This window comes from Aotus nancymaae, unplaced genomic scaffold (assembly GCF_030222135.1).
Source record: "Aotus nancymaae isolate 86718 unplaced genomic scaffold, 86718_ANA_hifiasm-v0.15.2.pri h1tg000095l, whole genome shotgun sequence".
Classification (NCBI taxonomy): Eukaryota; Metazoa; Chordata; class Mammalia; order Primates; family Aotidae; genus Aotus; species Aotus nancymaae.
In genome coordinates, this window is record NW_026988510.1 from 1,561,317 (window position 1) to 1,700,300 (window position 138,984).

General features: G+C 63.1%; 2 protein-coding genes across 3 annotated transcripts; both read right to left on the reverse strand.

Annotated features, from left to right (window-relative positions):
• Window positions 1-16,370: 16,370 nt before the first annotated feature.
• On the reverse strand, window positions 16,371-101,474 carry ZFPM1 (zinc finger protein, FOG family member 1). 2 transcript variants are annotated; one of them, XM_064369932.1, is made up of 10 exons: window positions 101,408-101,474; window positions 66,099-66,203; window positions 62,874-62,996; window positions 40,473-40,606; window positions 24,902-25,004; window positions 22,902-23,108; window positions 19,179-19,412; window positions 18,712-18,807; window positions 18,477-18,623; window positions 16,371-18,279 (listed from the first exon to the last, which is right to left on the reverse strand). In XM_064369932.1, the coding sequence occupies exons 1-10, from the start codon at window positions 101,445-101,447 to the stop codon at window positions 16,457-16,459; spliced, it is 3,012 nt and encodes a 1,003-aa protein (XP_064226002.1). In that variant the 5' UTR covers window positions 101,448-101,474; the 3' UTR covers window positions 16,371-16,456. The 2 variants fall into 2 exon arrangements, with proteins under 2 accessions (XP_064226002.1, XP_064226001.1); XM_064369931.1 differs by lacking the exon at window positions 101,408-101,474 and adding an exon at window positions 66,422-66,503.
• Window positions 101,475-113,643: 12,169 nt separating this feature from the next.
• ZNF469 (zinc finger protein 469) lies at window positions 113,644-126,778 on the reverse strand. Its single transcript, XM_064369939.1, is given in 3 exon segments — window positions 113,644-121,127; window positions 121,674-124,320; window positions 124,322-126,778. Coding segments are annotated over 3 exon segments (11,844 nt in total). The 3' UTR covers window positions 113,644-114,387.
• Between the last annotated feature and the right edge of the window lie 12,206 nt (window positions 126,779-138,984).

A 138,984-nucleotide genomic window follows, 5' to 3' on the forward strand; every position in this document is an offset into this window, starting at 1 on the left:
GGAGTTCACTGTGGAGAAGTGGGTGCTCCCTCCCGGAGTTCACTGTGGAGAAGTGGGTGCTCCCTCCTGGCGTTCACCGTGGAGGGGTGGGTGCTCCCTCCTGGTGTTCAACGTGGAGGGGTGGGTGTTCCTGGCAGGGGGATCCTGTTTCCTCCTGCACATTGTCTCCCTCGCTGCAAAGCAATGGAGCCAGGACTTCTGGACAGGAATCCCTCGTAAACTGAGGCTTGGTTGGGCAGGAAGTTTTTATCCCCAGTTACTGAGAGTGGAGCTGACTTGGCCCTGGGAGGACTTGGCATAGGGTGTGGTTGGGAAGGGGGCGCCCATCTGAACTCTGCTTCTAACTTGCTTGGGAAGGTCAAGAAAAATCCCCTTGTTTCCCTGGGCCTTTGTTTCCCCACTTGGAAAGCGAGTGTTTGGATTTGATTCACTCGATCTCTGCCCACTGATGATACCTGAGAGTCATGGAGCCCTGCGGTCAAGCGTGTGGTCTCCAAAGCCTATGGGATTCAAACCCACTGCACCACTTGGTCCAGGCTGTGTGGCCTCGGGCAGGCTGGCCCCAGGCAGTCAGCTTGTCCAGGGCTGCAGAACAGGGCCGGAACCCAGGCTTTGAATGTCCCACACACCCTGTCAGCGCGGAGAGTCGATCAGGGGCTGGCGGCAATGCCGTCTCCCTCACCAGCTCGGCCGGGTCTTGTCTGCACCATGCACTGTACCCAGGAGCAAGAGAGCAGGGATGGGGACAGAGACAGAGAGTGAGACAGGGGAGACAGAGATAGAGAGGGACAGAGACAGAGTGAGATGGGGGAGACAGAGATAGAGAGGGACAGAGACAGAGAGAGAGACGGGGGAGACAGAGATAGAGAGGGACAGAGACAGAGAGTGAGACAGGGGAGACAGAGATAGAGAGGGACAGAGACAGAGAGTGAGACAGGGGAGACAGAGATAGAGAGGGACAGAGACAGAGTAAGACGGGGGAGACAGAGATAGAGAGGGACAGAGACAGAGAGAGAGATGGGGGAGACAGAGATAGAGAGGGACAGAGACAGAGAGAGAGACGGGGGAGACAGAGATAGAGAGGGACAGAAACAGAGATAGGGACAGAGACAGAGAGAGACGGGGAGACAGAGATAGAAAGGGACAGAGACAGAGAGAGAGACGGGGAGACAGAGATAGAGAGGGACAGAGACAGAGAGAGAGACGGGGGAGACAGAGAGGGACAGAGACAGAGAGTGAGACGGGGGAGACAGAGACAGAGAGGGACAGAGACAGAGAGAGATGGGGGAGACAGAGACAGAGAGGGACAGAGACAGATAGACAGGGGAGACAGAGACAGAGAGGGACAGAGACAGAGAGAGAGACGGGGAGACAGAGACAGAGAGGGACAGAGACAGAGAGAGAGATGGGGGAGACAGAGACAGGGACAGAGACAGAGAGAGACATGGAGGAGACAGAGACAGAGAGGGACAGAGAGAGAGAGAGATGGGGGAGACAGACAGGGACAGAGACAGAGAGAGACATGGGGGAGACAGAGACAGAGAGGGACAGAGACAGAGAGAGAGATGGGGAGACAGAGACAGAGAGAGATGGGGGAGACAGAGAGAGAGACGAGGGAGACAGAGACAGAGAGGGACAGAGACAGAGAGATGGGGAGACAGAGACAGAGAGGGACAGAGACAGTGAGACGGGGGAGACAGAGACAGAGAGGGACAGAGACAGAGAGTGAGACGGGGAGACAGAGACAGAGAGGGACAGAGACAGAGAGACGGGGAGACAGAGACAGAGAGGGACAGAGACAGAGAGAGAGACGGGGGAGACAGAGATAGAGAGGGACAGAGACAGAGAGTGAGACGGGGAGACAGAGACAGAGAGGGACAGAGACAGAGAGACGGGGAGACAGAGACAGAGAGGGACAGAGACAGAGAGAGAGACGGGGGAGACAGAGACAGAGACGGGGGAGACAGAGACAGGGACAGAGACAGAGAGAGACGGGGGAGACAGAGACAGAGAGGGACAGAGACAGAGAGAGACGGGGGAGACAGAGACAGAGAGAGACAGAGACAGAGAGTGAGATGGGGAGACAGAGACAGAGAGGGACAGAGACAGAGAGACAGGGGAGACAGAGACAGAGAGAGAGACGTGGGGGACGCGGGACTCACAGGTCGGGAGCGCGGGGAGGGGGACGCGGGACTCACAGCACCGGAGTGCGGGGGGACGCGGGACTCACAGCACGGGAGCGCGGGGGGGGGGGACGCGGGACTCACAGCACGGGAGCGCGGGGGGGACGCGGGACTCACAGCACCGGAGCGGAGCGAGGGGGACGCGGGACTCACAGCACCGGAGCGCGGGGGGGGGGGGGGGGGGACGCGGGGACTCACAGCACCGGAGCGAGGGGGACCCGGGACTCACAGGACGGGAGCGCGGGGGGGGGGGGGGACGCGGGACTCACAGCACGGGAGCGCGGGGGGGGGGACGCGGGACTCACAGCACCGGAGCGCGGGGGGGGGGGGGGACGCGGGACTCACAGCACCGGAGCGCGGGGGGGGGGGGACGCGGGACTCACAGCACGGGAGCGCGGGGGGGGGACGCGGGACTCACAGCACGGGAGCGCGGGGGGGACGCGGGACTCACAGCACCGGAGCGAGGGGGACGCGGGACTCACAGGACGGGAGCGCGGGGAGGGGGGACGCGGGACTCACAGCACGGGAGCGAGGGGGGGACGCGGGACTCACAGCACCGGAGCGAGGGGGACGCGGGACTCACAGGACGGGAGCGCGGGGGGGGGGACGCGGGACTCACAGCACGGGAGCGAGGGGGACGCGGGACTCACAGCACCGGAGCGAGGGGGACGCGGGACTCACAGCACCGGAGCGCGGGGGGCGGGGGGGACTCACAGCACCGGAGCGCGGGGCGGGGGGACGCGGGACTCACAGCACCGGAGCGAGGGGGACGCGGGACTCACAGCACCGGAGCGAGGGGGACGCGGGACTCACAGCACCGGAGCGAGGGGGACGCGGGACTCACAGCACCGGAGCGAGGGGGACGCGGGACTCACAGCACCGGAGCGCGGGGGGGGGGGGGACGCGGGACTCACAGCACCGGAGCGCGGGGGGGGGGGGGACGCGGGACTCACAGCACGGGAGCGCGAGGGGACGCGGGACTCACAGGACGGGAGCGCGGGGGGGTCGGGGACGCGGGACTCACAGCACGGGAGCGCGGCGGGGGGGGGACGCGGGACTCACAGCACCGGAGCGCGGGGGGACGCGGGACTCACAGCACGTCTTTAACTCCTGATGTTTTATCATTTCCGTTTACTCCATGGCTACTTTGGTGTTTCTTTCTCTTCTTTTGAGACGGAGGGCTGGAGTGCAGTGGTGTGATCTCTGCTCACTTCAACCTTCGCCTCCCAGGTTCAAGCAATTCTCCTGCCTCAGCCTCCGGAGTAGCTGAGATTACAGGCGCCCACCACCACGCCCAGCTAATTTTTTTGTATTTTTAGAAGAGACGGGGTTTCGCTATGTTGGCCAGGCTGGTCTCAAACTTCTGACCTCTGGTGATCCACCCACCTCGGATTCCCAAAGTTCTGGGATTACAGGTGTGAGCCACTGTGCCCGGCCTGGTTTTTCTCGACTTCCCCAACTTTCCTAAGATTTGAATTGTTTAAAAATTACAGTGAGGGCCTCCCCATACAGCTGCTGGCCTGGAGTGTCCGCTGAATGAGACCCTGTGTAATGACAAAGCTGCTGTGTGTCTGGGACGGTTAGTGTGTGCCTGCCGTGTGCGGCTCACCTGCCTGTGTGTCTGGGACGGTTAGTGCGTGCCTGCCGTGTGCGGCTCGCCTGCCTGCGTGTCTGGGACGGTTAGTGCGTGCCTGCTGTGTGCGGCTCACCTGCCTGTGTGTCTGGGACGGTTAGTGCGTGCCTGCCGTGTGCGGCTCGCCTGCCTGCGTGTCTGGGACGGTTAGTGCGTGCCTGCCGTGTGCGGCTCGCCTGCCTGCGTGTCTGGGACGGTTAGTGCGTGCCTGCCGTGTGCGGCTCACCTGCCTGCGTGTCTGGGACGGTTAGTGCGTGCCTGCCGTGTGCGGCTCACCTGCCTGCGTGTCTGGGACGGTTAGTGCGTGCCTGCCGTGTGCGGCTCACCTGCCTGCGTGTCTGGGACGGTTAGTGTGTGCCTGCCGTGTGCGGCTCACCTGCCTGCGTGTCTGGGACGGTTAGTGCGTGCCTGCTGTGTGCGGCTCACCTGCCTGTGTGTCTGGGACGGTTAGTGCGTGCCTGCTGTGTGCAGCTCGCCTGCCTGTGTCTGGGACAGTTAGTGCGTGCCTGCCGTGTGCGGCTCGCCTGCCTGCGTGTCTGGGACGGTTAGTGCGTGCCTGCTGTGTGCGGCTCACCTGCCTGTGTGTCTGGGACGGTTAGTGCGTGCCTGCCGTGTGCGGCTCGCCTGCCTGCGTGTCTGGGACGGTTAGTGCGTGCCTGCCGTGTGCGGCTCGCCTGCCTGCGTGTCTGGGACGGTTAGTGCGTGCCTGCCGTGTGCGGCTCACCTGCCTGCGTGTCTGGGACGGTTAGTGCGTGCCTGCCGTGTGCGGCTCACCTGCCTGCGTGTCTGGGACGGTTAGTGCGTGCCTGCCGTGTGCGGCTCACCTGCCTGCGTGTCTGGGACGGTTAGTGCGTGCCTGCCGTGTGCGGCTCACCTGCCTGCGTGTCTGGGACGGTTAGTGTGTGCCTGCTGTGTGCAGCTCGCCTGCCTGTGTCTGGGACAGTTAGTGCGTGCCTGCCGTGTGCGGCTCGCCTGCCTGCGTGTCTGGGACGGTTAGTGCGTGCCTGCCGTGTGCGGCTCGCCTGCCTGCGTGTCTGGGACGGTTAGTGCGTGCCTGCTGTGTGCGGCTCACCTGCCTGCGTGTCTGGGACAGTTAGTGCGTGCCTGCTGTGTGCGGCTCACCTGCCTGTGTGTCTGGGACGGTTAGTGTGTGCCTGCTGTGTGCGGCTCACCTGCCTGTACGGACGGGTGAAGAACAGAGGCACAGAAGCAGGCAGCTCACGGCAGCCATGCAGGTTACAGATCAATCTGAATCCGGGCCCCCAAGGGTCCCTGCCCCCAGGCTGATGACCACTGAGCAAGACCAAAGCCCTCATTGCACAGCCAGGAAAACCGAGGCTCTAAGAGTTAAGGGCACTTGCCCAAGATCACTTAGTGACTGCTGCCCTGGGCCCCCCTTATCCTGATGCTCTCGGAGTGTGGGCGTCCCTCACCGCAAGCTCTCCCAGATTCCAGCATGTTCTGGAAGCTTCTCCTGTCTGCAAGCTTGCAGCACTGTCTCCATGGCAATCAAGAGCCCCCGGAATGTAGTCAATCAAGGTGCCTTGTCTTCCCAAAGCAGTTGAAGAGAAGGTCCTACTGCCTCCCCTCACCCTGGCTTGGTCTTGAAGCTGTTCCTGGAGCCGGACCCCGAGGCCTGGGCAGGGCGGGGCCCAGAAGGCTCAGCTAGGGCCGCCTGCTGCCGCAGGGCATTTCTGGCCCAGAGAGTGAAATCAGACTAAACTCATTCAGCTGAGTGGCTTCTCCTGGGTCTGCTGTAACGTGACCACCAATGAGTGCCTCAGAGCAGCAGAAGATGGCCGGGCGCAGTGGCTGCGCCTGCAATCCCAGCACTTGAGAGGCCAAAGTGGGACGACTGCGTGAAGCCAGGAGTTCAAGTCCTGGCTGGGCAGCATAACGAGATCCCATCTCTTTTTTTTTTTAAATAAAAAATTTCAACTTTATCCCAAAAGTGAGACCCCCATCTCAAAAAAAAAAAAAAAAAAAAAAAAAATTCAGCCAGGTGTGGTGGTGCACTCCTGTAGTCCCAGCTACTCTAGAGGCTGAGGCAGGAGGCTTGTTTCACCCCAGGAGGTGGAGGCTGCAGTGAGCTGCGGCTGTGCATTGCACTCCAACCTGGGCAAGAGATTGGGAGCCTACCTTACCAACAATAAGTACCCCCTCACACTTCTGTAGGCCAGGTGTCTGACAGCAGAGTCACAAGGCGGAAGTCGAGGCGTGGGCAGGGCCACAGGCCGCAGGGGACGCTCCAGCTGCCTCCTCCCACTTCCGGGCCCCCAGCCATGTGAGCCTTGAGGCCGCGTTGCTCCTGCTCTACCTCTGTGGTCCCATGGCTTCTCCTCTCCCATCTGGGTCAAATCTCCCTCTGCCTCCCTTTTAGCAGAACTCATGATCACGTGGGGTCTGTCCCGATGCTCCCTTCTCTCAATCTTTTTTCTTTTTTTTGAGATGGAGTTTTGCTCTTGTTACCCAGGCTGCAGTGCAGTGGTGAAGTCTCGGCTCACTGCAACCTCTGCTTCCGGGGTTCAAGTGATTCTCCTGCCTCAGCCTTCAAGTAGCTGGGATTACAGGTGCACGCCACCACGCCTGGCTAATTTTTGTATTTTTAGTAGAGCCGGGGTTTCACCATGTTGGCCAGGCTGGTCTTGAACTCCTGACCTCAGGTGATCCACCCGCCTCGGCCTCCCACAGTGCTGGGATTACAGGCATGAGCCACTGTGCCTGGCCCACCCTGTCTCTCATTAATAAAATTTTTATGACAGAAAAATTGCCTTGGTGTGTTTCGTGGTGCAGTGTCTGTGACTGTGGGAACCAGTTTCCTTTTGTGTGGCCATTTTCACATTTCACTGATTCTTTAAAAATGCACACAGTAGAACTTTAAAAAACAACTGAAGTCTTACATGGACGCCAACATAAACACCACCGCTCTTTGTGATGTGAAAGGTGGCTTTCGACTCACAGGGACTCAGCGCTGTGCTGAGCAGTTTGGAAATCTCAGCTCCCGTGAGCATGGGGCATGAACAGACTTGTCAAGGCCACTTGGATGAAACCACAGGCGCAGCCCACAACGATCAATCTCTGGCCGTTTTAATGATTATTTTCATCTTTTCATCATCGCCTTCATCATTACCATCATCACACACTGTCATCGCCAGAATGTGCCTTTTTAACTTTAGAAATGAAAAATCCGCCGGGCGTGGTGGCTCACGCCTGTAATCCCAGCACTCTGGGAGGCTGAGGCGGGTGGATCACAAGGTCAAGAGATTGAGACCATCCTGGTCAACATGGTGGTGAAACCCCGTCTCTACTAATAGAAAAAATTAGCTGGGCATGGTGGCGTGTGCCTGTAACCCCAGCTACTCAGGAGGCTGAGGCAGGAGAATTGCTTCAACCCAGGAGGCGGAGGTTGCGGTGAGCCGAGATCGTGCCATTGCACTCCAGCCTGGGTAACGAGCGAAACTCTGTCTCAAAAAAAAAAAAAAAAAAAAGAAATGAAAAATCCCATCAAAAATATTCACTGACAGATGAAACCACAGATAACACGCGAGTGAAGAGGCAATTTGCTGACTAGAAAGCAGATCAGAAGAATGACCCGTCAGGAGTGCAGAGATAAGGCGACAAAATACCAAAGAGACGCTGAGAGGCACGGAGTGGAGAGATTCTAGCGTAAACCCAATCAGAGTTCCAGAGGGGGGCGCAGAGGCAACATTCAAACACGAAATGGCTGGGGGCTTTTCAAAACTGTCGAAAGGAAAGAATTCTCAGAGGCAGGAAGGCCGAGGACACACTCAGTCGATTGTACTAAGATTGCCGGCTGTTAACGATGAAGAGGTCCTGAAAGAGGCGACAGTAGAGAAGTACAGCTGACTACTCTGCATCAACAAGGAGCGTCAGGGCAAGTGGAAGCACGTCTTTAAAGAGCGAGTGAAGTGAGCCGTCAGTCTGGATGGCACGCCCGGCAAGCTTCTCATTCAAGGACGACGGCACAACAAGGGCTTTTCAGATAAACAGGAGTACAGTCGTGCAGGGGCAGACCCGCATTCACGGGACAGCTGCGGGGTGCTGTAAGGAAGGAAGATGCAGTCGTGCAGGGGCAGACCCGCATTCACGGGACAGCTGCGGGGTGCTATAAGGAAGGAAGGCGGAGATACCAGGAAGAAGTGCTGGGATGGCGTGTGACCCAGCCGTCGCCACCCTCCACGGCCAGGCGGCATTTGAGGGGGCTGCACCTGCCTGCCAGGTGCACTGGAGCTGCCTGTCCGCCTGCTGCTGGCACCTGGTGCCTCCCGTTTCTGCTCTGCCAATCTACTGGGCACAAGCAGTATCTCTTCATTTATGTCGCCCACCCTGACGACGCCTTCCCCCCGAGCTCCTCCCCATCTCCGGCCTTCCCGTGGGGTGTGCAGACACTGGTCCCATGCCCAGGCTCTGCAGACTTCTTTGCCGCCTCCACATTTGCTTCTGGAAGGAGGGAGGGGCCAGCTCCCTGGCCTTTCCCACTAGATGGCAGGAGGGACACGCTTGCTGGCTCCGTGCCCCTTCAGCGCTCCCTGTCAGCAGGGTCTAACGAGGAGTGCAGCCAGCTGGTTGATGGGGAGAACCTGGGGGGAGGTGACAGCTGCCCAACAACCGATGTGCCCACGCCAGGCAGGCTGGAGGGGGGCCTCCTGAGAGGCCCGTGCCTGCTCTCCATGGCTAAGACCCTGTCAGGGCCAAGGGTGGGCCACCTGCGTGCAGCCCTGGAGCTGCTGTTCTGAGGTAGGGGGCCAGCAGGAGGCAGAGGTGGAGGAAGGCGCCCCCTAGCTGCCGCGATGTTCCCTGGCATAACGCAGTCCCACCGGCGCCATGACAGTTTACAAATACCATGGCGACGGCCTGGCGGTTACCACTGCTTTACACGGGGATGACAGGGAAGCTGCCTCCTTCCTAGAAAGTCCTAAGTAAAGGCCGGGCGGGGTGGCTCACACCTGTAATCCCAGCACTTTGGGAGGCCAAGGAGGGCAGATCACCTGAGGTCAGCAGTTCCAGACCAGCCTGGCCGACATGGTGAAACCTCATCTCTACTTAAACATAAAAATTGGCCGAGCGTGGTGGCAGGCACCTGTAATCCCAGCTACTTGGGAGGCCGAGGCAAGAGAATCACTTGAACCTGGGAGGTGGAGGTAGCAGTGAGCCTCCAGCCTGGGTGACAAAGTGAGGCTCTGTCTCAAAAAAAAAAAAAGGGCTCGGTGCAGTGGCTCACGCCTGTAATCCCAGCACTTTGGGAGGCTGAGGCGGGTGAATCACCTGTGGTCAGGAGTTCCAGAACAGCCTGGCCAACATGGTGAAACCCCTTCTCTACTAAAAATACAAAAATTAGCTGGGTATGGTGGCAGGTGCCTGTAATCCCAGCTACTTAGGAGGCTGAGGCAGGAGAATTGCTTGAACCTGGGAGGCGGAGGTTGAAGTGAGCTGAGATTATGCCATTGCACTCCAGCGTGGGGGACAGGAGCACAAGACTTCGTCTCAAAAAAAAAAAAAAAAGAGTCCTAAGTAAACTGCTCGTCACTTTGGGTTCACCCACCGTTTGATTTGCGTGTGACTGGAAGTGGGTTGAAGCGCTGTGGACTCCGGGTGCACTGCCAGGGTTAGCCTTGCTCTGCAGGAGTAAAACTGTGCTGTAAAAGATTGCCATCCGACACCCCCAGACCGCCCTCAAGTCCTTTCCTGGGCTAAGCTTCACTTTTGTGGCTCACCTGTCCTGCATCAGGAAGAGAATCAAGGCCACGTGCTGCCAGCTGTCGGCAATAACCGGGCGTGTGGTACGCCGGTCTCTGGCTCAGGCTGGTGGCATGTGCCGGGGAGAGCATATGAGACCTCCTTTGAGTCATCAGTGGCCTCCTGGGGGATCTGGGCTGTGCAGGAGGGGCCCAGAATTTCAGACTGGAGTTAGGGTGTGTGCCAGGCCTGCCCCAGTTTCTCCTGGCTGCTTGGGGCTTGGGTTCAACATGGAGGACTAGGGTTGGCCAGGCCCTCTTCACCCTTCCCTGCCTCTTGCCACCCCCTACCTGCACATGCCACATCCTAGGCATTCTTTCTGCCTCAGTCTGAGCCCTGTGTTCGAGGGTGGGGCCCCTGCCCTTGCCACCCTGTTCACCAGGTGCGTCAGAAAAGGAGGAGGGCAAGCATGTATTCCACACAGGGCAGCACACAGCCCCTGGGCAGAGATCTGGGCCCGGCTCTCTCCCCACCCTGCCCCTGCTCCAGCTGACAAAGGCCCGGTGAGCAGGGCTGTGTCTGCTCTGGAGCTAGTGAGGATGGCACCCACCATCTGGACACCTGCCGTGTGTGCAGTTCTCACACTTGCCAGAGCGTAATCTGCTTGGAGCTGGTTATATGCAGATTCCCAGGCCCTGGCACGAAGCGGGGTCCTGGTTTTGCCTGGGCAGGGAGGGAAGTGGCCAGACGGAAGCGGCTTCAGGTCTTTGGGCAGCGCCGGGGAGGCTGGGGGCTCTAAGGGTACCCTGGTGCCAGATGGGGCGGCCGTGAGGGCTGCCATGTACAAGGCAGGGTTTGGGCTGTGTGTTTCCCCTTGAACGTGGGTGGTCACTCCCGTGACCCTGGGCAAGGCACTGTGCCTGTGAGTCCCCTGCTCCCTGCACAAGGACAGCATCAGAGGAGGTGCCTCCAGGCTCGTGCTGGCAGCAGCCGGGGACGGCCCCGTATGGTTGGGATTCCGCCTGGGTTCGCCCCTCTGCCCAGGTCCTGGCCACCTGGCCGGCTGGTGGCTGAGCTCCTCCCGGGTGGCTGGTCACCTCCCCTGCTCCTTCCCCTGTTGTGGAAATGATGCGTTTCCCCCGTTTGTGGAAATGTGAGACCTCCTGCTCTGGGCCGCCCTCCTCCACCCATCCCACCCTCACCCTAACCGCGGCCCTGCCTGCCTCACCTCGGAGACTCTCTTGAGTTCCGGAGGCTTCTGTCCACGGCCACAGGGCTTGCTCTTCTCTCCACCTCTCCCAGGTGCCTCCAAGGAGGAGGGTGTTGGGTGTTGAGGGGGTGGGGGTGCTTCCTCCTGCCCTTCCTCCCTCCCCCTCCGCAAGGCCCCTGCAGGCAGGCTGGAGCGTGGTGGCGCTGCTGCCTCCTGGCGTCCTGAGTCTCTGCCTGAGACTCCCAAAGCCGGGCTCTCCGGAAGGCTGGGCCGGGGAGAAGCAGATGGCGGTGGGTTTTCAGAGCAGACCCATCCCATGGTTGCCAGCTCACGCAGCACCCCCCAGCCACAGACAATGTCCTGCTCTGCATGTTGAGGTCCTGGTGTGGGAGACGCAGCCCGCCGTTGGGCCCTGTCCACTCCCGCCCTTCCTCAGGCAGGCTGGGGTGGGCTTCTGCTGGGCCTGAACTTTCTATAAGCCAGGGCCTGGCTGGGAACTGGAGCCCACCAGTGTGGCTGGTGGTCAAGAACCCTGTGCTGGAATCTGGCAGAGGGATGTGCCCCTGCCCAGCTGTGCCTGCCAGGTGCCCAGGCAGGAGGCGCGTCCCGACGGAACCTTGGTGGCCTCGTGCACAGTCAGGGCACCCAGCCCATGGTGTGGCTGAGAGGCCAGACCCTGTGCCTGGCAGAGGGAGGGGCCTCAGGAGGGCGAGGCTGCCCTGCATTTATCTCATGGACTCTGTGTCCCCAGTGGCGTGAGGCACTCCAGGCAGGCTGGGCTGATCCTGCAGAGGGGTTGCCAGCCTGCATGCGGCTTTCAGCCGTACATAGCTTAGGCAAAAGGGAGCAGGTGCCCTTCTGGAAGGAGGAGGGTGGAGGCGGGAGGCCGATCCTGTGCAGGGCTCGGGGAGGGGTGCAGCCCGGCTGGGTGGCCCTGAGGGGGACCTTTTAGGCCAGTCTTGAAGGGAGATGGGGTTTCACAGGCAAAGCTGGGGGGAGTGGGGAGAGAGAAGCTTGGAATGCAGGGGTCTGAGAATCTCAGGTCACACACGGGACTCAGTGGACAGCGTGGCTGGAGAGTGGGCTGTGACGATGGCCGTGCGCATGTACTGTGGACAGCGTGGCTAGAGGTGTGGGCCATGACAGTGGCCAAGTGTCAGGTAGCATGAGTGGACAGCGTGGCTGGAGACTGGGCTGTGATGGTGGCTGCGTGCATGCATCATGAGTGGACAGCGTGGCTGGAGAGTGGGCTGTGACGGTGGCCATGCACCAGGTGCCACGATGCCATCACCTGTCAGCGCTGACTCAGGGAGACAGAGCTGGCTGTATGGTGTGGGGCGAGAGCACAGCGGGAAACCAGGTGGGAGATGGGGGTGGTGAGGAGGGAAGCGCGGGGGGCGGCCAGATCAGGGCTGGCCTTGGAGCCTGTGATTTGGGGACTGACTGCTGGGTGTGGCGAGGGGCTGGCTGCTTTGTCTGTGGTCCACAGACGCCCTTGTGACTTCGATGGATGCAGGCCCCTCCTCTGTGCCAGACATCTGCAGGTGCCCGGGAGGCAGAGGTCCAGCAGGCGCGCCCCAGCGTTCATGGGAGGCAGGCCAGTAGGTGATGGGCAAGAGGACAGAGGTGCAGAGTGACCGTTCCTATGAGGGACGTGAGCTGGGGACAGATGCAGAGAGTGACTGTCCCTATGCGAGAGTGAGCCGAGGTCGGGTCTGAGGGGCACCTAAGCTGAGAGCCGGATAAGCTCGGAGGAGGAGAGGACGTCAGGAGGCAGTGCCTGGAGTGGCCAGCTGGAGCTCGGGGTGGAGGGGTAGGTGGGCTGAGCAGGGCTGGGGGAAGCTGTTGGGAGGGGCCCCTCTCTGTGCTGAGACAGGGGAGGGTGCCTTCTGACCTCTGAAGGATGGGGCCAGTAACAGAAGCGGTTTCAGAAGCCAAGCACAGGCAGCTGGGGTGGGGCTGGGGCTTGGAGCAGCGTTCGCCGGGTAGACGGAAGCAGTGGCAGCTTTGTGAGGAGCGGGACCCTTGAGATTTGGAAGCGGCTAAAGAGACCCAAGGGTGAAGCCCTAGCCCTGGGAGTCCGCGATGGTGGATGGGTTTGGGAAGCTGCGGGTTTTGGCTAAATCAAGCATTGCTTTGAGAGTGAAGGGTGAGTAGGCAAGGCTGGTGCTCTCATCACCAGCTTGAGGGGCAGAGGGCGAGAGGACACCTGCACAGGTGAGGGGAGACAGGTGGGCTGGGGGACGCCCGCGCAGGTGAGGGGAGACAGGTGGGCTGGGGGGACGCCCGCGCAGGTGAGGGGAGACAGGTGGGCTGGGGGATGCCTGCGCAGGTGAGGGGAGACAGGTGGGCTGGGGGATGCCCGCGCAGGTGAGGGGAGACAGGTGGGCTGGGGGACGCCCGCGCAGGTGAGGGGAGACAGGTGGGCTGGGGGGACGCCCGCGCAGGTGAGGGGAGACAGGTGGGCTGGGGGACGCCTGCGCAGGTGAGGGGAGACAGGTGGGCTGGGGGACGCCCGCGCAGGTGAGGGGAGACAGGTGGGCTGGGGGGACGCCCGCGCAGGTGAGGGGAGACAGGTGGGCTGGGGGATGCCCGCGCAGGTGAGGGGAGACAGGTGGGCTGGGGGACGCCCGCGCAGGTGAGGGGAGACAGGTGGGCTGGGGGATGCCTGCGCAGGTGAGGGGAGACAGGTGGGCTGGGGGACGCCTGTGCAGGTGTGGGAAGAAGTCACAGATGTGTTTGTGAGGTGTGGTCAGTCATGGTACATCAGGGCCCCGGAGGGACACCGGGGCTGTAGGTCTGCAGGCCTGGGGCTCAGAAGAGGTGTGGCAGAACTAGAGATTGAGCAAACAGAAGACCACGAGCCCAGCCCGGAGTGTGGAGGGAGAACTTCAATGGGAGATGGGTACACTCAGAGCCTTGAACATGGCTCAGCAGAGAACCAGCTGCGGGGAAGAGGGGGTGTCTGCGGCCAGGGCCGGCAGCTTCCAGTGGGGAGGTGGGAGAGCGCCTAGGCCACGCCCAGCGAGTGGCTGCAAGGTGGAGGTGGAGGCCCAGGCAGGAGTCTGGCAGGGTGAGACTGGGGTGATGATTTGGGGGAGTGGGGGTGACTGATGGCGTCTGCCAGGCGTGGGAGGCCCAGGGTCCGCACAGAAGATGCATGCCAGAGGTGAGTCCTGGGTGCAGTGGGCACAGGCTCTGGCTGCACACACATGACCCAGGACAGGTGAGGGCAGTGGTGCCCAGCCCTGCAGGGTGGGGCAGTGGGGCGTTATGAAAGCCAGGACACCGAGGTGCAGGGCCCTCCATGAGGCTCATAGTGCTGTCCTAAAGCTTCCAGTGCATGGCGGGCCCTCTGGGGTGACTTCAGGTCTGGGTCCTGGTCACAGGATCCTTGCTGCCTCTGAGTGAACGCTAAGAAGGGGCTGCAGGGCCCAGGACCTCCCATTGCTGTGGCACAGTCATGGGCACTAAGGCATGTGTGGGCACATGGTGGGTGTGTGGGTGCAGGGTGTGTGGGCACACGGTGGGTGTGTGGGTGCAGGGTGTGTGGGCGCACGGTGGGTGTGTGGGTGCAGGGTGTGTGGGCGCACGGTGGGTGTGTGGGTGCAGGGTGTGTGGGTGCACGGTGGGTGTGTGGGTGCAGGGTGTGTGGGCGCACGGTGGGTGTGTGGGGCGCTGCTGGTCCCTTCCAGCCTCTCCTCTGCAGCTTCCATTCCTGGGCCTGGGGTGGGGCTGGGTGGGTGAAGACATGGGAGCTGTTTTTCTCCTTTGAGCCCCTGTTGCCCACCAGAGACGGTATCCTCAATGTTTCTAGGCGCCTTAAAACATTTACTTTTAAATGTCCACCCAGGGACAGCCCCCACCCAGATTTGTTTCTTAGAACATCTCATTTGCTCTGCCTGCATTGGGGGGCAGAGCCTCCGGAACCCTTCAGGTAGATTCCTGCAGAGCAGTGCAAATGCCAAGCAGGCTGAGATCTGGCCTCCCGTCCCCACTGTCGCCTGGCCTTCAACAAAAGGGGCGTCTGTGAGGAAGAGGCTGCTGGCATTCCCTGGAGGGGCCCTGGAAGGGGGTGGGAGCCCTGTCTGTTCAGTGGCCTTGGCCGCAGGCCCCATGTGGCCAGACCCTAGTGGGCAGATGGACATATCAGATGGGCAGGGCGAGTGGACAAAGACATCAGAGATGGAAGCGTTTGCAGACCCAGGCCCACGAAACTCAGGCAGGAGACTGAGCCCTGCAGCAGCTGGGAAGCGCCCCAGGCTTTTCAGGCGAGAGGCCGCTGCCACTTTGACCTGCACTCACCGGGACTGTTGGGCAAAGCTGGAATTCAAGTAGAGTTGGAAAGGGGCTGGGAACAGTGGTGTGGACCCATGATCCTCACGCTTTGAGAGGCTGAGGCTGGAGGAGCACTGGAGGTCAGGCATTTGAGACCATCTTGGACAATACAGCAAGACCCTATCTCTACATAAAAAATTAAAAAAATTGGCCAGGTGTGGCGGCTCAAGCCTGTGGTCCCAGCTCCTCGGGAGGCGGAGGCAGGAAGATGGTTTCAGCCTAGGAGTTTGAGGCTTCAGTGACTTATGATCGTGCCACTGTACTCCAGCCAGGGGAACAGAAAAAGATCTTACCTCTAAAAAAAAATAGGATTGCCCAGCGTGGGCAACATACGGAGACCCCATTTCTACAAAAAAATACAAAAATTAGCTGGGCATGGTGGCGTACACCTGTAGTCCCAGCTGCTCAGGAGGCTGAGGTGGGAGGATCACTTGAACCCACGAGGTCGAGGCTGCAGTGAACCATGACTGCACCATCGCACTCCAGCCCGGGTCACAGAGTGAGCTCATCTCCAAAAATAAAGTGCCGTTGGGAATGGAGGGATGTCTTTGTTCTCCAGTGAGAGAGCAGGCTGGAGGGCGCCCAGAGCCGCCCAGCTGCAAACCGCAAGGTGGCCGACCTTGTTCAGCCAAGCTGGGCCAAGCAATCCCCCGAATCCGGCGGGGCCTACAGCCCAGCAGCGCAGGGAAGCCAGGGTGGGGAGCCCTGGCCCTTGCACTGGCTCAGCCACCACGTGCCCAGCCCCGGCTCTGAGGGGAGGGCACCCCCCAGCGAGCATCAGGACCCCCTCGTGCGCAGGGAACGTTCTCCCCACAGCCTTGGCGACTACAGGGCTTCCTCCTTCCCAGGGCACTCCCACTCCGGCCAACCCAGGTGGTCTGACTGGATGGGGAACACTGGACCCCCCAGGGCCATGCAGAGTTGCGGGGACGGCCACCAGGACACTGCCTTTCCCTTCGGTGTCTGGTGGCCAAGTATGCAGCGGAAAGGGTCAGCAGTGTGGAGCCTGTTCTCCCTAGGGGGGCAGGGACAGGGGTGGGGTGGGCTCAGAGCGGCTGGGCCTGCAGTGTCTCCGTGTGTGATGTGGCCTCCGACCTGAGGCTGGGTCTAGCTCCTTTCACCACCAGCGGTGTGACTCCGGCAGGGGCCAGCCACTCCGGGCGGCAGTGGCCTGTGTGCACCCCAGCGGTGGCGTGTGCCCGCCGGCTCAGAGAACTAGGCTGGCCTACCACCGTGCTCATCAAACTCAACTTGTTTATTAAGTGCCAAGGGTCCAGGCGGGCGCTGCCCCCTGCGGCCCCCTCCGCCGAGGCCAGTGCTTGGTGGGGTTCCCAGGAGCGAGAGTCCCCTGCGGCCTGGGGGCGTGCAAAGCGTCTGCGGCTGTAGTGTGGGCGCTCACTTCACGTGCTCGGCAGCGTGCGAGGAGCAGTAATACTTCTTATGGGCGATGAAGGTGGACAGGCTGCTGAACTTGATGTTGCAGAGGCGGCAGTACCGGTGGTTGCCGTTGGGCAGGGGCGCCGGCGTGCCCTTGCTGGGAGTCTGCACGCCCTTGTCCGAGTAGGAGGGGGGCGCCGGCGGGGGCGGCACGGCCTCGGGCGCGGCGGCCGGGGACGGGGGCGGGCCGGGCGGCGGCTCCTGGGGCTCCGGGCCGAGGCCGTCCCGGGGGCCGCGGGGCCCGGGCTGCGGGGAGGCGGCGGGAACGGGCGCGGGAGAGGGGCCGCGGTCGGCCGGCGTCCGGGCCTCGACCCCCGGGCCGGCCAGGGGCGCGCCGAGCAGCAGGCCGTGCGCCAGGCGGAAATGCTCCAGCAGGTCCCCGCGCACCGGGCCGTTCGGGGGGCAGTAGGGGCAGGCGGCGGCGGGCAGTCCGAGCGCGCCGGGCGGCGGCGCGGCGGGGCACGAGTACTTCTTGTGTGCCAGGTAGGCCTCGAGGCTGTGGAAGCTCACGCGGCAGGCCGTGCACTCGTGGTAGTCGGCCAGCGCGGGCGCCGGGGCTCCGGGGGGCTGACGCCGCGGCTTCTTGCTCAGGTCGATGGGGCCGTCGGCCGCGGGGCCAGGCGAACGCGTGGGGGCGGGGCCGGAGCCACTTCCGCTTCCGGGGCGCGGCGACTCGGGCGCGGGGGCGGGGCCGGGCGGCGGGCGGGGCGGGGCGCCGGCCGCCGCGTGCAGCTCGTAGAGTTTGCGACGCCTGCGCGTGCGCGCGTGTGCGGCGGGCGCGGGAGGAGGGGGCGCGGCGGGCCCCGGGGGCGCGGCGGGGCGGCGCGGCGGCGGGTCGTGGCGCGAAGCGCAGTAGTAGCGCTTGTGCACGGTGTAGGTCTCGTGGCGGCTGAAGCGGATGTTGCAGGCCTCGCACAGCGTGCGGCTGGGGTCGTCCTCCGCGTCGTCCACGGAGCTGCCCGGGCTCTGGCTGCCCTCGCTGCCCCGGCCGCCAGCGCCGTCCTCGGGCGTGGCCGCGCCCCCGGCTCCGTCTTCGCGCGCTCCGGGGCCCGGCGACGAGCGCGGCGCGTCAGGCTCGGCGGGCGGGCCGGGGGGCGCGCGGGCCGGGACTGGGGGCGCCTTGGGCCTGCGCGCAGCGGGCGCGTCCTCGGGCGCGCGGCGGCCCGAGCAGTAGAGGCGCTTGTGCACGTAGTAGTTGTTGACGTTGCTGAAGGTGATCTCGCACTCGAAGCACGTGGCGCCCTTGGGGGCCCCCGCAAAGAGCCCGGCCTGCGCGCCGCCCGCGCCCGCGCCCTGCTGCAGCCGGCTGTGCACCAGCTCGGACATCTTGGCCAGGATCTCCGAGGCTGGGGGCGCCGCGGGGGCCGGGGGTGCCGAGTCAGACCCGAACACGTACGGCGGCAGGAACAGGGCCCCCGCCAGGCCCAGCTCGCCGGGCACCGGACTGGAGCCCGGCGTGGGGCTGGACAGCTCAGCCTTCGCCCTGGCCGGGGCGGGGCTGCGCGGTGATGGCGTCCGCGACGGCGTGTGGGGCCCAGACTCTCCGGGGCCCGGGGCGCGGGCCGCCTCCGGCTCCTCCGCCGCCTCCTCCTTGATGCTCCTGGGGGCCGCCGGGGGCTCGCTGCTGCCTCCATTATGGGGGGCCGCCCTGGCCTCTCCGTTGGTGGCCTCGGCCAGGGCCTTCCTGTCCAGTCCTGGTGATGGGGTGGGCGCCAGGCCCAGGTCCGTGGAGGCCAGTGGGCCGTGCGGGGCCGGGTGCTGTTGGAGGCTGCCCAGACTGTCTGTAGAGAGACCGCAGAGGGGCACCTCAGGCCTGGGGCAGGACCTGGCGGGTCAGAGCTGGAGGGCGAGCTCCGGGATGGGAGGAGTGGGCGGAAGTCGTTTAGAGCCAAGGCCGAAAGGGACCCCCGACCTGGCTTGGTCGACAGGCCTGCTCCCTTTCCACACCTCAGGGGGCCCAAGGGACAGGGCTGCTCACCTGGGGGCAGCTTGGTTGCTGCCTGTCCGGCCCCTGGAGAGTAGATCTCACCTTTGGAGCCCGGCTGACAGACCATGTGGTTAGTGACCAGGTGGCTGTAGAGGATGTCCCTCGTGGTGGAGATGAAGCCACAGCTGTGGCAGACACCTGTGGGCCATGGCAAGGTAGTCAGGGCCCAGGGCGGAGGGTGGGCCCCACACCCCCTTTCCCGCGCACCCCACGCTGCCATGCCTACCACTCAGCGTGTCCGTGTGCACCTTGAGGTGGCGCTCACAGTTGGCCTTGGTGGTGAAGGCCGACAGGCAGATCAGGCACACGAACGGCCGCTCTCCTGGAACACGGGGCGTGTAAGGGTGGTGCCCGTGCCAGCTTGGCCTCGGAGTCCAGGGATGGGGAAGGTGGCTCTGCCCAGGGCCATGATCTGTGCCAGGACCCTGTGCTGAGGGCCCTTTAAACCCCTCAGCCTCAACCCTTTTTCTCTCAGGACTGCAGTGGGCCAGGCCCTCCGCTGACTACCCAGATAGCCACATGCAGGCCGCCTGCTCTGGGTGCCTGCGGGGGTCTGGGCGTGCGGAGACCGCACAGGCCTATCATGACACCACGTGTGCCACGTGCGCCTGCCTGTGGGTGTCCCGTCGCCTGTGGGGCTGGGCGGGGAGGCAGCTGGCATCCCGAGGACCCGCGTTTGGGGTGGGGGCTCACCGCTGTGGCTGCGCATGTGGATCTCCAGGGAGCTGGCGCTGGGGCAGCTCTTGTGGCACTGGGGAAAGGGGCAGATGCGCTCGTTGGGGTAGGCGTCCTTGGGCTTCTCCTCTGCGGCGGCCGTGGCCAGGGAGCTGGCGCCCTGGCGGCTGGCGCAGTAGTAGAGCAAGTGTGCCTGGAGGTTGCGCTCGCTGCGGTACCAGATGCCACAGTCCTTGCAGGGGAAGACGTCCTCTATGGGGCGGGAGGCAGGCGGGCATGGGCTGAGGGCCAGCCCGCCAGCCGGGGCAAGGGCCTGGCCCTGACAGACCCCACCGTCCTCCCCACCCCAGGAACTGAGGCTTTGACCCCTCCCTGTAACTGTAAGCCTCCTGGGTTGTCCTGTGACAGCCCCATTCTGGGACCTGTGGGAATTTGTGTCTGAGTGGACCTCTGAGGGTCCCCTTCCAGTGGTGAGCCCCATAAGGAGACGATTTGGCCTCGTGGGTGCAGAAGGAAGGAGTGTGGACATCACCGGGCGAGGCTAGCATCCATAACATACTGGGATGACCGTGTGGACCTGGGGGGCCATGGAAGAGAAGATGTGTGTGTACAGGTGTGCGTGCCGGGGCGTGGGAGTGCCGGGCTGCAGAGGAAACCCAAACGCACAGTCCCCGAGCACTCAGGTACACGATGGCTGCTCACTAGTTCTGGGGATGTGGGGCATGAGACTAGGACCGCAGAGGTCAGGAAGCCCCATGCGCCCCCACGCCTGGGTGGCTCCATGTCAGTTACGGCCTGGCTGGTCAGATTTGCTGAATCCACCGCACTGACCCCGAGTGGGCTGCTGGGAGCTGGTCAGAGTTCTGGGGGCTGGGACTGCTCAGGGCGGTTCTGCCAGCTGGGGAGGATTTCTCTTAGCATGTTCTCAGTTTGTCTTTAGAGCAGTTTAAGGAACGTTCTCTGCCCCAGAGCCCTGCCCTGTCTGCGCGCAGCCCCTTGGCTGAAGACAGGGAAGGGAGGGCCTGTTCAGCTTGGCCTTGGCCTCTGTGTGGAACCCGGGGGCCCTGGGATTCCTTATCTGGCTTATAAGCCCGTTCCATTTGGAGACCGATGTGATACCGGGTTTCTGCCTCTGCAGGCTCGTGCTCATTTCTCTCCGGCTTCTCCGATGTTTATCCCAAGGCCGCAGTTATCACTCCGGGCGGCCCCCGCCCCTCCCCTCTGCGGCCTGCCTGCCACCTCTCGCCTCTTGGGAGGAATTTCAGTGCCTGTCTGGGAGGTGGCTCTTTCTCTGGCACCTAGCGTTTTGGGACTTTCCTGGCCCTCCTGTGCTGCTGATTTCCTTCCCTTTTCCTTGGAGGCTGCAGGCAGCTCTGTCCTCTCTCAGCTGGGTCTGTTTCTGTGTCTCCAAGGTGATTGTGGGGGACTGTGCTGCTGGCAGAGATGTGGGGACAGGGGCCATGGCTGTGCAGCTGTGAGGAAGGCTGCCTGCCTGCGGCCGACCCCAGGCTGAGTCCGGTGGCCTGCAATGGGGCCTCCAGGCAGGTGTGCCGCCTCCTGCTTAACACGTGAGACAGGTCCAGAGTGCTGTCCCCGGGATGAGGCATTGATACGGAAACCTCAGACCTGAGAGGGGGAAACCGAGGCAGTGGTGCTGAGCCTGGCGCACCCACAGCTGCCCGTCGGAGATGGGGAGGTGGTCTCTGCAGGCTGTGTGGGCAAGGACCCTGCTGGAGGATGGGACCCTCGCCAGCTGACTGTCCCCACCGTCTCACTGTTGTTCAGGCACCCGGAGACACCATGGGGCACCCCCTTCCCATCCTGGCAGAGTGGCCGCTCTGGCCTCCCATCCCCTCTGCGCCCTCTCCTTCCAGGGAAGAGACGAAGGCAGATGGGGACCCTCATCTCCCCTCCTGGCTCCCCGTGGCCCGTGTTCTCATCTCCCCTCCTGGCTCCCCGTGGCCCGTGTTCTCATCTCCCCTCCTGGCTCCCCGTGGCCCGTGTTCTCATCTCCCCTCCTGGCTCCCTGGGGCAGTGGCTTGCCCTGCCTTGCCTATCCCTGAATCTGGGCTTGGGTATGGACCTGGCTGTCGGGCCCCTTCTCTCCAGTGTCACCGGCCATTCCCACCAGCACATAACATGGGCCATCACGTCCTGGGTACCAGGCACACAAGCCCGGCCCCCTCTGGCCAGCTGGCCCCTGCGCAGACCTCCTCTGACCCTCACTGGAGCAGCCTTGGTCAGGGCCACAGCGAGCTCTGCACTGTCAGGACCAGCAGTCGCTTCTCTGTCGTTGGTCTTGCCACAGCCTGGATGTGACAGACCACCTGCCACCCTCCATGGCCCATCTAACCTGTCTCAGCTCACTTGCTATCCCGTGGGAGATGTCCCCTCTCCCGACTCAGGTCTATAGGCCCCATGGTTCCCTGAGCCCTGTCCCGTGTCTCTTGACAGACTCTGGCTTCTCTTTTGCATCTAGTAGGTGTCTCAAGGTTAGGATACTCCAAGAGTTGGAGGTCTGCTCCCCAGACTCCCTTACAGACCGACGACCCCCAGTGGCCACACCAAAGCCCCTGGCTGCACACATGGCCCTGCCTGGCAGGCACCTTTGGTTCTAACGACTGGTGCCTCCACCTCCTTCAAGCCATCTTCACATTTGACTTGCTCACAAAGGTCGCTTTTCTTCCAGTTACGTGACTCTGTGGTCACCAAAGCTAAACTTGGGTCTCACCCTCCCCATCCAGCACCCTCAGGCACAGTCCCTGTTCCCCTGAGAAGCCCCAGCCACTCGCCTGAGGCCGCACTTGCCGTGAGTCCCCTGTGTGCCTTGTGGCTGTCCACGGTGGCCATGTGCTGGCCTTGGCCACACAGGTGCACGGGGTGCCCGATCACTCTTGGCAAATTTTTAAAATTTTAGCAGAGATGGGGATCTTGCTGTGTTGCCCAGTTTGGTCTTGAACTCCCAGGCTCCAGCGATCCTGTCTCGGCCTCATACAGTGCTGCGGTCACAGGTGCGGCCCCTGCACCCAGTCCGGGATGAGTGACTCCTGATTCCCACAGCCATCCTCAGAGGTTCCAGGAGAGCCACTGCAGGAACAACGTCTGTCCACTTCAGGTGTGCCCAGCGGGGTGGCTCTGTCCCCAGGGACATGTGGCCATGTGTAGAGAGATTCTGGTGGCGTGTGCCTGAAATCGCAGCTACTCGGGAGGCTGAGGCAGGAGGATCGCTTGAGACTAGAACTTCATGACCATCTGGGTAACACTCCCAGAACCAAAAAAACCCAACCAACAATGTCTTGGTTGTCAGAAGTGGGAGGTGGAGGTGGTGGCGCCATCTAGCGGGCCGGGGTGAGGGCTGCTGCTCACTGCCTGTGGTGCCCAGGGAAGCCTCCACCGTGCAGTGACCCAGCCCCAAACGCCAGGAGGGCTGAGGGGAGGGTCCTGCTCTGCCCCACAGGGCTGCCCCCAGGGAAAGAGCAGGCTTCTGGTGTGTTGTGCGAGGCAGTCGGGTCTATGCCTAAGCCTGCTTGCCTGCTGGCAGGGCCTTTCCCTGTCATGGCCCTGGGGGCCTGGGGACCCTTCTGTCCTTGTGTGGTCCGCATTTGGGACCGCCCATATCACCTCCTTCCCTGCCTTCCCTCTTCCTCTGTCGCCCCTGGGCTTCCCACCCTCAGCTCCCATCTGCCCTGCCTGCCCCCCTCGGTACAGCAGCCGCGCAGGCCTGGGGAGCCCAGTACTCACTGTTGATCACTGCGGTAGCAAGGATGGAGGCCATCCCGGCCTGCTGCGGCAGGAGCTGGAGGTCGTGAGCGGGGACCGGGCATGTGGGCTCTGCCGACTCCTTCTTCACGGGGTGGCCGGGGGTGCTGCGGGGCTCGGCTGTGAGGAGCACGCTCAGGAGTCCCCCGGCGGGCACCGGCTTGGTGACCCTGCACCAGAGCGCGTCATCTGGAGGGAGATGAGTGTCCATGACCTAGGACCTTGTGTGCCCCGCTGCCCTGTCCTGTCTTAAGCGAGGGGTGGAGGATGGGGTCAGGAGAGCTGCCACCCCAGGTTCACAGCTATGGCTGGCTGGCTGCATTCTGCCTTGGGGGTGAGGCGGGTGGTCCGCTACGGATGCTCAGCCTCCTGGCCTCCCTGGCCTACACCCATCCTAGTGGGAGGGCTCTGGGGACGTCTCCCAGGAAAGGGATGACATGGAGGGCGGGTGGTAGAGCAACTATGGAAGACCCTGGGCAGCCACTCAGGAAAGGTGGCCAAAGGTTGGGGCCTTAGAGGGGCCCCAGAATGGACACTGCTCTTTGGGAAATCGTCCAAGGGTGGCTGTTCCTGCATCCGCCTGCAGGGGGCAGCCTCGGCCCACAATGCCCAGGCTGCACTGGCCGGCTTGTCCATCTTGGGCTCCTAGGCTGTGTGTCCCCTGTGGTGCTGGCTTCAGTCCCGAGCCAGCCCTGCCCACACGCGCCACAGCCTGTCCCCACCCTGCGCCAACACCGGGCCCCCATGTTTTGGGAGTGCAGCTCTTGCTGGGTCCTCAGGGACCCCTTCGGTGGGGAGGAGGCGCTGGGGTCCCCTCTGCCTTACAGATGGGGCAATGGGGGCACGTCGGGGAGGCACCGGCTCAGGTCCCAGGAGCAGGTGGCAGGGCACGGAGGAGGCCACCCTGCACCTATCACTCCCTGGAGGCCCCGTAGGGAGGGGGCTGCAGTGTGGCCGTTTACAGGGATGTCCCTGAGACAGCTCTGCCTCCACCGGGATTGCCATTGCTTGGTAGGTGCAGTGGCAGGAGACACGTAAAGAGGCACGAGACCGGCGCCCGGCGCCGAGCGCACAGCTGTCCTGGTGACCCCGCTGCGGCGGACGGCCTGCCTGGCTGCGGAGATCACGGTGTGTGCCCCGTCCTCCCCTAGGACCTGAGCCGCCATGTCTGTAAGGAGGGGGTCCCCACGGCCCTGATGCTGTGGCACCTCCATCCCCTCAGGGGTGACCTTCCCAGGGGGACGGGGGTGCCGATACAGAAGAGCAAGGAGTGGGCGGGGTCTCCCGAGAGCCAGGAAGTGCCGCCTGCCCTGGCTGTACAGCTGTGCTGTAGGAGGCCCATTTCCTGCCCCTGTTCCTCCCGGGCTGCTGCCACCTTCCAGCAGGTCCAGGAGGCTCCAGGGAGGCAGCTCTCAGGCCTCCAGCCCCGGGTGCCCCACCAGGCTCTTTCCTCAGGCTCATGCCCATCTTCCAGATAGAGAAACAGAGGTCCCAGAAGGCAGGGCCTTGCCCCGGGTCCCGCAGCCAGTAAAGGAGGCAGCTGGGTTTGAACACCTTTCTGACTGTTCCTGGAGCCACAGCGATGGCGTGGGGCCCAGGTCCAGTGGTACCTGCCAGCCAGCCCGGCCTTGGGGTCCCTGCTGCTGCCCTTGCTGGGCTCCCAGAGGTACAGCCAAGCCAGGGAAGAGATAGGGGGATCAGGGTATCCCCCAGAGGGGCAGAAGCTCCCACCCCCGCTGCAGTGGACACCTGTGCTGGCTTAGCCTGCCAGGCAGGACCCTCATACAGGGACTCATTGGCTGGACTAACTGGTCCCAGTAGAGTGTCTGCCTCACACTGCAGTGCCCGGGGCAGTGGCTCCTTGTCCCTCACCCCGCCCCTGCTCTAGCAGGCTGCTTTCCCTTCCAGGGCTCAGCCCTGGGAGAGCCAAGTGACCCCCACCTTCCGGAAGGCTCGGGACAGGGGCGCCGCGTCATACTGACCCTTCCTGTGGATCTCTGCGTTGGCCTCGGCCTCGGTCAGGGCCTGGGGCAGCGTCCTCAGCCAGCAAGACTCATCCACCAGCAGCAGGGTCAGGGCTGGGCTCTGAGGGGGCAGGAACACACGGGGGGAGGGGTCAGTCCGCAGCCTGCCTGGGGTTTCCTGTGAGTACGTGACACGGATTCTGCCTCCTGGCTTGGCTGCTTGGCCAGGCTGTGGACGGTCACAGGCCCTACAGCTGGCAGAGCCGTGGCATGGGCCGTCTATGCCATTGCTGGCTGGCAGGGCTAACACCATGCTGGGGCGGGGAGGTACCTTCCAGGGCTGGGCGCAGAGTTCTCACGGAGACTGAGGCCCAGAGAGATGGAGCAGCATGCCCCGGGCCACACAGCCGGGGAGCCGCAGCGCCTGAATGCACACCCGTTATCTATCTGCGTGTCTGTGTTCCCCCCACGGCCCGCCCACCCTGGCCTGGGGCGTGCTGGGTGTGAAACACTGGCCCCACATGGCTGGACCTGGCACAGGCTCCTCCCACACAGGCCGTGGACGCCTCCAGAATGACCTCTGTGGGCGGGGCCGAGATTAGCCCAGGCGAGACGGCACCTCCCTAGCAACCCCCGGGCCTCAGTGTCCCCCAAACAGCATGGCTCCCCTCCCTGCCACAGGGCGCAGCGGGGCCCACCTGTGTTCCCGCCAGCTCCCAGGGCCAGCGCTCGGTGGGTGTGGGGGAGCACCTCTGTCCCTACCCTGAGGCTGGTTGGCCCCTGCCTGGGGGGCCTGAGATGCCCACACTGGGTAGGGTCAGCCCTGGCCCACTCGGCCTCACCATCACCCTGGAAAGCAGGCAGTGTCCTCCTCTCATCTCATGGGTGAGGAAACTGAGGCCCGGTTGGGGAGGGACAGAACTCATGCCCGTGCCTCGGGCAATGCTGTCAGCGGTGGCTCGGGCTAAGTCTGGAAGGAACACGCTCTGGGCTTGGCCCTCCAGACGGCTGCCTCATTTCCTGTGTGCCTTGCACGCTGGCCGAATGGTGGAGGAAATGCGAGGGACCCCATCAGTGCAGAGTCTGGGCCTGGGACAGGGCGGGGGTGGGGGGGGCAGTTGGCGGCCTTGCTCTCTGCTACCCAGTGCTGGTCACAATCAAGGGTAGAAGGCAGTGGTGGAGGAACGGGTGACCGCCGCTGCCCCTCAGGCCTCGGCCCCTCCTGCAAGGCTGACTCAGCCTCAGCGCCCTGGCCCTCAGCCCCGTGCTGCTCACTGCGCCGGTGTGTCCCCAAGCTCAGCCACCTGGGTGCCCGTTCAGAATTGCCGCACACACGCGTCCAGCGCTTCCTGTAAACATGCTCACTTTTTGTTCTGTACAAATAAATGCCTTTTAATCAGAAACTTCCGGCATCATGACCTTTGACGGAAAAGCCAGTGTCACCCACGAGTGCTGCCGCTGCCACGGGACGGGTTTGTGCTGCTTTGTGGTGAGGATGGCCGTCGGCCCAACTCCGCATGGTCGAAGGGGCCAGGCTGGCGACGGTGCCGGGTGTTCCCCTCGGGTCTGGGGGCCTCTCCACCAGATGTCATCCCATGAGCTGGCTGGCTGCGCATGGGACCCTGTGTGCCACAGAGGTGGGCAGCGGGGTTCCAGCCAAGCTCGGCCTCCCTGCTGCGACCTTGGGCAGGGCATGGCCAGACCTGTATGCAGGGACCCGTCTGAGCCACACTTGCCCCTCAGTCCATCCACAGGCATGCAGGAATCTAGCAAGATACGGCCTTTGGGCTGGGGACGCTGAGTGACCACTCGAGCAAGGTTAGGGCAGGCTGGCCAGCAGAGCGGGTGGCTTGCACACCACCTGCCTGCTGCCACACGGCTCGGCCACAGAGCGGGTGAGCAGACATAAGCTGGCCACTGGGCTGGCCCTGGCCCGGGGTAGGCGCAACCCTCCAGTCCCAGTGTGAAGCCGTCCCCAGCAGGCGCCCCAAACCCTGGGTCCACTTCTCATCTGCAGATGGGGCTCTGCCCTCTCCACACTTGGCTGTTGGGAGGACGGAGGGGAGGCCGTGCCCCTGCTCACTCTGGACCCACCCCCAGCTTTTGGGGCAGCCTCAAGGGGTCACTCCCATCTCCCTTGACTCAGTTTCTTCCCAGGACGTTGGGGGGCCGCGATCTGTGTGAAGCCTTTGGGCATTGCCTGCCTGGCGCGTCCTCAGCTCAGGATGCGTGTTAGCTCTTGCCCTGGCTGCTGCTTTTGGGTTGGCCTGGCAGGACAAGGTGGGCAGGGGGTGCCGTCCATGGGGTACCTCTGGGGCAGCACATGCTGAGTGTCCACTGGGAGTAAGCGGCTTCCCTGAAGAAGCTGCTTTGTGCAGGCTGGCATCGGGTGGGTGCCCCCCTTTTAAAGGACACCCCAGTGATTTCCAGTGCCATAGGGCAGGGCTGAGGAGCCACATGACAGCTGTGGGTCCCTGCCGGCTTGGACAGGGGCTTCTGCTGGGGCAGGTTGGGGGGACAAACCCCAGGGGCAATGGGCAGGCATGTTCCTGGCACAAAGGTGGGTGACCAGAGGCTACTGTGTCCCGGCTGTGCCCGAGCTGGATGGGCAGCGCTCGGCGAGGCTTCTGGGGCCTGGCCCTCCCCACTCTGGCCTTTCTGAGCCTCTAATGAATATTAATGAGCAGAGGAGGGTGAAAAAAATTAATCTGCTTGATCCTCCGATGGGTGCTGCAGTAACGATATGAAATCTAATTATTCGTCCCAATATTTCTAAACCCTCAAACTGAGACTGACAGCCTCCCGGTCGGTTTAATGCTTATCACTCCCAGGAGCAGCGTGTTCGCAGCATGATAAAAACACACGCGCCACAACTTTGCTGACGCTGCACAGCCCCCGGATTTTTCTGTGGCAGTCCTGAGTGGAGGGATGGCACCACGTTCCCACCCAGCCCCACTGAGTGCACCCCGAGTCTGTGGGGCATGACGGGGTGCCTGCCTGGGTGTGCAGGTGCGGAGGGGCATGGGGAAAGAGGCCGAGGCTCCCATCTGGGAGGGAACAGGTGGGAGACCTTGGGGTGCAAGACCAGCCAGCTCGGGCCGCCCTGCCACAGCCCCTGCCCCCAGACACTCTCAGAGGGGCCTGCCACTCCCTCCCACTTCTGTGACCCAGGCTGGGAAGGGGTGAGGGCCTCCCTGCCAGTGTGCCCTGGTTCCTGGGGATGCGGCAGCTACCCCCAACATCCCCCAGGGGAATGGGGGCGCAGCCTCGCCAGGGTCCCCAGCCTGGAGGTCGTGTGGGCACAACCAGCCCTGAGCCAGCATCTTGCCTGGTGCCAGGTGGCTGGACCCCTGAGGTCACCTGGGCCACCAGCCCACCCTGGGGAGCCACTGCTGGTGCCAGGGCCAGAAGATGCTGGGGCGGGAAGCCAGGTTCCGCTTTGGCTTCCCTGGTGGAGGTCTGGCTGGGCACGGGTTTGCCCGTTAAGTGTTTTCTCTGTCTCTTTTTTCCCCACCTCTGACCAGGCCTGAACAGTAGCTCTTTCTCTGGTTCTGCAGGTCCTTCCTGACCCTGCTCTGCCTGTGGGCGGCGGGGGGGCAAGCGGGGAGGGGCCTATTTTTAACTTCCCAGCCTGGCCCTTCTGCCAAGACTCTCAGAGATGTGGGCGCTGTGGCTGTCTGCCTTCCTACGGTGCCCCAGGCTCAGTGCCCAGCCTCGTCGGGTGTGTCCAAGGTCCGCAGAGGGCCCTAGAGCCCGCTCTGCTTGCCACCCCTCGGGGTCACCCTGTCCCTCCTCCAGACCCTGGCCGGCCCCACCTGACCCAGGACAACGGCGGCCACTTTAAATTCCCTGGACGGCCCTGAGAATGCTCCTTGTCTCCCCCAACAAAGAGGTCAGTGTCTTGATGCTGTGATGGCACCGACAGCCATGGGAAACCCTATCTGCGCTGCATCCGCCGTGACAACCTCATGTGAGGCTGTTCCCAAACCTCGCTGGGCAGCTCTGAAGCAGCTCTCAGGGGGCGTTCTAAGATGGGGTGGCCTAGCCCAGGGCCGGCCCTGCAGAAGCCCCTCGGGGCAGCCTGGCCGCCCCCAGGCCACTGCAGGCCAGCAGCAGATTCGGGGGAGGGCAGGAGCCGAGGCTGAGGCTGCTGAGGTCCCGCCCGTGTGTCCTCCAGCCCATCCCGACAAGTCCCCTCATCTCCCTCACCTCACCAGAGGCAATGGCTGGTCCTCAGAACCTTTGTCTCCCCCTACCATGAAAGGCGCACATTTCCCTGGTGAGGGGCCTGAGACCCGCAGGATGACAAGCCCGGTCTGTGAGACCCCCCCTGCCGGTTGCATCGCTGCTGTCATGTCATCCACTCGTGCATTCATTGATTCACTCACTCCCTTATCCACCAGGTGGCCGTGAGACCCCTGCGGCATTGCTGCTGTCACTTCATCTATTCACTCATTCATTCATTCACTCACTCCCTTATCCACCAGGCAGGCTGTGAGACCCCTGCGGCATTGCTGCTGTCACTTCATCTATTCACTCATTCATTCATTCACTCACTCCCTTATCCACCAGGTGGCCGTGAGACCCCTGCGGCATCGCTGCTGTCACTTCATCTATTCACTCATTCATTCATTCACTCACTCCCTTATCCACCAGGCAGGCTGTGAGACCCCTGCGGCATCGCTGCTGTCACTTCATCTATTCACTCATTCATTCATTCACTCACTCCCTTATCCACCAGGCAGGCTGTGAGACCCCTGCAGCATTGCTGCTGTCACTTCATCTATTCACTCATTCATTCATTCACTCACTCCCTTATCCACCAGGTGGCCGTGAGACCCCTGCGGCATCGCTGCTGTCACTTCATCTATTCACTCATTCATTCATTCACTCACTCCCTTATCCACCAGGTGGCCGTGAGACCCCTGCGGCATCGCTGCTGTCACTTCATCTATTCACTCATTCATTCATTCACTCACTCCCTTATCCACCAGGTGGCCGTGAGACCCCTGCGGCATCGCTGCTGTCACTTCATCTATTCACTCATTCATTCATTCACTCACTCCCTTATCCACCAGGTGGCCGTGAGACCCCTGCGGCATCGCTGCTGTCACTTCATCTATTCACTAATTCATTCATTCACTCACTCCCTTATCCACCAGGTGGCCGTGAGACCCCTGCGGCATTGCTGCCGTCACTTCATCTATTCACTCATTCATTCATTCACTCACTCCCTTATCCACCAGGTGGCCGTGAGACCCCTGCGGCATCGCTGCTGTCACTTCATCTATTCACTCATTCATTCATTCACTCACTCCCTTATCCACCAGGTGGCCGTGAGACCCCTGCGGCATCGCTGCTGTCACTTCATCTATTCACTCATTCATTCATTCACTCACTCCCTTATCCACCAGGTGGCCGTGAGACCCCTGCGGCATCGCTGCTGTCACTTCATCTATTCACTCATTCATTCATTCACTCACTCCCTTATCCACAAGGTGGCCGTGAGACCCCTGCGGCATCGCTGCTGTCACTTCATCTATTCACTCATTCATTGATTCACTCACTCCCTTATCCACAAGGTGGCCGTGAGACCCCTGCGGCATCGCTGCTGTCACTTCATCTATTCACTCATTCATTCATTCACTCACTCCCTTATCCACCAGGCAGGCTGTGAGACCCCTGCGGCATCGCTGCTGTCACTTCATCTATTCACTCATTCATTCATTCACTCACTCCCTTATCCACAAGGTGGCCGTGAGACCCCTGCGGCATCGCTGCTGTCACTTCATCTATTCACTCATTCATTGATTCACTCACTCCCTTATCCACAAGGTGGCCGTGAGACCCCTGCGGCATCGCTGCTGTCACTTCATCTATTCACTCATTCATTGATTCACTCACTCCCTTATCCACCAGGCAGGCTGTGAGACCCCTGCGGCATTGCTGCTGTCACTTCATCTATTCACTCATTCATTCATTCACTCACTCCCTTATCCACCAGGTGGCCGTGAGACCCCTGCGGCATCGCTGCTGTCACTTCATCTATTCACTCATTCATTCATTCACTCACTCCCTTATCCACCAGGTGGCCGTGAGACCCCTGCGGCATCGCTGCTGTCACTTCATCTATTCACTCATTCATTCATTCACTCACTCCCTTATCCACAAGGTGGCCGTGAGACCCCTGCGGCATCGCTGCTGTCACTTCATCTATTCACTCATTCATTGATTCACTCACTCCCTTATCCACAAGGTGGCCGTGAGACCCCTGCGGCATCGCTGCTGTCACTTCATCTATTCACTCATTCATTCATTCACTCACTCCCTTATCCACCAGGTGGCTGTGAGATCCCTGCGGCATTGCTGCTGTCACTTCATCTATTCACTCATTCATTCATTCACTCACTCCCTTATCCACCAGGTGGCCGTGAGACCCCTGCGGCATCGCTGCTGTCACTTCATCTATTCACTCATTCATTCATTCACTCACTCCCTTATCCACCAGGTGGCCGTGAGACCCCTGCGGCATCGCTGCTGTCACTTCATCTATTCACTCATTCATTCATTCACTCACTCCCTTATCCACCAGGCAGGCTGTGAGACCCCTGCGGCATTGCAGCTGTCACTTCATCTATTCACTCATTCATTCATTCACTCACTCCCTTATCCACCAGGTGGCCGTGAGACCCCTGCGGCATCGCTGCTGTCACTTCATCTATTCACTCATTCATTCATTCACTCACTCCCTTATCCACCAGGCAGGCTGTGAGACCCCTGCGGCATTGCTGCTGTCACTTCATCTATTCACTCATTCATTCATTCACTCACTCCCTTATCCACCAGGTGGCCGTGAGACCCCTGCGGCATCGCTGATGTCACTTCATCTATTCACTCATTCATTCATTCACTCACTCCCTTATCCACAAGGTGGCCGTGAGACCCCTGCGGCATCGCTGCTGTCACTTCATCTATTCACTCATTCATTGATTCACTCACTCCCTTATCCACAAGGTGGCCGTGAGACCCCTGCGGCATCGCTGCTGTCACTTCATCTATTCACTCATTCATTCATTCACTCACTCCCTTATCCACCAGGTGGCCGTGAGACCCCTGCGGCATCGCTGCTGTCACTTCATCTATTCACTCATTCATTCATTCACTCACTCCCTTATCCACCAGGTGGCCGTGAGACCCCTGCGGCATCGCTGATGTCACTTCATCTATTCACTCATTCATTCATTCACTCACTCCCTTATCCACCAGGCAGGCTGTGAGACCCCTGCGGCATCGCTGCTGTCACTTCATCTATTCACTCATTCATTCATTCACTCACTCCCTTATCCACCAGGTGGCCGTGAGACCCCTGCGGCATCGCTGCTGTCACTTCATCTATTCACTCATTCATTCATTCACTCACTCCCTTATCCACCAGGTGGCCGTGAGACCCCTGCGGCATCGCTGCTGTCACTTCATCTATTCACTCATTCATTCATTCACTCACTCCCTTATCCACCAGGTGGCCGTGAGACCCCTGCGGCATCGCTGCCGTCACTTCATCTATTCACTCATTCATTCATTCACTCACTCCCTTATCCACCAGGTGGCCGTGAGACCCCTGCGGCATCGCTGCTGTCACTTCATCTATTCACTCATTCATTCATTCACTCACTCCCTTATCCACCAGGTGGCCGTGAGACCCCTGCGGCATCGCTGCTGTCACTTCATCTATTCACTCATTCATTCATTCACTCACTCCCTTATCCACCAGGTGGCCGTGAGACCCCTGCGGCATCGCTGCTGTCACTTCATCTATTCACTCATTCATTCATTCACTCACTCCCTTATCCACCAGGTGGCCGTGAGACCCCTGCGGCATCGCTGCTGTCACTTCATCTATTCACTCATTCATTCATTCACTCACTCCCTTATCCACCAGGTGGCCGTGAGACCCCTGCGGCATCGCTGCTGTCACTTCATCTATTCACTCATTCATTCATTCACTCACTCCCTTATCCACCAGGTGGCCGTGAGACCCCTGCGGCATCGCTGCTGTCACTTCATCTATTCACTCATTCATTCATTCACTCACTCCCTTATCCACCAGGTGGCCGTGAGACCCCTGCGGCATCGCTGCTGTCACTTCATCTATTCACTCATTCATTCATTCACTCACTCCCTTATCCACAAGGTGGCCGTGAGACCCCTGCGGCATCGCTGCTGTCACTTCATCTATTCACTCATTCATTCATTCACTCACTCCCTTATCCACCAGGCAGGCTGTGAGACCCCTGCGGCATTGCAGCTGTCACTTCATCTATTCACTCATTCATTCATTCACTCACTCCCTTATCCACCAGGCAGGCTGTGAGACCCCTGCGGCATTGCTGCTGTCACTTCATCTATTCACTCATTCATTCATTCACTGACTCCCTTATCCACCAGGTGGCCGTGAGACCCCTGCGGCATCGCTGATGTCACTTCATCTATTCACTCATTCATTCATTCACTCACTCCCTTATCCACCAGGTGGCCGTGAGACCCCTGCGGCATCGCTGCTGTCACTTCATCTATTCACTCATTCATTCATTCACTCACTCCCTTATCCACCAGGTGGCCGTGAGACCCCTGCGGCATCGCTGCTGTCACTTCATCTATTCACTCATTCATTCATTCACTCACTCCCTTATCCACCAGGCAGGCTGTGAGACCCCTGCGGCATCGCTGCTGTCACTTCATCTATTCACTCATTCATTCATTCACTCACTCCCTTATCCACCAGGTGGCCGTGAGACCCCTGCGGCATCGCTGCTGTCACTTCATCTATTCACTCATTCATTCATTCACTCACTCCCTTATCCACCAGGTGGCCGTGAGACCCCTGCGGCATCGCTGCCGTCACTTCATCTATTCACTCATTCATTCATTCACTCACTCCCTTATCCACCAGGCAGGCTGTGAGACCCCTGCGGCATCGCTGCTGTCACTTCATCTATTCACTCATTCATTCATTCACTCACTCCCTTATCCACCAGGTGGCTGTGAGACCCCTGCGGCATCGCTGCTGTCACTTCATCTATTCACTCATTCATTCATTCACTCACTCCCTTATCCACCAGGTGGCCGTGAGACCCCTGCGGCATCGCTGCTGTCACTTCATCTATTCACTCATTCATTCATTCACTCACTCCCTTATCCACCAGGTGGCCGTGAGACCCCTGCGGCATCGCTGCTGTCACTTCATCTATTCACTCATTCATTCATTCACTCACTCCCTTATCCACCAGGTGGCCGTGAGACCCCTGCGGCATCGCTGCTGTCACTTCATCTATTCACTCATTCATTCATTCACTCACTCCCTTATCCACCAGGTGGCCGTGAGACCCCTGCGGCATCGCTGCTGTCACTTCATCTATTCACTCATTCATTCATTCACTCACTCCCTTATCCACCAGGCAGGCTGTGAGACCCCTGCGGCATCGCTGCTGTCACTTCATCTATTCACTCATTCATTCATTCACTCACTCCCTTATCCACCAGGTGGCCGTGAGACCCCTGCGGCATCGCTGCTGTCACTTCATCTATTCACTCATTCATTCATTCACTCACTCCCTTATCCACCAGGTGGCCGTGAGACCCCTGCGGCATCGCTGCTGTCACTTCATCTATTCACTCATTCATTCATTCACTCACTCCCTTATCCACCTGGTGGCCGTGAGACCCCTGCTGCATCGCTGATGTCACTTCAACCACCCAGTCATTCACTCATTCATTCAGTCACTCACTCACTCCCCCCTCCCTCCCTCCCTCCCTCCCTCATATGGCAGGCAGGCCATGAGATTCCCACTGCCTCACTGCGGTCACTTCCTCCACTCACTCACTCAGTCCCTCCCTCCCTCCCTTCCTTATCCCCGCCCACCGCACTGCTGCTGTCACTTCATTCACTCAGTCACTCGGTCACTCGGTCACTCCCTCCCTCCCTCCGTCCCTCATCCAGCAGGCAGGCCCTGCGCACCAGCTGTTACCAGGTGTGGGAAACACAGTGACCAGAACTGCATCTCGCGTGGATGCTGCCATGCGGAACCAGCCCCAAACAGGAGGCAAACACCTGGAGGGGGCAGTGACAGAGACACAGGGACAGGCTGAGAAGGGGAGTGGGGCCGGATGTCAGCTGAGGCCTGGAGGGTGAGGAAGAGAGGGTGTGGAGGTGAGGGGGACCAAGGAACAGCACTGGGAGGGAACAGAGAGGAGGAGGGAACGGAGAGGAGGAGGGAACTGCAGTGCCAGGCCAGGGCAATGTGCCTGGGTTCTGGATGTTGGGAAGCTGCCAGGTGCTGTGCTGGCCCCCAGAAGGTGTTAGATGCAGGGACCCCGGCAAGTTCCATTCCTTGCTCCAGGGGTGGTGTAGTCGGGGCCGGGGAAGGACAGGGTGCTCCCAGCCCATAGCTCACTCTTTCTAAGGCATTGGAAGGGGTTCCAGAGCCTCTTCACATTTTTCGTGCCTCCCAGACCCTGAGACACTTGCCCAGCTTCTACCACTGCTGGCAGGGAAACTGAGGCATGGACACCGACCAGCAAAGAACCTGGAGAGGAAGGGTGCACAGAGACCCAGCGAAGGCAGTGGCAGGCCTGGCCCAGAGTGCCCACAGGCTGCAGGGCACCTCGTCCGCTTCCTCCGTGGCCTTCTGTAGCCAGGGCTGTGCCTTCCTGGCCCCTCAGGGGCTGCTGACGGGCGCAGGAGCTGTCTGGCTGAGCCCCAGCTCTGCCCCTTGCTAGCCCACCTGTGGGCTGAACGTTGGTCCCCAAAGATGTCCTCCTAGAGCCTGTGAACATGACCTTATTTGGAAGAAGAGTCCTTGCAGGTGGGATAAGTTATAAATTCCAAGAGGCCATCCTGGATTAGGGTGGGCCCTAAGTGCAGTGGCTCATGTCCAAAAGAGAGGAGAAGGCAGAGAAAGCCCTGTGAAGACAGGCAGAATGCGGTGAGGCGTCCCAAGCCAAGGGTCACTGGGGGCCGCAGATTCTGCCTCAGAGGCCCCCAGCCTTTCCCACGCCTTCGTTTCTGACTTCTTGTCTCCGGAATAAAATATAACTCAGAGAGAACACAATTCCATGTAAGAAACGGATTGTGCTCAGGAGACCTTAGCAGGGGGTCCCTGACCCATGATGGCCTGAGGCTCTCTTATCTGGGGATGGGACTGGGACCTCTGGAGACACCAGAGGGTCTGGGCAGTCCTCTCAAACCATGCAGGGAGTTCCAGAGCCTGGCATTGGGGTCATTGCCATGGCAGAACCTGTCCTCATAGCAGGGGAAAGCCAGGCTTGGGGAGCTGAGTCAGGCACTCTCCCTTCAGTTTTCACTGAGGTTGGCCTCAGGCCATATGCCCATCCACCCATCCATCCACCATCCATCCACCCACCCACCCATCCATCCATCTATCATCCATCCATCCACCCACCCACCCATCCATCCATCATCCATCCATCCACCCACTCACCCATCCATCCACCCATCCATCCATCCATCCATCCACCCACTCATCCATCCATCCACTCATCCATCCACCCATCCATCCATCCACCATCCATCCACCCACCCATCCAACCATCCATCCATCCATCCACCCATCCATCCATCCATCCACCCACCCACCCATCCATCCATCATCCATCCATCCATCATCCACCCATCCATCCACCCACCCATCCATCCATCATCCATCCACCATCCATCCACCCACTCATCCATCCACCCATCCATCCATCCACCATCCATCCACCCACTCATGCATCCATCCACCCATCCATCCATCCACCCACTCACCCATCCATCCATCCACCATCCATCCACCATCCATCCACCCACTCATCCATCCATCCACTCATCTATCCACCCATCCATCCACCCACTCATCCATCCATCCACCCATCCATCCATCCATCCATCCACCCATCCATCCACCATCCACCCACCCACTCATCCATCCATCATCCACCCATCCACCATCCATCCACCCACTCATCCATCCATCCACTCATCCATCCACCCACTCATCCATACATCCACTCATCCATCCACCCATCCATCTATCCACCATCCATCCACCCACCCATCCATCCATCATCCACCCATCCACCATCCATCCACCCACTCATCCATCCATCCACTCATCCATCCACCCATCCATCCATCCAGCATCCATCCACCCACCCAACCATCCATCCATCCATCCACCCACCCACCCATCCATCCATCATCCACCCATCCATCCACCCACCCACCCATCCATCCATCATCCATCCACCATCCATCCACCCACTCATCCATCCATCCACTCATCCATCCACCCATCCATCCACCATCCATCCACCCACTCATCCATCCATCCATCCACCCACCCACCCATCCATCCATCCACTATCCATCCACCCACTCATCCATCCATCCACTCATCCATTCACCCATCCATCCACCCACTCATCCATCCATCCACCCACCCATCCATCCATCCACCATCCATCCACCCACTCATCCATCCACCCATCCATGCATCCACCATCCATCCACCCACCCATCCAACCATCCATCCATCCATCATCCACCCATCCATCCATCCATCCACCCACCCACTCATCCATCCATCCATTTACCCACCCATCCATCCATCCATCATCCATCCATCTGTTCATCCATCCATCCACCTATCCATCATCCATCCGTCCACCCACCCACCCACCTGTCCGTCCGTCCGTCCATCAGTCTGTCCATCCACCTACCCGTTCATCCATCCATCCATCCATCCTCCCACCCACCCACCCTCTCAGCCACCCACCCATTCATTCATCCATCTATCCACCCACCTGCTCATCCATCCACTCATATCATACATCTATCCATCCGTTATCCACCCATCCATCCACTTATCCACCCATCCATCTACCTGTCCATCCATCCACCCATCTATTCATCTATTCATCCATCTATCTACTCCTTTTACCCAATCGCCCACTCACCCCTCTACCATGAGTGTCTCTTCTGCACTGACTATAATTTCTGAAGCTGGCAGGGCCCCTCAGGCCCCTTTCCTCCAGCCCCTGGCATGCTGCATCAGGGAAGTGACCTGCCCCAGGTCACACAGCAGGTAGGTGCCAGAGTCCACACTCCTGACTCGGCGGGGGACCTGTGCACTCAGTTTCCTCCTTGGGTGCCCGCCTCCCATGTCCAGAGGTGGGGGACTGAGGGGGAAGCCATCTGTCCCCATACACTCCCGTTTGTGAGCAAGCCCCAGGCCTGTGGGGGCCAGCGGGGAGGGTCACAGAATCTCATCTGTGCCCCTTCCCCTTCTCCTTCGACAAAGAGAAGAGAAAAAACTGGCAGCTGGGACACTCGGGCAGGAGGTGAGGGGTGGGGGAGAGGACTGGGACCTCTCAGCCAAGAGCAACAGGGGCCTGCTAAAATGCAAAAATATTTAGACAATAAATGAAGTATCGGAAAGGCGTGCACATCTTGAAGAAATCAATCATCTTAGACACTGTGTCTGGACGCTGGGCGCCAAGGCGGAGATAGCGCCTTGCCGGGGAGATAAGGGTTAATCAAGGATTTAATTCTGCAGGAGATAAAGCAGAGGAGGGAAGAGCTAGGGGGGGCTCCTTCCTCCCCAGGGAGGCGGGGCTCCCCACAGAGCCTCAGAGGCTCCTCCTGCCCCGCACGTTATCTCCCCACTTGGGAGGGTTTCTAACCTTGTGCCCATAACCCCAGGATGGCCTGAGCCCCAGGCCGGAGCAGGACAAAATGTGGAGGCAGGTGGACTGGAGTGGGGGGTGGTGACTGCAGCCAGGGTGAAGGGCAGCCCGTGGGGATGACTCCCGGGCCTGTACGAGCCCCACAGCTCTGTCGTTAGGGAGCCTTCGAGGGTCTCTGGGGATAGGCAGCTGTGGGTTCCAATTCTCCCTCTGCTGTTTGGTCCTGGGTACTTGGGGAATTAATTGACTTAGCCTCTTGGAGCCTCAGTTTTCTCATCTGTAAAATGGAATGGCAGTATCCACGTCATAGAGTGGGGGAGAAGGAAGTGAGGATGGGCGTGTGGTGTGTCTGGAACTCACAGAGCCTGCAGTCTTAGCCCCTACGGCCTTTGCTCCTGGTCACTACCTGTGGGTTTTCATGACACTTTGAGAGTTCAGGGATGGGAGCCATGGAGCTCCCATTCTATCCACTCAATCCTCCTGGCAACCATTAAATGCGCCTGCCAACGTCCTCACATCCCAGCATCCCAGCAGGGTCAGCTGCTGCTCGCGTGCGCACAGTGATGGGGCTCGTGCCCACAAAGCCAGCCCTCCACACCATAGCTTCCTTCCTGCGGGGCAGCTGAAGTGTGGCTCCTTCCATGGAGCCCAAGTCCACAGCTCTTCTTCCACCCCTGCTCCAGGCCATGGGGCCAGGCAGGCACCCCTCCTGCAGGGCTGCTGGCTGCAGTGCCCACTGAGCCATGCCCTGTGGCAAGCACCACCCTGACCACCTCATGTGACCTCGCAGCTGCCCTGGCAGGCAGTGGTGCCATGGGCTTCCCTCCTTCACAGACAAGCCCGTCGCCCTGCCCACGCTCCCCGCTCAGGGCCTGCAGGCTCAGACACAGAACCCTCAGGCGCCCCTGAGGGTCCCAAAGGCTGAGGAGGTGGAGGCTCAGAGTGGGCAGGGGCCTGCCTGGGGACACACAGCAGGGCAACAGCATCGCGGTGGGAGACTCGGGGCCTGGTGGAGGCGGACACCCTCTGTCCTGGGCCAGCTTCCCGACGACTCCCTGAGCGGCCTGGGACAAGCGTCGGCCTGCTCAGCTGCAAAAGGCTGTGTGGACGGCCCAGAAGGCCTCTGCTGGGTGCAGACGGGAACCCTGGCAGGCCTTTACGAGGCCCGGAGGCCCGGCCCCAGACCCTACGCCGCCCACGACGCGGCCCCATGCAGACCTACAGGCTTCTCTACACCAGCGCCCCTTCTTAGCTGAGACGTATTTTAAAAGAAACCGTGACACCCTCTCAGGAGGAGACCGTACTGACTCGTCAGGTAGGAGGTGGCCTCAGAAGCAAGTGCTCGGGTCTAGCAGCTACCTTGGAAGCCTGTGCTAGGCGGGGGCCGTCACCAAGGAGATGACACACGTATCGAGGCCACGGACACCATGGCTCGAGGCTGCGCCCGAGTCAGAAGCATCCCACCTTCTTGCCCTCTGCTGCAGCGGGGAGTCGCTGCCGTCCCGGCACCCCAAGGTCTGGCCATTGCTTTGTTCCTCCCTCCCCCGAACGCCTTTCTCCTCTGCCCCAATGCTCACTCATCCGTCAAGGTCCTGCTTAAAGAACCCCTCCTCCAGGAAGTCCTCCTGGAGGTACCAAAACCCCCATATCACCTCCCACAGGAAGGCCTCCCTGGGCCCCCAGGCAGTGGATCCCTCCCTGCCCTTCAGGTCCCAATGTCTCAGGCCCACATCTCCCCACAGGCTCCACACCAACTGGCCACAGCTCCTGGGCTGGCGTCTAAGCTGGGCCTGGCTGGGGGTGCGAATGAGGCGGGTGGGCAGGGGTGGGGGTGGAGGTTCCTTACCGGCTCTGCCTGCCCAGGGGACGAGGCTCTGGTCTGGACGCTCCCGTGGAATGGGCCCCAGGACAGGCCCGTGGCGAGGCTGAGTCGGGCCCGCACACGCCTCTGCCCATGCTGCACCACCGGTTCCAGCTCGTCTGCAGAGAGACATGGCAGGCATGAGGCATGCCCGGTCTGGGGCCTGTTCAGTCCGCCTCCTGCCAGGGTCGGCCCAAGGGGCAGTGGAGGGTGGCAGTCCTCGGGGCCTGGGGCTGAGTGGCAGGGGCCGGGCAGGTGCTGGGTCCCGGGGTCCTGTGCAGCCCTGCAGCAAGGTCTCTGGGGCACTGTGGGGTGCAGGCATGCAGCATAAGGATGCCCGCGGCTGGGTGTCAGCGATGTGAGCCCCGCGATGGTCGTTCTCCCGGGGAAGGGGCTGCAGGTGGACAGGCCCACAGAGCCCGGCCGCCCGATGCAAGGTTGGCATGAGTTTGTGTCGCGGCAGACTGGTGGCCCCTGACAGGTACATCGGCCTGCAATCTATGAACGCGCCTTTATTCGGTAAAAGGGTCTTTGCAAATGTAATTAGATTAAGGCTCTTGAGATCAGTGGGATTATCAGGTGGGCCCTAAATCCAACGACAAGTATCTTCTAAGAGATACAGAAAAGCAGAGACAGAGAAGGCCGTGAGGAGATGGAGGTGGGGACAGGAGGCAGCACGAGGGTCGCCTGGAGCCCCCAGAGGCCGACAGCGGCAGGAGGGAACCTCTGGAAGGCTCCTGGCGCTGCCGACCTGGAGCCCCGAGGCTGGTGGAGCGGTCACACTAGCTGAGCACGGCTGCTGAGGACACGCACACGCCTGGCCCCCGCCCACCTCCTGGAGCCTAAGCCTGCTCAGCGGGCAACAGGGAGTGGCTCCTCCAAGGCTACCCACCCTCCGCCCGGGAAGGCCGGGCCACCTCTACTCTGCTGTGGCCAGGGCTGCCGGGACCCACGGAGGCCTCACATGGCCTGGCCTGGTCCCCTGGCCGCAGTGCTGTGGCGGCCCCACTTCCTGGAGCCCCGATTGGGCAGGCTGTGGCCTTAATGGGCCTGATGATCAGATAGCCGCTTGCCTAATGGCAGAGATAACATGTAAATACGCCGGGAGGCCCTGCTAAAACGTTTTAACTGGGTCTTTGTCTTCCCCAGGGCAGATAAGATGGCAGCGAACCAGGACTGAGAGGCTGAGGAGGCCTGAGCCCCGTTATCAGCCCCCAGGAGGGGAAGAGCGGGCTGGGGGTGGCAGGAGCAGCTCTGCCGTCACAGCCTCATAACTGCCAGCCCACCCAGAATGCCCGGGTCCAGGCTCAGGGCTCTGACCACTGGGCGGCCCTCCTGCCCTGCCGCTGCAGGCTTGGCACCGTAGGGTGACCGCTGTGAGCCGTGCCAGCATCACACAGGCCAGCCAGCGCCTCACCGCCCTACGGGGGACTGGGAACAGTCATCCCCCTGCACAGATCAGGACATCGAGGCTCCTGGACGTGACGTGGCTAGCAGTGGGGCAGGTGGGGTCCAAACCCGGAGGCCTGGCTCCAAAGGCACCCCCCGCATGTGATGGTGGTAGGGACCCAGCCCCTCCTGTCCTGGCTGCCCCTGCGTCTCTGACCCCCACCTGGCTGGCCCCTGGGGGTGTGCATGGGAGAGAAGAGACTCCCTGAAGGGGAGCTCCCATGTGTACACATCTGTCGCTGTCTCTGTCCGGCCTCTGGCGGGTCCTGAGTGCCACCATTAAGTGAGCCTGTGCGTCACCCCACAGTCAGACCTGGCTCACAGGGAAGTGTGTGGAATCCCATCTGGACCGCCAGAAACTCTGGGAGCTGCATGGGGTAGGCTCTGCATGGGAACCTCTGTTCTGCTGGGGCCTGGAGGGCAGGGAGGCTGGGGGGCGAAGGGACCTGAGAGGCCCCGAGGACACATCTAGACCCACGAGTGGCTGTGACTTCCTTTCAGAGAGGGAAGGGGGTCACATGCCTTCCCCTCAGGGTCCAGAACATTTGTGAGCAGAGCCCCTAGGCCTGCTGGGCATGGAGCCCCTGCTGTGCACCCAGGGCTGGTGCTACCTTTGGAGGGGTAGGAGGAGCGTGGCCTACAGCGTCCACACCTGCCCCGTGACATACCTCGGGGGTGCTGAGGTCCCTGTCCTGGCGACTCTGGGCTCTCGCTTGCCTCCTGCCCTCATGGGGAATGGGGAGGGCAGAGCTGGTACCCACCCTACCCGGCCCATGCTGTACCCACAGGCAAACGGTCCTGCTCCCTAATCGGAGCTCCAGGGCCAGCTGGCCCAGTCTCCCAGATAAGAGCGTGGCTGGCATTTCCCGTGGCGGCTGCCCCTTCTGGGTATCACGCACCGCCAGAGAGGGCTGGCTCTGATAAAGGTGGCCATTCCCCTCGCCTAGGGGCAGAACCCACCACTCGGATGGCCAAGGGCTGGGCGAGGGGCCTCCAGGGAGTCCAGGGATCGGAGGGGTGTGGGGCTGGGGACCAGGGCGGTGGTCACCATGACAACCCATCTCCCTGGACCAGGGTTCAGGCTGCTGTCTGGCCTCTTGGGGGTGGAAGCAGGGCCAAGAAGGTGCTTGGATAGGTGAGGGGAGCACGGCTGACGTCAGCCCCAGCTCGCCCCCATGCCCTTGTGCAGCACACGACCTGTGCAAGTGAACACAGAGGCCGTGGTGGTCTCAACACCCCCTGGCTCACCTGTTTCTAGCCCCCTGTTCCTGCAGACGCCCTCTCCCAGCCAGAAGTATAACTGCATTGGAAAGTGGGGCGGGTGAGGCCTCCTACTCCCGGCAGATGGGGTGCCTCCTGAGGACTTGACTCGAGCCTGGGAATGGGTGAAGGTGTCCGTGAGTGAGGGTGAGAGGGTGAGGGGCCGAGGGGCCTGTGCCCGGGGGATGCTGAGGTGGGAGGGAGTGGCTGGTGGCCCCATGGCTGACTCTTCCCGCTCTGGCCTCAGTTTCCCCATCTCTAGACGGGTCTCCTGAGGAGGGGGTGGACCCCAGGCCGCATGCGTAAGCCCAGCCAGGGGTACAGGGCCGCCACTACAGGCACAGCACTGGGACAAGGACTAATTTATTCAGGCAAACAAGGCTGCACATGCCATTTCTAGAACAAACACGCCGTGCTGGGATTCAATTTCACCCCCAAGCCCCTGCAAGGAACCAAATGAGGCGTTCCAGCCTTTGCCTGTTTATATGATTGAAACGTCCACACGGGTCTTAAAACCCTCTGACGGCACCCCGTGGGGAGGGAAGCAGTGGGGGCCGAGGGCCAAGCAGAGCTCAGCGCTGCGCGCTGGGGCCAGGCTCAGGGCCCACTCCACAGAGTGGTGAGCCTGGCTGAGGGGAGCCCAGGTGGGTCTGGCCAGAGTTCAGGGTCTTTTGGGGGTGCCCGGAGAGGGAGAGCTGGGGTCTGCAATCCACAGGTCTGGCGCCAAGTCCTGCCTCTGCCCAGCTCGCCAGCAGTTGTGTGTGCTCTGAGCCTCTACCCCTATGGAGAAGGGGGTGCCAGCATTACGCGCCCTTGATGGGCTCATGCCGTGAGGTTAGGGGGTGTGTCTGCCGGTGTGGCAAGCGCTGCTCTCTCTCCTAGCTACCCAGATGGGCTGAGAAGCTGCACCAGGTGGGCAGCCCAGGGCTGCCCCTGGACTTGGCCCCCACCCCTGGGCTCTGGCTCTGCCCCTGAGGCCCTACAGGCCCCTGTGGTCTCCCTCAGCAACTCGGGTGACAGTGCCCAGCACAGGCGCTGTGGCCCACTCCTGACGTGCATGTGGATGCCAGCCTGTGGGGAGCATCTGCTCCCATCCCGCAGGCCCAGAGACTCCAGCAACCAGCTCTGGGTCACACAGCAGGGAGGGCAGTTGCTCCTGAAGACCCCGAAGCTGCTCTCTGATAGAGATGCCAGGGCTCCACCCGGGTCATCTGCTTTCTGAAGCTACTCTGCTCAGCTGCCCTGGCCTCCCCAGGCCTCAGTCTCCCCACCTAACCCATGGCCCCAGCAGTCTGGCTCGCAGGTGTGACTTGATGAGGCAGGTGAAGGCGTCACCCGGTGGGTGTGCGGGTGACCGGGAACCTGGCCCCTCCTGCACACAGCTGGGCTTCTGGCCTGCCAGGGCCAGCCTCTGTTTGTGCCATCAGCCTCTGCAGCGCCAAGTCCAGCCACCCCAGATGGTGGGCTCTGCAGTCAGTGTCCACCGTGGGGTCACCCCAGAACCGACTTATCTAATCGGTGCCATCACTCCGCCCGGCCCCACCCTGTGACTCCCACAGGCCAGCTAGGCTAGGCTTTGTTGGGAGCGGCCCTGTCTCAGGGATCATGCTGTTTGCCTTTGATAAAAGTCACAAAAAAGGAAAGAAAAAGGAGTGAGGGGGAGGGAAGGAAAAGGCCAGACTGGTGGGGTTCTGGAAGTCTCTGTGGGTCAGCAGGCTGGCGGTGAGGCTGGCGCACAACCGTGCAGGCCCTGAGCACAGCGGCTTTCAACAGTCCTACGCAGACACAACGCCGAGGCCAGAGGGGCGAGTGAATCTCCAGGGTCACATGGCAGGCAGACCAGGGTGGCCGGGGGTCAGCTGCATGGGCTGGGCGGGGCAAGCCGGGCCCTCTGTCCTGAGCACAGTGTGGGCCTGGCGCTCACGCTCCACCATGACGCCGCGTGCAGTTTCCCTGGCTGATCACACGAGTTTGGTTCCCACAAAGCCCTCGGGGGCCCCCCAGGGCCTGGAGCCATTTCACAGGGCATAAGGTCACCTGCCCAAGGTCACCAGCTCCAAAGTCAGACCCTCCTGGCTGGAAAAATCTGTGATCTGGGTGGCAGCTGAGGCCCCACGACAGAGAGAGGTGACAGAAGTTGGGGGGCTATGTCCAAGGTTCCACATCCAGCAAGTGGCATGGGAGAGCCACGCCCAGGTCCTTCTGATCGAAAACCCAGGACTGTAGCCCAGGCCAGACCCCCCACTTGCAGTGAATGCCACCCATAAGGCAGTAGGCCCTCCATGAAGCCCCTCCCCAGTCACAGATGGGAGCTGCCGGGCAGAAGGCCGCACGGAAAGGCCAGCAGGACCCCAGCCCTCACTTGCAGTGGTGGCCCCGGCCGTGGCACTCCGGACAGCCAAGACGGAAGGAAAAGTCTCACGCCCGCTAGGGAGAAGGGAGACAGAGCTGCCGGCAGGTGAGATGCCGGCCATGGGAGCCACAGACGCACCAGAGCTCGGCGGCAAAGCTACTCGAGGGCTCTGCAGAGGAGCCCGCCTCTTGGAGGCCTGGTGAGGGTTCTCACCCTGACTCCCCCTGGGTCCCCCCGGCGGGTCCTTGCAGGAGGGCTGGGTCTGGGAGAGGCGGCGGAGGAGCCTGCAAGCTGCATGCTCGGGATGGGGAGAAAAATGGACCAGCTTTGCTGCTGAAGAAACAGATGTCACATCCGTCTGGGCCCTCCAGCCACGCTGGGGAAGTGGCTCTGCTCCTCAGAGCTGTGCCCCGCACACACCTGGTGATGGCCGCTGCCCTGCGGACACGCACTCAGGGCACAGCTCGCCCTGCCCACCCACTCTGGGGCAGCCTCTTGCCAAGCCCCCTTTCAGTTGTTTCTGGATTCTTCTGTGTTACTGTGAGCCCAGCATTGGAGCCAAGTCCATTTCACTGAGGGAAAACAGGAGGGGCCTGCCCAAGGCCCCCAGCATCCCGCCCCAGAAGACCCAGGCCCACCGCCTCCTGGGAGGCTTCCAGCTCCTCCACTCTGGTCCCCCTGCCTTGGTGCCCCCTGCCCCCTGCCCTGGTCTTCCCGCCCCTTGCCTCGGTCTCCCCCAACCCCGTTCCCTGGTGTCTCCCACTCCCTGCTCTGGCCTTCCTGCCCTCTGCCCTGGTCTCCCCTCACCCCACTGCCCTGGTCTCCTCTGCCTTCTGCCTGGCTCGGCTCCCTCTGGCCTCCTGGCCATGGTGCCTGGCCTCTGCTGGCCTGAAGCCCTCAGAGCACCCTGGAGGCCAGTGGAGAGCCCAGGGGTGGTCCAGAGCCCCAGGCCTTCTGGACAACGGTTTTCTTCTCACCCCAGGCCAGAGGTTAGGGAAGGGCTTTGAACCCCAGAAGCTGCCTTCCTGAGATGTTTCCCGGACCCCAAACTAACAGTGGATGGCTGCGGGGGGCTGGGCCTGCGGGGCTGCCGTCCCTCAGGGTGGGGCGATGCTGGAAGCTCCATGGGGGTCCTGCCAGCGGCTGCACCTGTCCAGCTCTCTCTCTGTCAGAGGTGGGGCTGGTGCCCTGTGAGCCCACCCTCTGAGCACCCACACACCCAGTCCAGTGTTCTTGCCAAGCTGTGCTCAGAGCTCATGTCGAAGGGGGCCCGGGCGGGGTCAGCAGGCAGCGGGAGCTGACGGCAGGGGGCGCTGGTTCCAGTGAAAGGCAGGTGCCAGGCACAGCGTTGCCTCAGGGCCAGTCCACATGGCAATGTGCCAGGACCCGTCAGTGTGGAGGACGAGGCCAGGTCCTCCCACTCCTCTGTGCCTCTGAGGTCCCCAGAGTGCTCACCACCTCCTGGGGGCACCAAGGGGCAGAGGTCTTGATTTCATGAACTCTGTCTTCCCAACAGACTGCCAGGCCCTCAGGGCTGGGCTGTTGACAGCTGTGTCCCCCAGGCACTGGGACACCGTGGATCTGAGTGCCTGTGTATGGAGGAGGACGGCAGCAAGGCCTGGGAGGTGGCCCAGCCAGAGGACCCCGGGGAGGCCCCGCCGGCCCGGCTGCCCATCTACAGACGGGCAGGAAGGAGCAGCAGGTGGAGGGGCCTGGACTGGGCTTGGCCAAGGCTGGGCCTGGTGTCCACTGTGGAGCAGCTGCGTCAGCCGCTGGGCAAGGGAGCAGCGGAAGGGCTGGCCCAGGTGCCGCAGCCCCGGCCGCCCCGCCCACCCGCCAGCTGGTGCCTGTGAACTCCTCTTGCTATCGCCGGGAACATCGCTGGGATTATTGATTTTTTGACACAGAACAACAGCCCATCTTTATCGGGCTGAACCCTGGCCCCAGCTAATGGCAGAGCTGGGACCGCCTGGTAATAGTGAGGAAGGCAGGGTGGGGCCCAGCTCCCCTGCAGAGACCAGGGGGCCCCTTGCACCTTCGGGCCCAGCGGCCCATCCTGGAGAGGGGGTGTCTCTAAGGGAAGGGGCAAGGCCCTGGTCCCACGGGGCAGCCGGGCAGTGCTCAGGCCCAGAACTGCCCTTTCAGAGGCGTCGAGGGCAGCTCAGAGCCAGGTCTCACCTGTCCGAACCCCTTCCATGGGGTTCTCGGGGTAAGGGGGCTGTGGTCTCAGACATCACCACCCAGAGGGCAGCTGGACCAGCAGGCAGAGCCTCACGGTGCACGGGGGGCCCATGTCCCTCCATTCGCCCCAAGGGGTCTGTGGGCAGGGCCCGGCAAGGGGCTCTTTCCTCCCCCGACCCTGGGTGGCATCTCTGCCCCTCTGCGGCGCCTCCCCAGGGCTGAGCCTGAGAACGACAGCCTCACGTGGGCTCAAAGCTCGGAGACTCCAGGGCTCTTGGGGCTCTGGAAGGCTGAATGCCCTGGGTCCCAGGCCTTGGTCTTTCCGCCTGTGAAGTGGGGAGAGGGAGCCAATTTGCCCCCAGGCCCTAGCAGTCTGGTCTTTGGGGACCCTGAGGCCCAAGAACTGGGGTGGAGGTCCCTGGCTCTCCCTAGCCCTGCCTCGTCCTATCGGTGACTGGAAGCAGGATGTCAGATAAAGCTGTTGGCACAGGATGTATTTTCTTTACCTTATCTGTGTCCTATCGGCCTGGGCGCCCCAGCCTCAGCCCTGTTTTTCCAGGGTCTGGATGCCCTGGAGGGCCCTTCCTTCCCACTGTTCATTTGCCCTCTGGGGGCTCCATCTATGCTCCATAAACAGGAGAAGGCCAGTGAGGGCGCGGGTACTGTCTCAGCCTTGGGTGAGACCATCCTACCCAGGCTGGCAGCACCCACCCCACTGGGGGCAGCTGTAGACACCCAGGCAGGTACTGGTGAGAATGTTGGCGCCCACTGAGTGTCAGGACACTGCCACCCCCTAAGGATGGAAAAGTCCCTTCCAGTAAAGGCTGCCGTCCCCGAGCCTCACTGACCCTTCAGACTCGTCACCTCCACAGGAGGAGGGCTAGCCAGGGGGAGACTGAGGCCTCGGGAGCCTGAGGTCTGCCTGGCACCCGGGGCTCTACCTGGGGTATGGGGCCTGTGCCGGGTGAGCCCAGCCCCACGTGAGCCCCGGAGGCGGGAGGTGCTTCCGTGAACTGTGATCGTGTCCCCTCTTCTAAGAGCCGCGTGTGGTTTTATGGGAAGCCACAGAGTGCTGTCATGGCGCCGATCTCCCCAGCGCAGACGAGAAGACCGGGGTCAGAGAGGACCTGGCCCCACAGAGAGGCAGGTGGCTGTGAGTCAGACGCAGGCCAGGCAGGGGCTCAGGAGGGTGGGGAAGACCAGAAGCAGCAGGGGCCCTGCAGGGAGCACAGGCCGGCGTCCCCCGGACACAGCACCCTCCCCGGCATCTCCACTCAGGATCCCCACTGGCCCCTGAATCAAACACTGTGCGACACCGGCCCCTCTAAACAGCCCCCGCCTCCCACCTGCCGAAGAGATGAAGAGACGGCACTTAGCCTCCCATTTTCGGGGCCCTGGGCCTTCAGGCTGCTGGGGTTGGCGGAACGACAGCTGAAGGCGGTGGGGCGGGGCGGGGCATCCCTGAGGGCTGCGGTCCAGCCACCGTGTGTGCCAGGGCGACCCACAAATGGGCACCCCCACGTGGCCTCCGCTGCCCTTAGAACTATCTTCCTTCTCTGGAAGAAACGTGGCAGGACAGCGAAAAGAAAAACAAATGGCTTGCCATCTTCAACATGCTGTCCTGAGTGCCTGCACGCCGGGACGATTCTTCTGGGATAAATTCCCAGGAGTCAACTGCTGAGTCAAGGGAGGCAGCAGCTGGTGGCACTGGGGCAGCCAGGACCAGGGGCTCCGACCCTCGGCAGGGATGGGGTCACCAAGGCCACTGTCTCCAGTAGCACTGGGGGGAGCAGGGAGGGACAGTGAGGCTCTGGGAGCCTAGGGACAAGCTCAAGACCCACAGCAGCTCCCGCGTGGATCCAGACGGGAACCCGGGGCCGAAGCCCATGCCCACGGCCCAACCGCCCACAGGGCACAGGGACAGGGTTGGGGGACCCGGAGGGACACTCGCGGAGGTGTCAGGCCTATGGGGCAGAGGCGGGTCCTGAGTGCCCGGCGCCTGGGCCCCTGGGCTGGGAGGGAGAGGGCGGGGGGCCGAAGTGGGAGGTGCCCTCACGAGACACAATAAACGCCAAGATAGCATCTCGCCGCATCTCAGGCCCTGCTCGGCCCTTTCGGGCAGGATATGACCAGCCCTCCAGCCGATGGCGGCCCCTTTGTCCCATCTCCGGGGACTGATCTTATCGGCTGCGTACACTGCTGCTGTAATGGAAAAGCGCAGTGAGGAAATAAAAAGTTATGTGCAGGGACGGAGAACAGAGAGAGAAAGAAATAAATAAATAAACAAGGGGCCGGTGCTGTTAGGAGGGTCAAACCACTGGTGGGGGGCGCTGCCACGCTGGGTCAGGACGGCAGGGCTCGCTGGCCTGGTCCCCACCTCAGGTGAGCTCTGAACTGACCGAGCCTCGGTTTGCTCATCCACCCAGGATCCCACTCCTGGGCTGGGGGTGACTCCATGACAAACAGCAAAGGCAGGAGGACCCAGCGCCCACGACGCTGTCTCCATCACCCCCAGCACTGGGGGAGGACCCAGCACCCAGGACCGCTGTCTCCATCACCATCAGCACTGAGGGAGGACCCAGCACCCAGGACCGCTGTCTCCATCACCACCAGCACTGGGGGAGGACCCAGCACCCAGGACCGCTATCTCCATCACCCCCAGCGCTGGGTCCACCAGCACCCAGGACCGCTGTCTCCATCACCCCTAGCACTGGGGGAGGACCCAGCACCCAGGACCGCTGTCTCCATCACCCCTAGCACTGGGGGAGGACCCAGTACCCAGGACCGCTGTCTCCATCACCACCAGCACTGGGGGAGGACCCAGCACCCAGGACCCCTGTCTCCATCACCACCAGCACTGGGGGAGGACCCAGCACCCAGGACCGCTGTCTCCATCACCACCAGCACTGGGGGAGGACCCAGCACCCAGGACCCCTGTCTTCATCACCACCAGCACTGGGGGAGGACCCAGCACCCAGGACCCCTGTCTCCATCACCACCAGCACTGGGGGAGGACCCAGCACCCAGGACCGCTGTCTCCATCACCACCAGCACTGGGGGAGGACCCAGCACCCAGGACCGCTGTCTCCATCACCACCAGCACTGGGGGAGGACCCAGCACCCAGGACCCCTGTCTCCATCACCACCAGCACTGGGGGAGGACCCAGCACCCAGGACCGCTGTCTCCATCACCCCTAGCACTGGGGGAGGACCCAGTACCCAGGACCGCTGTCTCCATCACCACCAGCACTGGGGGAGGACCCAGCACCCAGGACCCCTGTCTCCATCACCACCAGCACTGGGGGAGGACCCAGCACCCAGGACCGCTGTCTCCATCACCACCAGCACTGGGGGAGGACCCAGCACCCAGGACCCCTGTCTTCATCACCACCAGCACTGGGGGAGGACCCAGCACCCAGGACCGCTGTCTCCATCACCACCAGCACTGGGGGAGGACCCAGCACCCAGGACCCCTGTCTCCATCACCACCAGCACTGGGGGAGGACCCAGCACCCAGGACCGCTGTCTCCATCACCACCAGCACTGGGGGAGGACCCAGCACCCAGGACCCCTGTCTCCATCACCACCAGCACTGGGGGAGGACCCAGCACCCAGGACCGCTGTCTCCATCACCACCAGCACTGGGGGAGGACCCAGCACCCAGGACCCCTGTCTTCATCACCACCAGCACTGGGGGAGGACCCAGCACCCAGGACCGCTGTCTCCATCACCACCAGCACTGGGGGAGGACCCAGCACCCAGGACCGCTGTCTCCATCACCACCAGCACTGGGGGAGGACCCAGCACCCAGGACCGCTGTCTCCATCACCACCAGCACTGGGGGAGGACCCAGCACCCAGGACCCCTGTCTCCATCACCACCAGCACTGGGGGAGGACCCAGCACCCAGGACCGCTGTCTCCATCACCACCAGCACTGGGGGAGGACCCAGCACCCAGGACCCCTGTCTCCATCACCACCAGCACTGGGGGAGGACCCAGCACCCAGGACCCCTGTCTTCATCACCACCAGCACTGGGGGAGGACCCAGCACCCAGGACCGCTGTCTCCATCACCACCAGCACTGGGGGAGGACCCAGCACCCAGGACCGCTGTCTCCATCACCACCAGCACTGGGGGAGGACCCAGCACCCAGGACCCCTGTCTCCATCACCACCAGCACTGGGGGAGGACCCAGCACCCAGGACCCCTGTCTCCATCACCACCAGCACTGGGGGAGGACCCAGCACCCAGGACCGCTGTCTCCATCACCACCAGCACTGGGGGAGGACCCAGCACCCAGGACCGCTGTCTCCATCACCACCAGCACTGAGGAGAGGACCCAGCACCCAGGACCGCTATCTCCATCACCACCAGCAACGCGGGGAGGACCCAGCACCCAGGACCACTATCTCCATCACCAGCAGTAGTGCCTCAGTTTCCCTCCTGGGGCAGGTGGAGGTGGAGAAGCCAGGCCAGTGTGGGGAAGGGCCGGCCTTAGAGACCCTTTCACATCCCCAGCCAAGGCTGCACCCCCACAGGGAGGGCTGTTGTGCCTGTTGGTTACATGAGGACACCGCCTTCTGGCCCAGCACTGTGCCAGGACCCAGCTTAGCCCAGGGCAGACAGGATCTCAGTTGACCATGAAGATGAATTGGGAAAAAAAGCCCCGGGCAGCCTGACCTGTCCCGTCCCCATCGCACAGACGAGGACCCTGAGCCCACAAGAGGGCACGACGGGTCCCAGGTCTGCGGTGAGAGGTGGCACCTGGAGGCTGGGTCTGCCATTGTGCCAGCGGGAGAGCCAGTGCCAGTAACAATGACAGTCCCAGCAAGACGACAGCATGACCCAGAGGTGCCAGGGACAGTACCAGCGAGGCAGCTGTGGCCAGACCAGCAGCACCGTGTAACAGTGCTGTTCCTGTGCTGGTGACAGTCATGGTGCCCACGCTGGTGGTGACATGGGCTGTGGTGGTGGGAACGAGGGCAGCCGGGCAGCAGCTGCCGGCGACATGCTTGTGGCCTGCCCAGCGCCTGCCCACCATCCTCAGGGTCCTTGTGGCCTTCCTGAGAGGCCATAGCCCAGAGGGGAGCTGGCTGTGCTCCAACCATGCGTCAGGCCCAGGAGGGAAGCCTCTGGGCAGCAGCCGGAGCTCCAGGGGCTCGCCCAGTGACGCGGGTGGGCTTGCCCTCGAGATGTGTCTGGGAGGGGCCGGGAGGGCAACGGCGGGGCCTGGGTGGGGGCCGGTGGTGGGGGATGGCGGGGGCAGGAAGCCGGGTGGGAGGGCGGAGGAGGAAGCCAGCTTGATTAGCGCCTGCGGCCAAGATAGGCTGCCCTGGCCACAGATAGCTGCTCCCGGAAGGTGAGTGAGGCCAGCGGGCAGCACGGCAGGCAGCCAGGCTCCCCCTGACTGCTGGGACGGCTGGACAGCCAGGACCCCAGCTGTGCCTCTCATGGGGCGTCCACTGTCCGCTCACCCTCTGCTGGCACGGGGCCATGGAGGGGTCCGGGAGCCCATGGGACCCTGGGGGCTGGGCCCGGAGAGGCTGGTTGGGTGGGCGTGGGCCCTCCCCTAGGGGGCAGGCAGGCTTGTGGGCTCTGTGCCTGCTCAGCCTCTCCCCAGCATGGGGGTGGGGAGGCTACATGAAGTCTCCTGGACTCAGTTTCCCATCTGTGAACAGGGACACAGTGCCTGCTGCCAGGCTGCCAGACAGCGCCCACTTCAGCCAAGCCCTTTCCCAGATCTCCCTACGTCTGCCCCCAAGCTGCCCTCTACCCAGCCAGTGGGGTCCAGGTGCCACCCAGGCGGGACCCCCCACACTGTGCATAGACCTGCCCTGTGCCCAGCCTGCCTGGCACCAGGCTCCACCCCATCCACGTGCCATGCCTGGTCCTGCCTGCCCGCCCCTCGGCCCCTTTGCTGCTCCCCAAGTCAGCTGGGTTGACCCCGCCCCGGGCCTCTGCACCGGCCTGCGTCCCGGCCTGCAACTCGGCCTGCGTCCCAGCCTGCAACTCGGCCTGCGCCCTGGCCTGCATCCTGGCCTGCAACTCGACCTGTGCCCCGGCCTGCACCTCGGCCTGCATCCTGGCCTGCATCTCGGCCTGCATCCTGGCCTGCAACTCGGCCTGTGCCTCGGCCTGCACCTCGGCCTGCATCCCAGCCTGCGCCCCTGCCTGCACCTCGGCCTGCATCCTGGCCTGCGTCCCGGCCTGCACCTCGGCCTGCATCCTGGCCTGCGTCCCGGCCTGCACCTCGGCCTGCACCTCGGCCTGCACCTCGCCTGCGTCCCTGCCTGCACCTCGGCCTGCGTCCCTGCCTGCACCTCGGCCTGCACCCTGGCCTGTGCCCCGGCCTGCACCTTGGCCTGCATCCTGGCCTGTGCCCCGGCCTGAACCTCAGCCTGCACCTCGGCCTGCATCCTGGCCTGTGCCCCGGCCTGCACCCCTGCCTGTACCCCTGCCTGCGCCCCGGCCTGCACCTCGCCTGCGCCCCTGCCTGCTGTGTGGCCCCGGAGGCTGCTCTCTCCTCCATGGCGGCTTCTCTGGAGGCCGCACTGGGGTCTGTTTTGCTCACCATGCACCCACAGTCTATCACGGGGCTGGCACACAGCTGGCACTCAACAGATGGAAGTGTGAGGGAGTGACGGAGCGCGGTGAGCTCCATGGGGGGAAGGTTTGATGGGATGGCCGTCTGACTCGAGAGCCGCCCTCTGACTGCCTGCTCTGCCTGCGGCTGCAGGACCTGAGGCCCAGGCGACTTTCCAGGTGTGGAGGCTGAAGTCAGCCAGGCCCAGGAGCCGTTTTCCGTGTGGCCAGGGCCAGGGTGGGTGCGGGAGGTCAGCTAGGTCCCAGGGTGCTGGCGGCCTGGCCACGGGGGTACTATGGGGGCCGTGGGGGAGGCAGGGACAAAGCGGAGCCGGCCTCGGGGACTGTGGATGGCTTTGGCCCCAACCTCAACCCTGTCCAGGGGCTCTACCCACAGGGCCTTGCTTGGAGGAGAGGATTTGGAGTCCTGGGGTCCGGAGGTGCAGCCAGGCCCAGGGCCAGTGCTTGGGAGAGGGGAGGGAAGGGTATCATGGGAACGCTCAGGGCTGGGGGCAGCCAGTGTCCGCACCAACCACCCAGGGCCACGCCGGCCAGAGCCTGCACCCTCTGGACTCAGTCTCTAAGACAACTGTTCTCTGCGGCCGCAGGCCCGACGTGATGGGGCCTTGGGCTCTGAGCTCGCTGCTCCCTCGCCCCTGCGCTCCCCCAGATCAGCCGGGCGCCCCCTCTCAGGGACTTCTCTGTGCTGCAGCCTCAGCCTGGGACAGTGCTTCCAGACGCCCCTCACTCATTCGGAACTCAAGCGTCGGCTCAGTGAGGCTGGCTCTGCCTGGCCCTCGGACACGTGGTGCTCCTGCCTCGCCACGATTTGGGGTGCTCCGGCTCCCGGAGGGCCTGGACTGTGCTGGCCTGAGCGCGTGCCTCACACTGAACACGCCGCCCCCTTCCCTTGACCACTCCCTGGTGGGACACCCATGTCCCTTCTGCTTCCAGGACACGTGTCCCTCCACTGCATGCGTCCCGGGCAGAACCATCCCTGTCTTCACCCAGCACCTGACAGGAGCCTGGCCCCACAGTGCTCAGCACGCATCAGGGGGAGCGGCACGGCCGCGAGACACACGTTCCCTCCTCGGCGTCTGGCTCCAGCTCCGAAAGGCCCCATCTGCCCAGCTGTGAAGTGGGCGGTCCGGCCAGGCGTGGGGCCCCCAGGGATCTCAGAGGCATGTGGCCCTCCAGGAGGGGTCTGAGGCTCCCAATGGGGACACTCCGGGTGGACCCTTCGTCCCTGGGACGGCCAGAGGAGGTGGCTCCTGGGCCAGCACAGGGCCTGGTCTCTGGAGCTGACCCTGGGCTGACCCCTGCCATCCACCAGGGCCCCCTCCCCCGCCATTAATCTAAGACTAATAGTGCTATCGGGGCCAGCGCCGGCGGCTGATAAGGCGGATGGCTGGAATGGTTTCCCACCCACGCATGCCGGGGAGGCGGGGAGGGAGCGGCGCCTATCGGCCCATCTTCCCGCTGTCCATCAGGCCGTCCCTGCCTCGGCCTCCGCCCGATAACAGGCCTTGAGGTCTGCATAGACGCTAGGCCAGGGAGATTAGTCAGAGGGAGCTCGGCCCAGATAACCAGCCGGACGCCCTCACACACTCGGATGAGGAGTCCCAGCCTCAGGCCGGCCCCACGGGGACCCTGGGGCGGGGGATGCTGCGTGGGCCCCAGGCAGGAAGCTGCACACAGAGCGTGCCCGCCTCTCAGCAGCCGCCTGCACCCAGCGCCAGGCGCCGGCCCAGACCACTCACAGCACTGCGTCCGGACGAACGCCCCCAAAAACGCTCCAGGATACCCATTTTACAGCCAAGAAAACCGCGGCGGCTCCTCGCGGTCCCCGGCACTGAGCCCCTGCCCTGACCCCTCTGAACCCCATCCCTGCCCGGGCCCTGAAGTTCCAGCCAAGACTGACCACTGGGACCTCCGGCCCTGAGCCAGCCCCGTGTGCACACCCGACCCCGCTCTCCTGTGTCCCTCTCGCCTTGGTGTGAGGCCGGGGCTGCCAACCTGCCGCCCCCCCCCTCACCTCTCACACCCAGCCTGACACTTGGGAGTCCCCTCCACTTGCTGGCAGTGCCTTGGGGACGTGGTCAGCCTTCCCGTGTCTGCCTCCAGGGCCTGAGATGGAGTGGGGAAAGGCATGGCTTGCCGTGTGGCCAGCTGGCATTCGCTTTGTCCGTAGTGGTCCTGGGAAAGAGCTCCAGGCCCTGGGGCGGAGCGAGCCCGGAGCAGGCCCGACCGCCCCGACCCACAGCGCTGCTGCTCAGTCCCAGCCACACGTCCACCCAGGGCTGGGCCACCGTGGCCAGGCCGCCTCACCTCGCCGAGCCTCCGTTTCCCTAACTGGCGAGTGAGCCCCAGCTCGGCCCTCCCCTGCAGGACTGGCTGCTGGACGTGAGAGTCCGTGTATGCCAGGAGTCGAGAACACCTCCACACAGGAAATGCCCAGCGAGGGGCCATCTCCTCTAGCCCCGTGTACTTGACCAGGGGCTTCAGGGGTCAGGGGAGCCCCCTGCTCGGTCTTAGGCCCAGCGAACCCCAGGCTCCTCTCCCAGCAAATGTCCAGCTTCTCCTGGAGTCAGTGGGGTGGGTTGGGGTCTGAGCTTCATGGGGATTGCTGGCCCAGGAACTCCACAGGCCAGGACTGAGCCTGGGTGATGTGCCTGGGTTGGGTCCCCAAGTGCCAAGCCAGCCCCACTCCGCCCTCCTCTCCAATCCAGCCTGTCCCCCAGCCCGGGCTCCCGCCTGGGACCCCCAGCCCTGTGCCCTCAGGATAAAGCCAGCCCACCACTGTCACATCCTGGGCCTGTCACCTCTGCCAAGGCTGGTCCCTCCTCATGGAAGACCCTTCCAGAAGGCCAGGGAGGGGACATGGGCTGAGCCCGCCTGTTCTCGCTGACCCCCAAGGGCGGTGGACGCCACCGCCGGCTGCCCTGCAGAAGCTTCCTCCCTCAGCTCCAGAGGACTTTGGGATGGAGCGTCCTGCCCTGCCCGGGATGGCTGAGGGGCCGCAGGGAGCCCAGGCTCAGCCGGGAGCCTCGGGTGTCACTGCTAAGAGCCTGCCCCGGAGCCCGTGTGCGGTGCAGCCACACTCTGCCCCAGACCACTGCAGCTCCCACGTCACGGGCTCTTCTTGCCTTAGCACGCCCCCTTCCCATGGCCCAGTGGTGTTTTGTTTTACACATTTGGTTACCAGGAAAGAGCTCCAGGCCCCGAGATGCTTCCTGGTGAAGGGGACCCCATGCCTGAGGACCCCACCACCCTGGCTGCCAAGTAGGCTCCTGCTGCCCACCTTCCGTCCTGGGCCCACAGAGGCAGCTGCCCTCCTGTCACCTCACACACACAGAGTTCTGGGAGAGCTCTGTGGGCCCTCCCCAGCCAGCATGGTGCCCTCGGCACAGGCCTGCCCTTACTGCCGGGTCTCAGGCCATCCTTCCCACCCGGGGTTCCTGCACCGCACTGCCTCCCAGACAGACACACACAGAGCCGGGGGGAGACTCACTCTGCCCACCCAGCAGACCAGGTGCCTCCTCTGCACTGGCACAGATGGGCAGGTTCGGGGCCAGAGGAAGGACAGACAAGTGAGGCTTCCTTGGTGCCCCAGGTGGCCCAGGGAGAGGAGCTGTCCTCTGAGCTAGTTCCCCTGAGTTCTGCCCAACCTCATGGGGGGATGTGGGGGAGGCCTGTGGCCCTCCCGCCTCCAGGCTGGCCTGGAGGGCTGCTGAGGGAGGGGACTCCACACACCAGGGTCCAGCCCCCAAGCTCTTCAGCCTCTTCCTGCACTGCATCCTTGTGGCCTGGCCTGCACCATTACTCTCCTGGCGGATGACCACACAGGGGCCATGGACTGGGCCGGCCCAGCACCCCAGGGAGTCGAATGGGACCCCAGCCCCACCCCTCCAAGTCCCAGTGGGCTGGCACGTCTGGGCGCCTCCATTTTCTGAGGCAAGAGTGGGATGCCCAGGAGGACCAGGACTCGGCCCCACTTCCCACGACAGGACGGGCGGCAGAAAGTGCCAAGGCCGAGCGGCTCCCGGGCACGCGCAGGGATCACAGGCTGTGGCTGAGCCATTTGCATAGCAGAATCTCAAGCAGCGCCCCTCCAGCACACAAGGACATTTCACAGATAAAACAGGAGCTCTCCGCTGCCACTGCCGCGTCCCTCCCTTTGCATCCGGGCTGGAGGCTCCAGGGAGGAAGAGGGCGTCCAGGCACAGGTGACCGGCTCTGCCCCCACCCGAGGTCCCTTCTCCGAGGCCCCCGTTGGGGTCGGCCCCTCCTGCCGCCCCACGGACCAGGCCACACTCCCGCCCACCCCGCCCGCCTCAGCCCCCACTCAGGCCCTGTGTCCTCCCGCCCGTTCAGGGCTGCGTCCTCCGATGCACCCTCTGCTGTCTACCGTAGGGCCCCGCTCACCCTGGAGGCTCCTGGACACTCCCTGCTGGAATCAGCCCCTCTCCCTGCTTCTCCCTTGCTTGCTGGGTTTGGTTTGGAATGTTGTGACCGGTCCCTGTGACGGGAGGTTCTGCCCGGGGCTCTCACCTCGGCGGGGCGTCCTGCCTCAGACAGCGAGGCTGCACTGCAGTGACCTCACTCATGGGTCCCCGGCTCCCACCTGGACGCCTCCCTGGTGCCAGGCAGGTAACAGTGTCTGAGGGTGAGTGTGTCCTGCCATGAGGCCACGGTGCCACGGGGGGCGCAAGATGGCTGCTCCCTGCCCCTGCTCGGCTGCCTCTCTCAGCCCTGGAAAGGGGAGTTCCGCATTGCAGATGGCGGCTTCTCCCCGCAGAACCTGCCTGCACCCCCTGCAGTCTGCATAACCCAGGCTGCCCAGGGCGGATGACAAGCCCAAGGCCCGCAGCCAAGGTCTGGGAAGCCAGTCCCAGCCACACTCTGTGCCACATACCACGCCGTCTCTCACGGAGGCTTCCTGCAGCCGTGGCTCTCCTTCCATCCATCTTACAGAGGAGGAAACTGAGTCCTGGAGAAGCCAGGGGGCCTGCCTGTGGTCACTCCGAGGGGCCGGGGCTGCGGGCCTGCGCTCCCGCTCAGAGCAGCTCAAGGCGCCCCGTTTGCAGCTGTGGCGCTCAAGAGCAAAGGCACTCGAAGCTCAGAGCTCAGAACTTCTGAAAACAAAACCCAGCACCCACTGAATGACTCCCTGGCCTCCTTTTAGGGCTCTGGGACCACCAGGTATCAAGGAGGGCCAGGAGGGGGCCAGGCAGGGGCAGTCACAGGCCCGGGGACCAGGGGAAGTCAAGACAACGGCCGCTTTCACACCCGGCACAGCTCTCTGCTGCTCACAAAGTCTTCGTGCGTTCAGGACCTCACTTATGTTTGCAGTGGGTGTTGGGGGCCTCTTGGGTGTCCCCAGGGAGGAAGAGAGGGGCTGTGAGGCCCCCCTTGCTTGGTGTCACATGGGTGCTTCCAGGGAGTCTTTATGCCCACCTGCCTGGGGCTTTGACCGCCAGGGACAGGGCAGCCTGGCTGCATACATCGCAGAGCTGTTGGGGAGGTGCCAAGGCTGGGCCTCTCTGCTGGGCTCACCCTGTCTGCCTCCTGGGCGCCCACAAGTCCCAGCCACTTTCCGTGGGAAATGGGTCGAACCGGGGTTGGGGTTGGAGGGGTTCCCAGGACACTTATGAGCCTGGGTCCCATCCACAGGCAGGACAGATGGGAAGCAGGCTCAGGGCCCAGTTACCTCCCCAAAGCCACAGGGTGCAGAGTGCCCCTCGGTCCAAGCTGGCGCTCCTTCCACCCCATATAGGAAAGGTGGACGGTGCCTCCCAGGCTGCCTCGAGAACAGGGTCCCGGGTCAGGTTCAGAGGGGCTGGGGCCTGCACTGTTTCCCACACTTGGGGATGGGTGGGGTGGGGAGCAGCTGTGGGCCGGAGACCACGAAACAGACCTGGAGAAACTGGGAGAGACGGGGCAGAGACTGACAGGGGCAGAGACAGAGGCGAGGGAGAGAGGCAGAGAGAGAGACAGAGAAAGAGAGCCAGTGAGGGAGGGAGACAGAAGGAGAACGAGAAAGAGAGAGGGAGGGAGGAGGAGAGAGAGGGAGAAGGCGGGGAGGGAGGGTGGAGGGAGCGGCGCTCACACAACACAGAGCATCAGAGACAGAGTCTGGAGACAGGAAGGAGGGACGCCAGGACGAGCAGGGCAAAGCTGGCCGGTTCCCCACGGCACCTGGCCACTGGACCCGCCACCGGGCCGGGCACTGCCTTCGGGGCCACTGCCCCGCAAGGCCCTGCGAAGCCCTGCTGGCCGTCGACACACAGGCGGCCCCGAGAGATAAGAGCCCACAGAGGCTCCCCGGCTTCTCTGTGGGTGACAGTCGGCCTGTGTGGGCCTGATAGGCCGTGGCCACTGCAGCGGTTGGCTGGTGGCCGCGTATCAGCCCATCGCGGCCCACTGCATAGAAATTCGTATCTGCGGGAACCGATAGGGTGCCGCCCGGTCCCGGGGATGCAGCACAGGAAGCTGGGGGGTGCACCCCAGCCCCAAACCACGGCCGCAGCCTCAGGGCCCCAGCCCTTCCTGGTGCCAGGCTCCGGCCCCCAGGGCTTCCTCCATCTGCAGAGCGAGAGGCTGATCTAACACCTCTCAACACCGTAGGGACCCGTGAAGTGATGAGCAACCCAGTGTCTGTGAACTCCAGGCCCAAAGTCAGCTCCACCGCCTCCCAGCCACGTGACCTCGGACGGGCTGGGTTCCCTCCTCCAGGGACTGGGGTCACCATCTCAACCCCTCTTGGGACTGGTGTGAGGACCGCACAGCACCCTGTATACCCAGTGGCCAGCTGGGTCCCACAGGTACACGACGGTCCCTGCCACTGTGGGGGTCGTCTCCACCGACACAGTGCGGGGTGTGGGAGCTCTGCAGGCCCGAGGGGGCCTGTGGGCATCCTCCGTGCTCCCCTATTCTACAGCTGGGGACACTGAGGCCATCAGGGCAGCCCTTCCTGACCCCACAGCGCTGCCCTGTGTCTGTCTCCCTGTCAGACTGACTCAGCAGCAAGGGCCAGAGGCGCCAGCACCCGACAGAGACCCCCGACAGGTGTGTCCTGGGCCTGCCCCCAACCTGGTATCACTAAGGAGAAGGCACACAGATGGCAAATTTCTGCCATCTCTGGGTCCCAGGTAGGTAGGCCACATTGCCTGCTGTGCTGGACGCCCAGTCCCCCTCCTGGGGACAGCAGAGGGGGCCCGTGAGGACCTGTGGCCATGAGGCCCCAGAGAGCCCTGGGCAGCCCCACAGCCCACGCAGGTGTGACTCAGCTTCCCCGTGGGGCCGGGTCATCCTCTTGGCCGTGGCTGCCAGGCCCGCCCCTCCCTCTCTGGCCCCGGCTGCCCTGTGTGGAAAGAGGCTGTGTTAAAGGAGCAGGCCTCACCCTGAACGTGCCGCTGCCTGCTTGCCCTGCGGCGGGCACGCAGGCCCATCACGCACTCTCCCCTCGCTGCCTGGACCTCGCTGGCCCCTCTCCATCTTGGCCCCCAGGAAGGAATAGTGTCCCTCAGCCTCAGCAAAGCCTTCCCCGCTCCCCAGCACTGCGAGCCCTCACCACACGCCTTCTCTCCACAGATGGGGCCCTGCTGGTGTCACTGAGACCTCTCGAGCGCTCTCCGACGACCTGCTCCCGGCTGTGTGTCTGGCACGCAGCGGGCACTCAATAAATGCCGGCTGCATCTGCACGTGTGTCTGGCTCGAGCGCCTGCCCCTCCCCACGCTGCCCTCCTCCACAGAGGCCCTTGCCACCCCCTCCTGCCTCTGTCGGGCCCCTTTCCTCCCTCGTCCGCCAGCTTCCACAATGGCCTCGGTGGGGCAGCCCTGGGAAGCCACCCCAGCCGCTACCCTGGTTCCTCGGGCCTCGGCATTTATTAGGCACGATAGGAACAACCTGACGGCCGGGGTTTCCTGCGTTCGTGGATCAATGGGATTCACAGCTCCCGAAGGGGCCGCAGGGAGAACGTGCTCATGGGACTTCTGGGTCAGAACTCCAGCTACAAACCACGGAGCGGAGTGACCAGCTAGCGCCACCGATCCACCCTCGGGGATGCACCTGTGGCCCAGGACCCGCGGGGCCGTGTGGCTCGGACTTCATCCCCACAGCCTGCAGCCACTCTGGAGGGGAATGGGGTGGGGTCCTGCCCTCCAGGCCTGAGCACCTGCCTGGCCACCTCAGCACAACTCTGAGTCCCGGCCTGGCTGGGAAGGCCGTGGGCCCAGGCAGCTCAGATGCAGCCTCCCGTTCCCACCTCCCTGCCTTTCCCATCTCCTGGGACTCCTGCCCGGCCAGACCAGGCTCTGACCAAGGAACCCCCTAGCGATTCCTTGTGCACCACGTGAGGCTGGGATTGGCGCGAGGGTGCCCAGCTCCAGCGATACACCAGCTGCACAGGTTGGCTGAGCTTTGGACCAGGCACAGGCCTGGGTCCAGTGGGTCTCCAGCAACCTACACACCTCCTCAGCAGCCATGTGGCCCCGCTGCTAGGGGCTGGGCCAAGCTGCCCGGGAGGTGATGTCGCCAGCCCCACCACCGCATGGTTACCTGGCCCGGTCCAGGGGCTGCGTGGCTCTTCCTCCCTGGGCCTGGGTTCTGGTTCCTGTCCCTCCAGCTCCTCGGGGCCTCCTGGGGATGTGGGGGGCGGCAGTGGTAGGGGTGAGTTAACATCTGCAGAGAGGAAAAGACCACCACATCCCTACTGAGTGCCGGGCACTGAGCTGCCCTTCCCTGTGGCTGGGAGGGACGCTGAGGCGCCGGGTGGGGAAGCTGGGGCCCAAAGCCACCCACTCTCCTGGCTTGCTCTAACTGGGGTGGGAGAGACATCCCAGTTTTCTTCTTGGTCTTTTAAAACCCCCCATCCCTCATTAATTGTATCAATGATAATTGTTATTCCAGCTGCTGTTGATAATTAGGGTGCACGATAGCCCACCAGCCTGCCACACCCAGCAGGCACATATGTGGCTGCCAGCTCCCCAGTCCCCTCTGCTGGCAGCTGGGGGCCCCTCCACCCGGCCCCACACCAATTTCCCGGTCCCCTCTGCTGGCAGCTGGGGGCCCCTCCACCCGGCCCCGCACCAATTTCCCGGTCCCCTCTGCTGGCAGCTGGGGGCCCCTCCACCCGGCCCCGCACCAATTTCCCGGTCCCCTCTGCTGGCAGCTGGGGGCCCCTCCACCCGGCCCCGCACCAATTTCCCGGTCCCCTCTGCTGGCAGCTGGGGGCCCCTCCACCCGGCCCCGCACCAATTTCCCGGTCCCCTCTGCTGGCAGCTGGGGGCCCCTCCACCCGGCCCCGCACCAATTTCCCGGTCCCCTCTGCTGGCAGCTGGGGGCCCCTCCACCCGGCCCCGCACCAATTTCCCGGTCCCCTCTGCTGGCAGCTGGGGGCCCCTCCACCCGGCCCCGCACCAATTTCCCGGTCCCCTCTGCTGGCAGCTGGGGGCCCCTCTACCCGGCCCCGCACCAATTCCAGCCCAAAGGGCATGTTTGCCTTCCCAGCTGGCCTGATAACCGCCTCAGTCCCGATCGATGTGATCCCATAAAGCCCCCCCACCCCCGGTGACGTCACGTGGCCACAGATTATTAATACCCTCGATAAGGGCTGTGATTAACATCAAGTAAGTCAATCACACGGTATAAAAGTCCTATTATTTTTGGCTATAAATCAAAGTGGCTGGCATCTGAGCTCCAGCCACGACGAGGGAGCCTCGCTGGACCCGCCAAGCGGCAGACACCGCTCTGCGCTGCCGTCTTATCTCACCCATCGCCACGCTATCACCGCGGCCTGTGCCAGGTGCAGCCCTGGCTGTTTTTTCCAGCTCCTTCCCGGGCCCCACCCCCGCCCCCATGCAGCCCTGGCTCCTAGATCAGATAAGGCGCCTGGCTCCCCCGGAAGCTGGCCTTGGTCAAAGTCCACCAGCACTGCACTGCCCGCCCTTTGCTGTGGCCCCTCCACCTGGGCTCCCTGCAGCCGGCCGGCTGGCGGCAGCTGCGTGCACCACTGAGGCTGGCGGCGGTGACAGCCCAGGGCTTCACAGTCCACGTGCGCCACACGTGTTCTCTTCCCACGGCCACGGAGGAGCTGGTGCCCTTGCCCTGCTTGCACATGCAGGAGCTGAGGCTGTGGGAGGGTTAAGTGCCCGGCCCGGGACCGGCCAGGGAGGGTTCTGGCTGCACCACAAGCCGCGTGTGCCGACGGCGATGGCAGCAAGGACAGGGAGGGTGGCAGCCAGCGGGTCCCAGGCCTCACCAGAGGCTGGGCTGGACCCCTGCAGGCGGCCTGGTCGTCCTGGGGCAGGAACGTCCCTGGGTGAGCTGGGAGAGATGGCAGCCCCAGCCATGGGGTTGAGTCCCACTGGCTCTGGTGACCCCAGGGGCTTGCTGCCAGAAAAAGGGGCCCAGGCCCAGCAGGCTGGCTGTGTGCAGATTGGGGGGTGAGGCCTGCTGCGCTCCTGGGCCTGTGGAACCCTGACATTCAGAATGGGAAGTGCTGGGTTGGGGGTCCTCATTGAGAAGCCCCCCTCCCAAACCGGAGACCACGGTCGGCCTGGGATCTCCACCCAGCCCCTTGGCCGCAGACCCTTGTGTAACCCCTCCCCTGCCCCGAAGGCCTCAGGGCCTTTGCACCTGCTGCCACTGAGCCCTGGCATCCCTCCAGCCAACAGGGGCAGTGCCACACATCCTCGGGGGCCCTGCTCAGTGTCACCTCCCCCCCAGGTCTTCCCTGGCTGCTCCCATCTTTCCTCTACTCCAGGTCATGTCACCCACCAGCACCCTCCCAAACGGCCCGGGTATGGCCACATCTCCATGCTGGGGGGGCGGGGGGTAGTTCAAAGTCTGTGTGCAAAGGGTTTCATGGCACGGGGTGGGTGTGAGGTTGGTGCCTGGGGCTGCAAGTGGAGTGGGGGGAGCCGGGCAGAGCCCACCCCACGACCTGCTGCTGTCTCTCTGAGACCTTGGAAAATGGGGGTGAGCATGCTGACCTCTCCCGGCACCTCTGTCCCAGTGAGGCCCCTTCTCCCAGGGTCTCTGGTGTGTCTGGGGTATAGCTGGCTCCCGCAGGCCTCCGTATGTCAGGGTAACTCTCTCCCTAGAGGGCAGGCCCTCTTCCTGGCTTAGCAAATGACCTGCCCCAAGGAAATGGCCACCAGGAGGGCCCAGAGAGTGTGGAGGTGCCCAGTGAGGGTGGAGGAAATCAGGCTAAACCCAGACCTGGGTGGGACCCCCACTGGGGCACTCTCGAGCTGAGTGACCCTGGCAAGTCACGAAACTTCTCTGGTCTGTGAATGGGGTGTGGTGCCTTAGCAGGAGACACCACTGTGCACCCAGCACCCACTAGTGCCCAGCACCCACTGTGCACCCAGCACCCACCATGCACCAGCCCAAGTGGGACACCAGCAGGGGCTGCAGCTCAACAAGCCCCGTGACCCCCAAGGAGGGGCCTCCTGGTCCCCATTTCACGGAGGGTCTACTGAGGCTGGGAGGGCATGGATTCACATCCAGCCCTGGGCCTCAGTCTGTCCATCTGTACGAGGGCTGGATTTCAGGTCGTACCTGTGGCAGGTGTGCTTGTCTCTCCCTTCTCTGGGGACCCCCAGCCCCACCCAGCCCCCCAGGCCACAGGCTCCTGGCTGGAGGACGCCTGTCCTGGACTCCTGGATATAGCTGGTCCACACCACTCGGACACCACTGAACTCAGTGCATGGTACAGGTTAGCAATGGAGGCCCCGGCTGGTGGAGATGGAGGCGTGGCGAGAGGCCAGCGGGACTCACCTGCGCTGGGAGGGCTCGGGGCTTCAGGTGCCATGGCCTTCTGCTCCACGTGGCTGGCGCCTGCCAACGGCACCTCCTCTCTGGCTTCCATGTCTCCAAGGGAACCTGTGGACACAGATAGAGGGGTTGGGAGGTGCTCTGGGGAGAGAGTCCCTGCCTCCTGACCCCTCCTGGCATAGCCACAGCCCCGGTGCCCAGGCGGAGTTGGCAGCTGGGCAGGGGTGAGGGTATGCACCCCTCTGAGCTCAGAGGCCAGGTGCCGTTAGCTGGGGGGGGTCCCTCTAGGTACTCAAGACTTGATATCTGGGCACAGTGGTTCACACCTGTGATCCCAGGACTTTGGGAGGCCGAGGTAGGAGGATTGCTTGAGTCCATGAGTTTGAGAGCAGCCTGGGCAACATGGCAAGACCCTGTCTCTATAAAAAATACACAAATTAGCTGGATGTGGTGGCGCATGCCGGTAGTCCCAGCCACTGGGACGGCTGAGGTGGGAGGATCACTTGAGCCTGGAGGACCCCCGTAGCCTGGGAGTTGGAGGCCTTGGGGAGCTGCGATCACACCACTGCACTCCAGCCTGGGTGACAGAGTGAGACCTGTGTCTCCAAAAAAAGACCTGACGAACTTAGATGAACCCCCATCCCCTCTGACAATTCCAAAGCTGCAGGGTTGCCCCACCCTTCCTTCCCTGCCCCGACCCCGACCTCCACTGTGCCCACGGATTCCACTCTTGACGGAGAAGAGTCGCACCCCTGTGTCTCTCTCCCACCTGCTCCCCCTGGCACCAGGAGACAGGCCCCCACCTGCTCTGGTGGCCGTGAGCAGCGATGGGTCCCTCCCTATCCCGCAGGCCCAGCGTCCATCCAGGCCCCGAGGGTCGCCGTCGCCACCGCCTCTGCCTGGCATCACTGCCAATGCCCCGCCTGGGGGCCCGGTCCCCTCACAGTCATTCCCGTGGTCTGGGAGCTCCCTGGGGGTGACGCCTTCTCCCGGCACTGGACTCTCTGATCTTAAGCAGGCTGTGGCTGGCTGATGCCATCAAACCAAACTGCTCCTGGAGGGGCAGACGCCTGTTTCTGCCTTCTGCGGACACCCGAGGGCCAGGTTCGGTTCCGGGGTGCAGGGGTGCGCCAGATGGCTGAACACTGCCTGGGACGCCCGGGCCGGCGTGGGGACAGTCAGACGAACAAAGGAGGCCCCGTAGACTTGTGGAGCAAGCAATCCACTGAGCAGGGCACAGGTGTCTGCAGCACCCGGGGCGGAAGTGACTCAGGGGTTGGGACCCTCAGAGACTCACGCATCTGGGTGGGGGCTCCAGGAGCCCACCTACAGGTGACAAGGCAGACGGAGACAAGGCCACGAGGCCCAAGTGCAGGGGTGGCTGCCCCGGACCCCACAGCAGCCGTGGAGTGGCCGAGTACAGGAGCGCATGCTGACGTCCGCCGCGGGGCTGCGACGGGTAACGGTGTCCACGGTGTGAACGGAGGACACACATGCCCCTCCGCAGCCGGCCTGACTGCTCCCCAGGTCCCTGGCCCTGCCTCAGCCTGCATGCTGGGACTGCCCCCTCCATACCCATCCCCCACAAGGCCTGACCTGCCCAGCCCTGTACTGTCCTGTGTGAGGCATGATGGGGCAGAGCCTCCAGACCCACTCAGGAGTGGGAGGGGCCGTGGCCCTCCTGAGCCCCAACCCCAGGTCCCACAGCCACTGAGCCCCGATGTCACAGCAGAACACGAACAAGAAAAGTCCGGGAACCGCGTCAGTGTCTGCAAGTTCATGTGTCAGAGGAGCTGACGGGGCAGAGCGGGCTTCTCGGCGGAGGGGAGTCAGAATGGGACACCAGAGGGGAGGCCTGAGCCCCCCTCCCTGGAGGCAAGCCAGCCACACAGACGGGGAACCGGCCGGCGACTGCGCCTCCGACCTGGCGGTTCCTGGCTTTTCTTGCCTCGTGGCCCCTCTGGGAATCTGATGAAGCCCAGTGCCTCCTCCCCAGAAAAACACAGAGGCACACACGCGTGCCAGCGTCAAGGGCTTCCACCGGGTCCCCGCTGCCCTCTTCTAAGTCCCCTCACGCTCTCTGCTTTGCTGGGTTTCTCCAGGGAAAGGCCGAAGATGGCGGGGAGATGGGCAGGTTGGAGGCGGAGCCCACCGACGCCCAAAACACCTGCCCAGCCAGCAACAGACATGCCATCCGCCAGCATCCGACGCTGGGCGCAGAGGCTGCCTCATGTCAGAGACCCCCGAGATGCGACAGAACTGCTGTGACTGAGTTTCAGGCTGACGTCCGAGGCTGCCCCAGCCAGTCCACACAGGAGGGAGGCGGGAAGGTGCATTTTCCGTGTGTCTGGACTCTCTGATCTTAAGCAGGCTGTGGCTGGCTGATGCCATCAAACCAAACTGCTCCTGGAGGGGCAGACGCCTGTTTCTGCCTTCTGCGGACACCCGAGGGCCAGGTTCGGTTCCGGGGTGCAGGGGTGCGCCAGATGGCTGAACACTGCCTGGGACGCCCGGGCCGGCGTGGGGACAGTCAGACGACAATCCATGGGCCCTGGCTGAAAACAACGGCAAGGGACAGAAGGGCAGCGAGGGAGAAAGACAGAAACACGGGGAGGGGCTGGCACCAGCAGACGGAGGGACAGCGTGGCTGCTGCCAGACCGGCCCCCAAGAAGGCAGCTATGGCAGAGGGGGCTGCGTGTTCTAAGACCCGGGTGGCGACGGAGGTGTCGGAGGAAGGGGAGGTTGGGGGCCAGGGTGTGCTGGTGGTCAAGGCTGAGGGCAGGCAGGGGCCTGGCCCTGCTGACCTCAGAGGCCACGGGGAGGAGTGGGCCCTCAGGAGCTACAGGGGTTCCTGACAGGAGGCACACCTGCACCTTCCCAGCTTGCAGCCTCCAGGGTTCCCGGCCTCCTCAGCACCTCAGAGCTGTAATTACAGGAGGGGGCTGGGCTCGGACCACACAGGAGCCAGCCCCAGGGAAAGGCTGGCAGCCTCCCATCAAAGCACCCACACGAGCAGGCTCCAGGGCGGGTTGGGCACACCCCCGACCAGCCCACCTCGTGCCCCTGGGACAAAAGGCCTGACCCGAGTGCCCTCCCTCAGCATACACCAGGGCAGAGAAGTGGCCGCGGCGGCCTCCCCCTCCGCCTCTGGGCTCGGTCATGAGCGGGCAGTGCCATCCACAGGGTCAGGAGGAGCTCGGCCGTGCAGGCCACTGAGCTTACACAGCCCGGCTCCACCCCTTTCGAGAGGCTGGTGGCTGGCGTGGAGCTGGGAGGGCTGCCCAGGAGCTGTGGTCCCTTCTGCTGAGCAGCGGTAGGGCCTCAGGGCCTCAGTCGCCAGGTCTGGCAAATGGGCTCGAGGCCACCTGCTTTCAGGGACTTTGGGGACCAGAGCGCTGGGACAGGGACACAGCCCCAGCATGCCCCACCCAGGTGGGTCTCAGACACCCAGGGAAGCCCTGTGCTGGTGATGGGTTCTCCCATTTACAGGAGAACAAAGGCGCCTGCTCCACACAAAGGCGTGATGATGAGCGTGGAGAAGGAGGCTGCCAGGCTAATTTCAGTTCCAGCACAATTAAAACGGCACTGATAACGCAAGGACAGTCGTCAACCGGCAAATAGCTTAGCCCACAGATAGGACGTGTCGAGGCGGATGCTGCCCCAGGCCCGCCCGGGCGCCTGAGAGCAGCTGCCTGGTCCCTGGACTGTCCAGGTGGGTGACAGAGCACTTGGACCCCCGCTGGCTGGGGGCATCTGTGAGCCACGGCTGCTCTCTGCTGCTTCCCCCCATGCCCGGGGCTAGCAAAGACCCCCCAAGACTCTCTGGGGACCCTCTCTCTGCCCAGTGATGCCAACAGCTGGAGCAGGCCAACCCATGGCCAGGCAGGCTGACAGCTGCTGTGTCCTTGCTGTGTGACCTCGAGCAAGCCACCGCCCTTCTCTGTGCTTAGTGTCCTGGACTACAGATGGAAGCCACAGCAGCTCCCGCCTCAGGAGGTGGAATGTGCGGCTGTCCACATCCTCAGAGCCCCACACAGGCCAGCTGCTCAGTGAACGTGAGCTGTGGCTAGCACAGGTGCTGGGAAGTGGGGGTGGGTGTGCATGGTTAAGACTGGACGGGCCGTGTCCAGTGTCTTATAGACTCCCTCCCTGAACCGCCTGCACCTACGTAGCCCAGTGAGGTCATCTTCCAATTTCATTTTGGATGGGGAACGTGGGGCCCACTCAGACCTCAGCAGGTAGGGGCGGTCAGGAAAGTGCATGGGGACAGGGCGCTCGGAGGAGATGGGAGAGGACAGTGCGGGGACGTGGTGATGACTGTGGCGGGGTGGAGTGGAGGGGGTAAGCAGGACCCTGGGCGCAGCCGTCACGGGAATTCCACTCGCCAACCACATCCCAACACCACAGAGGGAAGCCGAGTCCCGCCCACTTCACGGGTGAGTGAACCACGGCCCAGCAAGGCCGACTCATTAGCTGCGCGGACCGTGGCCCTGGGGAGGAGGCAGTGGTGGGGGCGGCGGGACAGGAACCTCAGACCTGCACCCAGCACGTGGCCCTTCCCTGAACCAGACACGGCTTCCATGCCTCCCTCGCCCCAGGAGTACCTGCAGGGAGGGCGATGCCAGCCCCGCTGCCTGGCCCGGCAGAGGTCAGTGGTCAAGGCCGCACCTGCCTGGCAGTGTCCACGGGCCACGGTGGTGGTCACTGGCGGCCAGGACAGCACTAAGCTCGGCCCCTGCGGTGCCCGGAGCCCCTCGGTTATCACAGCCAGCAGACACCCGCGCGCCCATCCGTCTCCTGCTCATTAAGCCGGACGCCGAAATGGAAATGAAAACATAATAGCTATTTGATTGGGGGCGAGATATTTTGCATATTGGCTCGGCGCTGATAGCGGAATTTCATCAACTCCCTTTTTTCATGCTTTAAAACTGAATTACGGAGCTGGCTCTGTGCAGTGGGATGATCCCAGCTCCCTTCCAAGTCCCCGCACTGACGATTATGGTGGCACCTCCCGGCTTTGATGGCGACGTGCTGGGGGGCTCCTTTGAATGACTGCCTTGCGGAAAAGCCAGAGCCGGTCACTGAGGAGGGGGCGAAATCCCCCAGACTGTGGGTCCCAGGGCCAGGGTGGCCCTGCCAGGTGCGGCGCAGATGGCGGCTGTGGATGGGGAGCGGCCCCTGGCTCTGTGCCTTGGGCAAGGCTCCTGACAACCCACGGCCCCAGCCTGGGAAGCACCCCACCCTGGCTCAGGGTTCGAGACCAGCCTGAGTCCCCAGTGGGTGCCTGCAGGGGACACAGGTGCCTTTGCTGGCCTCTCTGGGGGGGTCCTCTCATTCTCAGTCTAGAGGGGAGGAAGTGGAGGTACCTGCCCAGGCCCCATGTGAGCAGCTGGTGGGGTGGGCGGCCACTGGTGGCCACGCTGCCCCTCCCCTACCAGCGCCACGGCTCTTTCCTTCGCTCATTCATCCGCTCCCTCACTCGCCCGTCCACTCACACACTCACTTCCTCCTTGGCTTTTGCTGGCTCCTCTCCCCTTCCTGAGCCCTTGGCATCCCCCACCCTCTTGAGGTGCTGGAAACCCTGCAGTGACCAGCCCCACCCCCCAAAAAAGTAGAAGGCACCAGTGTGGTCACCACAGGAAAGAGTCGGAGATGCCATCCAGGAAGGCTTCCTGGAGGAAGTAGCAAGTGAGTGGCGATCTGGATGGGGAGAGGAGGAGGCTCCCAGCACCGGGTCCAGGGAAGAGCGCTCCAGGAGGAAGGAACAGCAGGAGGGAGGCTGGGACGGGGCAGGCAGCTGCTCCCTGAGCCCGGTTTCAGAGGATGAAACAGTGAATTGCCAAAGGCTGGCGCTGGGACTCAGCCAGGTGTTGGCAGCGGGCACTGGACAAAGATGTGAGGTTGTCACCGTAGCTGCTGCCACTGTTTCACACTCTGCTGAGAGGTTCCCCATCTTCCCCCTTCAGGGGATGTGAGTGGGTGAAGGACGGGGCTGGGGGAAGGAAGTGCTGCAGGGGCAGCGTGGTGGGGGAGGGACGGGGAGGGCAGTGTCGAGGACAGGTCAGAGCAGAGGATGGGACAGGGAGATGGGAGAGTGGTGGGGCTGGAGAGGTAGAAGAGAAAGACCCCCGGGCTGGCCTCCTGGTGTAGCTGGCCCTGGGCAGCAGGTGGGGGGGTCACAGTATTGCCAGGAGAGAGACCCCTGCCTCTGGGTGGCACATAGCGGCCAGATAAGGCCCCGATAACAGAGAAAATAGCAACAGATTCAGACGTTCCCACCGCTGGGCATCGAGCAGCTCGGGCCACGGTGGGGACAGAGACGGGACGGGGACAACCCTGCTTGCCCTGTGGAGGCCACGCTGTGGAAGCACAGGGTGACTGGGGCCCAGCCTGGGTCTGGGGCTGTGGTGAGCCATCGCAGAGGGCCTGGGTCCCCCAAGCTGACCCGAGTTGAGTCTACAGCTCAACCTCTTGGCCAGGTGGCCCCTTCTCCGGTCCCTGGTGAACAGCTGATGCTTCCCAAGCCCCCTGGCCCAGGTAGGAGTGTCTCTCATCCAGTGAAGCTCGCCGAGCAGGGAAACTGAGGTGCAGAGAGCAGCAGTAGCAGCAGCCCAGCCCCGCTGGTGACGCCGGCCCAGCACCGCCTGCATGGGGACCCTGGCCACACAGCTGGACTCAGGACTCACCGCCCACACCCTCAGGACCAAGCGTGGGAGCAGCCAGGCCGACTTCCAGGCACAGGGCAGCCGAGGGAGTGGGGGGCAGAGCCTGGGAGAGCCCGGAGCGGATGGCGCCTTCTGTGCCTCCCCACCCACCGGGAGCCCAGGCTCAGTACCACATCCCTGGAGCCTGGGTTCTCCTGGTGGATGCCTCTTCACGTCCACCCGTCACCCCGATGTGGCCCAGAGCTGCCACTGCCACATGGGGTCCAGGCCCCTCAGCAAGTGCCCACTTGTCTCCCGCAGGCAGCATTTACTTGCTTAAACCCGCAGGTCCTCAGGGTGGCCCCCGACTCCTTCCCCTGCAGCCCCTGCCTTGAGGCCTGAGTACTCCCTGCCCCCTCCACGGGAAGCCTCACCCCTCTGTGCAGCTGAGGCCTCCTCATCCCTCTGACAGAGGTTTTTCCCTGGGTCTAGGTCCATCTCCCACGGTCCAGGCCTCCCCTCCAGGGCCCGAACTCAGCCGGAGCCTTGCGTTTATCTGCAGGTCACACTGATTCTCCGGCTAGACTGGGAGGGGCTGTGTGTGCCTCGGTGGGCCCAGCCCCGCAGCTCAGTGAGCCCCGCGGAAGCCAGGACCGGCAACCCCAACAGCGGCCCTTATACGGATGCCCGTGTGAGGTGCTAAAGAAAGAACACAGGGACAGCTGTGTAGACGCAGACGCTGATGGAGAGGCGCTCGGGGGCTGCAGAGAGACCCAGGCTGGAGAGCACGCGCAGCAGCCCCAGCGCGGCCCACCAGCATCAATTCGGGTCAGCACTTATGGTCAGCCAGGGCGACCGCAATAGCCAATGTCCGTGAGAGTGCGGCTTACCAGAGCAGCGCCCTGACCAGCAGCAGGAGCACGGCTGAACCTCCAGGGTCCCAGAGGGTCGTGGCAGGCTGAGGACGTGGCCTGAGCCCCCCACATGGGCTGTGCCTCCTGGACCTGGATACCCTCCTGCATTGGTCCTGCCCCTCAACTGTGCCAGCGGGCCCAGGGCAGGGGAGACATGGGGGTTGAGCGGCTCCACCAAGAGGCAGATGGACAGAGCTTGCATACCCCCTGCGACGGGGAGCTCGCTCCTCTTTTGAGTCCCAGACCTATCGGCCCCCAGGTCTGTTGTCCCTGCTCTCCCCACAGAGGGTGGCCTCAGGTTGTGAGCTCCCGGAGGGCCGAGGCCACTGAAGCGACCTCAGAGCCCAACATGTCCTCCCTGCCATTCGTCAGGAGGTGCTGCTGAATGCCAATGTCCCCAGTCTGCCCTCTTCTCCCCAGTAGGCTTAAGGAGGTGGCTGCTGCCACCACAGTGACCCGACCACTGTGACGGTAACTTAGGCAAGAGCCTCAGACACTCACAGCAGCCCTGACTCACAGTGTCCCAGCAAGAGCCTTACAAATATTCAATTGAGTTGGAATTCACATACAATCAACTGCATCCCCAGAAGCATCCTCTTTTTCCCTTTCTGTTTTGAGGCGGGGTCTTGCTTTGTTGCCCTGGCTGGAGTGCAGCTGTGCAATCACGGTGAACGGTACCCTCGGCCGCCCACACTTGAGCGAGTCTCCTGCCTCAGCCTCCCGAGTAGCTGGGACCATGGGTGCAGCCACCATGCTGCGTTCATCTTTCTTTTTCCTGGGCTGAAGCAATCCTTCTGCCTCAGTCTCCCGAAGTGTTGGGAGTACAGGCGTGAGCCACGGCACCCAGTCCCGTTTGGCTTTTAAAGGCAGAAAAGTTTGCTGGAAAATGGATACGGTGGTAACATGCAACCCAAATAAAATCCAGGGCCCCACGTGGTCCAGTCTCACGCACAGAAACACACTGCGGTGACCCAAATCCATGCTTGTTTCGAGTAGTAAAGGAGTCACTGAAAATCTTACTCTCACGTCAGCCTCCTTCCCGTGTCCTTCTCTGCTGACCGCACGCCCGGCCCACACGCCCCCTCTGCTGTCCCTCCCCAGCGCTCATGTGAACTGCTTCTCTCCCCTCTCCTCTCCTCTCCTCTCACGTGGTTCCCTCTATGTCCATTTTCTGACTCCCTCACGGAAGGCACAGAAGGCAGGGAAGCCAGGCAGGGGGAGACCGGAGCTCCTGTTCAGCGCTGTGGGGAAGGTCTCCCTGCAGCAGATGGGGTGGAGAAGGGCCCCAGAGCATGGGTGTGCTCACGTCCAAAACATCTCTCCATCCCTACCATGCTGTGTGTTCAGCTAAGCGCTGCCCTCCGCGGGCTGGGATCTTGCAGCCAGAATCGGTCCCAGGCCAGGAGTGGGGAGCCCTGCAGGCCACCGGCTTAGCTTGACCAGCTTGGGCCCTCAAGCGCCCTGCCTCACACTGCTCCTCTGGGAAGAGGCCCTGGCCCAGGTTGGTCCCCATCGTATGTTTGAGTAGAGTCCAGCTCCCTCCCTTGGTGCCAGCAGCCTGGATTCCACGAGGCACCTGCCATGTGAGCGACGGTCGCCCTGTCTCCCTAGCCACACTTGGCCTTGCGGTCATGTTCACTAAGCAGCCCCCAACTCCTCACTTCCTCTGCTCAAACACCTCCCATGGCTCGCCAGGGCTCTCAGAGCAAAGCCAAACCCCTATGCAGCTCCCGCCTGGTTTCTGAAAACGGCCCTGCCCTGGCTGCCCGCTCCGCCACAACTTCTAGCAGGCACCGCTTGGCCCTCTCCCCGCTCTCCCTCCCCAGCTCCCATGCTGGCCGCCCCGCCACTTGGTGGCCCTCCCTCCCTCCCTTCACCTCTGTTCATGGCCGCACCCCAGCATCTAGAATGGTGCCTGGCACACAGTAGGTACTCAGCAAATGCCGATGGGCACAGGAAGGGTCAGGGGCTGGAAACAGGCCGGTGGGGTGTGCCTGGCTCAGAGCGGGTGTGGCTAGGTCAAGCTAGGTTAGGCTGTGCAGAGATGGGGTCTTGGTTGGTTCCAGGGAGGGGCCTTTGGTCTCAGCCTGCTCACCCTAGGGTGGGTGAGCCAAGTCCCACCTGGCTGGCCGAAGGTGCCCGGCTGCCTGCCCCTGTGGGGTCTGAGGCCTGGGTGGCTGTGGGGGCGCCATGAGGAGAGGGATGAGACTCAGGAACGGGGGCACCAGCACCAGGAGGGGGTCCTGCACCCACATCCCCTCAACCCCACCACTTCCTCCTGTGGCCAACCCAGTAACCGAGGGGTGGACCTGGTGGGCTTAACTGCCCCGGGCCCTCGGCCATGCCCGGCCTCTGGCTGCACCGTGTGCAGGCTGAGCAGCCTCCTGGGGGGCTGAGGGTGGGTCCAGGCCCTCCGGCATGTGTGCGTCTCAGGCAGTGCCGGCTGCACGCAGCGCTGGGGCCCCTGTGAGCTCGGCACCTCGCTGGGCAGAGGAGGTAACAGTGGTGGGCAGCGGCCAGTGGGCAGCAGCCAGCGAGCCTCAGGTGGTCACACAGATAGCTCACACCCAGGTATGCTGACCCAGCGGCCCACCTGCGCCCTTTTCCCGAGCCCTCCCTGTACCCGGCGTTGTCCGTGGGGTCCTCACGACCCCGAACTTCTGTCCCTGTTCACAGCCAGGAGAGGGGACCTGGGCTTTCTCAGACCCCAGCTCTCACCCCTCCTCCTCCACCTCCCTTTCTCTCGGCTGTGCCCCCACCGGGCCCCTGCCCATGCGCATGGTTACTTGGGTGGGACTGGAACCCAGGTCTGTGTAGCTCTCAGACCCGAGGTCTGGTCTCTCCCCTTGCTGGCCTCAGTTCCCCCTCCTGGCTCCGTGTCATAGGTGGATCACGGCCCTCTGCTGGGCACTCACTGCTAGGTGCCCACTGCACGGCTGAAGCCAGAGCACTGTCGACAGCCCAGGGGGTGCCTCGTCTGCTGTGGTGTGAGGTTGGCACCTGGAAGTCTCCTCCCGGAGCTGTGGCTCCCTGACAGATCCCCATAGACACGAGTGCACAGCCCTTCACAGTTTATGAAGCTTTGCCAGGATTAAGCACAGGCCTGTAGGGAAACTGAGGCAGAGAGCAGCCAGACCAGTCCCTGCGTGGTCCCAGCAGGGGCCTCAGGCCAGCTGCCATTCAGGGCCAAGTGGAATCTAGGCGGTGCCTGGCTCTGGGTGTAGTGGCCTGCCCAGGTCCTGGTTTACCCATCTGGCCAATGGGTATGGACCCATCCATCTTGCAGAGCTGCTGTGAACAGGGCCCCAGATGCCGGTTCCCAACAGCTCTGGGGGTTCTGCAGCAGGCGCAGTACAAGTGGGCAATGGGCCCAGACCCAGAGCGAATGAATGTCCTGTGTGTGGGGGGATGGAGGGTGCCACGGAGGCTCGGACGGTGCTCAGGATGGAGAAGAGCGGGCTGGCGTGGGGGCCTGGCTTCACACGGGCTGGTCACCAGCGCTTCTCAGAGGGTGACCTTTACTGTGACTGAGAAGAGCCCAGGGCAGAGGGTGCTGAAGGCAGAGCCCCCCACCTCGAAGTGGGAAGGGGCCCCGCATGGCCCAGGAACGGTAGGAGGCGGGTGGTGGGGAGGCAGGGCCTGGAGGCCTCGGAGGAAGCTGGGGTTTTATTCGGGACACCGTGGGAAGCCACCAGACACGGAGCAGATGCCAAAATCTGTCAGGCTGTGTTAGGGTCACTGGGATGTTGGGGGAACCCCAGCCTGGCAGCTGCTGTATCTGCCACCACCTCCAGGCAGGACCCCCAGCTTCTGGCCACCTCTTTGGGCTCCCTGGGATCCTCCCCCTGCCCTGAGCCTGCCCCTTCTCTGGGGCTAGGGCCAGTGGGCTGTTCCCCCACCTGTGTCCCCAGGGACAGGGGCCCGGGCGGGGCAAGGCAGAGAGAAAGGGAGGCGGAGGAGGAGGGAAGAAAGAGCCGGGCCCTGAGAAAGCCCTGCCCGGCTGATAGGGGAGAGATTGGTTTCAGCCGGAGCCTCGGCCTGCCAAGTCCACATCCTATCGGCTCGGCCTGCGCTTACTCAACATTCATCACCGCTGAACTCGGAAACTTTATCGACGCTGAAGGTTGGCGCCATCTCTGGGCCCGGCCACTCCCGGCCCTCCGATGGGCCTGATAGCCACTGATAGATTACATGAGATTGTTTCACTCTGGAGAACCGATTACTAAACCTCTTGGGGAAGAGCCCAGGGATGGGATGTGGGTGGGGGGGGCCGAAGCCGCGTGGTGAAGAGCCGAGGGGGTGCGCCCAGGGATGGGATGTGGGTGGGGGAGCTGAGGCCACGTGGGGCCATGGGGGGCAAGACCACAGGGTGAGGGTGAGCATGGGGTCAGGCCGTATGTGTGGCAGGGTGGCTGAGGCCATGCACGGCGCTGCAGGCCTGCCAGAGTCCCAGGAGGAGGAGAGGTCTCAGCAGGGCCTGAGCATCGGGGCTGGGGGCAACCCCCTCCCCAGATGGTTGTTAAGGGCTGATAGATGGGGTGGGGGCCACGGCCCCCGGAGCCGTCGCAGTACAGCCTGAGTCAGATGGGTGGAGGCTGCTGGCTCCCTGGAAGGGGGCCCAGTTTCAGAAGGATGGGCCCTGCTAGGAGAGAGGTGGGGCAGCGCCTGGGCCCCAGGATGGTGGGACGTCATGGCCCTCCCTAGCGGCCGACTCTCCTCCCGTCCTGGGGCCCTGGAGGCCAGGCCTGTGGGTGCGCCTGCACCCTGCCCTCCAGGCCACCGTGAGAGGGGCCTCATCAACCTCTGTACAGCTGGGCTGAGGCCAGAGGGACGGTGGGTGAGCCCACGAGCCCAGGAGATTCCAGGCTTTCATTCACAGAATCCAACCACAGCTCGAGGGTAGGTGGTTCCTGCCACCTCTTCCAGGTAGGCCGTCCCAGGGATTCACCCCAGACCCAGGGGACCCTGGTGTCCAGACCCTCGGACGCTGTTCAGAAAGGAGGAAGTCACGCACTCTGGCTCCGTTCAGCCTTTCCTCCTTCCAGGGTCCCAGGCAGCAAACTGACCACTCCCACCACACAGCTGCAGAAAATGGGGCTTCCGGGTCCCACGGGGGATGACAGCGCTGCAGGGCCTGCGCCCAGACCTCCCGCCCAGCTGGCCCCTGGTTCCGGTGGGGCCCAGGGCTGCGGCGTCCTGGAGGCTTGCGGGGCACTAGAGCTCTGAGCTCCGTGACGCAGACCTGCCCTGGGCCCGCTTCCCTGCCTGAAACCAGGAGTTAACACATGAACCTCCAAGCCACAGAGCCAGAGCCTCGGATGCCGAGTGGGGCTGGGGCGAGGGCGGGAGCCACGATCAGACAGAGCCCGTGCTGGGAGGGCGTGGAGTTCTGGGACCCACAGCTGCCGGGTTCCCAGCACCGAAGGCACTTGTATCTCTGAGATGTATGCTGGAAAGGGTTGATATGGGAAATATGATGTACGTTTTACCACAATAAAAAAATAGAAAAGTCAGGCTGGGTGTGGTGGCTCACGTCTGTAATCCCAGCACTTTGTGAGGCCGAGCCAGGCAGATCACGAAGTCAGGAGTTCGAGACCAGCCTGGCCAACGTGGTGAAACTCTGTCTCTACTAAAAACACAAAAATTAGCTGGGCTTGGTGGTGCATGCCTGTAGTCCCAGCTACTTGGGAGGTTGAGGCAGGAGAATCGCTTGAACCCAGGAGGCAGAGGTTGCAGTGAGCCAAGATTGTGCCACTGCACTCCAGCCTGGGCGAGAGAGTGAGACTCCATCTCAAAAAAACAGAACGAAACAAAACAATCAAATAAAAAAGCAGGAAGTGCCACTCTCTCCGTGCTGTGGGGCGCGCAGCAGGCGCTCTGTGTGCTTCTTCCCTTCCTCCTGGGACCAAGGCACAGACCCGGCACATCCCTGTCTGTGCCCCGAGGGCACCTGCCCTGCCCAACACTGCACCTCGGGCCACTTGCTGGGTGTGGACACTGAGGTCGGGTCTCACTGGGGTCCAGCCCTGCACTTCCCTGCCTGAACTGCGGGTCCACAGATGGGGTGGGGTTGCCGGTGGTCATGCGTGGCGGGAGCCCAGATGAGGTGACCTGTCTTGAGAGTGGTCCCTGCCGGGATCTCACCAGGGAGGCCCAGGCTTCTGGCTCCACTCCCTGCAGCCCACACGGCTCCTGCCCCAGCCCACCCAAGGCTCTTGTGGACCTGCACATCCCCTCAGGAATTAACCCGCTGGAAACGTGGTGCAGAGCCAGGCTGAGCCCCAGAACCCTGGGAAGTGCCATCCCCAGGGCCTGAGGGCCCTCTCAGCCTCCAGAAGCCTCACCCCCATTTTATAGAGATGGGGACCGAGCCTAAGTCTCAGCCACAGCCTCAAGTGTCTGTGGTAGATCCAAAGGGACCTTGTAAGTGGTAGGCAGGGACTCATGCCCAGGCCACATGGCTTCAGAGCCGGAAGCCCTGACCTCTACACTGTGCACGGGAGCCGCCCTGACCCCCACCCATGCTGTGCACGGAGTTGCCATGGCCACGGTCATCTCGGGAGCCTGACCCCACACTGCACAAGCCACTGCAGCCACAATCTTCTCGGAGTCCGGACCCCCACACTGTGCGAGAGCCACTGCAGTCACAGTCCTCTCGGGGGCCTGGACCCCCACACTGTGCATGAAAGCCACTGCAGCCACGACCATATCGGGGCCCTGACCCCACACCATGCGCGAGAGCCACTGCAGCCACGGTCCTCTCAGGGGCCTGGACCCCCACACTGTGCATGAAAGCCACTGCAGCCACGATCATATCGGGGCCCTGACCCCACACCGTGCGCGAGAGCCACTGCAGCCACGGTCCTCTTGGGGCCCGGACCCCCACACTGTGTGTGAGAGCCACTGCAGCCACGGTCCACTCGGGGCCCTGAACCCCACACCATGCACAAGAGCCACTGCAGCCACGGTCAGCTCGGGGCCCTGAACCCCACATCATGCGCGAGAGCCACTGCAGCCATGGTCCTCTCAGGGGCCTGGACCCCCACACCATGCATGAGAGCCACTGCAGCCACGATCATATCGGGGCCCTGACCCCACACCGTGCGCAAGAGCCACTGCAGCCACGGTCCTCTTGGGGCCTGGATCCCCACACTGTGTGCGAGAGCCACTGCAGCCACGGTCCTCTTGGGGCCCTGACCCCACACTGTGCACAAGAGCCACTGCAGCCACGGTCCTCGTGGGGCCCTGACCCCACACTGTGCACAAGAGCCACTGCAGCCACGGTCCTCTTGGGGCCCGGATCCCCACACTGTGTGCGAGAGCCACTGCAGCCACAGTCCGCTCGGGGCCCTGAACCCCACACCATGCACAAGAGCCACTGCAGCCACGGTCAGCTCGGGGCCCTGAACCCCACACCATGAGCGAGAGCCACTGCAGCCATGGTCCTCTCAGGGGCCTGGACCCCCACACCGTGCATGAGAGCTACTGCAGCCACAATCATCTCGGGGCCCTGACCCCACACCGTGTGTGAGAGCCACTGCAGCCACGGTCCTCTTGGGGCCCGGACCCCCACACTATGCGTGAGATCCACTGCAGCCACGGTTCTCTTGGGGTCCTGACCCCACACCATGCACAAGAGCCACTGCAGCCACGGTCCGCTCAGGGCCCTGAACCCCACACCATGCGCGAGAGCCACTGCAGCCACCATCATCTCGGGGCCCTGACCCCCACACCATGCACGAGAGCCACTGCAGCCACGGTCCTCTTGGGGCCCTGACCCCCACACCGTGCACGAGAGCCACTGCAGCCACGATCATCTCAGGGCCCTGACCCCCACACCGTGCACGAGAGCCACTGCAGCCACGTTCATCTTGGGGCCCTGACCCCCACACCGTGCATGAGAGCCACTGCAGCCACGGTCTTCTTGGGGCCCGGACCCCACACCGTGCGTGAGAGCCACTGTAGGCACGGTCCTCTTGGGGCCCTGACACCACACCGTGCGCGAGAGCCACTGCAGCCATGGTCTGCTCGGGGCCCTGAACCCCACACTGTGCACAAGAGCCACTGCAGCCACGGTCTGCTCGGGGCCCTGAACCCCACACCGTGCACAAGAGCCACTGCAGCCACGGTCCGCTTGGGGCCCTGAATCCCACATCATGCGTGAGAGCCACTGCAGCCATGGTCCTCTTGGGGGCCTGGACCCCCTCACCATGCATGAGAGCCACTGCAGCCACGGTCCTCTTGGGGCTCTGACTCCACACCGTGTGTGAGAGTCACTGCAGCCACGGTCCGCTTGGGGCCCTGAACCCCACACCGTGCACAAGAGCCACTGCAGCCACGGTCCGCTCGGGGCCCTGAACCCCACACCATGCGCGAGAGCCACTGCAGCCACGGTCCTCTTGGGACCCTGACCCCATACTGTGCACGAGAGCCACTGCAGCCACGATCATCTCAGGGCCCTGACCCCACACCGTGCACAAGAGCCACTGCAGCCACGATCATCTCGGGGCCCTGACCCCCACACCGTGCACGAGAGCCACTGCAGCCACGATCATCTCGGGGCCCTGACCCTCACACCGTGCACAAGAGCCACTGCAGCCACGATCATCTCAGGGCCCTGACCCCACACCGTGCACGAGAGCCACTGCAGCCACGATCATCTCGGGGCCCTGACCCTCACACCGTGCACGAGAGCCACTGCAGTCACGATCATCTTGGGGCCCTGACCCCTACACCGTGCACGAGAGCCACTGCAGCCACGATCATCTCGGGGCCCTGACCCCCACACTGTGCACGAGAGCCACTGCAGCCACGGTCCTCTTGGGGCCCGGACCCCACACTGTGCGTGAGAGCCACTGCAGCCACGGTCCTCTTGGGGCCCAGACCCCACACCGTGCGCGAGAGCCACAGCAGCCACGGTCCTCTTGGGGCCCTGACCCCCACACTGTGTGCAGGAGCTGCCTCTGCCACGGTCATCTCAGAGCCTAGATGCTACAGCCCGGGCTGGACTCCCTGGCTGCTGGCCTTTGCGAGGGTGGAGGTCACACATGGCTCCAGCCCTGGAGGGTCAGCTGGTTGGGAGCTCAGGGAGTCCTGTCCTTGTCAGAATTCGGAGCACCCACTGCGGCCAGTGCAGAGTAAGTGGAGAGGAAAAGCATGGTCCACGATGGATGCAGGGGAGCTGGGCTTTCCTTCTCCTGGGCCCCCTCGCTCCTTCAGAAGGTGGTCTCTGGGCAGCCCACTATGTGGCTGGCAAGGGCACAAGAGGAAGGGAATGCCTGTCCTGGAGGCTGGACCACACCAGGTGAGGTGCGGGCATTGGAACTGGGCCCTGGGTCAGTGTGTCATGCTGTCTCTCCCGCCCCGGCCTGGATGATCTCATTCCCTGCTCAGAGCTCCCACTGTGTGCTGGGCGAGGATGTGTTTTCCCATGCTGCGTCCTCACCTGTCTCTCAGTGTCACCACCCGGCCCTACACACAAACAGTCCCCCGACAACAGCCTCCCCAGCGGTTCCGCCATAGAGTAGGTCAGACCCCAGGATCAGGGACTCGGGTCCTCCCTCTGTTCACTCTCCTGGGGCTCCGTGTGGTCACCTGGGCTCCCTGGCCCATGCCCAGCACACAGCAGGCACTCAGTACAGGTTTGGAGACTACAGGGGACACCCATGGGCATCCAGAGGCTGCCGGTTCCAGCCCATCCAGCAGCCCCATCCCCAGGAAGGACACACAGAACAAACAGTGGCCCTGACGGCAAGGGCCCCGGAGGAGTGAGTCACAGCCCGGCCACAGGGACAAGGACCCTGCTCTCCACAGGCGATTCCCCTACTGCCCCCACACTGGAGGGGCCTTTGGCCATGACGATGCTGGCTCTGGGGGCCCTGGCTTTTTCTCAGTTTCCTTTTTCTTTTTTTTTTTTTTGAGACAGAGTCTCAGTCTGTTGCCAGGGTGGAGTACAGTGGCATGATCTTGACTCACTGCAACCTCTGCCTTCCAGGTTCAAGTGATTCTCCTGCCTCAGCTTCCTGAGTAGTCGGGATTATAGGCACGCACCACCATGCTCACCTAATTTTTGTATTTTTCATATAGACGAGGTTTCACCATGTTGGCCAGGATGGTCTTGATCTCTTGACCTCATGACCCGCCCGCTTCAGCCTCTCAAAGTGCTGGGATTACAGGCGTGAGCCGCTGCACCCGGCCTCAGTTTCTTTTTTCTTCTTCTTTGCGTTCGGGGACAGGCCAAGCATGGAGAGCAGATCCAGAAATCAGCTGGGGTGCTTAGGGAACAGCTGCTAAATGCCCCGAGCTGTCCTGGGGGAGACAGAGCTGCCCTCATGAGTGCAGGCCCCTCTGCAGACTGGGAGGGCCTCGTGGGGAGACCCTACCCCCTCGCCGGGCATGCACCTCTGGCCCTCACCACTCGAGATGCACAGCACCCCACATCAGGGGGTGGGGCCCTGGCCAAGGTGACGTCTGGTTCTGGTCCGATGGCCCCTCCCTACTTCCTCTCCTTAGATCTCAGCCGACTCTTTCCCTCCTCGCCCCGCCACTATTTTCCACTTACACATTTTTGACAAACACCCACACCTGTGGCTGATTTGCAGGTGCCGTGGGAACTGACAGGGCCTCCAGCCAGGTCTTGGGCGGTGGGGCCGACCTCAGCCTGGTTTGCCAGCAAGACCTACTGTGCAATGCACTGTGGATGCAGAACACGGGCGCACCTTCCCACGGTGTCCTGAGCCCCCCACAGACATGCTCTCCTGGCACATGAATTTTTGACAATGGGAAATCTGGAAGACCCCAGGTTTCCAGACTATGCCACAGCCACAGACAGAGGGAGGACCCCCAGAGGACCTGCCACCTCAGCCTCATGGTGTGGAAGGGGAAACTGAGGCCCAGGCCTGCAAGGGACTTGCCAAAGAGCCCAGAGATCATCCTAGCAGTCAGACCTACTAGACCCCCTTCCGGTTTTACAGATGGGGAAACTGAGGGTGGGCAAAGGGGTTGGGACTGTCATTTATTAAGGTGGTGGTACATTCCTGGCCTAGCCAGCACTTCAGAAGCTTGGCAGAATGAGGTCCCAGGTGGAAGTCAGTGTGGGGAGAGGGTGGAGCGGTGGAGGCAGCCAGCAGGGGTGTCTGGAGTGGGCCCAGACACAGGGTGGGAGGGAGGCTGGCCGTCCCTGGGCCGTCCCTGCCCATTTGTGAACTCACTGTTCCCACCTGGGAGTGGCTGCCGCCTCCACCCCTCTCCATAACTCCTGGGTCCTGGTCCCCAACTCAAGCCACGTGGGTCTGGGCTCTGAGGGTTGGCAGGTCATCCAGAGGCCAGCTTGCCCATCCACCTGTGCTCAGGCAGCGAGGCTCCTAAAAGCGTCCTTCCAGAGCAGGTGGTGGTGGCCGAGGGAGGTCTCCCCTGCCGGGGCAGGGTCCAGGGTGGGAACTATTTCCCCAGGTCAAGGTCAGCCCCTGGAGGAGGCCCCACCCCAACACAGCAGCTCAGCCAATCCCTGGTCCTCACCCCTGCTCATCTGCATACCCCATTTCCATTGGCTACCAGCAGCCTGGTTAGGACCGCTGTGCCCTGGCCATGGGGGTGGGGCCTGGGGGGCGGGGCCCGGCGTATCAGACTCTGGGTGACAGTCCCGGCCCCCATCTAGGAGTAGAAAAGAGCTGCCTGGGGGTGGTGGGGAAATTTATTTACAGTGCAGGGTTCCCTGACATCCATTCAGGCATGACTCACGGGGGAACGGTACTGGCCCAAGGTCGCATAGCCAAGAGGCCGGCACAGCTAGGACCTGGCCCCAAGTCCTGGCCCCTCTCCAAGGCCGGCCTCGTCTCTCCCAGGGCTGGGGGGTGCTGCTTAGGGCGACTTCTTATTTTTGGCTGCCTTGTCTCAGGGAGGGCTATTTTGGGGCTTTCTTTGCAAAATGATGATGGTGATGATGATGACTTTCAGAGAACTCCGAGCACTCAGCTCTCCCTCTAGATCTGGTGTCTCCATGCACTGGGGGCAGTGGGCTCCAGGGTGTGTCGGGGGCAGCAGGCTTGAGGGTGTGTCCGGGACAGTGGCTCATGATGCATTGGGACAGTGGGCTTGTGGATGTGTCCAGGGCAGTGGCTCATGGTGCATTGGGACAGTGGGCTTGTGGGTGCGTCTGGGACAGTGGCTCATGATGCATTGGGACAGCGGGCTTGTGGGTGTGTCTGGGGCAGTGGCTCATGGTGCATTGGGACAGCGGGCTTGTGGGTGCGTCCGGGACAGTGGCTCATGATGCATTGGGACAGTGGGCTTGTGGGTGCGTCTGGGACAGTGGCTCATGGTGCATTGGGACAGTGGGCTTGTGGGTGCGTCCGGGACAGTGGCTCATGGTGCATTGGGACAGCGGGCTTGTGGGTGCGTCCGGGAGAGTGGCTCATGATGCATTGGGACAGCGGGCTTGTGGGTGCGTCCGGGACAGTGGCTCATGGTGCATTGGGACAGCGGGCTTGTGGGTGCGTCCGGGACAGTGGCTCATGGTGCATTGGGACAGCGGGCTTGTGGGTGCGTCCGGGACAGTGGCTCATGGTGCATTGGGACAGCGGGCTTGTGGGTGCGTCCGGGACAGTGGCTCATGGTGCATTGGGACAGCGGGCTTGTGGGTGCGTCCGGGGCAGTGGCTCATGGTGCATTGGGACAGCGGGCTTGTGGGTGCGTCCGGGGCAGTGGCTCATGATGCATTGGGACAGCGGGCTTGTGGGTGCGTCCGGGACAGTGGCTAATGATGCATTGGGACAGTGGGCTTGTGGGTGTGTCTGGGGCAGTGGCTCATGATGCATTGGGACAGCGGGCTTGTGGGTGCGTCCGGGACAGTGGCTCATGGTGCATTGGGACAGTGGGCTTGTGGGTGCGTCCGGGACAGTAGCTCATGATGCATTGGGACAGTGGGCTTGTGGATGTGTCCGGGGCAGTTGCTCATGATGCATTGGGGCAGCGGGCTTGTGGGTGTGTCCGGGACAGTGGCTCATGGTGCATTGGGACAGTGGGCTTGTGGGTGTGTCGGGGACAGTAGCTCATGGTGCATTGGGACAGTGGGCTTGTGGGTGCGTCCGGGGCAGTGGCTCATGGTGCATTGGGACAGCGGGCTTGTGGGTGCGTCCGGGACAGTGGCTCATGATGCATTGGGACAGTGGGCTTGTGGGTGTGTCCGGGGCAGTGGCTCATGATGCATTGGGACAGCGGGCTTGTGGGTGCGTCCGGGACAGTGGCTCATGGTGCATTGGGACAGTGGGCTTGTGGGTGCGTCCGGGACAGTGGCTCATGATGCATTGGGACAGTGGGCTTGTGGATGTGTCCGGGGCAGTTGCTCATGATGCATTGGGGCAGCGGGCTTGTGGGTGTGTCCGGGACAGTGGCTCATGGTGCATTGGTACAGTGGGCTTGTGGGTGTGTCGGGGACAGTAGCTCATGGTGCATTGGGACAGTGGGCTTGTGGGTGCGTCTGGGGCAGTGGCTCATGATGCATTGGGACAGTGGGCTTGTGAGTGCGTCCGGGGCAGTGGCTCATGGTGCATTGGGACAGTGGGCTTGTGGGTGTGTCCGGGACAGTGGCTCATGATGCATAGGGACAGTGGGCTTGTGGGTGCGTCCGGGGCAGTGGCTCATGATGCATTGGGACAGTGGGCTTGTGGGTGTGTCCGGGACAGTGGGCTTGTGGGTGTGTCGGGAACAGTAGCTCATGGTGCATTGGGACAGTGGGCTTGTGGGTGTGTCGGGGACAGTAGCTCATGGTGCATTGGGACAGTGGGCTTGTGGGTGTGTCGGGGACAGTAGCTCATGGTGCATTGGGACAGTGGGCTTGTGGGTATGTCAGGGGCAGTGGCTCATGATGCATTGGGACAGTGGGCTTGTGGGTGCGTCCGGGGCAGTGGCTCATGGTGCATTGGGACAGTGGGCTTGTGGGTGTGTCCGGGACAGTGGCTCATGATGCATTGGGACAGTGGGCTTGTGGGTGTGTCGGGGACAGTAGCTCATGGTGCATTGGGACAGTGGGCTTGTGGGTGCGTCCGGGGCAGTGGCTCATGATGCATTGGGACAGTGGGCTTGCGGGTGTGTCGGGGGCCGTGGGCTCGTGGGCGTTCAGGTGAGAGTCTGTTCTTGCTTTTGTCCCTGGCATTTGGGTGGGGTGAGATAAGGGGAAGGGGGGCCGCTCAGCTCGAGCAGGCAGATAGATACCGGTGATAGCACCTCCTCCACAGCACAGCACGCATCACCCTTTTTATCAAGTTCCCTTTTCTTTTCTTCTTTTTCGTTGGGGGGTAGTAGGGTAGAAAACACCCCCACCCCCACCTCCCAAAGCCACAGAACTAGGGGGTGGGGGCCTCCCTCTCTCAGGCCCCAGCCTGGAACAGCACAGGTCAGCTTAGGGCCTGCTGTGCCCGGCACACCCAGCAGCCAGCCAGAGCCTGTGACTGGAGGGAGGGATCTGAGGCGGCTGTGAGGCCTGGGGTCTAGAGGTCACAGGACAACAGGAGCCGCCGCACACATGTCCTGTAGGGCAGGTCCTGCGGTCTACGCCATCAGCTCCTTGAAAGGACTACGAGAGAGGGGCTGGCCCTCCATAAGGCCCGGAGAACTGAAGTTGCTTGCTTGAGGTCACACAGCAAAGGAGGGGCATCTGGGACCTGAACCAGGGCCTCTCAGCAGGTCACTGGGCAGGGGCTGAGCTCCTTCCTTCAGAAGCCCTGGACGGGCACAGCTGGGAGGGGTGGGGAGACCCCGGGGGGTTGGCCATGGCCTGCAGGGCCCTATTTGACAGATGGGGACACTGAGGACTGAGCCTCTGGGATGTGGAAGAACCAGGGCCATGGGGGCAGAGGCTGCACCCCCTGCTTGTTTGCTGTGGCCCCGGGTTTGGGTGACTGTGGCAACTATCGGGGTTCACAAGGAGCAGACACTGGGATCACAGGGACAAATGTTCTAGAACAACTCTGTCTGCTGTGTGACGGGACGGGGCCCTGGGTAACTTCACAGGTCATGAGCACACCGGAGCTGTTTGCTGAAACAGTGCAGGAAGAATGCCGGCAGGATTCAGGGAGGGTGGGCTGAGGGCAGAGAGGGCTTTGGAGAGGTGGCCCCACGGCAGGGACCCTTGCCCTGCACGTGCCCCCCCCGTTAATAATACCTCTGTTCCTGGGTTGACTGAGACCTGGCCGCACAAGAGCCCTGGATGTTCTGCCCACTTCTGTCCTGTCTCATTCCTCAAAGGCCAAGGAGGCTGGAACTGGGACCATGCCCATGATTCAGGTGAGGAAACTGAGGCCAAGGGATGTGAAGGCATTTGCCCAGGGTGCTGGCCAGGGGTCGGGATTTACACACTGGTCACCGAGGCTGACACTTCCCCCTCCCCCACATACACACCCCACTGTACTGGAAATAGCTGACTTCCTTTTAGAATACTGAAACAAAACCAAACCCAAAAGATAGCAAGAAACCAACTTTCTCACCAAAGGAGCCTATTTTCTGGGGACAGATGAAATGAACCCAAGAAACAAGAATAGAGGCAGACTGTCCCCTCCCACTGCCAGGACGGGCTGTTCGGGCCTCACCTGTCCCCTGCCTTCTCTGTGCTTGGCCTTTTCCCTGAATGGGAGGGGTGAGCCCCCTGGGAGGCTCTTCAGCTGCCCCCCACTGCAAACACCCCAGCACCTCCAGCCAGGATGGAGACTCTAAGCCAGAGGCCAGAGTCCCTTCTGTTCTCTCCATGCTGTGTGACCTTGGGTGAGTTACTCAACCTGGATGAACCTTCAGTTCTCCAAGGAGAATGAGGTCATAGGCGCCCCTCCCAGGGCTGCAGAGCACTCCACGCCAGCACTGCCGGGGCTCCGTACAGAGCTGTGGCCTGACCACGGGCCACCATCAGGATTATTACAACTGGAGGGCCCCAGAACCACCCAGAAATATCACCGTCCGCACAGCCCCAGCGATCCTGCCTTTGGGATCCCAGAGGATCTCATTTCTCAAGACTCACATAAAAAATAAAATCCAGGAAGGGGGACATGGCAAACTGCCCTGCACCCACCGGGAGCCCAGGCGGCTCCACGAAGGCTTTCTGTCAGCGAGGGAGCGGCCGGGCCACTGCCTCTAGGAGACATCGCAGCTGCCAGGCCTCGGTTTCCCCCTCCAGCTCTCTGGCTGCCTCACCTGTCCCTCAGCAGGAGGATTAGCCGCACGCCAGGCCCTAATCGCTGCTAATCGCTCGATCAGCGCGGGATCTCGGATCAGCTGAAGGAGGCGGCTTTATCCAGACAGACGCCGCGATGGCACCTGAGTCCCATCTGGGTGCAGCTGTCAGGCGCAGCAGCAGGGCTAGGGAGCACACAGGGCTCCTCAAGGCAGACAAGCCCCTCCCCCTCCCCAGCTGGCCAATTGGGCTCTGCCTGGGCCCTCCACATTTATTAAGCACCTACTGTATAACCGGGCAATGTTATAGACACCAGGAGGAACAGCAGGGATCCGAACAGGTTCAAAGCCTGCCCTGGGGCATTGCATGCTGGCAAGGCTGTGAGGAGGGGCCTGTGCTCCCGCTGATGTGACAGGTGGGTAAACTGAGACAGGGAGTCACGGCCCGAGACACGCGTAGCCAGCCAGGCCCACACTTCTGGCTTGTTCCTCCACCCTTTGCCCACCACCAGGCTGCTGGGAGGTGCTGGGAGGGGCAGTTCCCCGACAGAGGGCTTCCCTGCAGGCCTGTGCCACAGCTACCAGCTCCCAACAGCAGCCCGAGTCTCCAGCATTACCACGTGTTTCTGCTGTTTTTCTTCTGAGCGGACGCTGTGCCCTGCCTGTGCCTCCCCAGCCCGGGCCCTGCTGTGAGCTTACTCCGGACATGGGGACTGTAGAGGCCGAGGTGGGGCAGGCTGGGGGTTCACGGCCTGGCCCAGGAGCCAAAAGAGGCTGGGAGAGACGGCCAAGGGCTCCCACCCACCCCAGGCCCCCATCCTCCTCACTCTCCTCCCTACCTTCTTTTTCAAAAACATAATTTATCTGTGTATTATCAAGAAATCCAGACACTTTAATCAGTGAGCTATGAAGTCAGAATTTCCATTCTTATCTTCGGGAGGAGTGGAAATGGAGGAGATAGGCGGATCGCTGGTGGGGAATGTTAATGGGTGGAGAGGCTGGGCTATTGGCCACCGAGAAGCTGGTATCTCCTCCATTATCAGGCTGTATCTCCCCCACCATCTCGGCGCAGTAATGGGGCCAGTTCAACTTTCCCAGTTATCACAGGAGCTGAAACCTGTGCCCGCCAGAGGCCCGACCAGGAGACAGTACGGGGCGGCCAGGCTGCAGCCTGCACAGCCGGGAGGGTATGGGGATGGCCTGCGTGCCCACCAGCCATCACCACAGCGGGCGTAGGGGTCTCTCTGCTCTCTGGGAAAGCATTTGGTTTTGGTGGAGGTGGGTGTGGGCTTATGAGCAATGGGAGAAACCGAAGTCGACCACCTCAGGGTCCCCAGTGGGCTAGGGTAGTCCCAAGCCTTCCTGAGCTGTGCCATGAAGTGGAAAGAGGGCAGATGGTGTTGGGGACAGCAGCAGGACTGAGGTGCAAACACCCCATCCTCCCGCCTTGGGACTCACAGGGCATCCTGTCCCCGCTCCCGGGAGCATATCCAGGCCCCAGGCCTGGGGTCGGGAACCATCAGTCATAAACAGGCAGCTCGGGGGCACCTGGGGGTCCCTCGGGCTCAGGTGTGCTCAGGGCACCCCCAAATGTTGGGGGACTGCTCGCCTGTCCTCAGGACCTTCCTCAAGATGGGGCACCCAGACCCTAAACAGAGCACCTCTGTCTAACGGGAAGAAGGAGCCTCCAATCCACTCCTTCCATCCCCCAAGGATTGACAGATGGACCACGGGCTGTGGAACAATGGTCTCTCAAGGACTCCTAGCTGGCTGAAGCCCGGACCCACCATCTCGGCCTTCTGAGAAGTTCCCAGGGCTGGCCGTGCCCTGAGTGTGCCCGGGGCTGGCCGTGCCCTGAGTGTGCCTGGGGCTGGCGTGCCCTGTGTGCCAGGTCTGGTAGTGGCTGTCATCTCTTTTCTACATCTCTAAGGCCCTGCAGTGACCACTTTGGCCCACAGCGGGGAAGGGACTTGCTCAGGGTCACACAGCCGGAGGGCACATTTGTTGAGCCCAGAGGAGGATCTGCCTGGAGACACGGGAAGGCCTCAGTTTCCTCAGCCTGAAGATGAGCATCCTCTGGCCCAGTGAGACCAGGGAAAGGTCTCCTGTAAAAACCACCGCTGCTGCCTTCCTCTCACTCCCTCCACAAAACACCTGCCGGTGGTCCCCTGCCCAGGTTTAGGAGCTCAAGTCCCAGGGCTGGGGCGGACCTGGAAACTGTCTAAGCCTCAGTTTCCCATCTGCACACTGGGCCTCCCTCAAAGGCTGCTGGGTGAAGGACATGAGGTCATGCCTATTAAATCCTGGACACGGTGGCCGAGCGTGGCAGGGCCTAGTGAATGCCCAGGAATGCTTGCTGGCACTGGTGAGCCTGGAGGCCCAGCGTGGAGAGGGGCTCAGGCCTGGGGTCGCATCGGGGGGAGGCCCTGTGGCCACTCATGCCAGAGGAACCCCAGAAGAGGCTGAGGGGGCGGCCGCAGGCACCTGGTCCCTCACTGGGGGCTGAGAATGTCCAGGATAGACGCACCATCAATCATGAGGCCCTGTCCCCCGTCCCCAGAGGACTCCCCAGAAGGTTCTTCCCCGTGCGCACCACTGCGGGAAGGAGCCATGACCACCCGGCCCCGGGGCATCCTTCGATCCTGCTCCCCGGGCCTGACTTTGGGAGTGGGGGCTTGACGGGAGAAAGGTTAGTTGGGGCAGGAGGCGGTGGCAGGTGCAGGTGGCCAGGAAGAACTGGGAAGGAGTGGGCGCACGGGAAGCCGGCCTTGGCAGAGGCACGTGGGCAGGTCAGCGACCTGGGGAGGGGAGGGGGGCGTGCCTGTGTATGTGGATTGTGTTACACAGCACAGGCCCCACGGGGCCCCGGCCCAGGCTGCATCTCCTGTGCTGGGTGGCGTCCATCCTCACAGCCTCGTGAGGTCAGCATCACTGCTCCGTTTTATGGCGAGGAAACTGAGACTCGGGGTGGCTGAGTGACTTGCACAAGGACCAGGCACCCCCGAAATCCAGCCTGGTGCCCCACAATAACCCCATTTTGCAGACATGGAGACTGAGGCTTGGAGAGGCAAAGTAACCTCCCCATAGCGACAGAGCGCCTAGGACTCTCCACTCCCGACTCCAGCCGGTCTCCGACCGCGGCTGCCCACAGGGAAGCTCCAGAGGAACCCGGACGCCCGCGGTGGCTGCCCCTCCTTCTCAGGAAGCCGCACCCCTGACAGTCCCAGAGGGCCCGGGTTCACACAGGCCACCCACGTCCACAGCCAGAGCTCCACGGTGCAATTCGAGACCCCAGTGCAGCCGCCCACCCTCTCTCACCCTCCATTTTCTCCTGTGCGAAATGGGCAGAGAACCCAAAGCTGAGCGGGTCTAGAGAAGGGCAGGAGGCGCGGAACAGACAGGAGCCCTCGGCAAGCCGGCCGCACGCCAGCCCCCGACACCCATTTCACAGCGGGGGAAGCCGAGGCTCCCAAGGCCACTGCCGGCCGCCCAGGGGAAGCTGGGGAAGCAGAGGCCCGGGAGGCCGAGGGGAGGGGCCTGCTTATCGCTCACCCGGCGGGGACCAAGGTCAGCCTCCGCATTCCTGCCCCAGCAGGCCGCTGCCTTCCCCCAAACTCGGGGCAGCTGGGAAGGGAGGAAGAGATGAGAGGCACCCGGGCCTCTCCAGGCCCCAGGCCTCTCCAGTGGGGCTGCCAGCCTGGGAGGCTGCGTGGGCACTGCCCAGAGAAACCTCGGCCCACCCCCAGGGTCCACGGACCCAGCTCCCACACCACACAACCTCGGGCACGTCACCGCCTCCAGGGCCTCCGTTTCTTGCCTGTAAAATGGGTTGGCCAGTGCCAAGGCTGATCTTAGCAGCAGCGGGCCAGATCTCCGGGGAGGATGCCGACGGCTGGGGCCTGGGTGTGAGGCCCGCCCAGCCCAGGGAGGGAGCGCTCAGGGATAGGCCCTCCTCCCTTCCAAACCTGACACCTGACTGACGGAGCGGAGGGCCAGCAGGACTCCGCTGAACTTCCGGACCTCCGGGCTTTTGGCAAAACATCAATAATGCAACCAGCAGCTCAGAGGCCACAGAGTCCCCCGAGGCCATGCCCCTAGACAGCCCTTCCCAGCCTGCACCCTACACAGTGGCCGGGAGGGAGGTGTTCTCATTAGGCTCCTCCTTCAAGAGCAGAAACAGAGGCACAGTCCACAGGGTCACAGCAAGGCCAGGCCAGGACGTGAGGTCCAGCTGTTGTCCCAAGCGGCCCTCACCCTGGTCACCTCCCTCTCCAGAGTCGAAGGCCAGCATCAGCCTTCAGTCCTGGAGGGTATATCGCGGGTGGTAGGGCAAAGACACGGAGATGGGGTGGGGCGGGAACCCGGGCCCCCAGCCAGCATCCTGGTCCTCACCAGGCCGCCCACCGTCTCTGCCCTTACCGGCCCAGTGGCCCCATGGACAGCTGCGAGGCCCAGGCCCACGGGGGTGCAGCACCATGTCACCTGGCGTGAGCAGCTCGGGTCCCTTCTTGACCCGGGACCCTGGGTCTGCTCCAAACAGCTGCTATTTGAGCACTACTGCAAACCCGCCCTGTTAGAAAACTCAACACAGCTCTGTTAGGAGGGACCCCGTTATTTCCACTCTAAAGAGGAGCTCCCCAGAGCGGGCATATGGGGGACACTGGCTGAGGCCACCCTGCAGAGAGCCACACCCATCACCCCCACTCTGGGGTCCTTAAGCGCTAAACATGAAAGCTGGTGTCGGGCAGAGGGTAGGACCAGACCCCCTCCCCTACTTCCTCCTCACCCGGGCAGGACTGGAGCCCCGGCCTCTTAGGACCTTCCCATCCTCATCTGAAAAATGGGTGTGCCCATTGAATCAACCGAGGCAGGGAGGGGTGCCGCGAAGACATGGCCTGGCCCGGAAAGGCGGCAGCTCCCCAGGAATTGAGACTGTGCCTTCCTGCGAGGACCCCAGCCCTCCCGACCCACTTTCCCAGGCTGAGAGCTGCCCCCTCCTCTCCTGGCCCTGCCCACAGTGGGCTGGGGACCGTCCTTGCTAAGCCCCGGAGCCTCTGGCTTGTGCCTGACCCCATAGCGCTTCTGGCTTGGCTTGGTCCAGACACTCTCATAGCTGGGTGGGGAGGTGGAGAGGCACATGCAGGAGCATCACCCGAGCCCCTCCTTGCTGCCCTTGCCAAAGGAAAGCCCCAGCCCAGAGAGGGCAAGAACATGCCAAGGCCACACAGCCTGGGGAGTCGGGCCGCGCTGCAGGGAGAGCCAGCCAGCTAGAGGGCGGGCGTCGGGGGCTGCCCCACCTGGGGCCGGCACGGTGAGCTCTGTGAGCTGCAGGGTTGAGAGCCTTTCCAAGGCAGGGTCCCTGTGTGTTTCATATGCTGGGCTGTCCTGGGAGATGGCTTGGAAAGAGGGATTTCTCCATTTCAGATAAGCTGAAAACCACAGATCTAACCCAAGTGATTGACCATGGAGGGGAGAAAGGGGAGGAAGGAGAGGAAGAGGAGGAGGAGGGGGAGGAGGAAGAGGAAGGAGAGGAGGGGAAGGAGGAAAGGGAGGAGGGAGAGGAGGAAGGGGAGGAGGAGAGGAGGGGGGAGGAGGAAGAGGAAGAAGAGGAGGGGAAGGAGGAAAGGGAGGAGGGGGAGGAGGGGGGAGGAGGAAGGGGAGGAGGAGAGGAGGGGGGAGGAGGAAGGGGAGGAAAAGGAGTGTGAAGAGAGGAAGGAGGAAGGGGAGAAAGAAGGGGAAGAGGGGGAGGAGGGGAAAGAGGAAGGGGAGGAAAAGGAGTGTGAAGAGAGGAAGGAGGAAGGGGAGAAAGAAGGGGAAGAGGGGGAGGAGGGGAAAGAGGAAGGGGAGGAGAAAGGGGAGGATGGAGAGGGGGGAGAGGAGAAGGAGAAAGAGGGGGAAGAGGAAGGGGAGGAGGGGAAGGGGGAGGGGAGGAGGAAGAGGGGGAGGGGAGGAGGAAGAGGGGGAGGGGAGGAGGAAGCAGAGGAGGGGAGGAGGAAGGGTAAGAGGCACAGGAGAGGGAGGAGGAAGAAGAGGAGGGGATAAGGAAAAGGAGGAGGGAAAGGAGGGAGGAAGGGGAAGAAGGGGGAGGAAGCGGAGGGGAAGGAGAGGAGGGAGTGGGTTGGTAGCAGCTGTCTCGGATAACAGGCATTTTCCTTCCATTCTCACAGCAGTGCTGGGGGCAGGTACTATCATTAAGCTCACTTTGCAGATGGGAGAACAGAGGCTCACCTGGGCAGGCCTTGCCCAGAGTTCCACGTGTAAGTGGCAGAGCTGGGGTGTGAGAAGGCCATGTCCGTTTTGAGCCGCGCGTCTGTCTCGTCATTTATCTGACAGTGAGTTCCCGGAGGCCCGCTCTGTGGGGACGGGGCTGACCCCTGAGTCTTGACTCACACACAGGCCCTGACGAGTTCAGCCTCGTCGGCTGCTGGCTCTCCCCGGGCTCATAAGGCCACGCGCCCTGCCTGCAGTGTGCAGGTGGCTGTGCCCTCACCACGAGGTCATCTGCGGTCAGAGTGGCGGGGCTCACCAAGACTGCGCAGCCAGATGAGGGGCAGGCGACGCCCTCCGCAGGTTCTGGACCCCCTCCCTTCAGTCTGGGCCACTCCTGCTTGAGTGCAGAGCAGCAGATGAGGTCTGGAGAGCAGACCTGCACCGTAGCCTCAGTCTCCGCCTCTGTGAAATGGGGTCAGGCACCTCCAGGAATACCCAGGAGTATGGTGGCTGGGTGGGCAGGAGCGCCGGCAGAGGCCCGAGTGTGGCCGGGCCGGGTCCATGGGGTTGGCGATACCAATCAGCCAGGCAACAGCTGCCTCCAGGAGGAGGCTGTCGATGGCAGATAGGCCAGCGGGAGTATTATTCACAAGCCCGTCAAGCCCAGGAACGTCTGGTTGGCATAGAAACAGGAGATAAGGGGCACAATTAATGGCATCACATTCCCTCTCCTTTCTTCCCCAACTGACCCATTTAAATCCCCAGCGGTGCTGGATGCCACGCTGGGTTCCTGGTGACCTCCGGGGAGGGACTGGCTGGGCTGACGGGAGTCCCAGGTCCAGGGAGGGCCGGGCGAAGCCTCCCAGGGGACCCTCAGACACAGTAATGTCTTAGGAAGGAGGCCATCTGGGGGTCAGCCAGGGAGGGGCTGGGGAAAGACCTCAGAGGGCCTCTAGTCTCAAAGGCCCATTTCGCAGATGTGCAGACTGAGGCTGAGAGAGGCCCAGGGTGGCAGGGCAGACAGAAGCTGGAGGATGGTGAGAAGGCAGCTTGGTGTCCACGGACAGACCCTTAAACAGCGCAGGCCTGGCCGCCTGGGTCCCAGTGCTGCTTCCATCACTCGCTTGGGCAAGAACCGTCTCTAGGCTTCCGTTTCCCCAGAGGTCAGAGTGATCGGAAGAGGACTGACTTAAGTGAATACACAGCCCGGCACAGAGATGGCTCGTAAGCATTAGATGTTATGAGTATTATTCTCATCAAATGAACGGAAGAGCCGTCTCCCTTCCCTGAGGCCCAGGAAAGTGGGCAAATCACAACCGGCCTGGAGCTGGGTGACAGTGTGGGCTCCAGGGTCTGCCTGACCCTGCTGGAGTCCAGGCTTAGGGGTGGGGGAGCCTCAGGCTGCCCTCCTGATCTCTAATTCTCTTTGCTAAACATGGCTTGAGGGGAGGTGCAGTGGCTCATGTCTGGAACCCCAGGGCTTGGGAGGCTGAGCTGGGAGGATAGCTTGAGCCCAGGAGTTCAAGACCAGCCTAGGCAACATAGTGAGACTCCATGTCTATTTTTTAAAAAAATTAATTAAAAAAAAAAGAGAGAAAGAGAAAAATGTGTCTGGGACCAGGACTGAGGTGACAGTGATGGATTTGCAGCCTAAGAGTCAGGCAGGCTTGTAGGCATTGTTCCCCTCAGGGTGGTGACCAGGGATGGGGCGACTGGGCCAAGGACCAGGTAAGCTGAGGGCTGGACCTGCAGTCCCTGGATGGCAGAGAGTCATGCCCGTTTTTCAGACAGGGGGAAACAGAGCCCTAGAAGGCACAGTAACTTGTCCCCAGTGGTTGGGCACGAGGGTCAGCCAGGCCCCCAAAGTCTCCTCTTTCCTGGATACTCTGCCACCACCCTGGGTCATGGGTTGGGTAAGGTGGCCCCTGAGAGCCTGGACACCCGAGTGCCTCCCACACACAGGAGCCCGGTGTGGCTGGCTGTGTGCAGACGTCCCACTCATGGTCATAACACAGCACAGAAACCACCCCATCTCCCTCTGGGTCCCTCAGCCCTCTCTGGAACTGGAACTGGCCCTTGCCAGATGGCACTGCCAGCCCCATGGGTGGGCGCTGGGCTGCTGGGGAGAGCAGGTGGGTGACTTTGAAGTTTGGAGTGAATTAGTCATCCTGTGGCTACCAATAATTTGTTTAATCAAACTCTGAGAGTGTGTGAAAAACACCTTCCTCTGAGCTCAGCAGCTGCCTGGGCTGGGACGGGAGGGGTTCTATCTGGCATGGGGGATCCATGGGCCCCTCCACTGCAAAGGGCCTCTGAGGACCCTCAGTATCTCCAGCCTGACCTGGAGGACCCCGAGTCCCAGGTCCTAGTCCTGACTCCATTATTCAGAGTGGGAGACTGAGGACCCGCCTGGCCTCCACGACTCCCCTGACCTCACCCATGCCTGCTGGCACGGGCTGTCCCCCCGCAGGTGCCTCTTGGCCCCTACTCCCCTGACAGCAGTGCAGAAGCTGAGGCCAGCCCTGCAGTGCCAAAGATCACCCCCTTCCAAGAAGTGTCCCTGACCAGCAGACGTGCCCCCTCTGATGCCCTCCGCCCCTCTCGTTTGCCACGGGGACCCAGAGCCTGCTTGCCGCAGTGCTCAGCAAACAGTGCTCAGCCCAGGCGGGTCTGCAGTGCCTCCTCAACAGTGCACACTCGCCTCCCCCAGAGCAGCCTGGGCCATGGAAACCACCTTGATTGTTTTTCAAGAAAACTCCAAGCAGCGTACACTTGGTTCTCGCCAGGAACTGCCAACACCACCAGCGTGATTCAAAGGGAAAACACCCTCTCCTCTCTCTGGAGGTGACAAACCCACCTCCAGCGGTCTCACACCATCTAAGAGGAATCGGGGCGGGGTGTCCTCCCCGCTCCCCCTCCCGGCCTGGGCAAAGTCAGTTTTCTTTCATTTTGACGGACTGTACCACCGGCCACAGGGGAGGATCAACTTCTTGGTAATTAAGTGTGTTTGGGGAGAAAACTCCCCCAGACAGACCGTAGCGGGGACGCCGGCTCCCCAGCCCCCACCCGGGCCGTTCCAAGCCCCCACTCGCCCCAGCCTCGACGCCCCCGCGCTGTTCTCCAACCCAGCGGGGCCTGGTGGCCAAAGATAAGGCCTCTTATCGCTCTTGGCGATCGCCATCGGGCAGACCGGCCCAGCGCTTATCGGAGCTCACATCGACTCGGGCGGGAGGAAAGCCCGGCGCGCTGGGGGCGCTGGGGGTCCCGAGCTGCCCCGGCCCCGCGCTCCCCGCGGCGGCCCGGCCTATCGCCTCCGCCATCTGGCCGGCCAAGGCCGCGCTCCCGCCTCGCCCTGCCCCCGCTCCCACGTTTGAAGTTAATAAGTGGAAGCGCCTATCGCAGCCACCATCGGTTGCGCGCCTTATCAGCGCGGCACATCTATCTCCGCACGGAACAAAAGGAGCACAGAGGCGCGGGCAGCTGCGCCAGGGCTTTGATGGGGGCGCGGGTGGGGGTGGGCGGCCCGAGGCGCTCGGCCCCCGCCCCTCCGCACTCGTGGCCCGGCCGCAGGTGAGCCCAGGTCAGGGGGCACGCACGGGCGCTGGCGGAGGGCGGGCGGGGGCCGCCGCTTGGTGACAATCAGCCTCTGCATCCTAACGTGCTGAGATCTGCCAGGGGGTGGAGGCGCCCCGGGCCGCGAGCGGCCCCGCCTCCCTCGTTCGGGCCCTTCCCCTGCCCGGTCCCTGGCCGCGCAACCGGGATGCGCCGCGAGGGCGCACGGTGCACCCGCCGCGGTCCCAGTTCCCAAAGTGCGCGCGCTCTGCCCGCCCTGATGGGCTGAGCTCCGTGCTTTGGCTGGCGCTGGCGGCCTTATCGGCTCTAGTGATCGGTTCCCAACCTGCGATCTCCCTGCCCGAGCTATCTGCATTTCTCATCACAGCGAAACACACACACACACAGACACACACACACACACACACACACGCCCCAGAACCCAACAGAGGCGCTCAGGGGAGGAAGGAAAAAGAAACCAGAGAACGAGCGCAGATCGGGACCTGTGGGTGGTTTTTAATACTTGAGTTGACATGATAGAAGGCGACTTTCGGAAAACAGGTCCCGTTTGCTCGTGGGAGTTGGGTTACGGGAACCCGGTTCATGCCTGTGATCCCCGTTCCGCACAAGGGGTCCTGGTGGCAGCGGGCGTGTGGACAAAGGAGGCAGTGTCCGGGCGCCTGCGGCTGGGCAGCGGGCAGGTTTCTGTCGTGGCCTCCCGGCAGGGCTCAAACAACCTGCCGGTCAGGCTCCGAGGAGGCGCCACGGGGAGGAAGACCTGCGCCTGGGCCCTACCGTGGAGGCGCAAAGTTATTATTGGCGTAGGGTGGGGAGGGGCGCTTCCTGTGCGCTCGCTCTCTCCTGGTACAACCCAGAGGCCCAGACCAGACAGTGGTCCCGAGAGCGCTGGGGCACCGGCAATGTGGCGGCGGGGCAGCAGCCGCTGACCCCGCAGAGAGCCGGACCAGCGAGAAACTTGGTCGTGTGCAGGGGAGACCCCAGCCCGGGGCTGCGTCCTGGGAGGCGCTTCTCTGAATCGGAGCAGCCCCCTAGGATGCTGAGGGCACCATTTGTGGCCCATTTCGCCTTGGCTGGGACACTTGCAGGGTCCAGGAGGTGTCGCCAGGCAAGCAGGGCTTGGGTTGAGGAGTCCAGCGCTAGGGCACGGGGGCAGGGGAGGAGGAAGCTGGGGGGCTGGAGCCAAGTGCCTAGGCTGCGGCAGCTGCGCGCTGCCCCTCCCCTGTCCTGTGGCTCTCTAGCGGCACCGGTGGGGGTGGGTGCGGGCGGGTCCCTGCCACTTGACCAGGCATCTCCACGCGGCCCCGGGTGTCGCCTCTCCCTCCCAGGTCTCTCTCTGCTTCTACATAGAAAGCCTGGGAGAGTCAACCGCGCCAGATAAGATCACAATTTCAGCCCGTCCCGACAGAACGATCTTATCAGGACGGGACTTGCAGAATGGAATATTTTAAACTTTATCTGAGCCCAGATCGGGGCCGCCCTATCACCGCACCATCTCACAGATGCGGGGGAGGGGAAGGCCGCGAGGGGCCGGGCGCCGCCCGGGCCGCGCCCCCAACCACCCTCCTCCCAGCCTCTGAGCGGCCCCCTCCTGGGCTGGACCCCCGGTGCCCAAGCCGAGACGCGGGGGCCCAGGCCGCCGGCAGAGATTAGATTACTGCGCGCTTGGCACAGCGCGGGGGGCGCGGCGCGGGGTGAAGGTCGCCGGCGCCCGGGGCAGAGCGGAGACGGGGGGGCGCGCGGGGGAGGCGCTGGCGGCGGGGCCCCGGCGGGGGTCGGGCGCGCGGCGGGGACGGCGGGCAAAGTTTGACTCACGCTTGATCTGCCGGGGGTTGCTCTGTTTCCTCCTGGACATGTCTCCGGCGCCGCGCGCCCTCCCGGCGGCCGCCTCTAGCCCCGGGCGGGCGGCGGCGGGCGGCGGGGGCGCGGCGGGACCGCGGGGCGGCTCATGCCCCCGGCCCCCGGTCTCCGCGGCCGCCCCAGCCCGCGCGCCCGGCCCGGGAGCCGCTGGCGCCGCCGCGGAGGCCCGAGGCTACGGCCCTGCGCTGCGGGCGCGCGGACTGCCCCGGGGGCGGGTGCCGGCTCCTCTGCTCCCGCGCACTCGCCGCCGCTGCCGCTTGGCTTTTCTCAATGGAACCCGCGGGCGGCGAGCGGCGGAGCAGGCGGCCACCTCTCGGGCGCTCCGGGCGGGCGGGAGGCGCGGGGCGGGGCGGGGCCTGAGCGACGTCGGCCGCCGCACCTCCCGCCCCGCCCCGTCCCCGGCGCCCCGGCCCCACTCCGGCTCCGCCCCCAGCGCCGCGGCCACGCCCCCGCCCTCCCGGCTCTTCCCCGGCGCTCGCTCCGCCTCCAGGCCCACTGCCCCGCCCCTGCCCGCCCAGCCTTTCACGGCGCTGGCTCCGCCTCCAGCGCCGCGGCCCCGCCCCTATCCGGCTGGGCCTTCAAGGCACTGGCCCCGCCCCACCTCGAGGACCCGCCCCTTCCTGGTTCCGCCCCGCCCCCGCCCCGGGAGACCTCTAGCCTCCCCAACTCCTGCTTTGCCCGGGGGCCATGTCCCCAGTCCTAGCTGGGGACTCTGAGACCTATTCGGTTCTGCTGTACCGCGGCACCTCATCCAGCCGGGCTCCAGGCGTCTCTGGCCCACCTCTTGCGCCAGCTCCGTCCCCAAACCTGACCCGACCTGGTTGGGCCCTGGGACGCTGAGGCTCCGCCCCCGCCCTGTAACTCCGCCCCCAGCCCTTGGTCCCGCCCCGGACCCCTGGGCTCCGCAGCCCGCTCCACGTGCGCGGTGGGGGCGGTGACGACCGGGTCGGGAAGGCCGAGGTCTTGACGCCCACGTTTGTCTTGGGACAGACTTGGGGCGTGGAGCAGATTCGGGCCTAGGAGGGGGCTTCCGTCCCAGACTGCGGTGAAAGCAGCACGGGGTCTGCGACCCCGGACAGGGACGGTCCCAGCCTTCAGGACTCGGGTCTTCCCCTGTGATCTCAGACCAGGATGGAAATCGAGGAGGGCGCGGGAGGCGGCAGCCCTGGGCTTCGCACCTTGGGGCCTCTTTCCTCACCGAACCTCTCCAGGGTGACCCACAGGAGACCCACGAAGGAGGGGTGCCACAGCGCCCGGGTCACAGCACCCTCTTGGAGCAGTCAGAGGTCAGCGAGGTTTCTGGGCGGGATGCTGTTAGCCCAGGCCTGGAAGTGGGGTACTGAGGCTGTTGCTCGTTGGGGTGTGTTCATGGCATCCGAGAGCCCCACCTCCACTTTCCAGTGAGGAAACGCCTCAGGGGCTTGCTCAAGGTCACTCACTGAGGGGTTGTCCCCACTCCCTAATGAGTTGTATCATTTCCTTTTAATGTTCTCAGCCTGCACTTGCTACCTGCTCCCCATCCCCCATAAGCATAAGAAACGGGAATGAGTGGGCCCAGGGGCTTTCAGGAAGGACCCCTCTCACCTGACGACGATGTCATTGCTTAGTGAGACTGGTGAAACACGCGCCAGCCTGCTGGGAGCTCCTGAGACCCCATCTCATGCCAACTTCTGTGACCTATGCCCCAGCTCCAAGGAAGAGGAGAAGTGGGGGCTTACCCCCAGAGCCCGGGCTCTCTCCCCAGCATAGGAGAGTGGCAGGTGGGCAGGGAGAGGCAAGCGTACATCCCTGGATACGTGTCCCCCCGCCGTGCCTGCTGCCATGGACAGACAGGAACACTGAGGCCAGAAGGCCGAGAGAGCTGCCCCGGGTCACACGGCTCCTCCAGCTCTCCCTGCTCGCTGCCCGGAGTCCAGTGGGTGCGGCCTTCCCACGGCTGCCCTCTGGAGGGGGTGGGGCCCATGTCTGATTGGTTCATTAAACCCAGGACCCGACCCCCCCAGTGTTTGTCGACTGGATAGAGCCCCCACCTGTCTGGGTTTCCTACTGGGCCTTGCCTTCTTCCCTAAAGGAGGCCACTTTAGAGGATGGGGTCCTGGGAGTTGGAGTTACTGGAGGAGGTGGCCATGGGCTGGCACTGGGCTGGGTTTGAGGCTCCACACACAGCAAGTGGCACCCAGGCCGGCGCTGCTGGAACGGCTGGAGATCTGTGTTGAGGTGGGTTCTGAGGGTCAGTGGAGTCAGCCATGATCATCCCTGACCGATACCTGTCTAGGCTGCAGGAGGAGACAAGGGGGAACATTTTGGCTGCTTTTTTGCCCGATCTGATTTATTTCTATGATCCCATATATAGAAGAAAACATGGAGCCATAGAGAAGGAGGGACACGCCCAGGGCGGCCAGCGACCGAGGCGGGCGGCAGGTCCAGACCACAGCCTGCTGCCCCGCCTCCGTCCCTTGCAGGGCCCCGTGCAAAATGAAAATACGGACCCCCCTCGATCAAAACCCAAAACCGCCAGGCCATCAAGGGCAGGATGTTGAGCCCAGCATGGTGCCCTTCCCAGCTCAGGCCCTGTGCCCCTGCACCGGTCACAGGTCCCCTAACCCTTCCGCTGGCCCAAGCCAGGGCTGTTTTTGGGGCAGATTCCTTCTACACTGTGTCCCGCTACCTGCCCCAGGGTTCGGCACTGTTACAGATGAGAAAACTGCAGCCGGGAAGGGGGCTGCTGACGCTGAGTGGTAAAGCCACAGGACCTCGCACTCACCGCTAAACCCTCAGGAAGGTCACCACAATAACCGCACACGGAGGCAGGGAAAGCACGCTGTCTAGAGGATGGCCTGGGGGGACTGTGGAGCAGGTGCAGCTGCCTCTGCCTGGGGAAATTAGGAGGTGACATCCAAGTGGGGCTTTGCGGGACCCCCTGATCAGGTGGGAGAGCAGCAGTGTGTGGGGTTGCTGAGGCTGTCTGGGCGGAGCCCACCTGGTACCTCCGTCCCCCACCTGCTGTCCATCGTGACCCCGCTTCCACCGGCCCCTGCGTGTTCTCGAGATGTGCGGAGATTCACATCCAGTCACCGGGGGGGAAACTGGAATTGCGCTCAGCCCACATCAGGTTCTCCCCTGCTGGCTTCCGGGGAGAGCAGGCCCTGGAGCACACAGGAAGTGCTGTCTGGCAGTGGCTCAGAGACTGCCTTCTTCTGAAAATGACCTCAGCCAGAAGACATTTTTGGGGTTCGAGCAGTGGGACTATGCAGGGTGGGCTGGGTCCGTGCACATAGAAGTCCAGTCTTCTACTGGGGATGGGGGTGTGTGAGGGGGCAAATGCCTTCCTATGCCTCAGCCCTGCCCCTGATGCTGGGTCTGTTTTAGGGGAGGTCCTCCTGTGAGTTGGTGAGCCCTGTACATTTGGGGTTAAGGGAGGAGGCACTCTGAGATGGCCTAAGGGCTCCCCAGCTCCCCAGCTTCCGCTCCTCTTTCCCAGGGCCTGTCAGCATCAGCATCACAGCACTGACTTCACGCTTCCAAGCTGAAGTGCGCCAGGGCCACGTCGCATTTGCACAACTAGCTGGGGTGAGGGCTCGGGCTATCCCCAAATTATAGATGCAGAAACCAAGGCTTGCAGTGGGCCAGTTGCTTTTCAGGGGTCCTGTGGCTTGGAAGTGCTGGTGCTGGGAGGGGGCCCGGATGTCTCACTCCAGAGCCTGAGTTCTTCAGCCTGACGCTGGGAAATCTGGGTTGGAGTCATGGCCCTGCCATTTTGGGGGCAGCCCCAGGCCATTCCTTTGTTTTCTCCTCTGTGAGAAGGGTGAGATGAGGGCCCTGTGGTCCTGGGCTTGAGTCCCGGCCTGACCCGTGGGCTGACGACGTTGGCCTGGCTCCTCTGGCGGGCCTGTGTCGAGCTATCCTGGCCCAGGAGGGCCGCCAGGGGCTGGCTGGCAGCTGTGCGTGGGCGAGGGGCTAATTGTGGCTCCACCCATGTGCCAGGCCCCCCATTGGCTGTTGGGCTGTGACTCAAGGAGCCACAGAATGTTCTAGAAACTTAAGCTAGGCCTTGAAGGATGAGGGCAAAGAGGATGCTCAAAAAAGAGTGATGGGAGAGAGAAGGGCATTCTTGGTGGAGAGGGTGCAGGGGCAGAAGCTGGAGGCCGGGGAGGGTGCACCCGGGGTTGCAGCGGCTGACGGCTGCACCTGGAGGTGAGGCCACGTGGGGCCCCAGAACAGGCTGCACCTAACTCCTCGGACTGCTCCCAGCATTCCCCACGGCCGGCCTGTGACCAGCATCTGTGACTTCACTTCCTTATGGCTCTGAGAGGCACCCCCACCCTGCTCCAAACCTTCGTCAGCCTCATCTTGCCTGCTCTCCCCTACCCTGCCTGGTCTCTGACGGAAGGCTGAAGCCAGCGAGGCCTCCTGAGGGCCACGTGTGATAACCTCAGGCTCTGCCCTTCCTTCATCCTGAAGCCTTCCCTGTACGTGGGTCCAGGGACTCCCCTAGGCACAGGCTGTGGGGCTGCCAGATGCACCCTTCCCTCCGTTGCCTGGCCTGGCTGCCCACCCCTCCCGAGGGAGTCCCCCGACCGCCCCAGCGTGCAGGGCAGGCCCAGCTGCCTCTTCTTCCAGGATCGGTGCTGCCCTCCTCCAGCAGCAGCCGCAGGAGACGCTGCACAGGGCCCTTCCCAGCCAAGCTGCACACTCTGCTCACAGCAGCTCTCTGCAGAAGGAGCTGTCAGAATTCCCACTTGCCAGGTTCAGAGAGGTGAAGTCACTTGCCTGAAGCAGCACAGCAGGGAAGCGCAGGGCAGGAGTCTCCCGGGGACACGCATGCTCTAAAATGCACTGGGGTGGCCGACGTAGGGGAAGGGGGGGCCCAGGACCTGTCTTGTGGCCCCCGCCTGGACTGGGCCTCACTCCCCCAACTGCCAGTCATTGCCAGGCCTTGGTGCCACCGGGCAGCCATGCCAGGGGCCTATTCTGACGTTTGTCAAGGCTGGCTGTGTGAAGGGTTTAATTAACTTCCTGTTTCAACGGGGGGATAATGAGTTTTAAATACCACGTGATTCCATAAGGAGGTCAGTCAGCAGCAAAGATGTCAAAATAAATTCAGTTAGGAATTGGGAGGCTGCCCTCGGTGGGGGGCAGTCCCTCCAGCTTTGGGATGCTGCCTGGGCCACCCCGGGCGGGAGCTGCTGCTGCGGCCCCATCGTCACTGGAGCTGGCTCTGGCTTTGGAGACGGGGATCGGGCAGTCCCATCCTCAGCTGGGGACTGACGTGCGCCACCCTCTTTCCGGTTCCCAACAGGGGCATCGGTGGCGTTTGTCCTGTGCCACATGCCCTGCCCCCTGAGGTACGGGCATGCTTCACCGGAGGAATTCCTCCAGGGCCTCAGCCACGCCTGGCCTGATCTAAATGGCAGGGCCCTGGGCCTGAGCCTGATGCTGAAATGTGGTGAGACTTTTGAGGGGGCTTCTGGAGGGGTGAGTGCGCTGCATCTGGGTGGAATATAATCTGTGGCCAGAGAGCAACTGTGATGGTTTTAACACGTGGCCCCAGAATCTGGGTCACACCTCCGTGCGGGTGGGGAGACCCAGGCCCCTTCTTGGATTTTGGCTCCGAGACTGCGTGGTCTGCAGGCTGTGCAGGAAGCCACGTCACTGCAACTCCCAGCCCAGCCCTCCCCAGGCCGGCAGGGTCTGTCTCGTCTCTCGGGACCCTCGATGTGGGAACTCAATCACCACGTTGGGCGGAAGCTCTCTCGGAGACGCCGGCCCCCAGGAATGCCCAGCCCTGCCCAAATTGGAGATTTGTGGGCAAAAGACAGGATGGCTGTTCTGAGCCACTGAGTGCTGGGGTGGCTTTTCATGCAGCCAGAATTGACTGAGACAGAAGGGTGGGAGAAGGAGTCAGAGAGGGACAGGGCCCCATCCGCGCCAGCCCTGGCGGGAGGAAGCACCGTGTGACCTTCACTCTGCCAGCCTCGCCACAGGGGTCCAGGTCAGTGTGAAAGGCGCCAGCTGTGGTGTGTGCTTCTCCTCACAGTGACAGTGCCCATGCCCACCACAAGGCCAGCAGTTCACACATACTGTCTCACTCCTTCTCTCCACAGTCCCAGGAGGTCTTAAGGAGCCCATTTTACAGACAGGGGAAACTGAGGCTGGGGTGTGAAATCCAGCTGGTGCAGGGAACCGCAGCTCCTCACCGGAGCCCTGACAGGGAGCTGCTGGGAGCCAGGGCTGGAAAGGCTCTCGGTGGCCACGTCGCCCGTTTAATGGCTGGAAGAACTGAGCTGCGGGGGCCTGTGACCAGCCGGAGGCCTCGGCCCCTAGTTCAGGGCTTGGCTGCTCCTGGGCACCTCCTCGTGCTGGCAGAATACATCTGTACCCTCCTTGGGCTCGGAAGCAGCCCTGGGGTTCTCCTGGGCAGTGCGGGCCCAGGCGTGTGTGTTCACCCCCTGCCGAGCCCCAGGGCCTTGGGGAGGGCCAGCTCTGCCTCCTCTCCTCAAGGCCATGCTGGCTCGTCAGTGAGACAGACACGCACTGGGGAAAGGGGCCGCGGCTTTGGGGCCCAGGACTGGAAAGACAGACACCCCTGGGCCTCAGTGTGGCTGTCCCAGCGCTGTGATCCGCCCAGGACTGTGGACTGCTGCCCGCTGCTTCCTGGCTGGAAGCTGAGGTGACCTGCTTGCTGCCTATGCACTGGGAGGGGGAGACACAGGCTGGAGACTCCAATTTCAGCTGCATCTCTGTGTCCCATATGTGGCACGGGACAGAGGACATGGAAGGACTGAGCTGCCCACAGGACAGAGGACACGGCAGGGCTGAGCTCCCCACGGGACAGAGGACATGCTACCCACGGGACAGAGGATACGCAGGACTGAGCTCCCCACAGGACAGAGGACACTGCAGGACTGAGCTCCCCACGGGACAGAGGACATGGCAGGGCTGATCTCCCCACGGGACAGAGGACACGGCAGGGCTGAGCTCCCCATGGGACAGAGGACACGGCAGGACTGAGCTCCCCACGGGACAGAGGACACGGCAGGACTGAGCTGCCCACGGGACAGAGGACACGGCAGGGCTGAGCTGCCCACGGGACAGAGGACACGGCAGGGCTGAGCTGCCCACGGGACAGAGGACACGGCAGGGCTGAGCTGCCCACGGGACAGAGGACCCGGCAGGGCTGAGCTGCCCACGGGACAGAGGACACGGCAGGGCTGAGCTGCCCACGGGACAGAGGACCCGGCAGGGCTGAGCTCCCCACGGGACAGAGGACCCGGCAGGGCTGAGCTCTCCACGGGACAGAGGACACGGCAGGACTGAGCTGCCCACGGGACAGAGGACACGGCAGGGCTGAGCTGCCCATGGGACAGAGGACACGGCAGGACTGAGCTGCCCATGGGACAGAGGACACGGCAGGACTGAGCTCCCCACAGGACAGAGGACACGCTGCCCATGGGACAAAGGATACACAGGACTGAGCTGCCCATGGGACAGAGGACACACAGGTCTGAGCTGCCCATGGGCTCCAGGGCCTACAAGTCCCATCACCTCATGGGGTGCTTCAGGGAACCCTGGCATCAGCTGCCACTGAGTCACCAGGACACAGCTGCTTTCCCAGGCCGGTCCTCTCCATCCCCATCTCCCCACTGCCCCATCCACACATTTTCCCAGGAAACCAGGTGCTCCAAGGTGTAGGAGAGCCTGCTTTAAATAATGAGTTTCCCAGTAAGCCGTTCCTGTGTCTGTTCCCTGAGGAGGGTGCACCGCCACCCCGTGGAACCCTGCCCTGCTCACCTCCTCTCTGTGGCAGGGTGCGGGGGATGGAGCTGGGCCTGCCACTCACCACTGGGACCCCTGCATCCTCCACTTCCTCGCCCCACAGGCTGAGACCCAGGGGTTCCTGGCACGTGCTCCCCTGCCTGCGTCTCCTCCATAGCTGCCCACCCGCTCTGTCTCCTTGGCCTGGCCCAGGGCACCCCCTTCTCTCCTGATCCCACTTACCCAGCAGCTTCGGGGGCAGGCCTCGGGATCTAGCAGTGGCTGCCTTTGTGGGAGCTCTGCACACGCGTGTGGAGAGCTCCCGCCCACCCCTGCTGCTCCACGCAGCTCATCGTGGGTGCTGGCCACAGAGGGTCTCTGGAACCTTGGGACAAACTGGGCCTCAGAATCCTGGGTGGGAGAGACAGGGTCCCTGGGTCAGGAGGGTTGGTGTGGACAGTGACCTGACTGTCCCCAGGTTGGGAAGGCTGGTGTGGATGGTGACCCTGACTGTGCCTGGGGCTGGGCCTCAGTGTCCACTCTCTCTGCAGGGGTCCCCTTGGGGCCTGCACAGCTCATGCTGTGTTCCTCTGCTCCCAGCTCAAACACCTGTCCTTCAGGGAAGCCTGCAGGGCCCCCCACAGCACTCCCTCTGTGGCTGTGTGAGTGGACCGGCAGGGGCCTGAGTGCACCTGGGGCTGAGCAGGCGTGTACGCATGTGGGCATAGGTGAGGCTGTGCTGTGTGTCCATGTGCGGTCCGGGGCTCCCTGCCTGTCTGTCCCCTTTAGTGTGTGGAGGTCCCGGGTGTGCATATGGGTGATTTGCAGGTTGGGTGGGTGTGGGGCCGGTGGGCGGGTGCGGGGCCGGCGGGCGGGCGTGGGGCCAGCAGGTGGCAGGTGGCAGGGGGGCGTGGGGCCGGCGGGCGGGCGGGCGTGGGGCCGGCAGGGGGGCCGTGGGGCTGGTGGGCGGGCGGGCGTGGGGCCGGCAGATGGGGCCAGCACGGGGGCGTGGGGCCAGCGGGCGGGCGTGGGGCCGGCAGGTGCAGTGCCTCTGGAGGCCACGGGCAGCTACCCTGCCCAGGTGGAGGCCGGGTCCCCTGGTGGGCGAATGCTGCCACCTGATGGCCAGGCGGGGGGTGTCCACGTTGTGGGTCTCTGGCCACAGGGTGGTCTCAGGCCTCACGGGAGGAGGGGTACGTGGACAGGGATAGCTCCCTCCTGACAGTCCCCTAGCAGGGCCTCAGATGGCTGGGAGCAGCAGCCCTCCAACATCAGCCCCTGAGGCTGGTGGGAGCAAGTGCCCAGCCTGTCCCAGAGCCACTGACCTTAGTAGGGTGCTCTGGATGCTGCCGGCTGGGGCTCTGCCTGAGACACGCTGTGTTGAACAGGAGCGAGTGTCCCGGACCAAGGACCTGGTGGGACCTTGAGGTTCCCACCCATGAAGTACATGGGGCCCTTTCACACACCAAAGCCAGACAGGTTGCCCTGTAACCCACTGCGGCCCGAACACCAACTCAGAGCCCAGCGCGCAAGGCCCTTCCCACGCCCTTCCCTCCAACCCCCATCTACGCCTCCTCATTAGAGACGGAGCCCCCTGCTCACCCACGAGGCGCAGTCCTTGTGCCAATCGGCACCTGTTCGGAAGGCCCTGCCTGAGGGCTGCGTCCACTGGCTTCCCAGGGCCAGGATCCTTGTACAGTGGGTGGGCAATGTGAGCAAAGCGGTGGGCAGACGGCCACATCCCCCTCACCAGCCCCTCCTGAAGGCAGGCCTGGCCAGGGCTGCCTTGTGGCATCTGCCACCATCAGGGCCAGGAAGACCCAAAAACCAGGGTCCCAGCAGAGAGCCGCGGGGCAGAGGATGGCTGGCATGAGGGGAGGGGTTGGAAGAAGGGAAGGGGCCGTGTGTGGGCCTGGGAACAGTGTTCCCGGCAAAGGGAACTGTGTCGGGGCCTGGCAGGGGGGGAGGCTGTGGGGTTGCAGGGGCCACAGTCACAGGCCACGGGTGAATTTGTCATCTGTCCAAGGAAGAGGGGCACCGTGTGCTTGGACAGAAGTGATGAGACCTCATTTAGGAGCTCCGCTTCCCAAGGAAGAGGGGAGGAAAGCGAAGCTGAGGCTGGTGAGGCCAGGTGCCTGGTGAGGCTGGGAGACTGGTGAGGCTGGGAGACTGGTGAGGCAGGGAGGCTGGTGAGGCCGGGAGGCTGGTGAGGCCAGGTGCCTGGTGAGGCTGGGAGGCTGGTGAGGCAGGGAGGCTGGTGAGGCCAGGTGCCTGGTGAGGCTGGGGGGCTGGTGAGGCAGGGTGCCTGGCGAGGCTGGGAGGCTGGTGAGACAGGGAGGCTGGTGAGGCCAGGTGCCTGGTGAGGCTGGGAGGCTGGTGAGGCAGAGAGGCTGGTGAGGCCAGGTGCCTGGTGAGGCTGGGAGGCTGGTGAAGCAGGGAGGCTGGTGAAGCAGGGAGGTTGGTGAGGCAGGGAGGCTGGTGAGGCTGGGAGGTTGGTGAGGCCAGGTGCCTGGTGAGGCTGGGAGGCTGGTGAGGCCAGGTGCCTGGTGAGGCTGGGAGGCTGGTGAGGCTGGGAGGCTGGCCTCCTCTGAGCAGCTCCCTCATCTGCCCAGTTGAGGGTCTACTCTGGCCCACCCTCACTGGAGAGAGTCACTTGTCCCCGGGACACTGGGGTCTTTGAGGGGCTCTTTAGGACACAGGAGGCCCCCGGTGCCTGAGACTGGGTGGGGAGAGTCTCCTGGTTCCACCCCTCCTGCTGCCTCTTCCCTTCCCTGGGTCGTCCTCAGTGGAGCTGCTCTGCTCCCTGAGGACCTCACCCCAGAACCAAGAAGCTTTGGAAACAGAGGGGGAGACTGAGGCAGCACTGCGGATGGTCCAGGGGATCTTCACGTGTTAACAAGCACGAAGGTGTCGCTGCCCTGCTGGGAATGGTTGTAAGATCCCATCCGGGTCCTGCCAGGGTCTGGAGCTCCCCATGCCCCCAGCTCTGCAGCTGGAGTGACGGTGTCTGACATCCACCCTGAGACACTGGCTTCGACGTCAGGCACTGCCCTCCCCACACCGAGCCCCTTTGCAGATGCCCTCGCGGTGTGAGTTCCACCAGCAACAAGTGGAAGGCAGGGGAGGCCCAGCGCCCACCTGGGGGAGGGGTGAAAGCTGAGGAAGCCCAGAGGATGCTGTGATGGTCAGTGGTGGGCATGAGAACATTCCAGAAGACAGTCTCAGGAGAAGGTTGGAAGTGCACAGGAGGGAGCAGGCTGAGGCAGGGGCACGTGGACACCTGCACGGACCAGAGCGTGGGGGAGGAGGGGACAAGTCTGTGTCTCTGTGTAGGTGAGGGGTCCTGGCTCCCCAGCCTGGGAGGGCCACGTCTCGGTGCGTGAAGGCTGGAAACTCACACCAGACGGGTGCCTGGGGGGAAGCCCGAGGGTGGCAGAGCCCAGGTCCCCACGCTCACCCTCCCTCAGCCCTGCCTCCTCTGTGGATAAGGCCAGCCGCATTGCTCCCTGGGCCCCTCAAGATGCTTCTGATGTGGGGGAGGGCCGCCAGGGCTCCTCAGCCTCCCCTCTGTTCCTCCTTAGGGGTGTGGGGGGGTCCTCAATGAGGATGGCAGGGGTGGGCTTGCCCCTTTCTGGAAAGCCTGGGCCACCCCCCACTGCTGAAGGGGTGTTCTTAGGACACGGCCATGGCTGCGTCACTGGCTCCTGCACTCGGCCCACGGTGGCCCGAGAGTGACAGCGGCACAGACACCCCAGGAGCCACGTTCTGAGGCTCAGGGAGGTGCAGGTGAGGTGGGGGCCGGCGGGAGGACAGACGTCACACAGCTGGGAGGTTTTCTGCGAAAATAGTGGGAATATATTTGAAAAGACAAGTCACTATGACGTTTACAGTACAACCTCAGGGCCCCTCCGTGCCTGCTTCACGACACGCCAGAGGCAGGAGGCGTGGTGAACGGCCCACAGCACCTTCCAGAGAGGCCATCTGGGCCCGATTTGGTCTCTTTCAAATATCAAAATAAAAACTTTTGACATACACATTGCACCCAAGATGAAAACTAAACAACAGAGCAAAACAAACCACGACCCTTCGAGATACTTATGGGGAGAAGGAAGCTCTCCTGCCCTTCTGCCACCTTCATAGACACGGCTGGCTCTGTGAGTGGACATCTGGGTCTGGGTCAGGTCCTCGCCCGAGGCCTCCCTGGCTGGGCAGCGCCTCTGCAACCCCAGCCCTGAGCATCCCTGTCTGGCCACCCAGACCTAGGGCTCACAGCCTGGCAGGGGAGGCAGGGAGAGAGTGCCGGCACGTGGGTGCCCGTGCCCTCCATGCAGCCGTGGTGGGGCCTCTCTGACCCCATCTGTCTCACCCGATCCCCTCATTAAAAAAAATCGAGGAAGCCTGTATTCACATTACAACACCAAAATAGCACCAGAAACTTCAGAGTAACATTGCAGATAGGCAGAGCCCAGAGCTCCGTACAGCAGGTGGGCTCCAGAAGGCGGCCATGGAGGCTGGGGGGGAACCGGGAGGACCCTTGGGAGCTGGCACGGGCGCTGCTTCTTCCCGGTTCCATATGGAAACCTGGTTCCCGGGGTCAAGGTGCGCTAGAGATGGGCTTTTCTCTGGCAGCACAAGCAGAGGCTAGCACGACCCTGCAGTCAGAGGGAGGAGGCCCGTTGTGCTCTTGGGGGCCAGGAGGCTCAGAAGCAGCTCTTCTAAGTGGTGAGCGCTGCCTCCCCCACGTGGCTTCTAAGGTTACTTTGGAACTCCAGCAACAGCAGCAAGACTAAGAGGGAACCTGCCATCATCCCACGGCTGCCTCAGCTTAACTCCCTGCTTCGTACGGGGAATGGGAGGCTGTGCAAATCTCCAGATATTGGCTTCTGTGGTGTTGGTGCCTTGCCAACAGGGCACAAGGCTGTGGGTGGGGGGATAAGGTGCTGTCTCTTCAAGTACTTGGTACCAAGAAAGCAGCTGTGTGGTCTCAAAGGGGCTGCAGTGGCCCCATCTTTCACCTGCAGCCTTCCAGCAAGAAAGGGCCACCCTGGGCCCTGTTCAAAGTGTCACAACCTCAGCTCTGACATCAAGGCACAAGAAGTCAAGTGGCCACAGAGTGAACCGTCTCAGAGAGCTGGAGCTGGCCGCCCCCAGCTCTGCTCCCAGGCTCTTGCTCCTATAAATTACTCAGAAGCATCTTTCTTTAAGGGGATTTTGAATCCAGTTAGTCTCTGCCCGAAGAGCTGGCTAAGGAGGTCACTCTGGGCCTCGGCGGTCCGGCGGGTGTGCGGCTCTGCAGGTTCAGCACCGTGGACAGCTCTGCCTCTCTTGGGGGGCCTGAGCAGGGGTCGCCCCTGGGGGAAGGCCTTGCCTGGTCTGTCCTTCCTGTGCACGTGGGCCGGCTCTGCCTTCTGCTGCTCTGATGGTGGTGGCCTGGGTTTGTTCTGGCTGTTGAGTTTGGGCTTGGCCGGGAGCACACGGCTGGGAGTTGCCTGCTTCCGAGGGGTCCGGGGGGGCCTGTCAGGGGCCGAGGGGGCTCTCCCGAAGCTCCCCACATTCTCAGTCCTGGCTGCCCCCGGGGCCTGGCCCTTTTTCCTCTTCATGCTGCTTTCTCCCTTCTCCTTGGGACCCGGGCTCCCGTGGGGCCCCTGCTCACCGGCTTCCCTTGGCCCCTTGGTGCAGCTCTTGGCCTGGGCTCGAGGCAGGAGCCTGTCTGGTGCAGGGCTCTGGCTGGGGAAGCTAGGCTTGGCTGGGGTAGTGGCTGTCTCACTCTGGAGCTGCCCACTGGCTGGCTGGGGCTGGCTGCCACCGCCTGTCTTGGTGCCAGGGCGAGGGCTTCCACTGCCCTGGGGGCTGGGGCTTGTTTTGGCTTTAGGGGTGTCTGGCTTCATCCCGTTCTCTGTGCCACGGGCCAGCTCCCCGGGTGCCAGGCTCCCCACCGCCTTCCTTGGATGCACTGGGAACTTGGGTGCTTTGCTGGGGGTGGATGCTGCCGACCTGTCCATTGATGAGGTCTGGCAGCCCCCAGGCTTGGTGGCACTGCCCTTGTGGAAGGGGCCTCCAGGCCCCCCCTCAGACGCCACGTGGCTTAAGGACACCTGCTTCTGTTTTGGAAGCAGGGCAGGATCTTGCTGGAAATGGTCAGGGGCACCTCTGCCTCGGGCAGCTGGGGCCCTGCGTTTCCCTGAGAACAGGAGGGGAGCCCTCTTTCCCTCTGCATCTTGGTCTCTGGTTCCCGGCCGCGGCACAGATGCCCCCAGTGGAAGAGCTTGCTGGAGAAGAGTCTCGGGGCTGCCTGCGGAAGCCTCATTCTCTGGCCTCTCTAGGGCTCTGTCCGGCTCGCAGTCCCCTCTGCCCTCAGCCAAGGCAGCTGGGTAGGGAGACAGAGATGGCGGGGGACACTCCTGGTGGTCAGATGGCCGATCGCAACCCCTGATTGGGAGGGTCCCAGGGTCTGCAGGCCTCTCTAGGGTCTCGGGCCATCCCTTGGTGGTGCTGGTAGCCACCTCCCGGCAGAGCTGGAGCAGCGCTGGGAGGGACCCCTCGCTCAGGGTGGGGCTGTCCTCCTCGGGCCCGGGGGCACTGCTGGGCATAGCCACCTTGCGCCGTTTGCTGGGCAGTGTGCCCTCGAGGGCCCGGGACTTTTGCCCTGGCACTCCCGGCCTCCGCACACCGCGGAACGTGAAGGGCTGCCGCCCCCTCCGGGGGTGCTTGTCCATGTGGCGGTCAAACTGCTCCTTCTTGGCAAACGTGTAGTTGCAGGAGCTGCAGGCGAAGGACTTCTTGATGATGTGCATGACCGTGGCGCACAGCTCGCAGGCGTAGAGTGGCGTGTGCTGCAGCTCCAGGGGCTCCCGCAGCCCGTGCGCCCCGCCCAGGTGCACCAGCAGCTCCCCGTGCTCAGAGTAGACCCGGGGGCACCGGGGGCACAGGTAGACGCGCTGTGGGCTGTGCACCGCCAGGTGGCGCTGCAGCTTGAAGGGTTTGGGGAAGCGCTTCCCGCAGTGGTGGCAGTCGCGGGAGGGGTCCTTGCAGGCCTCGTGCACAGGGACGGCTTGCAGGAGGGGCTCCCCGCTGGTCCAGGAGTCTGGGTACGGGGTGGGGGTGGTCTTGGTGGGATCCGGGAGCGGGGCCGAGCCGCAGGCCGGAGCAAGCTTCTCACAGGCTGCAGGGCTGCCCGGGTTGGCCGGAGCGTTGGCAGAGACGCCGTCTGGTGTCACGGCACTGTCTGGGTGGCTGGGGGTGCTGCGCCAGCCGGGTTTCGCCCTCTCGCTCCTGCTCTCTTTCCCGGCCTCTCCCTCCGGCCCCGAGGAGTCTCCCGGGCTCCCGCCTGCCTTGCCGACAGAGTGCTTGTCCCTGTGGGGTTTGGGTGTGCGTTCCACGATGCCACTCAGGAGCTGGGCAATGGCGCTGCCGCCCTGCAGGCCTCCGGGCAGGTCCCCCAGAGACCTCCGCGCCTGCCCCTTGCGGGCAAACCGGGCGGCATGTTCCCGCAGGTGCTCGTTGTACATCCAGATGTCGGCCACCTCCTTCAGGCACATGCCACAGGCCCAGGGCCCCGCCTTGCTCTGCGCGTGTCTCTCCCGCAGGTGCCCCCGCAGCAGTTCCCGCGAACCGAACCTGCGCTCCACGCACATGTAGCAGGTGGGTGGTGGTGCGGGCGTGTGGGCCAGCTTGTGCAGGTCCAGCTCGCCCAGGCCTCGAAAGCGCTGGAAGCACACCCGGCACTTGTAGGAGGCCCGCTTGCCCTTGGTCAGCCGCCCTCGGCCTTGGGCCCTCCCCGTCCCCGTGGCCGCCTCCGTCCTTCCGTTCTGTGGCCCCCGGGAGCTCGCCGTGGCCTCGAAGTCTAAGAAGCTCGTGTTTGGGAGACCTGCGGGGTCTTCAAAGGGTCCCAGAAAGCACAGGTCTCGCATCTCAAACTCGGTGCTCAGCGTCTCCAAGTCCGCAGCCCGGAGCGGCAGCAGGTGGGCATTCCCGGGCAGCCCGCCGTCATAGCGTTCTCTCTCCAGGCTGGGGGGCTCAGGGCTCACGTCTCCGAGAGAAGAGGAGGCGTCATTGGCAGGGGCCGGCAGCTCTAGGCCTCGCCAAGCCGCCGGGACCATGTGCAGCTTGGGAATGGCCTCGGGCCGATCGTCCTCGGGGCAACGGGAGGGCAGCTTCTCTGCACTGGCTTCCTTGCCAGGCTCCAGAGCCCACAGGCTGAGGCCGGGGACCCAGGGGTCGATGCCAGGCACCGTGCTGCTGAGGAACCCATCCAGGAGGAAGGACTCGGGCAGACCTGCGGGGTCCTCGTCCTCCCACGGATCCTCATGGCAGAGGCAGAGGGAGCCGGAGTCGCTGAGGTCCATGGGCAGGCCGGCTGGGCCGAGTGTGGGGCCGTCCTCCACGCTGGGCTGGGTGGGCAGCTGGGGCTCTGGCTTCTCACAGCGCTTCCCGTAGACGCGCGGGTTCCTCTTTCGGGTCAAGCGGCCGCCGGGAGGGAAGAGCTGGGAGAAGGAGACCTCGTCATCAAACAAGCTTGGAGGATCCTCAGCACTGGAGCTGGGGGCTTCAGGAGTGGGGCCCTCAGGCCCCCGGACTCCACCCTGGGTGTCTGGGTTCTCCGGGAGGCCCTGGAGGCAGCCGCTGGTGCTGCTGTCCACTGGAGAGCTGGAAGTCTCGGGAAAACCCAGGGGACCCAAGGGGCTCTCGAGCTCCTCCCAGACGCCTTCCTCGGACCTGCTGTGGGCCCTGCTGCTGTCCTCCGCCGGCGTGCTCCCAGACTCTTTGCAAACACCCAATGCCTTGGTCTCTCTCGGTCTTCGGAGCCCCCTCGCCAAGGCTCCCTTCTGCCCAACTGGCTGTTCCCCGAGAGCCACACCGTCCATCTTCCCTGGACGCAGCATCCGATCTCCAGGTAGCTTCTGGGCTCCAGTCTCCCCTGTGCACAGAGCCTCCAGGTCAGTCCCCGCAGCACCCTCCATCACCCTAGGCCCAGGCATGGTCCAGCGAGGCGGCTGCTCCTCGTCAGCCTCAGGCCGTCCTTCCACAGAGAGGCAGTGGCTAGGCGGGGCTGTGTAGCTGGCCGTTGCGGGGGATGGTCTGGAGCCGCACCCATCTGAAGTCACTTCAGGAGAGACTGGAGGAGTGCTGTCCTCCCGGAGCCTTCTCCCTCTCAGCTTTCCTGCTTTCTTACTCGACTTCCCCTCTGAGTGGCTGGCGGAGTCCACCGTGGGCTCTCCGCGCCGACTCCGGCCTTCTCTTTTCTCTGCCTGTTTGGGATGGAGCTCATCTTCCCCGGCCTGGTCTGGTCTTGGCTTGGAGGCTGGAGCCTTCACATCCACCCCGTGCTCAGCAGGGCTTGGGGGGTGCTGCTGCTGGCTGTGTGCGGAGCCAGGTGTCCCGAGAACCTCCTTCCAGCCCCGGGCGACGTGGCTGGAGCACCCCCGCGAGTGCTTTGGTCTCTCTTTCCCAGGTGCCTCGCGGCTCTTCTTCCTGGGGGGCTGGCACTTTTGGGTTGGGGGCCCCGGAGGCTGCTGAGCAGGCAGGGCCGCTGGGCTGGGCTGTGGGGGTGCTCCCGGGCGTGGCCGATGCTTCCTGGCCTTGTGCCGGCTCAAGCCCGGCCGGGAGCGGAAGGAAGCAGTGCAGACCTCACAGGTCACAGGCCCGAGCGCAGCCTGGCCGTTCTCTGCAGACACCGGCTTCTTTTTATAGCCACGAGGCCCCTGTTTGAGGTCTTGGGGACAGAGGGGATCCCCCTGGGAAGTCTGGTGGGAGGCATTTCTGTGGCTTTTCGGGGAGTCAGACTGGAAGTCACTTGCTGTGCTGCTTGGAGCTGTGGTTATGCCCAAGCAGAGCCCTGTGGAAGGGCAGGTGACGCTGGGCACCTTGGCAGCACCAGAGTGCCCAGCCTCAGGGGTCCCTGGGTGCTCTGGCCCCTTGCTGCTGGTCCCCGCCTCACCTTCCAGGCAGGTAGGGGTGTCCGACCCTGCACCCGGTGGCGTGGGCGGCTCAGTGGGCACAGCTGTGACAGCGTGGGCTTCCCTGTGGCCGAGGTGGGCAGTGTTGCTTGGAGAACATGAGTGGCCGCTGGGCATCCTGCCAGGACTGGTGTGGGATGGGGCTCCCCTGCTTTGGGGTTCCAGCCCTGGGGGTCCTCTGCCTGCCTGTGGCGCATCTTTGGTGACAGTGCTGGACAGGTCAGCAGCCCTCAGGGCCATGGTGGGGGAGACAGCCCCTGCCAGCGGAGGAGAGGTGGGTCGGCCAGGAGACTCCCACGGCTTCTCTTTTCTGGAATCCTCTGGAATTCTTAAAGTGCTGTCTTCGGGGCTGCCCCGGCCGTGAGTGTAGGCTACGGCACTGACTGAGCCAGGACACCGGGAGGAAGGGTCTTCCAGGAGGCTGTCCTCCCCCTGGAGGATGCAGTGAGCCAGGGCTCCCTTAGGATCACATGGGCTTGTGGTCAAAGGCGGGGGAGCCACCGGGGGATCCCCAGCCCCAGTATCTGTGTGGGCTGGGATAGCATCTACCTCTTCCAGAGGTGCCTGGGCAGGAGAATAGGCTGGCGGGTGCTGGGGGCTGGGAGGGTCCCTGCAGGATGGAGATGCTGGCAGCTGCCCCCTCAGCCCACCTTGGGCTCTGGTGGCACTGGAGGGAGAGGTGTGTGGGTCTTCATGGGGCAGGGGCCCGAGGCTGCAGGGCATAGGGGTGGCTGAAGAAGAGGGTGAGGGGGCGCAGGTGGCCAGGTCCCCCATGGAGGGTGCTGGACTATCCCCTGTGGCCAGCATCGGCTTGTTCAGTCCCAGGCTGGATGCCCTCTGTAGAGCCCAGCCCTCAGGTGCATTTTGGGTGTGGGCTGCTGTCAAGGCTAGTGCCAGGGACTCTGGGGATGGGAGGCTTGGGGGGTGCGGGGCCTCGTCCTGAAGGCTCACAGCTGCCCTAACTCCCTCGCATTTCTCTAGCAGGACTGCACCCGTGGCAGGCCCGTCCGGTGCCGTTTTGGGACTGGCATTGACGGAGGAGAGGTTACCCGCCCCCGCCGGGCTCCCTCCGTTCACTGGCTGAAGCTGGCTGGCTCTGCCTTGGACCTGGGTTTTCTCTGCTTGGCCAAGGAAGCCTCGATGTCCATCTGCCTCCAGCCCCAGCTGATGTCCGGCCACTGTAGGGAGAGTTGTCACCTCCACACCCTCCAGAGGGCCCAGGGCAGGGCCACAGGCCACCTTCCCTCCTTTCACAGTGCCCCCTTCCAGATCTGAGGGGTTCCCTCGAGGAGGGCTCTGGGCAGCAGGTGTTGGCTCTTGCAAGGCTGGGATGCCATCTTTACTCTCAGCTGCTCCGGGCCCCAGGATCGAGAGCTGACGTAGGGGGCTTGAGGCTGGGTCCTGGGACCTCCTGCCGGGACGTGTGTCAGACACACAGGCGGGACTTGGCACAGGGACAATCCAAGCCCTCCTGCCCCAGGGGGTGGTCATCGAGGAGGCCCCCGCCGGTGCAAACTCATTACCCTCAAAGCCAGGCCTCCCTGATGTGGGGTAGAGGCGCCCACCTGCTCTGCCTGCAGAATGTCCCTGGGCAGCATGGCTCTGACTGGCACCAAAAGGCCAGGTGGCGTCCAGTGGTGGGGCCCCGTCTCCCTGAAATGCCAAGTCAGGGGCCAGATGGACTGCAGGGCTGCAGAAGGCTTCCAGAGTGGGGGCCTCTGGGCGGGGCCCGTCTGCGGTGCCGGGTCCTGGGAAAAGCCGTCCTCTCTGTTCACAGGGAAGCGGCCGCAGGGTGTCTTCACTTTCTTGTGAGCTGGTGACCTCCTTATTTTTAGGAAATGAAAGCTCCTGGTCAGGGCTGTACTTTGCTAAATTCCTGGCATCCAGTGGTGGCCCTGGCTGCTTGCTGGGCTCAGGCAAGCAGACATCTTGGGGGGCCCCGCTGTTCCCTTCAGGCAAGCAGACATCTTGGGGGGCCCCGCTGTCCCCTTCAGGCAAGCAGACATCTTGGGGGGCCCCGCTGTCCCCTTCAGGCAAGCAGACATCTTGGGGGGCCCCGCTTTCCCCTCCAGGCAAGCAGACATCTTGGGGGGCCCCGCTGTCCCCTCCAGGCAAGCAGACATCTTGGGGGGCCCCGCTGTCCCCTTCAGGCAAGCAGACATCTTGGGGGGCCCCGCTGTCCCCTCCAGGCAAGCAGACATCTTGGGGGGCCCCGCTGTTCCCTCCAGGCAAGCAGACATCTTGGGGGGCCCCGCTGTCCCCTCCAGGCAAGCAGACATCTTGGGGGGCCCCGCTGTCCCCTCCAGGCAAGCAGACATCTTGGGGGGCCCCGCTGTCCCCTCCAGGCAAGCAGACTTCTTGGGGGGCCCTGCTGTCCCCTTCAGGCAAGCAGACTTCTTGGGGGGGCCCGCTGTCCCCTCCAGGCAAGCAGACTTCTTGGGGGGCCCTGCTGTCCCCTCCAGGCAAGCAGACTTCTTGAGGGGCCCTGCTGTCCTCTTCTACCTGGTGGAGTCGAGTTTTGGAGACTCCGGCTTTCTGCACCAGCTGAAAATGGAAGCTGGCTCCCGTGGGGCTGAAAGGAGATCCAGAAACCAGGTCTTCTTGGGCGCAGGGGAGAGGGGCTGTTTTTCCTGGGTGGAAGGAAGCCGGGCAGGGCCATGTCGCCGTGGGCCTTTGCTGAACCCCTTCCATGGTGGCCACGGCTGGTCCTGCACCCTCCCGAGGTGCAGTGGATTCCCCAGTGACCGTGAGGTCAGCCGCCGAGAGTGTGTCCTTGTGGGGCATGGTGGCCCGGCAGATGGGCAGCAGGGAGGGTGCCTCTGTGCCTGTGCCCGTGCCAGGCTCCACCCTGCCCCCACGCTCAGCTTCTCCGAGCTCTCTCGGGGCCCCAGGTGTGTCTTTGTTCCTTTGCAGCTGACTTTCTAATTCGGTTACCAATTTCTGGATCTCCAGTTCGTCCTCGGACAGGTGGCTCATAAGAGCAACGCCACATCCACTACCCTTCCCAGGCAAAGCTGGGGCGCCGGGCGCTGCTGTCTGTTCAGGGGGACACGTCTTACTGAGCACCTTTCCCCCTGAGGGATCAGGAAAATGGTCGGGCAGCATCGGGGGTACTTCAAGCAGCGAAAAAGAGGGGAACGGTGGGTCTGCTGGGGGCTGCTTCTGCGGAGGGTCAGCACATGCGAACGGCACCTGGGGGTCCCTGTCTGCAGACAGGCTGCTGTAGAGGGGTGGGTCAAATCTGTCCAGCGGCAGTCCTGGAAAAAGGGATGTGGACTCCAAGGTCAGTGGCGATGCGGCTCTGCCTGGGTCTGTTTCGGCCGTGCCGGGGAGGCTCTTAGGCAGCAGTGGCTGCAGGGAACCAGCATCCTCGCTGTCCTGGCAAAGGCAGGAGCTGCTGTCCGGTGGGGCGTCCATGGCTGAGGGCTTGGGGTGCAGGTGTTCCAGGAAACAGCCAGCCAGGTCTTTAGGTCCAAGGAACAACTCACTGTGGGGACTGCTGTAGGGCTGAGGTCCCTTTTTGGCAACTGGAACCCCCATGGGGTCTTCGTTAAAACCAGCAGGGTCACAGCCAAAACCGGAGATCTTTGCAGACAGAATGCTGGATTTGGGGCAGGCGGTACTCGAGGGGTTAGCCATGGGTGCCAGAGCTTCTGCAGGATGGTGGGCAGGGGGCTCCTCTCTGTTGTGGGAGATGCGGGCCTTTGTGCACCCAGGGCCATCCAGCAGGCTGCCCACACCTGGCACTGGTGCACTCCTGTGGGGCGCCACGGTGGTGTGGGGCGCCATGTTGGCGAGGCTTCCCGATAGCTTGGGGCTGCCCGTGTCCTGTCTGCTGGGCTGCGGCTGCCCTGGAATCAGGAGACTGGGGCTTCCTTCCACACAGCTGGCTGGAGAACTCAAAACCCCTGTGAGTTCTGTGGTGTCCAAGGCTGACCCTTTGACAGTTTCAGGCTCCTTGGCCTCCTGGGGGAAGTCCAGTGGTGGGTGGTTTTCCTCGGGGGTCTGGGTGTTGGTGGGGACCTGCCGGGGATCCTTGGGGGGCAGCGAGGGGCCATCAGCGCACTTGGGGCCTCTCTCCCTGGCAGCGGCTCTGGCCTCCAGGCTTCGCGGTGGGCCGTCGGCCTCGGAGCTCCTGCTGGGGTCTGGGCAAGGCCCGCCTGGTTCCTCGGGGTTGTGGGGGGCTCTGTCCCCGCCGGCTTCCTGCCTCACCGCCTTCCTGTGTTTCTGTTGCTCTCCACCCTCTCTGGGACCCTGGGTCAAGTCCACTTCCTTCCTCTTCTCACCTCGGCACCTCCGGCCTCTGAAGCCAGGACCCCGCTGCGGAGGAGGCTGGTCCTCCTCGGACTCAGAGGCGTAGTCGTACTCCTGGAGCCTGCAGTCCTCAGCACGGGGCTGGGGCCTCTCGGCCGCCAGGGACCCCCGCCTGCCCACCTGCCGCCCCAGCCGCTGGTAGTGCTTGTTCTTCTGCTGCACGATCTTCAGGATGAGCTCCTTGCCCCAGGCGCCGTCCTGAGCCTTCCTCCTCCTGGAGTCCTTCCTGGGGGGCAGTCGGAGGCGTGGGGAGCTCCTGGTCTCAGGGAGGGTGGCGGCTCTCTGGGCCTGGGGAGTGGGGTCTGCATGGCTCTCGGGGGCCTGAGTTCTAAGGTCCCGGGGACAGGGTGGGGGCCGCTGCCCACGACTGCCCTTCCTCCTCCTGGGCCTCAGGGTGGCTCTGCCGCCCCCACCCAGCCCCTCTGCTGCACTGGTGTCCAGATCCTTCTGGAACAGCTTCAACTGCTTCCCTCTCCTTTGCTGCCTGCCCTGGCTGGGCGCGTCCACCTGCGTGGGGGCCAGACCCAGGGAACGTGTTTTGGGCCTGCCTTGGGCTGGGCAGCCTCTGTCCCCAGGGTGGGGAGCTTGGGGGTCAGGTGTGGTTGCTGGGAGTGGGGGTGGAGCTTTGTTCTCTGGAGTCACCCCCGCCTTCGTCTTAGGGGGCTGCCCAGTGCTGGGACCTCTAGGGCCGGAAGGCTCCTCGTCTGCGAAGACGTCGATGAAGCTGCTGTCGATCTCGGGGTTGTCCGACTGGTACTCCATGCCGTTGAGCGCCTCGGTGATAAGGCTGTCCAGCTTGGCATCATCCTCCATGTCCAGGTCCGAGGCAGGGAGTGGGAAGGGGGGTGGCGGCCAGGCTGGGTAAGAAGCCCGTTCTCAGGGGGTCGTCTTTGCCCTCGGCCTGGACATCCTCAGCTGGCAGGAAGGACTTCGAGTGGTTGAGCATGCCAGGATGTGCGCCGGCGGGGACTCTGGGGGCAGTGGTGGGCGAGGGGAGCACAGGGGGACCCGGGGAACGCTGGTGGCCATCCTTGGCCCTGGCCAGGAGCAGGCCGCAGAACTGCCGGTGCGCCAGGAAGGCCGCCAGGCTGCTGTAGTTGCGGTCACACTGCCTGCAGGTCAGGAGCACATCCAGCTGGTCCAGGCTGGCGCTGCTGAGGGAGAAGTGGTGTGCGGGGTAGAGCGGCGGCACGCGGGGGAAACCCTGCAGCCCTCCCCGGCCCACCTCGGGGCCCTCGTGGGGGAATGGGGTCTCCTCCAGGCACTGGAAGGTACCCTCAGCTCCCAGCCCATCTGCAGGGAAAGGGAAGGCCTTGGCCGGCTCTGGCTGGTAGTGGGTGGGGAGGGAGTGGGGGGGCTCCGGGGATGGGAAGGGGCTGCCCGTCTCCTGGGGGTGAGTGGGTGGGTGGAAGAAGGCCGAGGGCCCGCATGGGCCGGGGAGCTGGCTCTCCTCTGAGCTGGGGTTGGCTGGGCTGCTGGACATCGGCGACAGGGAAGAACAGGTGCTGCCAGCTGTGTTGGTGGCTGGTGATGGCAGTGGGGATTCGCTGGGGGAGGCTCCTACCACCCTGGGTGGGGGCAGGCTGGGTGTGCCGTGGGGTGAAACCTGGGGCTGGGCCACCCCGAAAAACAGGGGCTGGGCTCCGGGGTCTGTCGGCCCATTGTAGGTGAACAGTGCCGGGGAGGCGTCCGGGCCACTTCTCACGGCTGCCAGCTTCTCCCGGGGTCCCGGTGTCTTGCCAGCAGTGCTCAGGGCTCTGTGGCTGTCCTCCTGCCACTCAGGGGCCCCAGCAGGGAAAGGCAGCCGGCTCGGCATCTCCATTCCATGGGGGCTTGGCCCGGCAGTCGGGAGCACCTGGGGCCACGGTGAGCTCTGGGGGAGGCAGAGCCGCTGGCCTGGGCTGGGCTGGCCACTGAAGAATGCACTCCTCGTGGCAGCCAGGGGGCCCTTGGCAGCTGTGGGGTAAGGGGCTGCTGTGGGGTCCCACAGCAGCCTGGGGGGTGCGGGCCCTGGAGTGGCCAGCTCGGTGTCCAGAGGCCCTGGGCTGGCGTCCACCCGGCTGGCTCCGTACGCCTGCCCAGGGAAGTGCCTCTGGGGCAGGGAGCTAGGGGGCTCCCTTGGGCTCCCCAGCCCATCCTGGGCTGAACGTGGTCTTTCGGGAAGGATTTTGGTCAGGCTCTGGCGCAAACTGTCAGAGAAGGGTCTCGGGGCCAAGTGAGCAGCTCCAGGCGGAGACAGGGCACCACTGAGGGTGCTGTGGGGGTTGACGCCACCTGGCTGGCCCTGGTAGCAGGGGAGGGGTGAGGGTGCAGACCGGGCGGGCAGCGGGTAGGCTGGGCTGGCGCCCATGGCCTCTTCCGGCCACGCTCCCCGGGGCTGGTGGAAGGCAAACACCAGCGGCCCATTGGCGAATGCGTGGCCGGCCGTGTTCACAGGGAAGGGCTTAGCACCAGCCCCGCGCAGGGCTGCGAAGGGGAACTGGAAGGAAACCCCCGTGGGGCTGCCGCCGGGCCTGCTGCCTACGGGAATGGGCTCCGACTCGGCAGGGGGAGCCCCCAAATTAGCACCTGGGAAGCTATTCTCAGCAGCGGAAGGCCAGGAGTCGGCCCCACTGGCCTGGAATTCAGGATGGGGGCTGGGCTGGAGGGGGCTGGGACCCCTGCTCTGGGGGGGCCCTGTGGCTGGGGGCCTGGGGGTGGCGCTCGGTGAGGTATAGTTGGTGGAGGTAAAGCTGGAGGGTGTCTCCTGAAAGCAGCTGTGGAAGCCGAGCTCTTCAGCAGTGGGCTGGGCCTTGGTCCTCGCGAGGCCGGGCCTGAGGGGAACTCCTGTCCCAGGGCCCCGGGGGGCCTCCGCCTCTGGGGGCTGGGCAGCCTTCAGCGGTGGGTTCTCAGGCATCTGGTCCAGGGCGGCCTTGGCTCTTGAGCTGGCGATGCTCAGACTATAGTGCTTTGGGGGGCTGCCGTCTGCCTTGCCCACCAGTCTTGAGGGAGCCTGCAAGGGGCTCCTCCCCGGCGGGGTCTGGGGGCCGCTCCCCTTCCTGGGGGTGCTGCTCAGGGCCTGGCCTCTCAGGGGTGGGGGCTGGGGCTCCCCATCCCTGGCCTGCCTCGGCTGGGTCTCGGGGAGCTCCATGGCCTGGGCCTGGCCGCCAACCTCCCTGGCACCCTTGGTAGTCCTGCTGGATGGGCTGTGGTCCTCCAGTGGGGCCTGGGAGGGGCGCCCCAGGCTGCTGGCAACGTGGCAGGGCTGCAGGTCTCCTGTCATGGTGGAGGCTGGCGCTCCTCGGGGCCGTTCCCCTGGCATGGCCCCTCCGTCCTGGTGCTAGGAGGACGCAGCCGTCCAAGGGGCGCCCCGGGGAGTGGGCTGGACGGCCATCCTCAGCCCTCGGAGGGTCCTGGGGAAGCCTGTGCTCATGGTTCTGAGTGGAGCCTGAAAAGAGAGGCGAGGGGTGAGCAGGGCAGAGGGGTGGGTGGCCCCATCTGGGCAGGGAGCTCCATGGGCTTCCTGGCTTTCCAGGCAGGCGTGGCCGAGCTGGAAGCAGAAGAGGCAGGGTGTGCGCATCACACAGGCTCCCAGCTTAGAAGGATGCTCGGCTCAGCCCCTAGGAGAAGCAGGCAGGGAGAGGGCGTCCCACCAGATGGAGCAGGGACCCTTCCCGTCTCAGGGAGAAGAGGGCTGGTGGGGGCGGAGGGCGAGTGGAGGGAGGGATTGGGGAGCTTTCTCAGGCTGAGAAGGTGGCTTACAGCCTCAGAGCATCCATTGGCAGGCTGTAGAGAGGACAGGCCCCTGTGCGGGGCACAAGCTCCCGACCTGCAGGTGCTCCCCAGGGAGGGTCCCGAGAGTGTCTAGGAGGGCCCAGGTGGGTGCCTGCACCTGCCATGGGGAGGGCCTGGCAGCCGGAGGCTGCATTGCAGGGTGCAGGGATGAGGCAGTAGGGAGGAGGGGCCCGCCCAAATTGGGCCTAGGTCTCCAGGGTGGGTAAGGCGCCAGCCTGCAAGCACCACACCACAGCACCAAGAAGAGTCACGGTGGGTGGGGGCCCGGGGGTCCCTTCCTCCTCTGCCACCTCCACTGAGGGGCCTCCTGTCCCATGACCCCGGGAGGAGGGTCCCTTTCCCTCTTCTTGGCTCCACTGCCAGGGAACAAAGGCCTGGGAGTCCTTGGGGCAGGACCCATGGGTGAGGTTTGTTGAATGAATAAATGATGCCGACAGCAGTGACAGCAAGGCTGGGCACCCGAGCAGTTTCCTGCACTGCCTCCCTCGTGCCCGCGGTGGCTCAGAGGTGACTTGGTGATTGTCGCTCTGAATTTATGGGTGAGGAACCCACTCGAGGCCTCAGCCAGTGTAGGCAGGGTCCTCCCGGGAGGGCCGGCTCCCAGCCCTGCACATCTCCTGCCCTGCCCTGGGCTTAGCTGTGTCCCGCACGGCTCAGACACCCACCGGGACCACGCTGTTGGGGGTAGGAACAGCAACAGCCAGACCCCACATGAAGCCCAGGTCCCACGGGTCAGACCCCCTACCCACGGCCAGAGTCCTCCAGAAGGTGATGGAGGAGGAGGGGGCTCAGAGTGGGGACCTCAGCCCAGAAGGAGCATCAGAAAGGCTTCCTGGAGGAGGTGGCTTTCACTGAGTCCTGGATGGTGGTGAGGAGTGCTGGGAACATAGCTGTGCCCAGTAGCTTTTAACAAGGGCAGGAGTTGGTCTGCTTCTGTGAGGCCTGCTGGCTGGGTGGCCACCATGAGGAGCATCAGGTGACACGCCTGCCTGCCCGGCTCAGAGCTGTGGCTGGGAGCCCTGATTGGCGACCCCAGGAGATGGCTCTCGGGAGGCAGCGGGCAGGCCCAATTACCGTCCTGAGAGGGGGAGGAAGGCCAGGCGGGTGGGGGTGGAGGGGCCTCAGGACCAGGGCATCTCCTGCCAGCCTGGGAGCAGGCTGCTGCCTCTACATACCTGGGGAGTCAGGGGCCCCTCAGCTGGGACGCCGCACAACTTCCTGAGGAATGAGAATTTCTTGGCTGCAAAGCAAATGGAAAGCATGTCAGGGCCGATGTGGTGCTTGGCTCTGGACCGTGAGCCCCAGGAGGAGCCAGGCGGGAGTGAGCGGCTCCTGGGCAGAGCCAGCTGCAGCCTCAGGGCACCAGGAAGCCACCAAAGGCCACCGGGAGATGGGCGAGCTCCTCCCTGAGGTCAGCGGGCAGCTCAGCTGACCCAGGGGACCCTGGAGGGTTTGGGGGTCAGCTGGCTGCCTCAGCTGCAGCTCTGACAGTTCTGTTATGTTTCTTTTTGTGGGGCCTTTATGGATGCAGACTGTATTCACGGGGCTCCAAAGCTTGAGACTCTATTACACGTTGAAATGTTGTGGCGAGAATGCTGCCCCCCAACCCCTGCCACGATCCCTCCCTAGTCCCGCTGGGAAAACTAGAGGAGCTTCTGGTGTTTCCCTCAGAGTCCCTTGGTGCAGACACCGGCACACAGGACTGCACACTCCCTGTCCCTCCTTCCTTGAGCACAAGATCGTCCGCTGCCTGCACTGTTCTGCACCTGACTTTTTCCATTCAATGACGTACCCTTAGAGACAAGACGGCGGTGGTCACCGCGCGGGCTACAGCCTGTGCTCCAAACGCTGAGCACCCGGCTGCATCAAAGGGCACCTGCATTTGACATCTGGAGGGAGGCTGTCCAGTTCAGTCTCTGTGATGGTTTTAAAACGCAGCCACACATTCTCTAACGCTCCTCCCTTTAAGGGGTGGAGCCTAGTTCCCTCCACTTGAACATGGCTGAGCTTACCGACTCACCACTAATAAACAGAATATGCTGGAAGTGGGGGTGTTTGACTTTAAGATTGAGTTCTAAAAGGCGTTTCAGCTTCCTCCTTGCACACTGAGATCACACAGGTGGGGAAGCAGCTGCCAGGCTCTCAGGGCACTCAAGCAGCCCACCCACCTATCCATCCGTGCACCCATCAAACATCATCCATCCATCCACCTATCCATCCATCAACCTGTCAGTCATCACCCATCCACTCATCCGCCCATCCATCCACCCACTTACCCATCCACCCATCCACCCACCCACCCATCCATCTACCCACTTACCCACCCATCCATCCACCCATCCATCCACCCACTTACCTATCCATCTATCATCCACCCATCAATCATCATCCATCCATCCACCCATTCACCCATCCATCCATCCATCCACCTATCCATCCACACTCCTACCCATCCATCCACCCGTCAATCATCATCCATCCATCTACCCATCCATCCACATTCCTACCCATCCACCCACCCACCCATCCATCTACCCATCCATTCACCCACTTACCCATCTATCCATCCACCCGTCAATCATCATCCATCCATCCACCTATCCATCCACACTCCTACCCATCCGTCAACCTGTCAGTCATCACCCATCCACCCACCCACCTACCTATCCATCCATCCAGCCACCCATCAATCATCATCCATCCACCCACCCATCCACCCACTTACCCATCCACCCACCCATCCACCCACTTACCCATCCATCCACCCACCCATCCATTTACCCATCCATCCACCCATCCATCCACCCACTTACCTATCCATCCATCCATCTACCCATCAATCATCATCTATCCATCCACCCACCTACCCATCCATCTATGCATCCATCCATCCACCCATCTACTTATCTATCCATCCACCCACCCGCCTACCTATCCATCCATCCATCCATCCACCTACCCATCCATTATCATCCATCCACCCATCCATCACCCACTCATCCATCACCCACCCATCCATCCATCCATCATCAATCACCCACTCATCCATCCACCCACATACCCATCTATCCAGCTACTCACCCATTCATTCATCCATCTATCCACCCACCATCCAGCTACTCACCCATTCATCCATCCATTTATTATCCACCCACTCATCTATCACCCACCCACCCATCCATCCAACTACTCACCCACATACCCATCCACCCACTCACGCATTCATCCACCCATCTATCCACCCATTTACCCATTCATCCATCCACTCACCCATTCTCCCATTTGCCCATCCACCTGCCCATCCACCCATCCATCCATCCCTCACCCATCTATTCATCTACTCACCCACCCATCCATCCAACTACTCACCCACATACCCATCCACCCACTCACGCATTCATCCACCCATCTATCCACCCATTTACCCATTCATCCATCCACTCACCCATTATCCCATTTGCCCATCCACCTGCCCATCCACCCATCCATCCATCCCTCACCCATCTATTCATCTACTCACCCACCCACCCGTCCATCCACCCATCTACCCATTCATCTACCCATCTATCCACCCACCCACCTGCCCACCCACCCATTCCTCACTCACCTAACTATCCACCCACTCATCCATCCATCTAACACCCACCCACCCGTCCACCCTTCTACCCATTCGTCTGCCTACTCATCCATTCATCCATCCACCCTCCCACCCACCTGCCCACCCACCCATGAGTCTACATTTGTGTGGGCTGCTGTGTCAGGTACTGGGCACACGGTGGTGTGACAGATTCACAGCCTTGGGCTGACCAGAAAGTGAGTCAAGAAATGGCTGCAAATGAGGAAGCTGCAGCCCAGAGAGGTGGTGTGATGGGTCCAAGGTCCCATGGCCGACACCGCCACGCTGAGACGTGAAGGCAGGACTGCCTGCGACTGTGCTGCTTCCGTGCTGAACAGAGAGCGGCCCCGCCCCACCGCCTCCACACCCTGTCCCTCTGTCCTTCCCATCCCTGGGTAGTGCTGCCTCTGTGGGCCTTGCCTGTCCCATTCCCTCTCTCCTGTGTCCCAGGACAGCAGTGATGTCTGCCTGCAGCATCCTGGGGCACTCAAGGGCCAGCTGCCACTTCCCACTCCAGGGGCACAAGGACGTAGTCCTCAGACCTGGGGTGGACCTGGGGGCAGTGTGTGCCCCAGGCCTCAGGTTCTGGCCCCGTCCAGGCTCTTGGCAAAGCCCCTTGGTGCAAACCATCGGTGTGGGTTTCAGCAGGCCAGACCACTTTGAAGTCGGGCGATCCTATCCCCCAGATCCAGGGCCAGCCCTAGGGAGACCCCAGAGGAGTGTGACTGGCTCCTTTTCTCTCAGAAACAGGAACTGGCCCCTCTCTAACTGGCTGAGCGCCCTGGTAACTCAAGAGCGGGTTGGGCTGGCTCTGGCCGGGGGTGTGGGGGCCGCCAGTGCCTGAGGGGAGGGGTGCCCCTGCCTGGGCTCCTGCCCACGCCTCTGCTCCACACCTGGCCACTGCTCCCAACCCTCTTCTCCCCTCACCTCCTCTTTCAACCTGCTCAGTTTCGGCTATGGCCTCTCCACCCTTAAGGGCCAGGAGGCTGCCCCCCAGTCCCGCCCTGGCCCTTCCTCCCCAGCCCCTCTTGGAGGCTTCTGCCTGAGAAGCTCCCTCGGGCTGCTCTGCCCCTCCTTCCTGTCCTCCAGACTCCCACTCACTCTTGGCCCACCACGCAGGGGGCTTTGGGGCTGGATCCGCCTGGGCTTCACTCTCAGACCCGGTTCTCCCTGACTGTGGGATCCAGGCTGTGTCACAGCCTCTCTGAGCCTGTTTCCCCACTTGTAAAATGGGGATGATCAGAGTCCTGACCTCACAGGGTGTGGTCAGAGGGTTAAACAGAACAACGCAAGCCACCTCGTGAAGCACACAGGCCAGCACACAGTGAGTGCCCCACAGACACTTGCTCTGAAGCATGGCAACCCTCTTCCAGGAAGCCCTCCTGGATTGCCCATGGTGAGAACTCCTCGGGTGTGTGTCTCCACAATCCTGCAATTCTCAAAAGGTGCCTGTCCTTCCACATCCTGGTGGCCATCCCCTAAGCACCGGGCCTGGGAGCCCTGCACACTCGGCTGCCCTGTCCGATTGGGGCTCCTGGCCTCAGTTTCCCCTACTGTAAATGGGGGTTGGATCCAATGGGTCCTCGAGCCTGTGACACCCTGATGTTAAAGCTCACAAAGCCCCACTGGCAGGCAGGCGTCCTGAGCAACCCACTGCCCGCCTCCCTGTTAGCAGCCCCAGCCCTTTCAGCTGCAGCCGTCCCTCGCATGGGGTGGGTTTCATTCTCCTGGCTGTTTCTGCTGTGGTCAGGGCTGGCCCCTGCCTTCCCCAACAGCAGGAACCAGCCCTCCCTGTCTTCCCGGCCCCTTCGTGGGGAAAGCAGAGGGTGTGAGGCTCCCGGTGAGCGGGGAGCTGTGGGAGAGCCGCCCTTTCTTCCCTCATCCTGGTGTGGGGCTGCAGCCTGGTGCACCGCCCTGCCTTCCCCACATGTGGCCCCTGCGCGTGCCCCCTGCTTTCTGGACGTGGCACCAAGGAAGAATGGCATGGCTGAGAGCTGATCCTGCAGTCGGGGTCTGCCATGGGGTGCTGTGTGGCCTCAGGCCGGCCTCCACCTCTCTCTGTGCCTTCCTCCCTTTGGCAGAGGAGGGCAGTGGGCGAGCCCCACAGGCCTCTGAGCCCTGCCTGGCTCAGTCCCAGCTCCAAGGCCCTGGCACATGGGGCCTTCTGGGGGACCTGAGCAGCCGCTCTGGTGATATGAGCCTTCAGGAAGGGCTAGCCTTGGGTGAGGGTCTCTCTGGCACAGCGTTGGGGGCATTCCTGGCTGTTGGAGGAACGTTGAAGAGGGGGTGGAGCGCTACTGAGGGGGCACATGGTACTTCGGGAGGTGGGGCCAGCACGGGCGTCAGGCGCAGGGAGTGGGAGGCTGCCGGGCGTCGGGCGCAGGGGGTGGGAGGCTGCCGGGCATCAGGGAGGCTGTGCACGTCTGAGCCCTGTCTACACCCACTCCCAGGGCCCCGCCTGTCCCATCCTGGACACCAAACAAGGACCAAGATATATGTGCCATGGGGTGGGATGGGGCTGGGAAGAGCAGCTGGGTTCCCAGGCCAAATGGGGAAAACGAGGCTCAGAGAACCTGGCCCAGGCTATGCATGAAGCCTAGGAGCAGAGCCGGGGGCAGGATGGCGCCTCCTATGCTGCACTTTCCTGGCTGTCCCGGAGGCACCGGCCCATCCAGGGATCGGCTCGGCCTGCTCTGTCGGTTCTGCTGCCCACTGGGGCTGAGCCTGCCCGAGCTCTGTCACCCTGGGCACCATCCCCTGCCGTCTGGCCCCCCTTCCGTGGCTTGGCACAGCCCCTGCAGCCAGCTGGCCGCTCCCCGATGGGCGTGAAGCACAAATCCAGACGCCATGTGTGCCAGCGCTTCTGGGTAGGGGCCTCCTGTCCCAGGTCACCCGAGACAGTGAGGCTGGAAGCAGGGAGGAGCTCAGCCGTGCCCACGGCCTCTGGGCCCCGGCCTTTGTCCTGAGCACGGTGTCCGCCCATCACACCCATCCGGCCCCATTCACAACTCGGGCAGGCAGCCAGGCCCACCCCAAACCCCGGCGGAGCCGAGCAGCCCCGGGAAAGCCCGTCAGGGGCTGCAGCGCCCTGCCTTCTGACATTTATTTCACAAACATTCTCCTTTCCTTTTGCTTCAAACGCTGCCGCTTTGCTTAAAAACTATCTGTTACCTGAGTGCTCAGATAAACCTTTGCAGGTAAAATTATATCTGAGATACGGCCCGGAGGGTGCGTTTAAGAATACGGTGCAAATTATCAACTGCATTTATCTTAATTACTTTGGGGGAAAGTGGAGGCTGGCGATGGAGGGGCTGGGGAGCGGTGTCCACCCCGTCTTATCGGGGAACACATTTGAGATCCTTTAACAGGAGGCAGATAAGGGGCACGTGGGGAAAGATGATGTTTTCGAAAATGACAGGGAAGTGGCTGGGGGGCGGCGGGGATTTGTGCTCAAAGACAGAGCCCTGTCACCCACTGAAATTGCTGAGAGCTGGCACACGGCAAGAGGCAGGCGAGAACGGCAGCCCTCCTCCACCCCTCTGTGCCACAAAGGCCAATATTCAGGGGGTCATTACCCAGAAGGAAGCCAGGACCTAACCAGTGGCCAGACCCCAACCCAGCTCTGCTCAGTCTCCTACGCAACCCTGCACATCCTCACCAAGACAGGCCTTCAGCTCTAGGTCCAATGCCACCTCCTCCAGGAAGCCCTCCCTGACCACGGAGCTGTTGCTGTTGGTCCTGGCTCTGTAGATGGTCTCTACTTGCTACTGTACTGTCCCCTGTCCTCACTGCTGGCATCATGCAGGTAGGGGCCACAGGTCTTCTGCTTGCCCTGGTCCTGGGCCTGGCAGGGAGTTGGTGCTCAGGACCCTGAGTGGGGTCCAGCTCGGGCAGCTGTTATTCCTGGGGTCTCCGGGAGCTGCTCCTCGAACCTGGGGCTCCAAGTTAGGGTGAGGGACCAATCTGGGTGGGGTGCAGGGTGGGGACAGGCCTCCCCTGTCAGCACACATGTGGACACATGTCAGCACACTGGTGCACACATGTACCAGGGTGTACACTTACGCTCATCTGTGCCCGCGTGTGAACACGTGCTCATCCTTGTCTACACCCACACACGGGCACACATGCACACGCACATGTGGGCTCCCCTGCCAGGCTGTGGGGGGCTCCAGGAGCTCCCTGGCACCGGGAGGTGGAGGCGCTGTCCAGCAGAGCTGGGCGTGTGGCCGTAGCATGCTGCCCAGAAATGACTCTGGAGACACAGCCTACCCTCTAAACGTGGATGCTATGCCAGACCCCAGCCATGCCAGCTGCCTCCATCAGCACGTGTGTCTGAGGTCCTCCTCTCCTGGCCAAATGTGTAGGAAGCAGGACCATATGGGGGGCGTGAGAACCGTCTGGGGGCCGCCCTGCCAGGCATCTGGCTTGGGGGGACTGGACTGGGATTCAGTGGCCCCAGGAGCCTTCTAGGACAGCCAAGGTGAATAAAGCCAGGCGGGTGTCCCAAGGCTGAGGCGGCTTGTCCGGGGTGCAGAGGCGGCAGGGGGTTGAATGGCAATGGGGCCCACAGCCCCAGAACCCACTTTAAAAACCAAAGATGGGGGCACCTTTCTCTCATTGGCTGGTCGAGCAGCCCTGCTTGGGGGATTTCTAGAATGAGGATCTTTGAGGGTGTCTCGTTCCAAGTGCCCACCTTACAGATGGGAACAGTGGCTCAGAAAGGGTGCAGGCTCACCCCAGGCCACACCACGGCGGCGCCTGGGCTCTCAGGGCAGGGTGGTTGGGGGCCTCGCTCTTGGTCCCCCAGGGAAGGCAGAGAAGATGCCCTCCAGATGCCAAGCAGCAGCTCTGGAAAAGGGCAGGCAGCGCCCAAGTCTGCCTCACCCCGCCACACCGAGAAGGATGCCCTGAGTGTGTGGGTGGCTGACCTAGACCTGGCAGTCTCCAGGCCCTGGGCTAGGCCCTCACCGCAGTACAGGCACCTGCTAAGGCTCTGTCCTCCAAGCGGAGCCCTGAGCACCCGCCGGGGAGCGAATGCGCCTCTTCCGCATCTTCCTCCACAGAATCCTTCCACAGGCTGGGTACCGTGGAAGAAGCCCCACGAGGGTGAAGGGTGCGAGGCCCTGCCCGGTTTTGATTTTGCGGGCAAGGTTGTTACCATCCCTCCCTAAAACGACCAATCACCACGTGACTGCTTGTTGATTACAGAAACCATAGTTATTTTCCATGACTCTTTCCCAAGAAAGCCAGGATGGGCGGTGCTGTCTGGAGAGGCTTCGCTCAGTGGTCTTTTCTGGGACCTACCCAGACCCTACGGGTCAGAAGCTTCAGGCCAGGTCGAGAGCTTGCCCTGGAGACCCTGCCGACGTCACACGCCGCTATGATTGCAACGTGTGACAGTATGAAGCCGGTCTGGGCGGGAGGTCGGACGGGAGGCCGGGGTGTCTCCTCAACTTCCAGCCTGGGGAGCTCCAGCAGGCCCATCTCACAGATGAGGACGCCGAGGCTGCCGGCGCGTACATGAACTCTGAGCGGCCACCTGGACTCCCCGTGCCGTCAAGTGACCTCCTGAGAAGTTCGCCTCCTCTGGCTTTTGGGAACGGAGCCCATCACCTCGGGTGAGGTCTCTGGATGAGAAATCCACGCGGGGGTCACCTGGTCCTCCTGCTGCCCCGGCACAGGTTTAATGAGCTGTCTCCTGAGTGACATGGTTAATGAGCTCCTCTGAGGCCTGGTGACTGCGTTAATTACTCTCCTGCCTCCGTGGGGTTTGGAATCATATCAGCCTCCTTTTTCAATTAAAAGTGATGATAATTTTGCCTCCTAAGGACAGAGGATTAGTGAAGTACCCGCGGTGGGAGCTGGGTGGGACGGGGTGTCCACACTCAGGCTCTGCTGTGCTGGGAAGGGAGCCATCCTAGGAGGGGCTGGGCTGCGTGTCTGCTGCCCTGGGTTGAGGAAGGATGCTTATGACTGTGTGCCGCGTGTGGCCTTCCAGGCAATCGGTCCAGGGAGATGCCAGGCTTGGGGCTACATGCCTGGACGAAGCCCTCGGTCCCAGTTTGCAGAGGAGGAAACTGGGGCTCATGTCCGTCCTGGGTTCCAGGGCACAGGGCTTAGATGTGGGGCTGGGAAGTGTGCCCAGCTCTGGCCACTGCCGGGCTTTCTCCCTCCTCCTGGACGTCCTCCTGTCCCTGGAGGACATCCTGTCTGGGTGACCACCTGGAGTGCCAGCTGTGATCCTGCAGACGCTCTGCAGAGGGGCCTGAGTCACCTGATTCCCACTGCGCTGCCATTCCCAGGCTGGGGGCTCGGTCTCAGTGTGTTCAGCTGCAAAATGGGCACAGCACTGCCCCGGCAGTACAGGCCCCGTGGGTCCGCAGGATGCAGCGCCTTCCTCTCTCATCCAGCTGGGGACGGAGTCTTGCTGAGGATTGAGGAGAGGCTTTGGGGAAGGGCCCCGGCTCCTGGTGGGGAAGCGGGGTGAGCCATCAGTGGTCGGAGGCCCTGAGCGGCAGCTGGGGTGTGTGCTCCTGGCCTCTCTCCAGGGCCATTGCTCAGCTGTGACCAGTACTGGCCGGACGGACTCTGAGATCCTGGAGGGTCCCTGATGTCCCGGGTGCTCACTGGGCCAGCACTGCCTCGTGAACCCTCTCAAAGCCCCAGGAGGTGGCTCTGTTCCTCCCCATTGTTCAAATGAGAAACTGAGGCTCAGAGATGGGAAGGGACTTTTCCAAGGCCACACAGTGGGAATCGGCCCCTGGGACAGAAGTCTCTGTGAGGCTGGGGCAGTGCCCTTCCCTGTCACAAGTGTCTTTCTGAGGCTATCTGGGCCCTGGTGCGGCTGGCCCTGCTGTCCCCACTCACTCTGTGGCCTCAGCTGGTTTCTGGGCAGCGGGAATCCGGAGGCCTGGCTGACCCGTGGCTCTGGGAAGGCCGGGCTGGGTGGCACTGGATGTCCGGGCGGGGCTGTTCTGCATGTGGACCACAGTGGCCTGGCAAGGGGTGGTCTTGTGCCATCCAGGTACTGAAGAGCCCGGGTTCCTTGGGGTGGGGGAAACTGCCCCCCACTGGCACTTCCTCTTGGGTTTGGTCCATTCCTGAGAGCAGGAGGCCATGGCCAGGACAGAGGAGGCCTCTACAGTGCCAACCTGAGGCCACGGGGCCTGCGTCTCCCACGGACCTGCCTGCTGTGGGTTCTGCCCTCAGGTCACAGCTTGCTCCCAGTCTGGGCTGGCTCTGCCTGGCCTGGGGGCCTCAGCCCTCACAGCTGCCTCCCAGGAGGCTGCCACCTTTCAAATCCTGGCTCCACAGTATCCAGGGTCTCTGGTGCCTTGAGTCTGTGTCCCTGGAGCTCTTCCGGGTGGAGGTAATAAGACTGTGCCCTCCTCCAGGCACCCTTGAGGCCAGATGCGTCCATCCTGCACCCACGTATGTTCCTGCTTCCTGATGCCCAGCTGGTGTTTGCGCTGGGGGCCGAAGCCTGGGAGCGATAGGATCCGTGGCCGAGTCTGACCTGGAGGCCTGTGGCCTGGGGTCTGAAGCCTGGGAATGATGGGATCCGTGGCCGAGTCTGACCTGGAGGCCCGTGGTCTGAAGCCTGGGAGTGATGGGATCCGTGGCCGAGTCCGACCTGGAGGCCCGTGGCCTGAAGCCTGGGAGTGATGGGATCCGTGGCCGAGTCCGATCTGGAGGCCCGTGACCTGAAGCCTGGGAATGATGGGATCCGTGGCCGAGTCCGACCTGGAGGCCTGTGGCCTGGGGTCTGAAGCCTGGGAGTGATGGGATCCGTGGCCGAGTCCGACCTGGAGGCCTGTGGCCTGAAGCCTGGGAGTGATGGGATCCGTGGCCGAGTCCGACCTGGAGGCCTGTGGCCTGAAGCCTGGGAGTGATGGGATCCGTGGCCGAGTCTGACCTGGAGGCCTGTGGCCTGAAGCCTGGGAGTGATGGGATCCGTGGCCGAGTCCGACCTGGAGGCCCGTGGCCTGGGGTCTGAAGCCTGGGAGTGATGGGATCCGTGGTCATGTCTGACCTGGAGGCCTGTGGCCTGGAGGAGCAGCCTGAACCCAGGTGGGGGCTCTGGGCTCCCAAGGTCAGACTCTGCTCTGTCTTCCTGT

What these genes read in the sequence shown, in the direction of transcription:
- ZFPM1 (XM_064369931.1), bottom strand. Translation starts at nt 66,473, where the DNA reads ATGGACTCAAGCAATCCTCCTACCTCGGCCTCCCAAAGTCCTGGGATC. An exon ending in CCAAAGTCCTGGGATCACAG is followed by an intron (nt 66,204 to 66,421) that starts GTGTGAACCACT and finishes CTGTGTCCACAG; the next exon opens with GTTCCCTTGGAGACATGGAA. An exon ending in TGCTACCGCAGTGATCAACA is followed by an intron (nt 19,413 to 22,901) that starts GTGAGTACTGGG and finishes CCCGCCCCATAG; the next exon opens with AGGACGTCTTCCCCTGCAAG.